Source organism: Perca flavescens, chromosome 20 (genome assembly GCF_004354835.1).
Source record: "Perca flavescens isolate YP-PL-M2 chromosome 20, PFLA_1.0, whole genome shotgun sequence".
In the NCBI taxonomy this organism is placed as follows: domain Eukaryota; kingdom Metazoa; phylum Chordata; class Actinopteri; order Perciformes; family Percidae; genus Perca; species Perca flavescens.
The window spans coordinates 21,559,342-21,664,750 of NC_041350.1; the positions used below are offsets into that span (position 1 = coordinate 21,559,342).

At 39.8% G+C, this 105,409-nt stretch overlaps 9 protein-coding genes and 1 pseudogene across 15 annotated transcripts; 4 read left to right on the plus strand and 6 right to left on the minus strand.

Annotated features, from left to right (window-relative positions):
* Positions 1 to 1,185: 1,185 nt before the first annotated feature.
* spmap2 (sperm microtubule associated protein 2) lies at positions 1,186 to 8,127 on the minus strand. Its single transcript, XM_028565375.1, has 7 exons — positions 7,284 to 8,127; positions 6,273 to 6,348; positions 6,134 to 6,195; positions 5,977 to 6,034; positions 4,865 to 4,991; positions 1,538 to 1,697; positions 1,186 to 1,442 (listed from the first exon to the last, which is right to left on the minus strand). Exons 2-7 carry the CDS (start codon positions 6,332 to 6,334, stop codon positions 1,201 to 1,203), a joined length of 711 nt encoding a protein of 236 aa, XP_028421176.1. The 5' UTR covers positions 6,335 to 6,348; positions 7,284 to 8,127; the 3' UTR covers positions 1,186 to 1,200.
* An 82-nt stretch (positions 8,128 to 8,209) lies between these two features.
* shda (Src homology 2 domain containing transforming protein D, a) lies at positions 8,210 to 14,459 on the minus strand. Of its 2 annotated transcripts, none has more exons than XM_028565371.1 (8): positions 14,239 to 14,459; positions 13,087 to 13,336; positions 12,809 to 12,910; positions 12,482 to 12,644; positions 12,107 to 12,364; positions 11,827 to 12,001; positions 11,026 to 11,145; positions 8,210 to 9,340 (listed from the first exon to the last, which is right to left on the minus strand). In XM_028565371.1, the coding sequence occupies exons 2-8, from the start codon at positions 13,330 to 13,332 to the stop codon at positions 9,154 to 9,156; spliced, it is 1,251 nt and encodes a 416-aa protein (XP_028421172.1). In that variant the 5' UTR covers positions 13,333 to 13,336; positions 14,239 to 14,459; the 3' UTR covers positions 8,210 to 9,153. The 2 variants fall into 2 exon arrangements, with proteins under 2 accessions (XP_028421172.1, XP_028421174.1); XM_028565373.1 differs by lacking the exon at positions 14,239 to 14,459 and adding an exon at positions 13,762 to 14,210.
* A 1,403-nt stretch (positions 14,460 to 15,862) lies between these two features.
* yju2 (YJU2 splicing factor homolog) lies at positions 15,863 to 20,818 on the minus strand. The gene is made up of 8 exons (XM_028565374.1): positions 20,669 to 20,818; positions 19,481 to 19,581; positions 18,649 to 18,793; positions 18,361 to 18,495; positions 18,096 to 18,277; positions 17,691 to 17,844; positions 16,594 to 16,765; positions 15,863 to 16,369 (listed from the first exon to the last, which is right to left on the minus strand). The coding sequence occupies exons 1-8, from the start codon at positions 20,690 to 20,692 to the stop codon at positions 16,248 to 16,250; spliced, it is 1,035 nt and encodes a 344-aa protein (XP_028421175.1). The 5' UTR covers positions 20,693 to 20,818; the 3' UTR covers positions 15,863 to 16,247.
* A 2,160-nt stretch (positions 20,819 to 22,978) lies between these two features.
* On the plus strand, positions 22,979 to 24,111 carry LOC114547256 (cocaine- and amphetamine-regulated transcript protein). Its single transcript, XM_028566513.1, has 3 exons — positions 22,979 to 23,327; positions 23,602 to 23,682; positions 24,004 to 24,111. The coding sequence occupies exons 1-3, from the start codon at positions 23,193 to 23,195 to the stop codon at positions 24,109 to 24,111; spliced, it is 324 nt and encodes a 107-aa protein (XP_028422314.1). The 5' UTR covers positions 22,979 to 23,192.
* Positions 24,112 to 24,902: 791 nt separating this feature from the next.
* Positions 24,903 to 35,993, plus strand: map1sb (microtubule-associated protein 1Sb). Its single transcript, XM_028566376.1, has 10 exons — positions 24,903 to 25,065; positions 26,550 to 26,645; positions 28,190 to 28,272; positions 28,963 to 29,100; positions 29,420 to 29,918; positions 30,135 to 30,221; positions 30,307 to 32,795; positions 33,179 to 33,320; positions 33,476 to 33,693; positions 34,708 to 35,993. The coding sequence occupies exons 1-10, from the start codon at positions 24,903 to 24,905 to the stop codon at positions 34,861 to 34,863; spliced, it is 4,071 nt and encodes a 1,356-aa protein (XP_028422177.1). The 3' UTR covers positions 34,864 to 35,993.
* A 2,685-nt stretch (positions 35,994 to 38,678) lies between these two features.
* On the plus strand, positions 38,679 to 43,683 carry LOC114546938 (interferon-induced protein 44). Of its 2 annotated transcripts, none has more exons than XM_028566118.1 (8): positions 38,679 to 38,928; positions 40,257 to 40,777; positions 40,909 to 40,960; positions 41,100 to 41,295; positions 41,905 to 42,057; positions 42,176 to 42,347; positions 42,662 to 42,762; positions 42,903 to 43,683. In XM_028566118.1, exons 2-8 carry the CDS (start codon positions 40,297 to 40,299, stop codon positions 43,158 to 43,160), a joined length of 1,413 nt encoding a protein of 470 aa, XP_028421919.1. In that variant the 5' UTR covers positions 38,679 to 38,928; positions 40,257 to 40,296; the 3' UTR covers positions 43,161 to 43,683. The 2 variants fall into 2 exon arrangements, with proteins under 2 accessions (XP_028421919.1, XP_028421917.1); XM_028566116.1 differs by having other exon boundaries at positions 38,681 to 38,928; positions 40,271 to 40,777.
* A 588-nt stretch (positions 43,684 to 44,271) lies between these two features.
* LOC114547142 (growth arrest and DNA damage-inducible protein GADD45 beta-like) lies at positions 44,272 to 46,727 on the plus strand (annotated as a pseudogene).
* Positions 46,728 to 52,787: 6,060 nt separating this feature from the next.
* Positions 52,788 to 59,177, minus strand: gng7 (guanine nucleotide binding protein (G protein), gamma 7). 3 transcript variants are annotated; one of them, XM_028566522.1, is made up of 4 exons: positions 59,092 to 59,177; positions 55,832 to 55,975; positions 54,550 to 54,665; positions 52,788 to 54,328 (listed from the first exon to the last, which is right to left on the minus strand). In XM_028566522.1, the coding sequence occupies exons 3-4, from the start codon at positions 54,628 to 54,630 to the stop codon at positions 54,203 to 54,205; spliced, it is 207 nt and encodes a 68-aa protein (XP_028422323.1). In that variant the 5' UTR covers positions 54,631 to 54,665; positions 55,832 to 55,975; positions 59,092 to 59,177; the 3' UTR covers positions 52,788 to 54,202. The 3 variants fall into 3 exon arrangements, with proteins under 3 accessions (XP_028422323.1, XP_028422324.1, XP_028422325.1); XM_028566523.1 differs by lacking the exon at positions 59,092 to 59,177 and adding an exon at positions 58,820 to 59,045; XM_028566524.1 differs by lacking the exons at positions 55,832 to 55,975; positions 59,092 to 59,177 and adding an exon at positions 55,527 to 55,603.
* A 13,753-nt stretch (positions 59,178 to 72,930) lies between these two features.
* Positions 72,931 to 87,075, minus strand: diras1b (DIRAS family, GTP-binding RAS-like 1b). Of its 2 annotated transcripts, XM_028566499.1 has the most exons (4): positions 86,813 to 87,075; positions 86,173 to 86,228; positions 73,730 to 74,071; positions 72,931 to 73,236 (listed from the first exon to the last, which is right to left on the minus strand). In XM_028566499.1, the coding sequence occupies exons 3-4, from the start codon at positions 74,036 to 74,038 to the stop codon at positions 72,949 to 72,951; spliced, it is 597 nt and encodes a 198-aa protein (XP_028422300.1). In that variant the 5' UTR covers positions 74,039 to 74,071; positions 86,173 to 86,228; positions 86,813 to 87,075; the 3' UTR covers positions 72,931 to 72,948. The 2 variants fall into 2 exon arrangements, with proteins under 2 accessions (XP_028422300.1, XP_028422299.1); XM_028566498.1 differs by lacking the exons at positions 86,173 to 86,228; positions 86,813 to 87,075 and adding an exon at positions 84,781 to 84,896.
* Positions 87,076 to 89,197: 2,122 nt separating this feature from the next.
* zgc:101744 (Receptor expression-enhancing protein 6-like) lies at positions 89,198 to 98,097 on the minus strand. 2 transcript variants are annotated; one of them, XM_028565783.1, is made up of 6 exons: positions 97,954 to 98,097; positions 97,722 to 97,855; positions 92,691 to 92,784; positions 92,017 to 92,155; positions 90,070 to 90,260; positions 89,198 to 89,875 (listed from the first exon to the last, which is right to left on the minus strand). In XM_028565783.1, the coding sequence occupies exons 2-6, from the start codon at positions 97,834 to 97,836 to the stop codon at positions 89,869 to 89,871; spliced, it is 546 nt and encodes a 181-aa protein (XP_028421584.1). In that variant the 5' UTR covers positions 97,837 to 97,855; positions 97,954 to 98,097; the 3' UTR covers positions 89,198 to 89,868. The 2 variants fall into 2 exon arrangements, with proteins under 2 accessions (XP_028421584.1, XP_028421583.1); XM_028565782.1 differs by having other exon boundaries at positions 90,092 to 90,260; positions 97,954 to 98,094.
* Positions 98,098 to 105,409: the final 7,312 nt, after the last annotated feature.

Genomic DNA, 105,409 nt, shown 5'->3' on the forward strand with positions numbered 1-105,409 from the left:
TTTATATATTTGATTACAATGTGACAAACACAGCTCTGTTACCATTAGGCTAGCAGATCGTTGATCATCTGTTTCTCCGTGAAGGGGAGACATTGAGAGAGAGTAAAAGAGGTGCTCAACAATCAGCTGTTTTTCCAAAGTCAGCTCTTTAGATCAAATTGTGGTCACCACTACGTTTTTTTCTTGCCTTTGTTTTTGGTGTGATTTACTAGTGTTGGGTTGGCTCTGTGGAAGAGACGAGTAGACTGGATGTTTTCTGTTGAGATTAGCATTGATGTTGTGCTATTGTGGGAAGCTAGACTGTACAGACATGACTGTAGTTATTCTTAGTTATGTTATTAGGCTGTATTTTCATTTTCATTGTTCTGTGATAGTTTCCATTTTGTCCTTTGTTTTATAGAGTCACAATTAACATCGTTAATCGAGTTCAACAGCTTACTTTCACTGTTTCTAAAAGTGTAGATGCTGTGTGAGTTTTGGCCACGAGTTCTGAGAGGGGGGGCCTCCAAGATTTTGTGCCCAGGGGCCTCTGCTTTCTAAATCCGTGCCTGTTTCAGTGCTGGGTTGCACTGCACACAATTTAAACAAAATCTCAAATGAGAGTCACTCATTGATTAATCTGGATTAATGATCATGTTACCAAAACCATTTTAAAGGGTATTAACCGTCCTTTTATGTTATGGTTCATCTAGCCTTTTAAAATGCAGCCTATTATTTCAGCATTTCTCTGCAGAGCTGACTCATTGACTCTCTGCCTGGTGTTTACAATAATAAGAACAATTAAAAAGTGAAGGATATGTGCTGCATGATGTGTGTTGAAGGATGTCTCAAAGCAATTTTAACTGCAGTGAACAATACTGTTTGTTTGATTTTTCATAATCTAACTATGACTTCCTACAGTTAGGCAGGTTGTCCTTTCATAATTTTGTAATAGCACTGCACACTGGAAATTAAAAATGTTGATTGATGCCCCAAACCAGTGCTACTTCAACCAACTTCAGCTTTATCCTTAAATGTTGCAGAACTAGAGATCATAGTTTTCAGTGAATCCATACAGGATGCTGCTGTACTGTTCTACCCATGTGTATATTTGTGTAACTGAGCAAATAAGAGGCCTTTGTCACAATTTTAGAACATATTTATCACAATAAGGAAAAGGAGAACAATCAACACTTCTCAGGGGACTTGACCTCATCCCTCCTAGTTTGAGCTACATTTGCGAGGCAGAGGCAGACAGAGCTGTTGTATCCGAGGCGACGGGCTAGCAGACCGGGCTGCCCGGCTAACTATGTAAGGGTCGTATCCCTCAAACAGAGCCTTCCTCTCTTTGGGACTGGACAGCTCATGAAGTCTCGGGCTGGCTACGTAGTTCCTCGCTGCTCTGGAGATGGGCCGGCACACCGAGCGCTCTCCTTCAAACTTGGGGTGGTCAAACTTAGGGGCTGAGGAGATAAAAGTAATCATGTCAAATGCAATTTTTAAAATGCCACAATAAAGCACAATTTTATCAGATTGGTTGATGCAAAAACATACGTACTAGCAAGTAGCTCTATGTGTGCAGAGGCTTTGCAGGGTATGTGGGTCATGGGTACAGGTTTAGATTTGGGGCCAGAACCCTCTAGTACCAGTCTTCTTTTTGGTTGGGCAAGCTGGCAAATTCGTGAAGTGGCGACTGCCGTCTGCGTCACTCTGTTCAACTGCAAATCACATTTCAGGCCATGGATTACATTATATTAAATGCACACGAAAAGCATCAGTATCAAACATGAGCTCTGCGACATCAAACTAAATCAAATGGGTAAATTAAAAAAATATCAGTGGAATTTCTTCCTCTGCTGACTAATGACGTTCAGCGATATAGATAACAGCAAATCATGAATTATAACTTATTAGACTTATACAGCACTAAGGGAACAAGGGATGTTCCCCTGTGTGGGATCAATAAAGTCTATCTTATCCTATCTTATCTACTTGGACTCATACTGTGTACACACCATGTGTTAATGCTCAAGAGATGCCCAAGGCCAAACTGAACGCTCCGAGAAAGGAGAAGAAAAGTGGCATTGTTGGAACCAGTGAGGGAGGAAACATAAGGGTTGTGAAGACTAAGTTGGTGAGTGTTTTTGCAACAAAATTCTCCCCAGATGTAAATTCGGAAACATTGGCTAGTTACTTGAAAGATAAACTACACCGTGATGTAACATGCCAGAAGATAAAAAGTGCCCAAAGACGGTATAACTCCTTTAAAGTAATTGCAGAATGCAATGAGGTGAGTGAAACGTATGAGCCACAGCTGTGGCCAGAAGGTATTTTTGCGCAGCGTTTTTATGAAGCACGCAAAACATTAGGTCAAAGAAATGTAATTGCGAATATAAATGATGATGTGTCTGAGGCTGGAGCAACTGTTGCGGTGAAGATTTGACTATGATCATGAGAGTTGTGTCATATAACTTGCGTGGTTTACGCCTTGGACAGGGGGCCGTGGACAAAGCGCAACGTTTTGTTATTGACAAGCTCTTAGACAGTGCGGATATTTTATGTATACAAGAGACTCTGTTACCCAAACAAGATCTAGATAAAGTCAACTCTGTGCATGAAAATTTTTATGGCGCAGGTGAGTCGACAACAAATCTAAGTATGGGAATCGTGCGTGGCAGAATACCTGGAGGGGTGGCCATCCTATGGCATAGGAAACTTGACCCACTGATCGATGTGATTAGGCTAGAGGTGGACTGGGCCATAGCAATTAAAGTTGTACATGATAAAAATGTTTTTATTATTTTAAATGTGTACACGCCATATGAATGCTATCAAAATGAAAATGAATATCTTAATAGGCTTGCCTTTATCAGCTCATTCATAAAAGAGAGTAAAAGTACTTGCATTTTTGTGATGGGTGATATGAATGCTGATATGTCAGATGATGACTCTTTATTTGCCAAACACCTTAATCAATTTTGTCTAGACAGTAAGTTAGTTCTCTCAAGCAAAATGCTGTTACCAGTAGACAGTTACACATATATCAGTGAAGCTTGGCATACAACATCTTGGCTAGACCACTGTATATGTACAGCTGATGCTCATGATTGCTTGGAGATTGAGATCATGTATGGTGTAGCCACAGCAGATCACATACCTGTCTCCATGATAATACGTCTTGACAGTTTACCTGAGCTGACTAACTATGATAATGATAATAATGAGCTAAATAGAAAAGTGGACTGGGCAAAGCTCACAGAGTATGATCTATGGAAGTACAACGAGTGATAGTAGTCTTAGTAATATTGATATACCACTTGAAGCTATTTTGTGTGACAACTTAAATTGTAAGAGTCATAAACATCATAGTCAAATAGTTATCATGTATGACAAAATTGTGAACTGTTTAATTAATGTCAGTAAATTATTCATCCAGGACAAAAGGAAGCTTAATATTAGACCTGGATGGAACGAATATGTGTCTGAACTTAATGTGGATGCTAAGGAAGCTTTTTGGAGCTGGGTGTCATCTGGAAAAGCTAGGTATGGCCCAGAGTTTGAACATAAGAAAAAGGCAAATGCCAGGTTTAAATATGCTGTACGGTTTATCAAAAGTAATGAGCAGATGATGAGGGCAAATTCTATGGCCAGAAAGTTTCAGAAGAATAATTTGTATGATTTCTGGAAGGAAGTAAAGGTTATCAATAATAGCAAGATGCCTTTGCCATCCAGTATTGATGGGATCTCTGGGGATGAAAATGTTGCGGAGCTGTGGGGGAAACATTTTAGAGAGATTTTTAACTGTGTTGAGAGTGCTGAATATCATGTTGATGATGTCATTAATAATGATGGTGTGGTTATTAGACCTGATGAAGTATGCCATGCTATTGAGAAATTGGCAGTGAACAAAGCGTGTGGTCTTGACCAAATAACAGCTGAACACCTGAAGTATGCAAGCCATAGAATCTCAGTGTTACTTGCTATATGTTTTTCTGGATAATTAGCGCATGGCATATTACCTGACTCTATGTTACCTGTACTGTTAGTGCCAGTTATTAAGGACAAAACCTGTAAGGTATCTAGCATAGAAAACTACAGGCCAATCGCTCTGGCGAGTATACTCTCTAAAGTATTACAACAAATTCTATTTGATAGACTACAAGAATATATAACAACCACTGACAATCAATTTGGTTTTAAAAAGAAACATGGCACAGATTTATGCATATATGCATTGAAAGAACTTGTTTCCAAGTACAAAAGCCATGGATCAACAATGTTTTTATGTTTCCTTGATGCATCCAAAGCTTTTGACCATGTTAATCACGGTAAACTGTTTATTAAATTACAAGAGCGAGGGGTCTCTCCCCGTACCTAATACGTATCTTGCATTATTGGTACTCCCATCAAACAATGCAAGCTAGATGGGGTAAGATTACATCAGATCCTTTCCCAGTTACCAATGGGGTTAGACAAGGTGGAATATTGTTGCCTGTTCTTTTTAATTTGTATATGGATGATCTTTCTAGGACATTAGAAGTGTGTAAAACTGGTTGTATGGTAGGAGATAGGCGTATTAATCATCTGATGTATGCAGATAGATATCTGAAAAGTTAAATGTAAAGCTTTTAAGATGTATTTATTGCCACTTTACCACAAAACAAGCTTATAGACAACAAAACAGCTGTTATATACAAAACCTAAGCCCCAATAAAAAAACACACTAAGACAGACTCAAAGACAACCTAACTGACTGGCATTACTAACACAGTTGACTGTGGAGTTTAATAGACATATTCATGGCATATGTTGAAAGCTGCAGCTACCTTGTGATATACCACATATACTCAGCAGTTTCTCAGGAAATGATCTGTGTGTTACTCACAGGAGAAAGCAGTAGGCGGCCTGGCTGCCAGCCAACTGCAGGGGCCCGCGGTTGAGCCAGACTACACAGCCGATTGGAGGGGACCGCCTTGAGAGCCCATTCACTCACCTCCCACACTGGAGAAATTCTGGGGAAGGACAAAAAGATGGGTAGAGGAAATAGAGGACAAGAAAGAAGAGGAAGAGGGTAAATGAGAGAATGAATGACAAACGAAACAGAAAGTGATAAAGAGTAACAGATGTGAGTAGGAGAGGGAAAAAGGAAATAAAAAGAGGAAGATGAGCAAAGAGAAAGAAAGGAAGGACGATAAAAGGAGATAAAAGCAAAAGATACAACAAGATGATAAAAAGTAGAGCCAGAAGGAGATGAGTTTTGGCAGATCTTAAAGGATCCCTGTCAAAAACTTAAGGCATAACAAACAAGCTGAGTGTACCTCTTGTCTCATAAAACCTCATAAAAAAGGTGATTTAAATACTTTTGCCAGCTGGCATGTTTTCCAGCTTCATTGTTGTGGTGGCACTTGTAGATCAGTGGAAACCACTGACAGGAATGTGTATTAGATTGCACATGTACGAGAACAAACAAGAAAGGACCTGCTCATAAATACACCACTCTATAGCACTATTAATGGTCGAAACTCCACAAGGTTCCTTTTAATGAGCTTTTCTTTGATATGGCTTGTTGACATCAACAACATAATCTACATTTCCATAGCACTAATTCCATCAGCACAACAGAGTCACCTTATACTCATTGCAGTATACATGTTATATACAGATGTGTGTGTGTGTGTGTGTGTGTGTGTGTGTGTGTGTGTGTGTGTGTGTGTATATATATATATAAACCATCAATACAGTATACATATATTGATGATGATGATATTGCTTTTTTCACATTAAAAGCCTATCTATAATGGGAAAGATGCCAGACTTTTAATGTAAAAAACACAGCGATGGCTGTAAAAATGGACGTAATACTGAATTTATCAAAACAAAAAGGTAAACATGGAGGACGTTTTAAGTTAAGGCAAAAGAAACAAAAAACTAAATTGTAGTTATTTAGTCATTAGTAGTATTATGCATTTGTGATAACAGAATACTTATTATATTTACGTGACTTGAGCGTAGAACTTTTTACTTCTACATAGCTCTGACCAGCGAGGGGTTAACTCTGCAGAGAAAAAAAATTATGCACAGCATCACAAAAAAGCAGCACAGGGCAGGTTTGTAAGTAGAAGAAAAGAGAGGAGAGAGAAAGTGAGAGATGTACCAGTTTTGGTGGTGGATCCAGTCTTCTCTGGTGGCAGCTGATCCAGCCAGTAAACAGAACGACTGGAAGATTAAAAAAAAGAGGCCTCATCAGAGAAAGATGGAGACATAGAGAGACAGAGGGCTTCAGTAAAGCCTACCGGTCTGGATATCTGAGTCGGTTGGGTTTGGGTTGTGCGAGCATCTGCGTCAGTGTTGCCATGGAAACAGTTGAAGCTGATGTGGGAAACAGAGCATATTGCTGCTAAAATTGATGAACTATCACATTATCACCTACTTTCACAAACCACAAACACAACAAGAAACATAGTATAGTTACATATAGTGTGTGCTGTGGATTAAAAAAATCAATACAGCTGGCTTAAGCTACTTCTACAATTGTAGAATTAAAAGTTTTAGAATATGATGGTAGTCTGTCATTTCAGTATATAAGTTGCCATTGAAGCTTTCAGAATGGACCTATAGTAGGCTGGGACATCTTGTCTAGAATTCATATTATATATTTACATAGTACATTAGACATTATCTTTAATTATTTAAATGTGCGAGGAGTACCGCAGATTTGATTTCTTAAGGTGGTTGCATCTTCTTTGTGAAAAAACCCATATCAGACACAAACTATCATTCTAAGCAGAATATTTGTTTTAGTGACATATCTTTTTAAGATTATTTTTTGGGCTTTTATTTGAAAAAATAGCTGGAGAGGAAAGGGGACGACATGCAGCAAAGGGCCTCGGGTCGGACTCAAACCTGGCCCACTGCGGTAAGGACTGAGACTTAGTATATACTTTAGTCCTTAGACAGTCTTTGACTTATCCATATCTTTAATCAAAATAAATAAAATTCTAAACATAAGCTAGTTTCAGCCAGGCTCTAAAAATGTGAGAATGTGCTAATTTTCTCTGGTTTATGGCAGTGTGAATTAAATGTTTGGGTTTTCTACTGTTGGACAGACAAAACAAGCTATTTAAACAAGAAACCAACTGTGATAGGAATTTGAACTACTTCCTGTCATTTCATAAACAATAAAAAAAAAAACAATGGATTAATTTACAGTTAAAATTATTATAACGCTGAACATACAAAACAGACAATTGTTTATATTAAACTTATAAATGTTACTCTGTTATCTTAGCTACAATAATGTTTACCTGTACAGTACTTCGCTCTCTCGTGGTGACACTGACAACTGCTGGTTGCTAGGGGATCAGATGACGCTGGTGGGGTACAGTCTACCAAAGATCGTCTATGGACAGGGCGAGTCAAGATGGCCAACTCTGCTTCCCCTCGGTGCAGTCAGCCAGACAAGAGAGAGATGGTAAGGTAGGGCATTAAATGAGCAATACATAATAAGCAATAAATAAAATTTGTAACAACAGATGGCCCCATTAACCTTCAAGATCTACACTTATTTTATCACCGTTTACCACTAGTTTAATATGGATTTTAATTACTGTTATACTTTGCTTTTACTGTAAAGCACTTTGTTTTGAAAGGTGCCATTTCATGTATAGTCAAATGTGGACGCAATTCAAAAAGGCACATAATTCAGGTGATTCAACTTTCCTACTTCCATCAAATTGCATTCTAAATTTAACTCCTACATTTGTTAAAATTGTAAATAAAGAAAATAAACCAAACGGTAGTTTCCATCAATCAGTTTTTTACAAAAAATGTACAAAAGCAAAGATTTTATCTATAACAGACAATATCCTTCTGTGGCTGTAAATATATAATAAACATTTTCAGCCAGGGTCTTGACTAATTGTTACATTCATTTTTCATTCTAGGCCATAAAAGAGAGCTGGATGATATGTACACATTCAAGCTGAGGAAATACACTTCAGCTGCCTTGCCTCATCAATCCCAAACTGCAGTTAAAAGAGAAGCACATTTAACTTTCCTCACCTTTACTTCAGTAAAGGAAAAATACAAATAAATAATCTAAAGTATTGAATTTGGGCAGAACAATCTAGTTATATGACATGCATTATGAAGTTTTAAAATGCCTGTTTCACAATCATTCATTTGAAATTCACAGACCGAGACAATGCAAAATCAAATGACGCACAGACTATTTAAAAACAGACAACACCTTTATTTTCAACAGACATTTCAAATCGTATAAAACAGCACAGTAAATAATCTACCAAAGCTCCTTTAATAGTCATAATTACAAAGCCACAAGCTTTCAATATAATACTGTTGTAATTATTCTCTAAACTAGTATTGCAGGATTCTGCTACTGTGTGGAGTTAGCAAGCCATGTCTGCCGGACATTATAGTGTTGCTTTGTACTGTTCAAACATAACATGAACTCAGGAGAACACTGCAGGGCACGCAGTTCTATAACATTCACAGGCCAGGGTTAAATATGTAGTGTTTGGTTGATATTGTAACTAAAACGTAAAGGATAGTAACTGTTTTTTAAACAGCATTTTCTACTGTCAACATCTAGTTTAAATCCCGACGCCCATATCCATAACTTTGTTTACCTTAAAATATTTGCTGCCTTGGCTGAAAGCAAAACCTAGGTGATTGGCATAGACCAAGAGCAAACTCCACTATTATCCTTTAAGTGACCTAGCAGCACGGTATATCTCTGCTCTACAGTAAAAGAGACAAATCTCCATGCAATATTCTGTAGATTCTACTGTCTCAAGACATGAGTTTGTCTTTTTTTTTTTATCTTTGATCTAAATGTACTCAGCTACCAATCTTTATATCAATGATTGCTGATTTTCAGGAGTCCATGGTATTAAAATAAAGGGGATTTCAGTGACAATACCAGTTCACAGGCAAATACTCATGAGGCACTGAGCTCTCTTATTAAGCTGCCAGTGTAGTTACTGGGGTTATGGTAAATGGAAAAGATAGCACCAAACAGTCCAATCTCTTGTGGGCAGTGCAGGTAGAATGGCGATGAAAAGGCATGTAGGAAAATAGGAAGGAAATAGGTAAATATTGAGTATATATTGTATTCAGTAGCACTAGGAGAAAGAGTATGCAAGGGTGTCAGTGTCAGAGGGTCTGCACTATGACAGGATACAGTAGGGACATATGTTCAGCTCCTCTGATAGGCAGCTTGTGTGTGGTGTAGTAGTGGATGACCTCGGGGATGGTGGAGAAGGGAGGGCTGTTCTCCCCAAGCACGTAACGCCCATCTGCAGACTGAGTGAACTTCATGTGCATGAAGCCCTTACAGCTCCTGACAGAGAGAGAAGGGAACATTCGCATCAAGACAAAAATGCCCTGGTATCCTGCCAAGAAATGTTCCAATGAGTGAGTAACCCCATCTGGAAGAATGTCAAGTTCTGTTTCTGAAAACAATTAGGGCAATGCACAATTACTGGGAATAGATGCGGAGAAATGATGAAGGTTGGTACAATACATTTGTATAAACTCTGTCTTTATCACTGAAACACACCTAGGGTCTGTACTCAGTACTACGAAGAAAGATTTGGAGTAAGTAAGGTAACTTCAGGGTTGACCCTGGGTTTTTACCGGGTTAAATCACCATGGTAATTTATGCTGAACAGCTAACCTGCTCTGGAGCAGGTAATGTTCAAGATAACAGATCAACCCGCCTACTACCAATCAATTCTCTTTGAAAAAAGCATCACCATTCATAGAAGATCCTGAGATTGTGAGAGGGGAGGGCAGAGATATATATATTAAACAGGTGGTCGTAGTACCACATGATTAGCTCTGTACTGGAGCAAGTGTCATTTGCTAAAGAAGATGTGGGATGCGGTTGAAAGCTCCAGAAAAAGCAAAGTAAGTGGACCTTGCATTTAGAATATTGTTTCCCCAAGGTTGACAATGCATCTCCACGCTAATGTTTTGAATTGACTGGACAATACTGCATTGGCTTTCATAAAGTTATCTGAGGCAATAGGATGTGCATTTTGTTTTTGCAATCCTCAAACAATTTGCAAACGGGTGATTTACAAACAATTTGATTTTGATTGTAGTCTATTTCAATGCATCTCCACTGTGTCTCCACTTGTCAGCGGCCTCTTATGTTACATGTTTTTATCTGATGTATCTGCTCTACCAGCAGCAGCACTTTCCTCCCTGCTCCAGATTGTTTTCATTTTAGCCAATTTTGTGTAATTTCATCAATATTTATATCATTGGTAGCCTGTTGTAAATAGCTACTGGAGACTTTAAAGATTTGATTAGCTATGTAGTTTATTACATGTATGCTCAGATTGATGGATTTGTCTTATTCCTCACTTTAAGCTAACATTATTGCTGCTACATTGGCTCTTCAGAGGATTCTTATTTAATTTTATTAAATGTGGACCCTGGACTAAAAATGAATCCACAAAGAGCTTGGAAACCTCTTGTGTTGATGATCTACAATTGTCATTTTTGTGATATTAAACATTAGCCAAATGCATTCATTGACACTTCATTGTCACACTTATTGCTGTATTGTTTGATTATTTACTTGACTTATAGTTGGCTACACACAAAAGATTTCTGTTGGGTTCAATCCAAACAAGTTACTGTTCTACCACTCATTGCTTCAAATGAGTACAGATGTGATGTTAGCAATTCCTGCATTCATGGTGATTACTTATATGTGATACAAACACACATGCAGAGAGGAGAGGGGGCAACACAGATAAACGCAACTGGGTGGGAAGAGAGGTAATTTGAAAATGGCGAACAATTAAAAGTTGCCTCAGGTCTCAAGTCTGAGAAGAAGCTCTTACCGCCCACAGATCATAACAAAAACTGGATCAGATCATTCTAGAAACAGCCCAGTACAGTGGGTGTAGAATTCCCCTTTAAGAGAGTTCAATGATGTTTCAAATTAAGACAGTATGAGGAGGATTTTATTTTGGATCCAGTACATCTTAGAGTGTGAGCAGGAGTGTCTACCTGAGCGAGAGCGAGTAGTTGTTCCGGCAGGTCTGGCTGTTCCTCACCAGGTAGGAGCTCTCCTTGCACAGAGTCAGTAGACTCTCTGCCTCCGAGCGGCTCAGGGCTCCATGGTACCACCTGCAGGGGACCAGGATGAAACATGACAACAGAAGAGTTTTACTTAAATCCATGTGGTAAATCATGGGACTATCATTTTCTTTACTCTGTCTCGAACCATAGTTGCTTCTTTACTCTACTAATACTGCTAAAATGGCAGACTGGCCTTTGGATGTTGCTGTTTGGGGGAGTGAATGTGGTGATTAGTGTATACATAGAAATGATGTACATTCCCTCTATAATGCAACTGTTTTGTCTGAAACAGATGTCCTTGCAAAAGTCAGCTTCCACAAACAGCTCAACAACTAACAATGTATGTTAACAATAAATGAATATGATATAGTAGCCTAAATGTTAGCTGCTTATACTTAACCCGTCAGATTTTTAAGCAAAAGCACAAAGGTTCAATTGTAAGCCGGGGGACATTTACTTAGAAATACAAGATTAAAGCTAGTGTGTAGTTTCTGTCGCCCCCATGAGGAATTCTAAGTAATGACAACTAAACTGTCAGCGTGTCCACATGATACAAAGGCTTGTATCATGTGGACACAGAATTTAGTCACAGAATCTGAATTCATCAAGTTAGTCAGCAATGTGAAATTGAAAGTTGTTGCAAGGATGACGATTACGGCTAACCGATGAAATAAGAAAAAACATTTGAAACAGTGGCACCATCTTTTAACATTGCAGATGTCCACTTACACTTGTCTCTCCAGTGGAATAAATGGATCCACTCTCTCTCCGAGGAGAGGAAGAGTGTCACCAGCCAGACGGAGTGTAGTTGAGTCAGCTATGGTAGATGTAGTGCCAGTCTTGGTGAGCCTGGTCTGCTCCGTCTGGGCACGCGAGCGCTCCCTTTCTGCCCCTTCAAACTGAACTATGGCCAGACAGAAAGATACAGGAGGTTAGTTTAAAAAAAAAAAAAACAAACAACACACATTTAAGACATATTTTAAATGTTCAGCTTAGATTGCCAGTTTACCTGCTAGAGCTTTAGAGATGTTGTCCTTCTTCCATTCCCAGGGCTGGTCATATTCATCAGCCGGCCTCTCATCATCCTGAGGCAGCCTGCTCTCCCTGCTGTCCATCTGGGAAATTCCACCCTCAACTCTCTGGATTAGTTGTTGTGCTGCTGGAGCAGCTCGGTGGTGGTGGCGAACCCTTTCCTCGTATGGGTTATCGTATAATTGGCCACCATCTCCACTCCCAGACCGGTTAGTCATCATGCTGTGCTGCAGCTCTGCACAGTAAACAGAGCAGGCAAACAGTGTGACTGTGTTGATCAACATTTGCCGAAAACTGAAAATATGAAGCCAGAAAACTTAAATATGGGAGAGAAAAAGATCTCATAACAAACCTGAGATAATCCGCTGGGCCTCAAATGGCTCCATGTAGCTGCAGCAGTCTGTAGGTGCAGATTTGGGCTCCCAGTTTGGTCTGCCTATTGGGTTTGGACGGACATCAAATGGATCAGAGTAGTCGGTGTCAGCGTCCAACGCTGCTGGGGCAGAGGGAACCACCTTGGTAGGGACAGAGAGAAACAAAGAGCATCTCACAGATGAGTAAGCTGGAAATACAGCTTTGTGTGTATCTATGCGTGTGCCAGAGAAAGCAAAGGATAGAGGGAATAGGGGAGAAAAGCCAAAGGAAAATAAAAGCAGAACACAAATAAAACAGTCCTTACAGGTTCCTCTTGGACAGTCACAGGACTCAGGGGAACCTTACAGCAGCCAAACTCCTGAGAGTCCACTTTAATAAGTCTGTGCTTTGGAGACAACACTTTTACCTGGAACACAACACATGTAAACACAACTTTAAATGTTCAAGAATTACCTTACTCAATGTCAAAGGGAGATCTAGGAGAAAAGATACATATGTTTATCTAACAAGACACTGCACATGCATACAATTAAAAAAAAACATCTAATCACATAGATGATTGTAAAAACATGCATGGCATACCTCCACACCATTAGGCAGCACTGAACCAAATTCAGGGAAAGAGGGAAGGCTCACTGTGGCACTACATGGGCTGAAACCACCATTATGATGCTCCTTATCAGAGTGTTGATACGGGTCCTCGAAATCTAGTTCCTTCTGAGCTCTGTAGGCCCTCAAAATCTCACTCTCACTGTAATCTGGCCTCGGGGGCTGTGGAGGGTCACGCCTGGTGCCAAGGTTTAGGTAGTCCTTTAGCCACTTTGCCATGGATCTGGGAATGAAGTGGCAACCGCTTACAATAATCTAACACATATTTCCCATTGGGGGATCAATACAATCATATACAAGCCAAACATCAGCTTAACAAATGTAATTCTTTTGGATATTATAAATTGGACACCTGAGTTTTTGTTGTTTTTTACATTAACTATAATGACAAATGACCACAATGTGTCAGGTCTTGCATCAGGGCCATACAAGACATACTTGTTGACCTAATTGCTAATTGAAGTGTATGGCCCAATAAAGTTGCTACCGTATGTACAACTGAGAAAAAATAACGCAATAGCCAAATGGCAACATGTAACCTTGAGTTGGGCCTATAATGGAGGAAACCATGAGGGTTTTGTTTACTTTAGCATAGCTACATGAACTTGGCTGCAGTTGTTAAGTTAGCTAAATCCCCGAAGAACTGACCATGCTCTGAGGAATAAAAGGTGTTGGCATCAATCAACAGGTTGGCAGGGTTAACATTGATGAAGTGAAGCACAGAGAGTGGGCTTTGATAACAAAGGTCAACGCTATCCAGCTTGCTAAATCAGCAAATCACAGCAACCATTGACAATAGCTAACGTTAGTTAGCTAGCATCGGGGGTAAATTAGGGGGTTTAAATCAATCAATTAATAACAGTAGATTATGGACAGAATTTCCGTAAAAAATACCAACACCAAGCTAAATAGTAGGTAGACAAATACTGCTGTTGTGTTTTGTATTATAAAGAAGTAACGTTAAAGGGTTAAAGTAATGTGAGTCTTAGAATTGTTGGTCACCGCTCTGTAAATATGCCAAAGCTAAGTTAGCTAGCTAAGTTAGCGGAATAGCAACTAACGTCGAAGCGTCTCAACCGTTAGCTAGCTAACTAACTGCAGACGTTACATTCTTTTTACGCTCACCCTCTTTCTTTGCATTGACGGCTTGCCGTTCCCGTTGTGTCTTTCTGTTTTACATCCGGCGTTTTGTTTTTAACGTTATCAGTACTAAAAATAAAACACTGTTATCCGTGAAATCCTTCCTGCTTCTGAGCCAAGCAGGTCATTCAGCTAATGCTAGCTGGACCAGACGAGACCTGTGCAGACACAACAGACTGGCACGGCGGACTGGTTAAAGGGGAATAGTATAGTGAGATATTTTTAGTTGGTCGACATTAAAGCAAATACAATCATTTGTCTCACATATGCAGTTCCAGTAATACTTGTGTAGTATCAAAATCAAGTATGAATATATTTTCTGTCTTTTTGTGGTCAAAGCTGGGATATATTTCCAATATCAAATTCCACGTTTTAACTCATCTTACAATATTTTAAGCAGCAATATTTAGGATATGAATATTGCATTTAAACTTAACCAGGAGTGTGTTAAGATAAAGAGAAAAAAGTGATGTGGATATGACAGCAAAGAGATCATCATTATTTTAATGTCAATGACAGAAAATCAAGAAGAGAGCCTCCGACAACAGGAAAAGACAAGATAGGGTTAATAAATGTTAATGTAAAATAATTAATAAAAAATTTGAACATCAGCTACTTGCCAACAAAGCGAACTCAATGTGCTGATGAGGACTGTGCAATATGATCGATGCTCAAAAGCAAGTTAGTGGACACTGAATTGAGATGGTGTTAGTCACCTGCTGTTTCCAACTTTAAAGATCAACAAAAAATCTATATTAAGTTAACCCAAATCTTAGATATCTTGATATCAATATTACTGTACATAAATACAAGTACATCTCCCAGCGCTAATACAAATCAGATATCACATGAAATGCATCTCTGCCCTATAAATTATGAAATCACATTAAACTGTACAAACAAATACATAACACTATGAACTTAGTGAAATATCATGGCAGGTTAGTAGTTAAGACTTGCTTATATTTTTGCTTTTCTGATCTACATAAAAGTCATGTCTTTATGGGCAGACATTGGGCAGCACAGAAATAGAAAAACTAAATGTTCTGATCCCACATTACCATTTTTAAAGGTCCCATGGCATGAAAATGTCACTGAGTTTTTTTTAACATTAATAGTTCCCCCAGCCTGCCTATGGTTCCACAGTGGCTAGAAATGGTGATAGGTGTAAACCGAGCCCTGGGTATCCTGCTCTGCCTTTGAGAAAATGAAAGCTCAGATGGGCCGATCTGGAATCTTCCCTTTATGACGTCATAAGGGGAAAGGTTACTTCCCCTTTCTCTGCTTTGCCGCAGAGAATTTGGCCCGCCCATGAGAAAGAGAGAGACATCATAGCTTGCAAACAAGCGAAACATGGCAGTTGGTCAAGCCTAGCCTAGCCTAGCCTAGCTACAGACACAGAAATTGCACATCCTAAGGAAAGCTCATTGTGGGACTGGCTCTAGTGGCTGTAATTCTGCACCAAGGCTGAATTTTGGGAAAGAGACTTCAGATACAGTATTAGGGGACCACTGAGGTCTATATAAAAGCATCAAAAAAGCAGCATGTCATAGGCCCTTTAAGATATGAAATATGTTTCAGGATGTCAAAGCATGTCAGGGACAAAGAATTCAATTTAAACAGATTTTAATAATCACTAAAATATACACCTGATATTTTCACAGGGCAAATGTGACTCACAAAAATTCAAACATTACCAGTTTTTTCTAGGTTAATTTCTCAGAAACAACAGGTCCATGAACTGGTGGATCAGCTAAGGAAGGTTATTTGTGTTTCACTGGGTTTGGACAGCAGACAATACAATTCCTGCTAATGACTGCCCACCAACACATTAGCTTATCACCAGTCTCTTTTTTATAGAAAGGCTTTCATAGGATACACCCACAAACTGGTTTACACATTACAAAAAAAGTCCATATCATCATATTCCTTTGTGCATCATTTATACAATTGGGTGTCAGTCACTCAAATCAAAAACCATCCCAAAGATCTTCTCATTCGCTGTCATTGCTGTCGCTATCTGAATATGCCCCCAGCAGGCTGAGAGACGATGACCCATTTTGTGTGGTAACAGGCCTTGAGGCATTCTTGGAGTCAGCCGTGGATGCCTCTAAATCTGTAAAACAAGATACACAATGATTGTGCCTCAAAATCATGTGAAAACTTTTGGATTAAGGATGTGAACAAGCAGCAAAATAAAATGCATGTGTGCTCATGGGAACAAGAGGGACAAAGAAAATACAGTTTGTGAGGAAATAAATCAAAGAAATGTCTTTATATTTCAGATGAGTCAGGGTACACACGGTTTCATAAAAGCTGTATGAGATTCTGATGTGTTACCCGTTTGTGAAGTGGGAGCAGCAGCTGCTGCCACTGGACTGGGTTTGATGAAAGCCGGCGCTGGTTTCTTTCGCACAACCAGGGACCCCAGGGCCCCTTTACTGCCCAGCGTCCCCACACTCCTCTCCCAGCTCTCCACCTTGGCCCTCTTCACTCCTCCAGCTGAGGTTCCCTGTGGAATCACAGCATGAGACAATTCCTGCTTTTTTTTTTTGAAGTTCTTCTGTTGAGTTTTTTTTTGCATTTGCATCTTTGTGACAGTGAACAATGCATGGGTGTAGGCCTGCATGATTAATTGTTATAAAATTGCGATCTCGATTCACCCCTGTTTACGATTTCTTTTCTTTTAAAAAAAAAATGTATTATTGATAGGACAACTGAAGACATGAAAGGCAAGCAGTTAAAGTCTGTGCTAAGAAATCATTCTGTTTTTGATATTGTACTTAAATTGGAAATTGACAAACTCAAGGAGTTCAGATAGAGCCTGTATCTGGGTCATATTTAGTTCAGTGTGTTATATGTCACTATTTTTGGTAGCATACTGTACTTAAATCGCCAGTATGTACTTTATTTTCTTTATTCATTGAAGCCTCTATGTTTACAGGCTTGTGGTGATGCGCAATGTGCTATAGGTGCTAAAAAATATATATCTATGTTTGGTACTGCCAATTTGTTTAGTTTTGTCATGGTTCATCTGTGCAATAAACATTACACTTTGTGAGAAAAAAATCGTGGCAGAGAATCGTGATATGAATTCTAAGCTAAAAAAAAAAATCGTGATTCATATTTTCCCCCCGAATCGTCACTCTCATAAAGCCATATCAGAGTGGTATTAAGCAACAGTTTCTACTGCTGCTCATTCATAATACAATGCTTTTTTGGGCATTGTTTGACTGTGGATTATTTTTAAATATTGCAGGAACAAGAAAGAGCAGCGAGAGAGCGAGCACAATGAGCTATTAGGTGATTAATTGCAGACACAGGACTGAAATCTTGAGGATTATAACTTTAAATAGGGTGAAACAAACCTTGAAAAATATTTGCAAAAATCTTTGCACTGCATAGGGGACACAGTTGAATGTGAGTGGCCTACTAACCTGTGCCTCTGGGGTTTTGACAGTGGTGAGGATGTCTGTTGGTTTGTCTGTGCTGAGTTTCCTTGATTGTGAGCTGCTGCTGCTCTCCTCTTCCTTCTCTGAATCAGAGTCAGAGTCTCGGAGTCTTTTCACAAGGGCACGATCCAACATCTCTCTGTGAAACAATTCACATATGCAGTTCTGTTTGATTATATTGCTCAGAGTTCCCACTGATAATAAGAGGAACACATAACAAAACTCATTCAAACACATAGGCAGAGATCAAAGCACCTATGCATCTGTGGCATTCGTTATGTAGTCTTTAGATGGCCGTCAAGTGTCAAATAAGTTATTTTTTACTCAAATGTACACTTAAAAAGACCATTCTTTAACAACACATTGTCTATTTAAACCTTCCCCACTCACTTTGTCTCACGCTCATCCTCTTCTTTCTCCCTTTCCTTCTCTCTCTGCTCCATCTCTCTGTACCGGCCGATCATTCCCTCAAAGTCCACCAGAGCCTGCCTCTGGTTCAGCTCCTTCAGCTCCTGAAGGTTCTCCAGAACCTCCATCTCCATCTTGGAATCCTTTGTGCGGTTCTCCAACACCTGGTGGAGGAGTGGGAAATCATCAACTCTTGACTCCTATTGGCAATTACAATAATAACAGTAAATTACATTTAAACACTGACCTTCATGGGGTTGTTAAGTTCCTCTTCTTCCCTCTCTAGTTGGACTCTCTTCTCCGCCTCCTCAACCAGTTTCTCTGCCTGGAAGTTGCGCGTTGCACCGTGCTCCATTGCGTAGTCTGTGTTCTCTGGGTCAGTCTATAGTCACAACAGGGGATAAGAAAGTGTATAAAAAATATTTATTTCAGGAAATAGCAGACATCTCTATATTTACCTTTATTTCAGTATTTGTTTTGTCTCATTTCCATAAATATCACAATGATAATCAGGGCATCCAATACTCTCACATACCTTAAACGTAATCTCAGCAAGACATCGAGTACATTTGATGTAGAAACGGAAGATCGGTAGTCCCATGTAAAGCTCATTCTGAACGGTCTCTTTGCGTGCATTGAACTTCTTCCCCTTGTAGATGTACTCGCCACATGTTTTACACCTGCAAACAACCAGAGAGGCAATGCTGATGGCACCACAGTCACAGGACCCATTTACAGACGCCAGCAATTCCTTGTTGCTAATAGTTTAGCCCTGCCCTGTTCCCTGTAAATGCAACCAAAATCTCAACAGGAACTAGTTTCGCTTTCCAAGGCCTTAATATAAAGCCTTGCGTTCATGTTAGTATGGGATGGAAGTACAGCCAATCCAAAAGATTGTCATCAGTAGCATAAAAAATAACCAGTTGCAACCCCCTTTCACTGTACTGTATTCTTAAAATTATATTCAGAATTAGAGTCAGACCAATATATGTCAGCATGGCCAATATTATTGACCAATGTTAGCTTATTACCAATATATAAGTACATGTTGTCTATGTTTGTGGTCATTTGGAAGAAGTGTTCCCATTATACAGTTTGTGCACTGGTATGTGAACAAGTTTATAATTGGTCACAATTCTTTTAGTACCACATTTAAGGAATCCTTAATAAAAAGGTGTGTTTATTTCAGAAAAAAATACATCTGCCAACATATTATAAACTTTTTATAAAACTCTCAAATACTTTAAGCTACTGGCACTTTGTCCTCATGTCCTGAGATCCTAAATGTAAAGGTGGGACAACTGCACTTTGCTGTTTATGTGAGCTGTGGGACAATAAAAGAAGGAACATTAATGAAACAGACATACCTCATATTGAATGGAGCCATCAATCTGACCACATACTGACGATCTTTTGGGAGTTTAAGTTTTGGGATTTTGGATGGATCAAAATCCGGGGGGTAGTATTTCTGTGGAAGACAAAACACACGTCAGTAACTGAAAATCCAGTGTTGTGCTAAGGTAGTGACCATCTGATAGGAAGGGATCCTTTTACCGCGGGAACGTGCATGCATTGAGTTCACTTGGACCTACATTGCTACTCTTCGATTTCACCATAAGTAATTGAAAAATAGCAACGTGGATTGTTTAATTTATATTTTTAGTATTGTTGTTTTATCAAATAGGTTTTGCAAAGTAACACATGGCTTATTTGTCAGAAATAAATGCTTTTATTCTTCGGTTACTTCATTGCACTAAAGTGAGAATGTAGAATTGTAATGGTTTAGATATTCGTACCAGATCATACCTAATACCCTTGGTGAATATGGAGTAGTTTTGTTCTTTCCTAGCAAAAGTTACAGTGGGATTCACATTCACACTATGTAATGTAACATTCATTCAGACTGTATTTTCGGTCTGCAAAAAAAATTTATGTCCCCTCTCTATAATCTATAATTCACAGTCTCTACCCTACCATCAAGTATTTCATAAGACTCGTTTAAACCAGTAGTGGATTACAACCAAGTAGACTACATTTACCGTGCCTACACATTTGTAGGATACTACAGTTTGGTATTAGTACTTTTACCTAAGTAAAGGACCTGAATACTTCCTCCACCACAGTGTGAAACAATGTTTTTGAGTGGAGTGTAATACATTTACTCAAGTACTGTACTTAACTACAATTTTGAGGTAATTGCACTTGATTATTTCCATATTATGTTACTTTATACGTTTACTCCACTAGGTTAGAGGTTCTCTCTCAGAGAGAAATATTGTACTTTTTACTACACTATATTTATTGAACTTTGCCCCCAATGTGCCAAAGTCCTAGAAACGCCCCTGATGTAACAGTTACTTTAGATGTCGCAAATGAATAGCTGAAAAAAAAAAAACAGAAACCCACCGTTCACTACGGAATTGTTATCATCGTTAATAACACCACAGTTAGCTTCAAAGCTAACGGTAGCCGGCTTGGTTTTCTTGCTCAGTCGATAAGGCTAACTATTTTGAACGTTGCTAAAATAAAAGGAGGCACGCTGTTCATATACTCACATTCAGGACTTTTCTTTCAGACATTGTTGCTTTTGCTGGAAACCCAACGTGGAGAATAAAACGTTGGAATAGTTAGCTTGAGAGCTATTTCCACAACACTACCAGCTGCTCGTTGGCTGCTGTATATTACCGTTTGTACATTTCCGGTTGTTCCATTATTAGTTTCATCAAAGTGTGCTGCTGCCCCCCTGCGGCAAGGGTGCCCATTTCTTTTTTTCTTCTTCCTGACAATACTACACAATACAGGAGGACAAGGATATAATCAGAAAGAGACAGGGACAGTCAGACAGACAGGGAAGTAAAAAAAAATTAAAAATAGAACCTTTTTTTAAACAAGTGTATTATTAAAAGTATTGGCCTGTACATGTGAATGACATTTTATCAGGTTTAAGTTAATATTGATTTACAATTTCCTCCTCTCTGATAGATTTTCTGGAGGAGGGTTGACCATAGCACCACACCCTAATATTGATCAATGGTACAAATTGCTCTAAAGGCTGCTGTGGACAGCAATGGAATAATAAAAATAAACTATTTTGTTTATATTCTAAGAAGAGAAAAGAATCACATTGGAACTTGTATGTTTTTCTGTTTATTGAATTGGATTCCAACTAGCACCAGCAAACAGCTACTCTTTCTGAAAGAAAGAAAATGAATAAGGCAATTTCAAAGTATTATATAAATTCAACAAAAGAGACAGTAATATGCATATATACATATACACATGTAAATACATATGTAAGCAAAACACTTTAGTCTTCTTTATTCATACACCATATGTCATTATTTCATTTATCAGTATGCTGTATTTTGATTGATCTTGATCAAGTGATTTTTGGTTTAATTACTGAAACAAAAAATCACTTGAAACCTATTACAAAAATCTTCAAATTTGGATGAAGGTTCCCACATTCAGTTACAACAGCACATACTGCATCTGCGTATTCTGACACTTCATTGAACCCACATCATATTTATCCATTTTTAGTAAAATATTAAAATGTAATATGTCATGTTTAATTGCTACACCTAAACATTAAGTGTAAACAATTATAGATGCCATGTGGATCATTTTAAACACCTTTATTTGTAATATAATGTGTTTGCAAGTCACACCCACACATTTGAGAGTATTCATATATCTGTAAGTGTATGAACATGTTGAAATAAGATGAGATGAGGTAAATATTGTGTCAAATACTCCAAAACCAGACCTTTAAAATATATTTTTCTATTGAATGTATTCAACCTGAATGAGTCATAGGATTTATATATTGACCACAGCCCTAATTTCTGCCTTAGCCTTGTCTTTTTCAGGATACAGAAGAGGAGATTGTGATCTACGTGGTGGAGGAATGGCCTCTCACGGGTAATATGTATTGTCAGTGACATGGGGTCTCTGACAGGATTGGTGTGCAAACATAAGCCAGCCAGCCACACACACAGACACACATTGCTTAGGGGTTGGTTAAGGTTATTACTACGAAAGGAAATTGGATCCTGATTACAGATTGGTGTCAATGGGGGTTAACCTGAGGTCTGATTTCAGCTTTATTGAACAGAGGGGACAAGAGAAGAGAAGAGTTTTTTTTTTTTAATCAAAGTGTCCCTCCACAAGAGGTGGTTAAGAGTACGCTATTAGTTTTAGATAAAAAACAAACTGTGCTGCATTCTTTTTCATTTGGATTTGACAGTTCCAGATTCAGATTCACAGTTTTGTGCAGTGATTGTTTTATGTTTTGTATGTGGTGAGTTCTCTGCCTAATGATGGCACATCAGAATTACTCATAAATGAGTTAGATGTATGTTTAGGGTCACTGGTTCAAGTCCCCATATGTACCAAAGTATGGTGGTGGACTGACAGCTGGAGAGGTGCCAGTTCACCACCAGGGCACTGCCAAGATGCTCTTGAGCAAGGCACCGAACCCCAAACTTCTTGGGGCGCCTGGACAGCTGCAGCCCCCTCACTATGACATCTCTCCATTAGTGCATGTGTAGATAATAAGTATGTGTGTGTATTTCAGGCCTCTGTGTAATGTGTATTCTAACAACAGAGTGAAAACATTGTAGTTTCCCTTGCGGGATTAATAAAGTATAAATTATAATTATTATTATTGTTATTATTAATAACTGAAAAGATTTACGTTGCTTACGATAGGCCAGCCAGATTAAGGTTTAAAACAAAAATTAGATTGCAAGCTTGTGATAAAGGATTGATTGCAACTCAGCAACGACATTACATGATCAAATATGTTTTATGAAATGTAAATCCACCTTTAACCATCCTTGATTTCATCCTGTCAGGTTGCTTCCTCCAAAGACACAAAGGTGCTGAGCAGTGTCACCCGTGTCAAAATGTTCCATGAATATTTCAGAGGGCTGATGCTTCTTCTGATGTCAACAGCAGCCGTAAAGCGCCTATAAAGAGCGGGTGCCTGAACAGGACACCTCCAAACCCTCTGCAGACTTCGCACTTTTCTTGCCAACTGAAGAGAAGGACTCCTCCTGTTTGTGTGTCAGCACCATGGTCAGCGCTCGGGCTCTTCTCCTCGCGGCCACCTGCTGCTGCGCCTACCTGTGGCTCGCTCGTGCAGAAGAGTCCTCACTGGAGACGCGCTCATTGGATTTCCCTTTGAAAACACAACAGGAGAAAGACCTGGTGAGAGCTTTATTCAGGGGGTTAGATGTGTCAGCTGGATGAATGAAGCTGTTGTGGTTTGAACGAATGACTGTCGATATAGTATTTGAATTGTTCTGGGAAGTGACTCTCATACAAGATGATTAATAGCACACGCATTAAAGATAAAGTTGAGCTTTTAAACTTCAAGTATGGGCTAACGAGTTTCCACCAAAATGGACACGCCATGTCAAGTTTTAATAGCACAATCTCTTTCATGGATATTTCTCTTTTTTTTGCATTGTATTCTTTGCAGATTGACGCGTTGCAAGAAGTTTTGGAGAAGCTGAGGAGCAAAGAGATGCCCTTAGAGAAAAAGCTTGGCTGGTTGCCTTCGGTATGTGTTATACATTATAAAAAGAAATATGTGAAAATTGAAGAATATATGGAGATGTGATTTCTGGAAGGGGTTTGTCTCGTTTATACATTTTTTATATTAAACTTCAACTAGGCTAATTTTCCCAAAATGGACACGTCATGTAAAGTTTTTATTATAAAATTAATTTGATAAGAGACATGGAAATCAAAGCATACGTGTACATGTATTACTTTTCCTGACTATTACTTTGAAAATGATGTTCTTTGATCAAGAAAATAAGTGTAGCCCACGACCTCTATCCGCATTTTAATGACTGTATGTTGTTTTCTATCGTTCCAGTGTGACGCTGGGGAGCCATGCGCTGTGCGTAAAGGGGCGCGTATCGGCACGCTGTGCAGCTGTCCCCGGGGGACTTCCTGTAACTTTTATGTTCTTAAATGTTTATAAAGGAGAAAAAAAATAACAATGATGCAAGAAAACACAGGAGAGAGTTCAGGAGTTTGGAGTGACAAAATCTGCTGTCATTCTCTTGGGACAAAAATAAATGTAATGTGTGATAAATAATAAAGGACGCTTTTCTTTTATAAACGTGGACTGGAAAATGTTAGAAAAATGTTAGAATATAGATTTTGAATATATTTGAAGGTCTGTATTTTTTTGTTTTATTTGTGAGGAAGTGTGGCATCTTGTGAAAGATCTTGAATGCAAGTGTTTGTCATAAATCCTTTTACCCTGTAATTTGTGTTTGTTTTTGTTCTGTTGTTGTTGCTGTTATGGGGGGAGAGATAGTAGCCTACAGCTATCCTAGTATCGGTTTCTAAACACATTTGTAAGATAAGGTCAATAAATCAACTAAATCATATAGTGTCTGTCTGTCTGTTGCACTATTATATAAAAAGGGTGAGGGGGGGTGCAGGGTGTGCAGTATTATACATAATTTATAAATGCACCACCTCCCTTTCTAGTCTATTAGCAGCTGAATATTTGACATTAGTCTCTTCCATAAACATCACTTGATGGAAAATTGCCTTTGATTGAAATGACTGCACTATAACACTTAGTGGACAGCAATAAAGAAAAATATACGGATTCCTTTTGCCTCTAGTCATCAATAATGCAGCCTCTTCCACATTCACTAATGCGCGTCTGCATTCCAGCACACCAGCTGTCATCTCTCTGTAATAAAAGGCGATGTCAGGCTTTTTCAATGACATCACACCCAAGTGCAAGTTTCCAACATGGCGTCCAGCCGGCTGCCGGAGAGGGAGGTCCAGGAGGAGCCGAGGCGCGCTGCGACCGCAAACCCTGACTTCTGCCTCCACAAATACTCCCTGCTCATCATTATAGGACGGACCGCTCACCTCAGACATACGGGACACATCAGCAGGGAGATTGAACGAGGTAGGGCCTATGTAAACGCCTCTTGAAGCTGCTGTATGTCGTTTTGCTTTTCTATACATTAGGATAAAAAAAATCCAGACGCCTGCATGTTCTGGTCGCAAGATTCATCGCGGAGGATGCAACACTGACCCCATTGTAATTTTATTCACCCTACTGACCGAGGATGCGTCATCTGGCGATACTCCACCATCAGCATCACCAGCGCTTAGCCTCTAGGCACATTCTAATTAAAAGCATTCTGAAGCTGGTGGTTTGTCTTTCGCCTCAGTAGGCTATATCGTCTTGTAAGGCGAAGCTTTAGGGGAAGTGTTGCAGGGCGGATATTCAGTCAACACATAGCCACTTGTAAACTATGCGCCAATAACCTTTGTTATTTTTTACAGTTTACAGCAGGAGACTGCAGGTAATAGACAGTAGAGTACATGGCATACAGTCTGTTTTACTGTGTGAGTACAAAAGGTACATTTGAGTGCAGATCATTTATGTAAAACACTGCATGGCTGTATAGATAAGGGGACAGAAACGGAAACACTAGAAGCATACAGCTAAGCCACAGAGTGACAGAACTAGACTAAGAGATATTTATAATTTTTTATTAGGACTATAAACATTTCATCAACGTCCGGTGAAAACCAAGGCCTACAGCTCTACAATCAGCTAAGACAAACAGCCTCGTTTTCAGCTCTGTGACATCATTCATTTTCATATTTTCCAATGCGTTTTTAAATGGTTTATTTATTTAAAGAGTAGTGTGTTCCTTCTTTCTTATCTGTTGCATACCCTTTATTACACATGAACAATCTAATGCATGCGTTTGTATATTTTCAAAGCTGATGATTCTTTTCTTTTTTTTTAGGTTTTGTTGATAATTCCAGTTTATGTTTCTTATTATTATTATTTATTTACATTATTACAAAAAATATTTTCACCCAACTTTCCCCTTTCCATTTTCTTTAGATACCGTTTTAAAAAAAAACTAATAGATTCAGAGTATGCCTATGTCACATCATCTGGTACTCTGGTCCAAATTTGAGCTCCCATACATTAAAAGGATTTAGTGCCAAAAGAAGCAAATTTATTACAAGTCTCGAGTACACTTAACATCAGTAAATACTCTGGTCCATTTAGACATTTCTACACATGATTTGCTGCTAAAAACATAACCCTATTAGCAAAGTTTAACCATTCTAATGATTTGCCTACTTCAATGTGTTATTTAGTGTGATAAAAAAATGGAGCTTGTCATTTTATTTTGTACAAATATCTATGAGTGTACACTATCCATTTTTGCAACAACAACTATACTTATACTTGCATGAATGCAGACTATTGCTTGATTGACTACTGGTGTTTACATGTACTATTTGTAAAAATGAGTAATACCTACAATAAAGAACATGACAACTTTAACACTTGTTTTGTGAATATTTGGACACTTATGTGATATATTTTGTTGATATAGCCTATGTCTTTTATGTCTTCAGGTATTCGGTCATGGGACGTCGACTTAAACTCCTGTAACCTAATCCTCTATCTCCAAGAATTTCTCTCCCATCACACGGCATCTTTCAAGGGTGCAGGTAAGTAACCGCGTGTTCATTTGACCCTGCATCACACAGAAAGTCCCCATGGTAACCCGGCAGTTTGGCTGGTCTGGGGTCAACGAGAAAGGAAGGAAGGAAAGTGGAGGAGCAGTCGGTGATTGTTTAACATGGGTGGGCCCTTTGGACATAAAACAATAGAGACCTGCAACCCAGTTGTGCCACCTCTCTTTCTGTATGCATTACAGTCTTTTTAGTATGCAGATCCAAGTACAACCAGTGAAAATTGTAAAAAGAAAAGGCAGACAAACATCGGTCAGATGACTAACACAACTATTACATCTGAGCTTTAAAGTGATGAACACCGACAGGAACAGATCTCTTACTAGGGAAGACAAATGGCAGCCAGGAAGGTTGCCTGTATGTGGTAAATAGTACTATGTGTGTGTGTGCATATATATATATATATATATATATATATATATATATATATATATATATATATATATTTATAGTCAAATATTTAGTAGTCAAATGTTATACCTTGTTCAGCACTCTTTTAGCCGTATGTCTATTTCTGTGTTTGTACTTACTTGGACATTAAAGCTGATTCTAATTCTGACTCTCTTTTACTAATGTTAGAGTTTACATGCTATTTTGGATGTCAGGGTTTAGTACAAGGAGGGATTTGGCATTTTGTCAGAGATGGAAGGTGAGAGAAAGAGAGGTGACTGGAAGTCTTAAAACGACTTTATTTCTTAACTGGGCCAGTGATTTCCTAAAGTTGCCGTTTACTCCACAAAACCACAACTTGTTTTTAAGTTAGTTTTTTGTATAATTCAAACAAATCAGATAAAACTTGTTAATTAATGAGCTTTAGAGGCTGATGGCCAGATTCTGTTACCTTTGGACAGAGCCAGGCTAACTGTCTCCCCCTTTTTCCAGTCTTTATGCTAAACTAAGCTAACCGGCAGCTGGCTGTAGCTTACACATTTAGTGTTCAGACATGAGAGGTATTGTATCTTAACACCCAAGCCTCGGCAAGAAAGCAAATAAACCCATTTCCCAAATTGAGTCACAAAGATGTTTCACAGTTGAGCTAGTGCATGCCACTGATTCACAAATTGAAAAGGATAAACATTTTAAAAATGTAATTCAGTGCAATAGCCAGTGAGGAATGACAAAGAAACTTTTGTACTTATTTGGGTCATTATGTTCCAGTCGGCTGTGTCCGCCTCTGTATCCTCAAAGGTTGATCCAGTTCCCCTCAGACTGGACATTCACTGCAGACTGAGTTAACTTGGCATCTCATCCTCACACAGTCCCTCTGACTCAGCTGTTCCACTCTTCTTCCTTCCTCTTTTTCGCTGAGGGAGTCAATCACCTGCCTGGCTGTCCCAGTTCACTTTTTCTCATTGACTTCTTTGAGTTTGCCTCCTGTTTGCGTCTGGCCTCTCGCTCCCTGCTCAGATCCCTTGGCTTGTTTCCAGACTCCCTCAGCTCTGACTTTCCCCAGCTCTTGTCTGATTCTCCTAGGTTGTCTTTCCTCTTTTTTTATTCTGTTTTTTTCTCTGCCTTTTTAGGGCAGAAGTGTCTGCGCCACAGTACCAGAGTGTTGGACACTCAGGTGCTGATCAGTCCATCTCAGGAACAGGTTCATTCAGAGGTGAGTGGATACATCCTAGTTCCTTCACAGATACAAGTTATTTGAAAACAGCTGACCAAGCAAGGTGTTATAATAATGCATGGATGAAAGTTTTCTTCTTATAATATTGTTCAAAATTAGATCTAAAAGCAGGGAATATAATTTGAGAATTATTACTTTGTTCTTTCTTTTGATTCAGTTCTTACAGGAATGTGATAGTCTATCATGATTTTCATATGATTGCAGATAGTACAACTATTCTGACTTATTCTCATATTCTCACATTGTATCGAGGGCCACAGATAATTTTTTTAAATTAATCGGATTAATAAATTATTTGTTTTGTCAAAGAACATTACAGAAAAATGAAAGAATGCCTGTCACAATTTCACAGAGCCCAAGTTCATGTCTTCAAATGAACTGTTTTGTCCGACTAACAGTTTACAATAACATAAAGCAGAGAAATAAAAAATAGTCATATTAAAGAAGCTAAATGGTTTGTATCTTTGCCTGGAAAGTGATTCAAACGTGATAAATTATATAAAAAACTAGTTGTAAATTACTTTAATGCTGATTGTGAAGTGAATGGAGTTGTAATTTGATTTCTCTCTCCTCCTTACTTTTTATATTTTCTCTGATGCCTTTTTAATTTTGATAATGGAGAAAATAAATATAAAAATACCTTACCGTGTCTCTCTCTGGCCTGGCCAGGTGTTTGCTTTGCTATCCAGGGAATCGGCCCATAAGCTGTTGATCTTGGCTGGCCAGAGCGTGGAGGAAAGTGGAGACCTGCTGTTTCACAGAGGACAGTTCTCACCACACCAGCTGAAACAAATACTAACAGAGCAGGTATGACAAAGACTTTCACTTCTGTGCCGATAAATGTCCAGAGGTTACTTCAGCTGCTTATTAGGTGCATGTAATCTTGAACGTCTATAAAAGTATAGCTTATTTTAAAACTGCAACCAACTATTATTTTCCAAATAGATACATCTGCTGATTATTTTCTTGATTGTTTGGTCTATAAAACTGTCACTGTTTGGTCAGAAAACAGTGACAAGTATTACAGCTGATATGCTATTTATTAGTTTTATAATTAAGATTAGCCCAGCTAATTTATTGTCTGGCCTGTATTCCAAAGTGTCTAAAGAAAATATTCTGTTTTTAGTTCACAGATCAGGAGAACTTAGCCTCCTCCGAACTCAGTCTGACCCTCCGCTGTCCCAACATCGGCCAGTGGAGGAAGACTCTCTTGGGAAACCAGCGTCTGCAGAGTCCTTTCACGCTGCACATCAATCCCCCAGAGGTGCTGCCTGCCATGGAGGCCCTGGGGGAATTCACCTCCCTCATCTCTGGTACCCTTTCCCCTTCATCTCCCTTCGACCTCCTGCCTCCTCCCACCACCGTGGGTTTTCTCAAGCTGTCCCGCCCCTGCTGCTACGTGTTCCCTGCCGGGCGCGGTGACTGTGCCTTTTTTGCCGTTAACGGATTTACAGTGCTGGTGGACGGCGGCTCCGACTCCCAGGCCTGTTTCTGGAAGCTGGTGCGCCACCTTGACCGAGTTGATGCAGTTTTGTTGACGCACATCGGGACAGAGAACCTCCCCGGGGTCAACGTCTTCCTGGAGAGGAAGGTAGCTGAGTTAGAGCTGAGCTCTGATAGCAAAGGTAAGAAGTCAAGTCAATTTTATTCATACACCCCAAATCACAAATTTGCCTAATAGGGCTTTACAATCTGTTCAGCATATGCCACCCTCTATCCTTAGACCCTTGGTTTGGAAAGAAAGAAGGAAAAATCTAAACAGGGGATGTAGTCCTCTTAACCCGTTTCATGTTAAAATTTCCTTTTTCTTTCTGTGTCTTCATATTCTTTTATCTGAACAGATGACTTGTCTAAGAGGCTCATCTCCCCAGAGCTTGGAGTTGTGTTCTTTAACGCCCCCAGCAGGTTGCAGGTGGAGGAACAGCCTTGTAAGTGATCCATTAAAACCTACTGAACTAATTTCCAATGCAAATTATTGAATATCAAGTTAAGTTATCATTCTTCTCATGTCAGGTGGGGACAATGTACTGATGAGCACACACCAGGCGGCCCTAACCCTACAGCTGTTAAAGAAGTTAGACATCAGACCACAGCCAATGTTTCGACCACAAGGAGTCCCCGTTGAGCCGCTAACCCTGTTCCAGAAGATGGGAGTGGGACAGTTGGAGTTATACATCCTCAACCCCGGCAAAAACAGCCAGGAGTACCAAACATTCATGCAAAACTGGCCTGATGCATTGCCATCAGAATCCAAATCCCAAACTCTCCCTCTTACCGCCCTGGCCTCAGTGTCTGCCCTGCTAGTGTGGCACCCAGCGTGTCCCCAGGAGAAGGTGGTCAGGGTGCTGTTCCCTGGTGTTACCCCACAAACGAAGCTGCTGCAGGGCCTGGAGAAGCTGAAGGGGCTGGCCTTCCTCCAGAAACCCGCAGTGACCACAGGGGACCTGGAGAGGCTGGGGGAGGACAGAAAGACCAAGAGGACAGAGAGCCAGGACAGTGGCAGGTCACAAGGGAAGGACTCAACTCCTAAACATGGAAAAGATCGTGGAGTTAAAGAAGACGGAAAGGAGGTACTGGTAAGGGAAAAAGGAAAAGTTTTGAATGGAGTCGCTACAAGGGATGCTGATAAAACCAGAATCAAAGAGACAGGTGTAAAGCAAAAAGGAGCATCGTCAGAGAAGAATACCTCAAAGAAGGGAGGAGGAAAGGATGGGAAAAAGGAGGAGAAGCCTGGAAATAAAGAGAACAGTGTTATGAGGAACGATCAGGGGAAAAAGGATGTTCTCCTTTCCAAACCAAAGAATGAAAATAAAACTAAGCTCAAAAAGGAAGCAAAAAATGACTCTAAAACAGGGGTGAAGAAAACAAGAAAACCCCTGGGAAAGGAGGCACACAATGGCAAGAAGGTAAACACTGAACTGTCAACAAAACCCAACATTGGGAGTGTGTTAGAAATCCCAGAGCCGGAGCAGCAGAGTCAAAAACCAGAGAAAGAGACTGAAGAGAACCCCTGTGGCTCCAAAATGTCCACCCCTGAGGATATGACAGACGATTTTCTCAGGCTCCAGGAGGAAACCGAAAGAGGAGAGGCGCAGGTGGTGAAAACAGCAGATAAAGGAAAGCAGGAAAGCAGTGAGTCAAGAAATGAAAAGAGCCATGGAGGCATTAGCAAAGAGAAGAGCAAAGAAGGTGATGATACACTAGGGGACGAAGCTGCAGGGATAATGGGAGGAAAGAGTGGTGATAATGGAGCGCAAAATAAGGCTTGGACTGGAGAGAAAGCTGATGTAGACCTGCAGAAAGCGCCTATAGACCAGCCTGGAAATGCTTCCAAACCAGCAAAGGTTGTAGGATTTCCATCTCCCTTGAACAATGCGCCAAAGAGCGAGCACAACGAGCTAGACTTAACCCCGACCGAATACACTCTCCTGGACGGAGCTTTGAGAAACAGCCCTCCCTCGCGATCCTCTCCAGAGAACCAGGCCCATGTCAGCCCCGACGAGCAGACGGTAGAGCCTGCCTCCCCTGATTCGCGGCCCAACAGTGCAGGCCACACTCCTTACTGTCTGTCCCCGGATGATGTGTGGTGCAACAGGGTCACTCTCAGCAGGTTACAGGCCCAGATGGGTAACTTTGAGTCAGCGGACATCAACCAGCCAAATGGATCATCCAAGCAAAGTGAGGGGCAGCCCAAAAGCACTACAGAGAGTCACACAAACCCCAGAGAGAGGCAACTAAGTTTCCTTTCTTTGGGTACACTTAAAGAGGGATCTTCAGACGCCTCTCCTTCTCTCGCTACCACCACCACCACCACTACAACACACTCCATGCCAGCAGAGGTGAGCTCACCTCAGTCCACAGAAGTAGATGAATCACTGTCCATGTCCTTGGAGCAGGGACCAACCACTGTGAGCCAGAGAGAGGGGGATGACAGTGTTCATAACTCCCACTCCAATGGAAGCCATTTTGCTGGGATGTCTTTACCAATGAAGAAGCCTCCCAGATCTTTAGGGCAGGGCTCAGAGATGGGGCGACCTCCAGCTCCAAACACACTTAATTTTGAGGCGTCAGCTCACGATGTGGATCTTTGTCTGGTATCCCCCTGCGAGTTCAAGCATCTCAAACAGCCTGACTCCAGCTCAGGTGCGAGTGAGCCCTCCAGAGGATCCTTCGCTCCACATCATCACGGCAACAACAACAACCCCAAGGACATGTCACCCAGCGAGTCAAACGCCCCCGTCTGCACAGAGGACTGCCCGTCCACCACAGCAGATGGAGGTCTGGACTCAGATGAGGATGAGTCGTGCAGTGAGCCGTCTAACTCTCCCCATGATCTCCGCTCTAGTCAGGCTCTGCCCCCGGACCCTCTCCCAGCCCCTTTCAGGGACAGCCCGCCCCTGCCCCCACATCCTGACACGTCCATGCCCGTTCCTCAGTCGGACTCTGACGCTCGCGGGAAAAAAGCAAAAGCCAATGGCATGCGAGGGAAAAAAACACCAGCAGTGAGTCTGTCTTATTAGCAAAGAAGAAAAGGATGTCGGTGTAATTTGGTGCATGAGTTCATGTGTGTATTTAGACCACATTTGTATTACATACTACTTCTTTATTGTGGCTGCAATCAAGCCTTAGTATCCCTATGCCATAAGGAATCATAAAGCTACATACAACATTGTGCCCTCTTTAAGAATTTAGTCTGGTGACATTTTATATAATGCATATTTCATAGTGAATGTGAAGTCACATTTATGCTAAGTTATAATGAATTTAAGGACACAATTATTGTTTATTATTATGGTTGGAGTGAAATCTAACTCTTGAATAGGTATTCACTTAGGTGGTTACAACTAACATTGAACACTATACAATTCTGCTTTTTTGTTCCCAGGTTACCAAGGGCTCCCAAAGATCAGGCTCAGGGAAAAGCAGGACAGGGAGCCAAAGTGGAGTCTCAAAGGGGAATGTCTCTTCTACTCATACGCCTTCCTCCAGCGCCCGCTCAGCACCAGCAAAATCCTCACCAAATCCAGGTATGAGGTGTAAAATGTAAATGATTTTAAAACTGTGGATTTCTCAGATAATTTACCCCTCTCTGTACTTGGTCGACTTCCGTGTTTCCACTGATTTCTATATAAAAAAAGAAGAAGCTATTTCTCAGCAGTTTCTCCTTTCTCTCCTGTCACAGGCTCTAAGTCTACCTCTGTTGGTGAAGTCAGTGTGTATGTGGACCTGGCCTATATTCCCTCTGGAGCCTCCTCTCCAACAGTCAGTGTGGACTTCTTCAAATGCGTTCGCTCCTCCTGTTACATCATCAGCGGCGACAGTCCAGAGAAAGAAGAGCTAATGAGGCATACACTGGACGCACTACTGGATGCCAAGTTATCCTGGCCTGACACTATGCAGGTAGAAACACACACACACAATTAGATTCATGCACATAGAAACATATTTCATTACATGCTGTTGGTGGTCTTACAAAAGCAATGAGCTCTCCTGAAGAAAAAGCATAGCAGTAAAATTTCAACTCTGCGTTTTATTAGCTAGGATAAAACAATTTTTTTTGTCAGCTTTGAATGATTACAGCTACCATAACCTTTTGTTTGCCCACAAATGGCTGATTGATGCCAGCTGACAACAATCTTTGTTTTATTTTGGTTTAACAATTACTTACGACAGCTCCCATTAGCTTATGGTAGCATACAGTAGCTATTGCTTAGAGTCACGGGAGCTGTAGTTGTTGAATGAAAGTCATTTTTTATTTATCTAATAGATTTTTAATCAGGCAGGTACTGGTCCAGGTTAAGGTTTCAGTTCAGGTAAGCAAAAACAGCAAAAACACAAGGCAAGAAAGAAAGCAGCCTTGCAACTTTGACAAACCGGCAAGCATTGAGTGGAAAATGGCTTGTTAAATAATAAACTGCAGGGAAAGTAATGAGCAGGTGAGCAGGTGGGCGGGTAAGATCATGTGACTGTGACTGGAGGAAAGGGCAGGAGGGAGTGGCTGGATGTGAGTAAATGAGTGAGGTGACTGGGATGGGAGAAAATGTCTGGTGGACAGGAAGAGAATGGCAATGAACAGGTTTGAGGAAGTGGGTATATGGCCAGATGGGGGGACAGAGAGGCCTAATGTGACAATAGATCCCCTCTGACAGTGTGGAGATGAACATATGTAGAAACTGATTTCAACTAATTAAACCGAATTCAGTGCCTGTTATAGCATTTATTAGGTTAATGATCAAAAACAGGTTCATACAATGGTGATCAACCTGTTTTTACAACTCAACGTTATAGTAAAATTATTCTTCCGATGTCTTTGGCACAACTAAATGACACTGCATATCACCACAGATACTGACGAACGACGGAAAGTTGAATGTCAAATGTATTTTCCTCCTTTTTTTATCTGCCTAACCCCAGGTGACAGTGATCCCTACCTTTGAGTCGGTGCCGATGCAGGAGTGGTACCAGCAGACCCTGGACAGACAGAAGGAGCTGGGCATCACCGTGCTCGGATCCAACAGCACTGTCGCCATGCAGGACGAGACCTTTCCGGCCTGCAAAATAGAGTTTTGAGGCGGACTTGGGGATGCAGCGATGGAAAATGGAGGGTGAATATGAGCTTAAAGATGGAGATGTGTGTGTGAGAGAAAAAAAGAGACAGAATTGAAGGTGTGAAAGAAATAGAAAGTTAAAAACAGAGATTATGGGGAAATAAAGAGAATATAAGGCATCTTTCTGCGCAGCTGATATGGGACTTTCACCTATTCCCCCTTCTGGTTAATAACTTCTTGGGGGCTACTTTTTTCAGACCCATGACCCTGTGCAAAACAGGAGAGGAGAGCATATCCAGCTGCAAACATGTGGATCCACATAAAAGCATTTTTTTGTAGATTAGTAAATAGCGTTAGCAAACATGGGGTTAAAGGCACTATGTGTAGGCTTGTTTTCTTAATGCATTCAGCTCTGAAGTGTGCAGTAGTGTGTGCTAAGACTAAGGGCCCATTTTGCTGCTTTTATTGCAACATTTAGGCTACCAGTTGGCGTAACTACTCCAGATACTCCCAAATGGCAAGAGTGTGTAAATTTGAAATGATGTCTTACATTGTACCTTTAATTAAAATCGCATTCACAGTGAGTGGTAAGGTGTGTGTTGTAAGCACTGTATGCAGACATGAGGTGAGCTGTGCTGTGTGTTGTACCTGCTTTTTAGTATTGAGCCACTGTGGCTTCACTGTTGACCTTGAGATCTCTGCTGAGCAAATGGAGCAGATGCGATGTATCTGATGTTGAGTGATAATCTGAGATTATTAATCTGAGTGTGCAAAAACAAATCTGTCAACAGAGATTACCAGATTAAATGTAATAGCATTACAGCAATCTCATTAAGGATGGTACTGTCATTGTAATCCATTACAAGTGCTTAAAATCATGCTAATGAGGAATCAGACAGCAACTCCTTTTGTAGTAATAGATGTTCACTTGTTATCTTACTAAAAAAAAAACATTAAACATTAAAAGTGATGACATGTATTTTGATTGTATGATATGATGGATATGAATGTACAGTTTATTTTAGACAATATTTTGCACAGCATAAAATCATGGTCTAGTCACAGTGAGTGTAATAACAGCTTTCCACATTAGGGCTGGGCGATATGAAGAAAATCAGATATCACGATATTCTTGACCAAATACATCAATATCGATATTGCGACGATATTCTTGGGTTGACAATTGGTGCTTTCACAAAATATTTTTCAAGATGAGATTTTAGATAAATAATCATCAATAATGTGGTTATAGTAACAGTTTCAAGTGAAATTATAGAAAAAAAAAAATCACAATGACAAAATTGAGTATGTGCTTGTTATCAATTTAGACAAGGTAATTGTATATCACGATATCTCGATATATGATTTCATAACGATATGATTCCATTGAAAGATGATAAATGATCATATTGAATTATTGCCCAGCCCTATTCCACATTGTCATTTGTACATACAAATTATTTAAAGTTTTATTTATATTTGGAACAAAGTAATCCTAAATGTCATCGGAAATCAAACTCCTGAATTGCTGTAATAAAATTGACTACATTACACAATAACACTTTTTTTTATGGGTCCATCATTTCTTAATTTGCTATACTACCCATTTTACTGCTACATTTTCCAATAATAAAAAAAAACAATGATCTGGTTTGAATGGAGCAATTTCCTTAAAGGAAATTCTTTAGGAAATATACTACTGCTTACAACTAACTATCTCAACTCGATCTTCCCTGTAATTAGCAACAAATTACACATCTTTTTCCAAGACTTTGAAGGAAATTATAGGATGTTACAGATGTGTAAAATAAAGCACAGACATGTAATGTAATGGATTACATTGTTATCTCTCCAAACCTGTCTGACCATTGTTTTCCTTTTTATTTCCCTTTGTCCCAGTCTGCATGTCCAAGAATAGATGTCATATTCTGGTTAGTCTCGCTTTGTCAGGAATCACGACTTTCTCCGTTCACATAAATGTGGCAAACAGAGATTCCTCAATACCAAAGCATGAGATATCAGACGCCACCAACCATTTCCCGCTCTGTCTGAATGTTGCCTCCAAATACAGAAAAAAAAAATTGATTCTGTATCTCTGAATTATCTGGTATAGTTTGTAATTATACGAATGCATGGTTGAAATTTTATCATGGGCTTGTACTGTCCTTGAAATTTGTTTTGATTTTGTGCAATCATGTTTCTTTTTATCGCACTTTTCTGCAAAAGGCTGACAGATGAAATTATGTATTGGCATCGGAGGGTTGAACTAAATCTGTAATCATGGGCGACAATTACTTGAACCCCACAGTAGCAAAGTGAATAGTGAATGTGTATGTGTCCCGCATGTATAAAATACTGTATATACTGTACGTTGTTTCATTCATGATATTCATGAGGACAGAGAGCACTGTGGAAGAGCGGCATGGTGGGATGAACATTGAGAACCTTTTGCTTTGTAATTGTCTGTAAGTACATACAGTAACAATGTCAAAATGTGTGGGATGTTGGGCTGGGACTAATGTATGAATAAAGAATGTGCATCACCACTCAGAAGTGTCTGTTGAGAGTCGTGGAAGTGCAAATGATTCAGCCATGCTGCCTTGTGGATGTTGAAGGAAATTATGAATGTGTTGCAGCTCAGAGTTGCTTATTTGCAGCCCAGATTCAACAAAAGATACTCTATTATATTGTAGATAAATTACTATTCAATTTGCCAAAAGTACCCAATGTAAAAAGTTAAGACAAACATACATCATCAGTTTACAAAATATGACAAAGTTATAAAACCAGTATTGGAAACTAAGCACTGCACTTATGTCCAATTTTGAGGTACTTTATACTTCTTCTCAAGTAGCCTACATTTCAGAGGGAAATATTGTACATTTGACTTCACTATATTTAGGCAGTGTTGTAATGTAACAAAGTACAAATACTTCGCTACTGTACTTAAGTAGAATTTTCACGTACAGTATCTGTACTTTACTTTGTTATTTATATTTCCGGAAACTTTTACTTTTACTCCACTACATTTCCTAAATAAAATGTATACTTTTACTCCACTACATTTCCACTAAGCATCTTAGTAACTCGTTACTACAAAATAAAATAAGAAGAAAATTGTTACACTGGAAAAAAAAGCAAGTTTGGTGAATCATTGCTCCTAAATTGCCAAGATAATGCACCCTCCATTCCAGTAGGTGACCTAATGCCTGTTTTTTTGCCAAGTGGCAAAAAAATAAAAATAAAATATAACTTAAGAAGAAAAGGAGGAAGCATAATGACTGATAGTGTCATGGAAGCACCTGGTGCAGGCTCTGCCGCCATGGTAACAGACGATGAGCACCCCGATGACAGTGGTGATGAAGATAACGTTACACACCTTTGGCCATAAAGTTCATAATCAAAGTTTTTTTTACTTCTACTTCTAATACTTAAGTACATTTAATATTAGACAATTACTTTTGATAATTAAGTACAGTGCATATCAGATACTTAAAGACTTTCACTCAAGTAATATTCTAAAAGGAGACTTTAACTTCTACCAAAGTTATTGGTAAGATACTTGTACTTTTACTTAAGTATTGCTTTCAATTACTTTATGAGACTGTATTTAGTCTATGTCAAAGATATAGGCTTAGTTACTATACTTTTCAGATCAATACTTTAAACACATGATCAGTTAATTAAAAAAGCACTGACTACCCAACAGCATTGGAATTGACTCTACCTTGACAACATGAATCAGTAACAATATTCCAATATAGCGTAATTGTGGTATTGTTAAGCTACTTTTACTTATACCTTACTATGAAAATGATCTCAGTACTTCGCCCACCACTGGATAAAACTGTGACCAAAACAGGTTACAGGTTATCATATACGGGTTAGGAGTCTCATCTCCAGTTAACTCAGCATTGTTTTGGGCCTTTTGATGCTTCATTACGGAATCCTTAATATTTAAGGGCGGTGCAGTTTCATTTCTGTTTTACCCTCGACGGAGAAACACACAGCTGCTGAACCACAGCGACCTGCTGCCTTTTACCCTGTACGTCTAGAGTTTTACCATACTAGCCTACTTCTACTGCAGGTAAGTTAATAGCCGTTAACTGCATCAGCTGTATTCAGATTAAACACGTTTCTGTCATTGGTCCGACATTAATTATCAGAGTTATGTCCCGGTCGATAATGGGTTACTTTCGCTTTCACTTCGATGCCTTTTCCATCTAAGAAGCCATTTCTTAGATTTTTTTGTAAACAATCAAACATATGGACTGTGGACAGTCTTTGCTGCGATGTTTACATGATGTTAAGCAATGCAGTATTATAAAAAGCACTTTGATCCGTATAAAGAACCGTTTCTAAACCTGTCCATCAAAGTGAAAGTGAAACTAACCCATTTGACTGGGGCTACCAGCTAAAGAGACAAACATGTTATGCTTCAGCAAGAATGTAGCCTACAGTTGTTTTTTTTATGAACCTGGCAACCCAACATCTGTCATTACTGATGGTTGATTACTGCTCCATGAAGCATCTCTAAAGTAAAAAAACATTATGTACTGTCAATTAATACACTCCGTAACCCAAAGCACATGTTTATCACCTGTAAAACATCATCTTAAATGTGAAAAATCATATACAAGAAATCTGATTTTCAGATATTTCACATGGGATAGTAAGCAGTGGTGAAAAGTAACTAAGTAGGCTACATTTACTCAAGTACTGTACATAAGTCCAATTTTTTATTGTACTTTATTTATGTAGCCCCTTTCTATTTTAAGATACTTTATACTTTTACTCCATGGAGGGAATTATTATATTTTGACTACACTATATTCATATGAAAGATGTTGATAATAGTTGAACACTTTTTATTCCCCGCCCCTGTAATCTCACGACCCCTCAAATTTATTTTGTGACTATTTGAAGGTTGTCCAACACCCCTACCTAAAGTCCTATATAAAAAGCTAAAACTAGCTACAACTCAACCAGCTACACCACTTAAATGCTTACACATTTCAGCATAATAGTATTACAATCTTATAATGTCATATCCAGTGTAGGCTAATATTAAATCAGTTGCATGGGCCATTTTTTTTTAAGATAGTTTGGGTACATTTCACTGATAATACATCTGCACAGAAGTAACATTTTTAATGTAGAACTTTTACTTGCATATAAGTACATTTATTTTCATTTTTAAATTGTTGTATTGGTACTTTGAGCCACTAAGGAAAGTAAGATATCACATTTGAAACACATTTCACATGTTGAACACATTTAATATGTATTAGCATGTGATTTTGGACATTTCACATTATACTTGGTTATCATATGTCACATGATGACACATTTAGCTTTTTTTAGTAGGGGAGAGTATGCCTTATTAGAGAACTCTACCATAACATCTAATCATAGTTCTGCGTCCTCAGGTGTATTTGGACAGTCTGCCACCGTCATGTCTGTAGTCACATCCAGCCTGTCTATAGATCAGCAGAAGAAGCTGCTCTCTGTCCTCGGTCATGTCAGACTCCACCTGCTCTACAAAGCCAGCGTCCATGGCTTCACTGCTGCTGCTTTCCACAACCGCTGTGACAAACAGGGACCCACTGTCATTGTCGCCTACAATGCTGCTGGGTTTGTCTTCGGGGCCTACACCTCAAAAGACTACACCCAGAGCGGAGAGGGCGTCCGGGACGAGGAGGCCTTCCTCTACAGCATCAGCGCAGGGGAAGATAAACCCCTGAGGGTGGCAGGTATCAGCGGACAGTCTGCTTTCACAGACGGAGCCACTGGTCCCAATTATGGTGCTTTGGTGTTCCTGCATGAGGACAAACCTGAGATCCAGTCCAACCCAGGGACAAGCTTCATCTTTCAGGCTGCAGCGATGCACGGAGAAGACTTGGCACTGACGGAGTTTGAAGTGTTTCGAGTTGAAGGTGTGTTCTATCCACATACTTTCAGACAATCTTTAAAGTACATCATTGGTGTGGACTGTAGTAAATTCATTTTAAATGTTAGAATAATATATAAGCCATCGTGTTACAATGTATTTATTTTCCATATTAAGGCTTGGGAGATGTTCTGGCCAAACCCTGGAGGAATGTACAGTGGACTGCTGAGTAAGTAGAAAACTTTGGCAACTTTTGCGACAATGAACTCATTTAAAAGAAAAGTAAATGGCGAAAGTGTTTTAGTATCCAGACTAGAAGAAAGAACTGTAACTGAAAATATCATCTGTATCATTTGTGTTCCCTCTAGGAGGAAGCAGCAGTTGATGAAGGTTATTCAGAGCTATAAGCCTGATATTAAAACAGTTCATGAAGCCCGGGTGTTGTTGGTGGGACCTGTCGGGGCCGGCAAGTCCAGCTTCTTCAACTCCATCAACTCAACGTTTCGAGGCAACATGACATGCCAGGCCATCGCTGGTACAGCAGGGAAGAGTGTGACCACTCAGGTATAGAGCTGGGCAATAAATTGATAGTATATCGATATCGTGATATGAGACTAGATATCGTCTTAGGTTTTGGATATCGTAATACGGCATTAGTGGTGTCTTTTACTGGACTTTTTCTGAACTTACCAGACTGTTGTAACTGTTCTATTATTTGCCTTTACCCACTTAGTCATTTTATCCACATTACTGATGGTTATTTATCAAAAATCTCATTGTGTAAATATTTTGTGAAAGCACCAATAGTCAACAATACAATATCGTTGCGGTATCGATATCGAGGTATTTGATCAAAAATATTGTGATATTTGATTTTCTCCATATCGCCCAGCCCTACTCAGGTATTGGCTCAATTTTTACTCTTTGTGATACACTGCAGATATGTTGAAGCTGAAATGTGTCCTTTGTGTTTGCCGCAGCCTAATCAGGACAGTCAGATTGTAAACTGCAACAAAAACAGCGGTGGAAAACATGAAAAAAGACTAAATTAGAATAGTTACATTATGTAGATCATTTGAAGGATTCCATTCCTTGACTGCTTGTAACATTAAGAATGTTAAACTGATTCTACACATGCTCTAATTATACAGTTTGTCCCATTCAATTCTGTAGTTCCGCACTTACACCATCAAGGCAGGGAAAGGTGGTGGAGCTGTTCCTCTGATCCTGTGTGACACGATGGGGCTGGAGGAAAACGCTGATGCTGGTTTGGACATTGAGGACTTAGTCAACATCTACAAGGGCCACATAAAAGATCGCTACCAGGTCTTCTTATGTCTCCTAATTCCTACATCGTCATGATACTGCTTTAGTGTAAGAATGTAGGATGCTTTATTGAGTTATTAATAACAAATGAATCTTCCTCTGCTTTTTTGTTCCTCAGTTTAGTCCCTCCACTCCTCTCCAGGAGGACGCTCCTGGCTTTAGGAAGCAAGCAACTCTGAATGACAGCATTCACTGTGTTGTTTATGTGATCGACACCTGCAAGGTCTCGCTCCTCACCCAAAAAATGCTGGACAAGTTTGCTGGCATCCGGAAAAAGACCAACCAGCTGGGTTAGCACCATAATAGCATTATATTCAGAATGGTTCCACCATTTCACAGTGTACTGTATATCAGTTCTTATATTTTATATATGTTTATATACTAGTCCTAGTATTACAGACACTTCTAGCGTATGATACCAACAGACACCAGGATACATTAGTTTTCTTTGTGTATGCCGATTACTTCTGCCTTTCCTCATGCTCAATTATATATCTCGACTCTTGCTACTGTAATGACTATTTCCTCCAAGGGGTCAGTAAGCTTTCACTTACAATTTTAATCTAGCCTCTTCTACTCTATTATTTCTTCTTGTCCGATATAGGAATTCCTCAGATTCTGCTGATGACTAAAGTGGACGAGGCCTGTCCGCTGGTGGCAGAAGACTTAAAGAACGTGTATCACAGTGTTTACGTCCAGAGGAAGGTAATGATGATCGTGTTATGATGCTCAAGAAATCAGATTGGGAACAGCGATGCTGTAATCAATGAGGTGGAAACTTGTTTTTTGTGGTGGTATAGATAACTTAATCCATGTACATTGCTTTTTCTTTTGCCGTCTTTCAGGCCCGGGAGTTGAGTGAGTCTCTGGGCATCCCCTTGTCCTGTGTGTTGCCGGTGAAGAGCTACAGCGAGGAGCTGGAGCTGGACCAGGACACTGACATACTGCTGTTGACTGCTGTGGAGCAGATGCTGAACTACGCAGACAGCTTCTTTGAGAACCAGGTTATTGAGGACCAAGAGGGGATTGAGCAGCTGGATCTCTACAGATCCAATGATCTTACCCGCCCAGTTCTATCAGAACAAGCTAAACACATTGTTTGACAGCCAGAATATCAGCATTTATCAAACTTCATTTCAAGCTGATGAGTTAGTTGATCAAATATAGGCTATTAAAGGAAATGCATGGTTGTTTACAAGTGTATCCGTTGATATGTAGGCCTAGTTTTTTTTTTTATCTGCCTGCAGCTGAAGAGGAGGAAGGAGTCATACAGTGATAAGCCACCTGATAATTCAGAACCTGAGTAGACACTTTTTACATTTCGTTTTCATCTTCAGCAGAGTAACCAGGGCTTCATGAGCTCCAGAACAGGATCCACATGATTCTTTTGTCAACTTTGAGTTTCAGATATCTTGAAACATTAGACAACTAAATGAATGTTCATACTTTTTGCAGTAATTTAGGTGACTTGACTCTTAAACCCCTTTCAGTATTACCTTTTTTTCACCACTGTTTTAATTTAAATGCACTTAGGTTTCTGATAAAATATGCATACGTATAATTATATCCAGTATCACACACTACCTTTTGCTCGCAAAATGGAAATAAATGGACGTCTTACTTAAACATGTATGGCTCTTTTGTATGTTTGACTTTCAGTTTTACTCAGTGGAAAAGTTTTTCAGACTTTTCTTTCCCTCAGTCAGCCACCAGATGTCAGTCATAATTTCATAATCACTTAGGTGCAGTTATGGAAACTTGGGACGTTATGAAAAGACGAGGAGCTGACTGTTGCACAGCACAACTGAATCTGCCCAGGTCAACATATAAAGAAGTTTAGTTGATTGTTATCGAATTTCCTTGGAATCACTAGGCTATGTGTTTTCGGCATATAAAGGCCCTACGCTTATGTTTTCATTATGCACGTTAATGTCACGCAAATCACCAAGTCAGAATGACAAAGCAAATGTACTTTCAAATTGTGTAAAATCATCACTTATCAAACAGTCCTCATGACAAAGAGAGAAGTTGGGTTTCTTTGGAGCCAATTGCAAAACTCGCGTAGTTTCGGTGCCACCCTCTTCTCAGCCCGGGTATAAAGAGTGTGACGCAACGTTACCAACAACAAACGCTGCTGACGCTCCTGACCTGCACACACAGAGGGAATATTCACACCAGTACTGTCAAGCGGAGATTCATTTTTGACTTGCAAACATGATTCCAGGGGAAAGCTTCGGGTCCATCGAGAACAGGTGAGATTTGTTGCTCGGTTTTTCTGCACTTTGTCAGATTTGGCTGCAGTTTTATGGCTGTGTGAGCCATAGGATGGAAATCATGTGCTGGACAGAAATGCTTCTCCTCCTTTGACCCTTGCATTGCCCGAGCTGCTGAGTTTGATTCAATAAAATCAAACTTTGTGAGCTTGGATTTTTGACTTTATCTGGAGTGCAGACATTTTCAACACCAACTACTTTATATACATTCAACTCCATTAAAGTCTGCCAACATATAAGCATACAACTTTAAAAGTTGATGCATAAACCATGACTTCAGAAAGTAATATAACTTCATTCATATTTTAAGACTTTTCTATTATAAGATGTTAAGCAGTGCATGCATGTTCTGTGTGGACCATGCATATAGAGTAACCTATATTTATATAAGGCTTATAATCAAAGACCCTCTTTTATCGCAGTCATTGACATACAACATGACTGCTGAAACTGATGGGACTGATAAGGGTATAATAATAACTTCTGATAGATTTTTATCTGGCTTCTCTTTGACTTTAGATAACAGAATTTAAGGAAATTGATTAATACAGTATTGGGCCCATTTAATAAAGAACTGCAGCAGGTCTATTTCCAGTTTGTTTGGTTTTTGCTGAATATAAAAATTGAATTGTTTTTTCTCCTCTCAGGATGCAGTCTGTAGGTCTGGCTCTGGAGGAGTTGCTGGTGACTGCTTAGAAACAAGACTGCCTGACCGTTGGCATTTATGAATCAGCTAAACTTCTTAATGCGTGAGTTGAAACTATAAAGTTTGCCAATGCCTGCAATGTTTAAAAACACACCGAGTATATGCTTCTCTTATTTCAGAAAATAACTTCCATCCCAGACATGTGACTGCAGGTGTCTTCCTTAAACTCATCCTTTTCTCCTTCCTCCCCAGAGACCCAGACAGTGTGGTCCTGTGCCTTCTGGCAGCTGACGATGGAGACGATGCAGACGATGTGGCGCTGCAGATCCACTTCACCCTGCTACAGTCCTTCTGCTGCGACAGCGGCATTACCATCCTGCGAGTCTCAGGCATTCAGTGTCTCAAGCAGCTGCTGGGTGCTGTGAACGCCAGCAGAAACCAGGAAGAGCTCAGAGACCTCCACTGCATGCTGGTTACGGTATGTTAACTCAGCACAACAGCCCTGTCTTATGTAACTGCAAGGCCAAAGTGGAAATGTATTATTGCAGGTTATGGTCATCCAGTGACGTAGCTGAAATGTTGCTTCATGTTCTTAGCATTACTATACTTTCTGAAACTTTCCCCTGTGATTTAAGTTTTAGCTTTCTGTAGACTGAATTCGCCTTGAAGTCTCAAAATGAATTTGATGTTGTCTTTGTTTCCAATGCAGAATCCCCAGGCGGAACACTGCAGGCTACAAGAGGTGGGGACCTACTGCCGGGAGAGTCAACGCCTTGACCAGTGGGTGCCTGAACTGGTCCTGCAGGAACGCTGAATGGTCTGACACCCTAATACAACAACAAACACAGGAGCTTTCGGGGTTCGGATAATGATGAACTGAGGGATCCGTTGTTGCTCATGCAGGGATGGCCTGAAGTGGACTGGGACGGGCTATCCTGCCTGATGACAAGCAGGGACCAAGGACTCCCATTCCATGACTAGTCGAAACAGTCAGAGTGGAGACCGTTTACTATCAAATCTGCTTTGTGCAAAAGACACAGACAGGAAAGCAGATTCACATCCAGACCACATTGTTTGTACATTGTCAGTAAAACTAAATCTGAGCTTCTATTTGGCTACTTACAATGTTTATGGGGTGTGACAATCAATAACAGGAGTAGTAGCATCGAAAGAAATATGTCCACACCCCAGCTTGTACCCAGAGTGTGTTTCTAATGAAACTATGTCCAACATTCCTGTGGATTCAGACATGGGAGAGTCCTTGGAGAGAAGGTGTGTGTGTCAATGTGTGGTATGCTCATACAATACCTGTGGTTTTCTTTAGAAAAGACTGGGTTGGCAGCGTGCGCAATCTTGAATGAGCAGCTGAACCTGTGGAGGAATCGTCACCATGGAAACTGAAATGGAAATTGTGTTCAAGTTGGAAGTCCTACAGAATTTATTTATTTCAGGACCAAAGAAAAAGGGGGGGGCAATGAACATGATGCTTTTCATCAGGAGTATATAGATTGAGCAGAATAATGAACTGTCTGATCTGATGGAAAAAGTTAGTTCTAAATTATCAATGTACTGCAGGAGAAACTACGGCCAACACGTGTGCCTATAGGAGTGCTGCTTTTTTCATTAAATGCTGTTAAATTCATAGAAACAGTGCTACACCACTAATTTATTGATTGTATCACTTGTTTTTTGTATCTATTCTAATTGTGTGCTCTGTTATCTAAGTCTTTTATTAAATTATTGTGTTCGTATCAGTTTTACTTCTTTATCAAGAACCACATGCTCACATTTCAAAACAAAAGCCATGTTTGCATTATGGAACTAGAACTATAGCTGAGTTACGCAAGTAGAGTTTACATTTGGGTTGAAGTAATGGGAAAGAAAACATGCACATTTGGGGCAAAGTTTTTGTCGGTGATGGGGCTTACAAATTTGGCTGGGAAGCTTCCTTGTAGTTAAGTCAGTCAGAGTGTAGTCTGGCTCAACAGATGTAACTTGCTGGGTTAAAGCCTGACATCTGGAGTGTGTCCCTTTCCTCTTTCTAACTCTCGCTAGTGTTTTCCCTATCCCAGAATAGATAGGCGATGTAGCCAGACCATACACCAGCACTGGCACAGCGCTGTGGAAATAGGTCTGGCAATGCGAGACTAATCAGAGTGTGAAACTGGGGTGGAGACAGAAACTCTTTTGTGTTGGAACAAACAGGCAAAACAAGCTGATGCAGACCCGCTGCCCCGTCAGAAGCAGGGGGCGGGAAAAATGCAAGTTGCCTGCTCAAACTAATGATTTAATTTCTTCCAAGCCATTTGCATTCTAGATGTGTACAATTTCCAAATTACATAATGAAGCTAAACCTGCACATGCATGTTTTAGTGTTTCAGAGTGCCGAGATCTGGGCATGTGCGAATACGTCTTGATTACATGATTAGGTAGCAAGATGTTCCTGCAACACAGTACAAGTGTTTCATGCTCCCCTCCGCCCTCCTTCCACTCTGTTTTTCTTCCCACTCTCACATGTCTGTTTACAGCTCTGAAGCCAGAAGAGAAGAGAGGGAACATTCAGGCACATGGACCACCCATTTGTTTACTACCAGCTGAACGTGGGTTTGGCCAGTGTGGGGACTGACTTCTGATTGGCTCTGGTTCATCCACCCTAAATGGGATTGGCTTTGACTTGCAGAGGAGTCGGGGGAGCAGCGGGGTGGGGGGTAGGCTATGGTTTAAAACTTGGAGGAAGCTTGTGACTGTTGAAGCAGTGCTTCAAAGGGCAGATATTTGTAACAATGACTTTCCTGTCAAATGACCCAAATGGGAGGCTTTACCTGTTTGTGCTCTTTGTTTTGTCTATTTGCTGCAACTAGCTTTCATCTTTGCTCTGCACACTTTGTACCCATCAGGCCCGGAAGCATGTGTGTCCATGTGTATCATATAGCCTATCTATATACAATCAGTGTGGGAAAAAGCCAGATGCTCCTACTCAGAAAGCACAAATGACAGAAACAATATTCAATAAACTGCAGACAAAAATGTATGTATATCATTTCATATCAGAGTTATTCCAGTTATGAGTTTCCGACTTGTAAATAGCTTTAATTAATTCAGATACATCCAACTAATACAGAAGTGCCAGAACACCAAACAAGTATGGATGCCTCACATCAGTCGTTCAATGTAATTAAACCCAAATGAAATGCATATGCTGTTATATTGTCAATGCATAGTATTACAATCCTCATATGGCTGTGTTAACATGCAGATGCAACAATTGCTAATTAGCAGTAAACCCAGCTGAGGCTGATGGGAATGTCAACCGTTTTGCAGGTATTTGGTTACTAACCAAATTATTGGACAAATAAAATGTTACAATACATCCTGAGGGGGACATGAATGTGTGTACAGAATTGTATGACCATCAACTTGCATTTATGGTATAATTACATTTTTTGAACAGCTATTGAATTAGTTGTTATTAGACTGCAAATATCAACCTCATGGTGGTGCTACATGAAAAATCAGGGGATCACCAAAGTTAGACTTAGTCTGACATCGCCAGACCTAATTGCAAATGTGAGTTGCCAGAGCAAATAAAACATGAGCTTGCAGATTCATCTTGTTTCCAAGCTAGCAGGAACCATGAATGTCTGTTTTAAATAGCATTGCATCCAATAGTTGTTTAGATATTTCAGTCTGGACCAAAGTGGGGAACCAATCAACAGACTGACATTGCCATTCATAGAGCCATGCCACTAGCATGGCTCAAATTAAAAATTAAAATGACTCAAGAGCATGTATTGTTATATCATCTTTTTATTAATGTTATCTACTTCTCAATATCATCTTTTTAACAGCAATATCCACAAAATATTAACAGTGTGCAAGAAAACATGAGTTATGGCACATCAGAGAACAGTTACAAAAAATAGATATATTTTCTTCATAATCAATCAAGGCAAAAAGATACATATACTGTATGCATACACAGGAGATGAGAACACAAAAGATGAGTCTCGGGAAGGGCTCAGAGCCGATTCAGTGAGGTTGAATTTCAAAGTCTACCAGTGAGGAGCCTCAACTTTCCCCACCTGACCTGAAATAAATTTCACCGGGCTCGCTTTGTGTCACAACACCAGTGGATTTCCATCTCGAGCCGCATGTTCTACTTTAACGCTGTTTATTCTGTTGATCGGATAACCTCAAAACCAGCATTAAATCAATATACGCCACTATAAGGCAAACTAACAACCAATCAGACAAACTGCCAAACCAGCAATTTAGGCAGGCCGTCTCTGATTTAAGCCTAACCACCTATGGAATGATTAAAAAAACAATAATGATTAAAAAAGCATCTGTCAGACATCTCCAGGACAACAGCAGTGTGTGCATGTGTGTGTGCGTGCTGATATGTATGCATGCTGGTTTTATGTTGTGTAAATCTTCTGCAGTTGTAATCCTTTGGCTGCACCTTGCAAATAAATTACAAGAAACTGCTTTTCCTTTCCCAAAATCAGTTATTTCCTCTATGGTGCATAGTTTCTGTTGCCCCCATGAGGAATTCTAAGTAATGACAACAACACTGTCGGAGCATCCACATGATACAGGCCTTCAGTGATCGCACCCCCACCCCTCCTCCACGCAGTTGCTAACACGGAGGATTAAAAAACATCTTCAGAAAAGGGAATTATCTTGAAATTTGTATGTCCTCATTGTCTCCAATGCTGAACGTTCCTGTTGTCCTTTCTCAGCTGTGACATAAAACGCATCACTGAAGCTTCTGCGTGCAAATTACACCGGACTACACCATTTTGTAAACATAGCCATGCTGAGAAATGTAGAGAGAGTTTTCTGGAGCTGATAGGCTTAATTAACTTTGTTTCAACTCATTTGACAATGGCTTGAATGTAACGGACGTTCATTAATATCAAATAGTTGTGCACTATAGCTTTAATTTTACATTAGTTAAAATTATGGGGAAAGTAAACGTATCCCAGATAGTTCTAAATTACTGCCTACCTGTCACTGCAGTTTGCACTCAGGATTCTGTTTGTAGCCATTTCTTTAGCTTGTTCCTCGTTTTTGTTTTTGTGATGAAAAGACCACAATTCATATCAACCTCAATCAGGTCAAACCATCTCTTCAAATATCTCTACAGATTTAGATAAAGGGATTTATTTAATTCAAAGCAATAGTTTGACATTTTGGGAAATACTCCTAATACAATAATTGCTGAGAGTTTGATGAGAAGATTGATACCACTTTCATGTCTGTTTGCTAAATATGACGCTCTAGTCAGTAGCTGGTGAGCTTATGATGATTCGAGATATTGCCTGTTAATTGGTGAGCTTTAGAGGTAACAACCTTTGGACAGAGCCAGGCTAGCTGTTTTCCCCTGCTTCAAGTCTTAAAGCTAAGCTAAGCTAACTAGCTGCCGCCTTTAGCTTCATATTGATCAGATAAATATGAGAGTGGTATCAATCCTTTCATCTAACTCTCTGCAAAAGGCGAATCAGCATATTTCCCAAAATGTCAAACTATTTGTTAAAGTCTCTGAGGCTTTATTGAGTGGTGAAAATAAACTGCAGTTAATATAATGTAGCGGAGTCAGTCACAGATAGAGCTAGAAATTCTTTGTCAGTTTTGTGGGTTGTTTGGGGTTATTATTGGTCATCACATAAAAATGGCTTCCCACGCTTCAACCAAACGATTTTAGCTTGTGACAGAATCCTTGTTTACTCTTCTCCAGAATGAGCACACTAGCATCTGACAGATGAAAAGAGTGAGTGGAGACCATACATGCTGCTCTGACTCATGACCTCTCCTCTGGTCAGACTCACCCTGACCTGGAATGGCAGGGCTGCAGTACTGTAACATAACTATGTGACACTCTGCACAGCACACAAATACACACTCACAAATGCACACGCACGTGCACTTCTATTTTCTATTCTCTGCCTACTGCTCTGCCAAATCATCCTTTTCAGCCACCAAACACTAGCACCCAGCACCCCCACACACATGCACGCACACAGGCACGCAGGCACACACACACACACACACACACACACACACACACACACACACACACACACACACACACACACACACACACACACACACACAGTCTCAGCTCTCTATGGCCTTCCTCCAGCTCCTGCTCTCTCTGTACTTTGGGAACTGCCTTCTCTCTGTGTTCGGAACAAAGGCAAATGAGAGATGAAGCAGGGCTCTGTACCAGGAACCATCGCCTACAGTAAACAAGCAGTGATGGCAATTAGCAATTCAACCTTGATTTAGAAATAGTTTTCACATTTTCAGGAAAATGCTTATTTGCTTTCTTGCTGAGTTAGATAAGAAGATCGGTATCACTTTCATTAAATATGAGATTGGTATCAATCTTCTCTCAGCCAAAATGTCAAACTATTCCTGTAAAGACAAGTTCACAAATTGCTCATGGGCACCTAATTTTAAGATATTTTCATTCTGTCACAAAAATGCAGAAAAATGAAGCTTTAAATTTTGTATAAAGAAAATAACACTTCTAGGACTAAATACACCACTATTTTTTTAATGTGGTTATTTTTACAAGGTGTCGGTTTTTCAGACTGTGTGCACACAAACAAGTGCTCACCTCTCAACCCCAAATGTCAGTGATGCAGGTGGCTTATATTGACCAAGTTATAAAAAACAGAAAAGCAGTGGGTTCAACTCCCCTGACAGTCCATCAACAGCCATAAGTCCTACCCAAATGACTCCACCCTGCTCTTTCACTGTACTTTACTCTTGACAAAAGCCTCGGCTAAATGCAGCAATTAACCATCAAAAGCAGCTCTCAATGCGCAGCCCCGCCGCTCCTTTAACCTTTGACCTGTGACAATCAAACAGCAAGAGAGTGTGTGCTATGTGCATGTGTGTAGTCCTAGTTGCCTGTCCCACCAAAACCAACACTTGAGAATAAAATGGCTGCTCTGGTGTTAAAGTATAGATCAGGAGGTTGGTTTTTGCCACAGGAATGAGGTCCGATGTTGATTCATCCTCTAACAGGATACGATGCTAAACCTAACAGGGCTTTTGTTTTTTATCAGGTGTTTGTATTTGTATCTGTGTTTAAAACCATCCTCCACTATCACAAGCCTCTAAAATCCGAATAACAAAAAAAAAAAGATGAAATGAAGACAGACATGACGGTCACTGACAGAACAGAATAAGTAGTACTAAAAAAAATCCAACAGAAACATCCACAGAAAGGGATTCTGTGTTTAGATTTTGCATTTTACAAACACTGTACAGGGTAATACTCAACTGACCAGGTTCCATGTACTCCATAGAAAGAAGAAACTCAAAAATAAACTCAAAACAGCTACTTTTCAACTTATCACTTCTGCACGTCTGAAAGAAAGTTTATACACTTAGTTTGTTTCTCTTGACTTCATTTTTTTTTCTCACTTTATCTTCAGCTTTTACAATCAAGTTTGGTTTGTCAGAGAGGAGGAGGATTGTGGTGGAGAGGAGGACAGAGGAAACTCGAGATGGGACCGATCCAGTCGCTGACCAGTTTGAGCTCCAAGTGGGAGACTGGAAACTTTAAAGACTGGTAAAGCCAGGTCATATTAATTATAATTGGATTTAAAGCCAGAATTAGTATGCATTGAAACAAGAGGTATCCCTATTTTCTACTGTAGAGGCAAACAAAACAAACACCTCCATATTTATTTATTTATGAACATTTATTAGAGGATCAACCCCATGGGATGCAGCATCTCGTTTTCATGGGGGTCGTTTGCATTATCCAATGTAATATATCTCTTCACTTAACCTTATGCAAACTGCCAATCGAAAAGAATCAAACATAAGAGGAGAAGGTAGAAAATGGAAAGCTTAATTTCTACTTTTCTACAGCTTCACTTTTACTTTTTAAGATTGGGTTTACTCCTCTAGCCTTGCAGTCCTTGCAGACTGATTCTAAGGTATGGTCAGTCTGTGACCTGGCCCTCTCTCAGGGTAAAGCACAGGAAGGCTTGATGTACAGTAGAAACCTTTGTTTAAGATTCTAGCAGGTATCTGGTTAGGTATTGCCCCTGGCTTACAACCAGATTCCTGTCGTTTCATTAATACTAGCATTTAACGTCAGACAGGAAGAAAAACCTGCTCAGCCAGGGGCAACACCTATGTCAAAGCAAAACAATAATAAAAATAAAAAAGTATTATCTAATCTGTTAAGTAATGCTTCAATAAAATATCAAAATGTACATTGAGTTCACGAACAAGTATTTCTTAAGAAAAATGCAGTAAACGTCCAGGGTTAATAGCTTGAGTTCTGTGTAGAGCAATTAACAATGTTCCCGTCATAGGTGCAGATCTGAGGTCAGCTTAGACATCGATTTCAACCAACAGCAGCCATAATAAACTGCAGTGGAATCGGTGACAGCAGATCAGCATCTATAGACGACTTTCTGTACAGGTTGGCACAGCTGGAAGTTTGGCCAAAAGGCTGCAGACAGCTGCAGGAGGCCACAGGCAGAGAAGGTCTGTTGATACAGGTTTGGGTGCGAACATGCTAGCCTGATAAAGGCAAAGGCTTTAGCCACTCGCTCCGAAATAAGCTGCTATAATTTAGCACATGGCGGGTTTGTGGAAAATCTCTCAAACCTTTTTAAAACGTTCACAAAAAAAGCTTTTATTGAGCTTTTAATGGGAAACCAGGTTGTGTTTGGCATGGTCGGCAAGAGCGCCTACCGCCCATTTCTGTTGCCTACATGCAACCTCCCACTCCTTGCCTATGGCACTGCTGTCCATCCTTTTCCAAACCCCTCATTTCATGACAAAACAAGGAACAAATATCCTGGTTTCCTATTGATTATTAATGTCCAAATCTCTTTTTCAAGTTAAGCTGACACTTGTAGTTAATTTACCAGCATATATGAATATTACCAAAAGCACCTCAGTGATATACTGATCTCAGCCACTGAGAGAACAAGATACCTGTCCTCTAGCTGCGGCTCCAGGGTATGGCGCTTTTCCAGAGTGGCTATTTTGGGAGTGTGTGTGTATGCTAGATGGGTTTGAAGTGTGTGTTTGCATGTGATGTGTGTGTCTGGGGATCAATTTAAATACTGAATGTGTGCATTGATGTTTGTCTGTATGTGCATGAGTATGTATGAATGTGTGTGTATGTGTGTGTGTGTGTGTGTGTGTGTGTTTTGTATGTGATGGCAGGAGGAGCGTAGCGTGGCTATAGGATGATGCAGGGCTTCTTGTCCTTGAAAGGGTTTTCGGAGGTGGGAACCCCAACCAGCAGAGGGTCGCTACGAGCGTGCTGCTCACAGTAACTCATCAGGTCTGCTGCTGCTTTGGACACCTGTCAGGAGAGCGGGAGAGGTGAGGAACGACGAGAGAGAAGAAGAAGGTAGAGGATTTAAATGAGTGGAGAGATATTTGACAAAGAAAAAGATGATGGTGGACAAGAAAGGGAGTTGTGAGGGACGTAGATGAGAGAGGAAGCAGGAGATGCAAGAGGAAGGTATCACACATGATCATGATCACACGTACAACAAACACGGTAGTAAACTATCGTCCTACCTTAATGCGTTCAATCCCTGCCTCAATCCTCAGCTGTTCCACCAGTTTCCTGGCCTGGGCGATATTATTAGTGGTAGACATACTGATCCATCAGAATACACCAACTCAGGAGAAAACTGAATGAGAGAGAGTAAAAAATGTTTGCTATGCAGATAATGATAGGTGATTTCATCAAATATGCTGGCCCGCCTCATGTCGATATGCAGGAAGGGCAAGGTGACTCCCGGCAACTAAAATCTAACTTTGGAACATAGTTTTGCATGAGCGGACTGACATGCTTTCAAAACTGTTTTGATTTGTGTCTCGTGTATAACCAGGACAAGACTATCATGGTGACATTAAGGTCAAATGAGGTCTGGCTTGGAAATTTACATTTAAACTTTAGCAAAGCAAATATATTATGTGTGTACCATATATACTGTATTTTATGACACATAAAAGGTTTGTTGTAGTCGGTCAAGTTGTCAATGGTTGATAGTGATGGTGTAACTACATACAACTACAACATTTACTGTGCTTACGGTAAATACAGTTTTGATGGTTTCATTTTATGCCACATTATACTTCTTCTGCACTACATTTCAGAGGGAAATAGTGTACTTTTTACTCAACTTCATTTATCTGACAGTTATGTTGCAGATTAAACTACAGAATAAAGTATTTTAATTTAGCTTGACCACCTACTGTACCACATTAAAATGCTGCTGAGATTAATGCATCAGTCTTAATCATCCAATAATATAATATATAATAATATACTTTAAGAAGGGCCATTTTCTGCATTATTAATATTTAAATATTTTGCTACTTTAATTTAGTTGTTAGTATTTTGTTGATGACACTGCTGCTGGACTTTTATTTGTCATGGAATATGTTTTACATTGTGGTACTGGTACTTTTACTTCTTCCACCACTGTGGAGTATATACCGGGGTATTCTGCAACATGTATGTAAACATATAAAAATATAATGCTTACATACTGCTCTGATTTATGAGCTGAATCCCCCTTAAAGTCCTCAATAGCTTCACTGCGTTGCAGAGTTACAGCACCACCGTGAGGTGACTACTTGGTGGTGCAACATTATTAATAAAAAAAACAATGGAAATATTAATATTTTTCTTGATCAAAATACAGTTTATGGAGGTGATATGCACAGTATAATAAGGCTAGAGCTTGATTTACTAACTTAAGAAATATTTGTTAGATTAATAAATCTATGTTTGTCATTCATGCTAAATATTCTTCAACCTTTTGGCATAGCAGAGGTAATAGAGGATCACCTGACTGATGGTAGGCAGACAGGACTCTCTCTGAACACAAATGGGACTGGATGGAGATCTGAGCGGTGCAGGTACGGCCGGAAAAACAGTTGCCAAGTCAAAACAACAGAGCTGGTCTGCAGCTGAGCTCACATTGGCTTGACTCTGTAAAAAAGGAGAGCAGGTGAGATGGCTGCTGCTTACACAGTTGGGTTACAGACAGGCAGATATGTTAAATATGTTATAGTTGTTTGTTTTTTTATCCATTTGCAGTTTTGTATACCTGGGCTTCTAAAAATGCTTCATGTCACAAATTCCAAACTGCATTTAAGATTTTGTTCCATGGATCCATATGGGGAGGTTTTTGTTCTTTTAGTAATTAGTGTGTCTGGCAATATAACAACTGTGAGAGGGAAATCTGCATTTAAAAAGCCACTCCTATACAATTGTGAATCTGTATAACTGCTGACTTCAATTACAAAAATCTCAAACCATCCCACATTCAAGTTTTCATATTTCAAATTATAGAATAGAATTTGCTTCAATGCCAAACTGTCATCATCAGCCTTATCATTTATATTACACATCTGTCATCACAACCAGTAATACAACTTCATTGATCAGATGGTAGGACATTCCTGCATTGCTGATCTAATAAAGGAAGTCCTTTCATACCTGTGCTGTCAAAGATTAATTTAAAAAAACCTCCACTTTCTTTCCTGTAAACATTTTTTAGCACAGAGTGTAGAAGTTTCCCCACCAGTGCATAGGATCAAAACGCACCTCGCTCCTCACATACACCACTGTGAGTGTGTTACGACTGTGTCTCTCTGTCTGGTGCCCTCTCTCCTGCTTTAATTACTCCTACTGTAGCTCAGAGATTCATGTCTGTAATTAGGGCTTTTGTCTCTCTCTGTGTGCGTGTGTGTGTGTGTGTGTGTGTGTGTGTTTGTGAGATAGAGAGAGAGAGAGAGAGAGAGAGAGAGAGAGAGGGAGAGAGGTGGGAGGGAGTGAATAGATTTATATTATAACACATAATGCACTTCTCTCTCTCTCTCTCTCTTTCTTTCTGTCTCTGCACACACATTTGTATTATTGTTATACTTCTGAGGACATTTATTAAGTGTCTCCCATCCAAACTCTAATCCTAATCTTAACCCTGAGCTCAAATCCTAATCCCAACTAGACCCTTAGTGGCAAAATACCCTCATTTCTGTCCCTTTTCTGCATATTTGCTCTCTCTTACACACATGCAAACTTGTTTTTGACAGCATTGAAATGACTTCCTTAATTCCCTGGAGATAAGGGGTGGGCGTATCCATACCATTATCTTGTTTTGAGTATCAATACTAGCGTCAATATAATCATTGCCAAAAAGACGACATTAGTGACACGTTAGATCACGTTCTGGAGACATGAACACTTGTTAGTGCATTTGAATTAACACAGAATTAACTTTTTTTTCTTTTTTTTAACAGTTAATAACAGAGTAGAGTAAAAGGAAATGTCTAATGTGTATTAAATTAGTGGTACCAAAAATGTATTTATAAGTAACCTATAAATGCATTTCCCTCATACATTTTGGCACATGGCACTCTCCCAAATAAGATGCTTGTAATAGTAAAAAGAAAGTATATGTATCTGCCTTTGTATTACTTAATATCATATTGGAATCAATTTTTGAGATTTTTTGAATATCACACACTCTGGAAATTTACCCTAACAATAGTCTACAGTCCACTACATGCTCAAACCCAACTCTGACTTAAATGTAACCCTCGACTGTAATAGTTCACCATATGAAGCCCTGATCTTTTCCCCTCAATAGGAGGTGATTGTGTGATTGTGTGTTTAATACAATTGTAAAAATACAGAGACGCACAACCCTTCCATCACAACATATCTTCTAATTCCCTGTCAGGGTTTGAGGAGTGTCCCTGTGACAGCCAACAGAAGAATATAGATATGCATATGAACAACAGCAACTTACACTAATAATACACCAAGTAAACACCACACTAGCCTGAGGTGACAGCACTTTTACCCACTTTGTTTAAAAGCTATTGTACCTTTCACAAACTATTGCTTTCTGGTTTTGGAAGTGAACTTCCAATTGCAAATGATGGGGCTGTTCAGAAATGTAGGCTGTTTTCATATTTTCTCAAATGCATAAGCATCAAACTGGCAACTCGCAGGGAACTAACCATTCGGAAATATACAGCCTAAATCACTTTTTGAACACTTCAGTGATATTTTAAACCGAGTGCTTTGATTCCTTCAGCCTGTTGATTTTATAAACTTTCTGCTATGGCGCATTCCGTGCTGAGAGAAGGAAGCTGTACACAACCAGCGTCGCTGCCCCCTCCGCATTCAAATATCTCCTCTCCTACGCCCCCAAATAGAATATATGTTCTTGTAAAGCCGATGCACAGATGCAAACATATAGGCACTGTAAGATGGTCATTTGACTTGGACAGGACCAAACACATCACCAGAGCTGGACAGGCCCCGGTCAGCCAGCCAGCCAGCGAGTACACAGCCGCTCTCAAGACGCGCAAAAATGCATCAATCCTTATTGATCCTAGCGGCTCCTGGGCGCTGATCGGGCCTGCAGTACGGAGCCATGTCCTCCACTATAGGCCCTGCTTGCTTCTCTACCGTGTGAAAACACAATGCGGGCATTTTGATGGATAGAACAGCATGTCCTCTCTCTCCAATGGCTATCCACACGCACGCACACACACGCATACGCACAGTGCGCGCAAGCACAGGCAGACCTTGTGCACATATCTGAGCCAGAGATATTTTCCCAAGTGAAGACCAGACTAGACCGCTTCAGGTCTGCAAATAGGCCCTAATCGTTAGCCGTGGGAGCAGGGTGGTGACACGTTTTGAGGGAGGCAGGCTCCTGCAGCCAATATAAACCCATCCAATAACAATGGGCACAAGACTGGAGCGCATGCCTTTATGTTCCGCTATTATGCAAATTGATCGGCACACACGGCCTACTTCAGCATATAAAATCCAGAGGTTTTTGGAAACAGTGTCTTGTGCGTCCTCAGAGTCCAGGCGAGCTGTAGGAAATCTTCCACTGACCCTGTCCCCGGTCCTCCCCACCCTCTCTGCCGGCAAAGGGCTGGGAAAAACCGGATTCGTGACACTGATGAAGCCCCTCTCCGCTGCAGCCGCCCTCGGTGAAGAGAAGCCGGGGTTGCAGAGGCGCAAAGACGTTACAATTATTATACACAGGGAGAAAAATACCCAAATATCTCCAAACTCACCTCCGAATGCGCTGTATTGGTAATTTAAAGGGCCAGATCCGCTGGTTTCTCACCCTCTCTGCTCGTTCACTCCCCGTCTTCGCCGAGCCAAACGCCTCCCCCTTCGCTACCAGTGTCTGTCCACTCCTCTATACCCCCTCCCTTCTCTTCCTCCCTCCCTCTCTCCGTCTCTCTCCCTTCATCCGATCCTGTGACAGTACCTTTAACCCAGGGGCTCCCACACAAACATTCACAAATATAGTGTAGTGTCTTCTAAACAAGAGGAGTTTGAATGCAGTAGGCTTTATTTTCAATGGATGTAGGCTATTTGCAGTCATTTAGTTGGGAAAGCCTGGTGCCCCATCAGTATGGAGGAAATATTTATTCATAGTTCAAATTGAAAGTCCAAAGACAAATTGAAAATCCAAAGGGAAAACAAAGCGAGATCAAATTAAAAATATTATTATTATTTTTTCCATTGGGCTTTGGCTTTTGAATTTAATATTTGGCTTTTGAATTTCAATTTAACATTGGATTTTAATTTTCATTTAATATTTGGCTTTTGAATTTCAATTTAACATTGGATTTTAATTTTCATTTAATATTTGGCTTTTGAATTTCCATTTAACATTGCCTTTTCATTTGGACTTGACACATGTCAATGTAAATGAGGAGGCGTGGCCCAAAGCCTGGTGGGAGGGTCTGAAACGAAAGGGGTGCAGAGGCACCTTATGAGCAGCAGGGGGAGCTTACTGCTGAGGAGCACACTGTTAAGCATCTGTCTGCAGATTCACCACTAGGCTGGGTCTTGTTTCACATGATAGAAAATGATGATGTAAGCTAAACACAAACGACATTTCATGCAACAACCGTGAAGTTTTCATGTAGTTACTATAATTGGGCCTGTGTTAGTGAGGACTAGATTAGGACTGGATTTAAAGCTGATTCTGGTTCCCAACTTCGCCCCAGGTGTGTCTGTTTAAAACACGACTCAGACAACTTCTCTCTTTTGATGTTATATTTAATTAAGCAACAGTAGAAACATGGGTGTGGGTAGCTCTGCTTACGTGTGTTTGTGTGTGGTCAGATCTCGAGGACGCGCACACACACAATCTCAACCGGATAGTCATCGTCCGAACTGCGACCTCTCCTTTTTCTTTCTCTCACTTTTTTCTCCGGGTGGTGCGCGCGGTGTGAGGTGCGTGTCAGTGCTATTCTCCAACATGTAGCCTACTCACAACTATCACTCCTGATCGATACTTTTTCAGACTTCCAGCTAACAGCGGTGTCTGTGAACATCACTGGCCGGCCAGCAGGGAGGCGATCCCGGCCGCCACCAGCTGGCTGTCCCGTCAGACTGAAGCTTCTGACAACATCGGAGAAAATGTGCAGTTGGCCATCAACGTTTGTAAAACTGCCCATATTCAAACTCTACACAGTTAATTTATCGCATAAAAAAGTCTCAATAGTGAATTTAGTGGTGGAATAGCAGATGAAAATTGTAAAAAGTTTCCAGTTGTTTGCTGCTGCTAATACGGCAAACTCCCGATCTAGATAGTCCATATAATCGATTGCTTTTTTATAATAGCGCGGACACGCACCTCACACCGCGCGCACCACCCGGAGAAAAAAGTGAGAGATAGAAAAAGGAGAGTTTGCAGTTCGGAGATGACTATCCAGTTGAGATTGTGTGTGTGTGCGTCCTCGAAATCTGACCACACACAAACACACGTAAGCAGAGCTACCCACACCCATGTTTCTACTGTTGCTTAATTAAATATAACATCAAAAGAGAGAAGTTGTCTGAGTCGTGTTTTAAACAGACACACCTGGGGCGAAGTTGGGAACCAGAATCAGCTTTAAATCCAGTCCTAATCTAGTCCTCACTAACACAGGCCCAATTATAGTAACTACATGAAAACTTCACTGTTGTTGCATGAAATGTCGTTTGTGTTTAGCTTACATCATCATTTTCTATCATGTGAAACAAGACCCAGCCTAGTGGTGAATCTGCAGACAGATGCTTAACAGTGTGCTCCTCAGCAGTAAGCTCCCCCTGCTGCTCATAAGGTGCCTCTGCACTCCTTTCGTTTCAGACCCTCCCACCAGCCTTTGGGCCACGCCTCCTCATTTACATTGACATGTGTCAAGTCCAAATGAAAAGGCAATGTTAAATGGAAATTCAAAAGCCAAATATTAAATGAAAATTGAAATCCAATGTTAAATTGAAATTCAAAAGCCAAATATTAAATGAAAATTAAAAGCCAATGATAAATTGAAATTCAAAAGCCAAATATTAAATTCAAAAGCCAAAGCCAAATGGAAAATTTTAAAAATAATAATAATATTTTTAATTTGATCTCGCTTTGTTTTCCCTTTGGACTTTCAATTTCTCTTTGGACTTTCAATTTGAATTATGAATAAATATTTCCTCCATACATCAGGACCCGCAAAGACTTTTGCAGCCCCGATACGTTTGTATGGATGTTTTGACGTGTAGATTGACACTTGCATGAATTAAAGCCCCATTCAAAATTATTTTAGAATTTCTCTGCTTTCAGTGTATACCTTTATTTGACAATGAAGTCAAAAAAGATCTTGCTGGAACCCCTCGAAACCTTTTTTTTGGAACCCTGATCTGTAGTGACACTTTGAATGGCTTCTTCCCACCAGCATATTTAATTAATCTCTGGTCGTTTTTATGTACTGTAGGCTAAATGACAACCGTTGGCTCAGATTGCTAGGCAAATAATCAAATAGGTTACAACAAATTGCCTGAAATTAACTAAAAATACCTTTGATGCTGTCATCTTTTGAGTGGCCCATGATTTTATATACATTTTCAGATTTGGGTTATGTCGTCTTTCATATGTCTCAAAGATATTGCCTGTCATGTTCTTCTGAAAATAATATGTGATAACACCATAAATGCACCAACATTTTTTTTTCTAAAATCAGAGTTTCTCTTGATAACCCTCTTCTTCTTGCAGGATTTGGGGAAACTAAACAGATTTATTTTACTTTGTTTTCCCTTATCACTGCAGTTAATGAAGATAAAGACTGTAGTGCATGACCCTTATAGGCAATTTTCCACATTCATTGTAGGTTTATATATTATTTCATATTTCACAACTCTGCATGACCCTAACCCAGCTCCCTACTTACCCAACCTGCAATCCACCCTTGTCTTGTAGCCTGTGTCCCATGTCGATGTGTGTACCACACAGTCAAAATGACTCTTCTCTCCATGACGCCACTGCGCTGTGCTGCCACACGGCGGCGCCATTGACCCAGCCGTAGTTCCGTATACTTCGGGGAGGTGTGGTGTGGGTCGCTCCTGCTATTCCTGGCAGGCCCACGCATCCTCCGTTTCCACCGAGCTGTAGTCCACTCCTCCACACGGAGCTAAAAGGGCTGCATCTGCAGTATGACTATTGGCTGAATGTGGACGGTTGGCTCTGCGGTGAAGGAGGGCAAAAGGTCTGATGAGTAGGATGGGGCTGTAAAACCCTGGTGATACTGACAGAGACGGAGATGTAGGTAGCCTGCATGAAATGATGCTGCTTTGATAAACACACTTCAACAGCCATATCTTCCTCATGGCTGTATGGAAAGCCCTTGTTGAGCTACTTCTAACCTCAGGAGAGCTATTTATAACACAGATAACCGCATTGGCCTCGTTTTCACTGAAGTGTGAAATTCTGCATATACATTTCTCTTCCATTTCCTCACCTTTTAGCCATCTCTTCCTCCTTCTCCCTCCTTTATTTGTGTCATTTCTTTCTACAGCTTCACTCTCTGTATTCCCTTATAGCATACCCCCCTCCCTGTCGTGTGGCTTGTTGAGGAGGCAGTGTGGTTACAGTGGATTACAGCAGCTCTTCATTTTCGGAGACATGAGCGGTGGAAGCCCATGAGTCACGATTAAAAGATGCTCTCAGGCTGACAGAGGTAGCACCCACACACGCACACGCGCGCGCGCGAACACACACACACACACACACACACACACACACACACACACACACACACACACACACTTTTATCCCTTTTTCTGAGCTGTCATGTGTGCACACAGACTTTCCCAGATGTAGAAGCACACGTGTAGGCTATGTGTGTTTGCTTGTGCGTTTGTGGACAAGAAGATTATCTCATTAAGACCCAGGAGAGGGGTTGCCACACTGGCCTGGAGGGGTAAGAGTTTTCGTCTTTCTGCGTTGTTATACACTCCAGTAGCAGCCTGGGAGACCTCTGCCTGTCATAACGCATCGGTCTCCACCAGGGTGAGGGTCACACCACACTCTCATGCGACAACCATCGTCAACGTCACGCTGTCTCCATAGCAACCGCACTGGGCACAGCATCCCCAAGCAGATGTTACAGGGACAAGAGAGAAGTGAGAGTGAAAGGAGGAGTGAGAGACTGTGAATCCAGCATCTCTTTCTCTCTCTCTCTCTCTCTCTCGCTCTGTGTGTGTGTATGTGTGTTGAGGCTTTGGGCTAAATGCAAACATGCTCATAATGAAAATGCTGATGCTAAAAAGGTAGGCCTATTTACTACAGCTTACAGCCATTTTACTTTAGCGTGTTAGCATGCAGTGGTGGAATGTAACTAAGTTTACTCAAGAACTGTACTCAAGTAGCCTACAAATAGGAGGTAGGCCTACTTGAAGTGTATCCATTTCATGCTACATACTACTCCACAATTCAAAGGGGAATATTTAACTTGTTATATTGTACAGCTTTAGTTAGCCTACAACTTACTTTGCAGGTGAAGATTTGACACATAAAAAGGCTACTAATTGACTACTCAACAGTATAGTTAAAATTAGCTCCATCATGACCAACTACAACAGTAGATTTTTACTTATGCATCAGTAAGTAGGCTATAACAATAATATAGGCCTAATATAGGCAAGGTCTATGATAGTATAATTATGCATAATGAGTACTTTAACTTTTGATACTTTGAGTACAGTTTGCTAATAATACTTTTACTTGAATGACACTTGAATGACACTCACGTATTGTTACTTTTATTAGTAAATCTGCTAAATAAATCTGAATACTACCTTCGCCACTTAGCATGCTAACATTTGTTAATTAGCAGTAAACATAAAGAGCAACTGAAGCTAATAAGAATGGCAATAGTTTTGCAGGTATTTGGTCATAAAAAAGTATCAGACGGTTTAAAATGTTAAATAAATCTAAAGTTATGTTAAGTTAAATGCCCTAAAGATAGCAGTTCATGCTAAGCAGCACATGCATGTCTGTACAAAGTTTCCTGGCAATCCATCAAATAGTTGTTGAGATATTTCAGTCTGGATCAAAGTGGTGGACCAACAATGGCTAAAGTCATCAAACCTCTGTTAGCAACGTTAGCACAAGTGAGGTTGAGTCATCACACACCAGGTAAGCAAGAGGAGAAAAAATCAAAAAGATGAGAAACACTCCTCAGTTCACATTTTTATTAGGAAAATCATTTTGCAGATTTGATTATTATTATCATCTATATATATATATATATATATATGTTATTTTCCGTTATTCAGAGGATGCATCAGCACAGTATATCTTAATAGGAAGACTATTGCTAGAATAAATATCTATACATCATAATTAGTTAAATAAAAGTCCCAACAGAAGAAAAGATAAAGCAATAGAATCATTTACAAAAACAATAAGTGCTTAAAAGAAATTAAACCGAATTTGCAAAACCGAAGCCGTAAATGCTGCTGAGGAATTTATTTAAAAAATACAAAGATGATTCACAGTTTGTGTCCTTGTTCTCATGCTGGCTGTAACACCAATAGGGACCATGCAGGAATGAAGGGCCAGAGCGACAGAATAGTACCAAACTACATTACCCACAAAGTCTATATGCCCCACTTTACGCCCCCTGTCTGCAGATCTTCTGCCTTTTAGCTCAACTCGACAGGACTGTAACCTGTCATTGTCTGTAGGAATGAGTTTATGGAACATACCTTAGTTAGACTAGAAAACAACAACCCTTTCTGTGTATTTAGATTTTACCGACTGCCCTTCGTTTCAGCGTCACAGGGTCATGTTTCTCATCCTGCTATGGAAGAACACGTGAACCACACTTCCTCTGCTGTACAACATGCTCTTAAGCAACTTGACCAGTGCTAAAACACGGTGAGGTGAACTTCGCTTGGTCCTAACTGAAATTTGGTTGTTGCTTATGTAGATTGCTATGGAGACCCAAAGTGTTTAATATTAAATAAATGAATATGACATTATGAAATAAATAATCATATGAATTACATAAAGAAAAAATGCATTACAGCTGTGAAATACAGTTTTTTACAATCACTTTGCTACTAATTTCAGAACCTTGATGTCATTTTTCAAAACTCTAGACACAAAACTCAAAACAGTTATCACTTGTAACACAGGCTGTCCAATGTTCAAAACATTGCATTGGGCATTCATATCTTTAAAGAAATCTTGCACTTGCTCAATCACTGTTTCAAAAAACAAATATATTGTGAAATACCATTGAAACGTTACTTTAGATCACCCACACATAAGCTACCCATAGTTTCACTGGGTCATTGTTTGTACAATCATTAAATATTGTAGTACAAAATAGGTGATACATGTTTCATTATGGTACTACAAGTAAATACATCCCTGTTAAAGTACTGCAGTAGTAGAGCTAATACTGCATACCAATGTGGTAGAAGTATATATATATATATATATATATATATATATATATATATATATATATATATATATATATATATATATATATATATATATATTTATTTATCCAGGTAAGTCGATTGAGAACAAATTCTCATTTGCAACGACAACAGACATACAGTACTCTATAAATAAAGTATATATACAGTCATGAGAAAAAATTAGGACACCCATGCTAAAGTTGACTAAAAAGAGGAATAAAAAAATCATCTTTGGAAATTGATCTTAATGCCTTAAATAAAAAAAATAGAAAAAATCCAACCTTTATGGACACCAATTTTGTTTGTGAATGAATAATGTATCGTAAATAAATAAATGTTCTTCTTTAAAATACAGGGGGCATAAGTAAGTACACCCCTATGTTAAATTCCCATAGAGGCAGGCAGATTTTTATTTTTAAAGGCCAGTTATTTCATGGATCCAGGATACTATGCATCTTGATAAAGTTCCCTTGGCCTTTGGAATTAAAATAGCCCAACATCATCACATACCCTTCACCATACCTAGAGATTGGCATGGTTTTATTTCAGTTAATTTGAGTTGATAGCTGGTTTGATTTGCATTGAGAGATGATTTTATGGAAACTACCCCATGCCAATCTGTAGGTATGGTGAAGGGTATGTGATGATGGGGTGGCTATTTTAATTACAAACGCCAAGGGAACTTTATCAGGATGCATAGTATCCTGATCCATGAAATAACTGGCCTTTACAGTAAAAATCAAAATCTGCCTGCCTCTAAGGGGAATTTAACATAGGGGTGTACTTACTTATGCCCCCTGTATTTTAAGGAAGAACATTTATTTATTTACAATACATTATTCATTCACAAAGAAAATTGGTGTCCTTAAAGATTGGATTTTCCCTCATTTTTTTAATTAAGGCATTAAGATCAATTTGCAATAGATGTTTTTTTTATTCCTCTTTTCAGTCAACTTTAGCATGGGTGTCCTAATTTTTTCACATGACACATTATATATCTCAATCATCAGTAACAAGTTGGCAGAATTGGACAAGCAATTCCAAGGGCCTGAATCCATATAGTGCAGTACTGTAAATACTGTAAAGAGTCTGAAAAGTTGGTACATGGTACTATAGAAACAGTGTCTGATAAACAGTAGTACATTACAGTAAAGAATGATGATGAAATATTACATCCATAGATGATGAAGTCTAATTGGTTCATGATCCACGCTAATTGGTGACATGTGAATCTCGTTATCTTGAAACTTTCATGATCTAAACATGGAATATTGTTTGTCTGTTTCCATACAATTATGCATTAAGAGTAATGCAACAGTTACTTATCATTTTGAGTAGTTGTATTGATTGGTAGTTAGATGATTGTAATGGAATGAATAGACAATTATCTAAAATGTAATGTGTGAATTGCTTTTTGAAATAGTAGTACTTTGATGTTAAGTTGTGTCATATTGAACAGGTGATCTTTGTTAAATGAACAAATGATATTTGGTTTATGTGCATTGTATCCATGCAATTGAAAAAAAGTGTTAGAGTTTTGAAAAATGTGCATTTTGATCATTGGTTGTGAGTTTTGTGTCTAGAGTTTTGAAAAATGACGTCAAGGTTCTGAAATTAGTAGCAAAGTGATTGTAAAAAACTGTAATCAACAAATATTTTAAAAACTCAGTTTAGTATAATTCAATATTATTTTATCCTGCTTCTTTTCACAATAGCATAATTTAATGACATTTTTATTCAATTCCAGCTATTTTTATTTTCAAATGCTTCTGAAGTTTGTTTTTATTTCACAACGCCAGTTTCTTTTATGAAGTCACTTTTCATCTAAACAGACAAGGAAGATCCTATTATGTGATTGGCTCCTGCTTTGGTCTGATTATAGTCAATCACACAACTGGTTGTGCCCTGTTTGTCTTGATTGACAGACAAAGACTTTATGATGAAAAGTGCATTATAAAATAAATGTTCATTAGGAAAAACAAAAAACTGTGAAATTGACATTAGGAAATAAAAAACGCTAAATAAAATAAAAATGACCTGCAGTTAACTCTTATTTTGAAAAGAAACCGGATGACATTTTGTAATAATGAGCTGACTTTAAAACTTTCATTGCATTATTTTAGAATTTCATATATATTCTATAGATTGTATTTAGTCATATAATTATTTATTTTACATCTTATTTAATTCATCTAAAATTGGTCACTGTGGGCTTCCGTAGATTTTCCTCTTTCAAAGTCTATTAGTTTTAGTTCTTGCTGAGAAAATTATAGCACAATTTGGAAAAAGCCAAAAGTGTGAACAACTTCATGACAGCTGATAAAGTTTACATAAAGTCACCAAGTAGCACTGAAGGAAACTTTTAGTTTTGCTGTGTTACTTCAAATTGGACACTGACTATAACAAGGAAATGCAGGTGAAGGCACCTTCCCACCACAGCATCCTTTCCTCTGCACACTCATCTCTCACCTCTGAAATAGTAAGTCCTTTGAACACTATTTACAACTATCTACAATCAGATGTGAGCAGGCTCGGCCTTTCGTCGGTTTAAGTGCAACCGACTCACAAACACACACACAAAAATCGGAGGAATGAATGTGAAAGAAACTCAAGATTTCAGGGGACGGACAGATGATTTACAGAGAAGTAGTGCTGACAGTGGTGCCTGAACAACAGAGCAGAGCAGAAGAAGATAAAACAGCCAATGAGAGAATGAGGCCTGTATGAATGTAATATGCCTGTAAAAGTGTGTGCGTACAGCTAAGGACATGCAGTCTGTCTATTTTGCCTCCATGCCTGCGGGATGACTCATGAAGAAATGTGTAGGCATTCTCCACAGGAAAGCTTCAAATATCTGACAGACATTTCATAAGATGGTAACAATAGCACACAAACATGCACACATACACACTCATGCAGGCCAGAGTGAAGGGATGCAAATAGGTGGCTGATTGCGCACATACATGGATGCACTCACGGTCTCACACACACACACACACACACACACACACACACACACACACACACACACACAGAGAGAGAGAGAGAGAGAGAGCAGCAGTAGTAGTGAATATGCTTCATTGATAAATGAGATGAGACAAGGGATGGGAGGACGGGGGCAGAGGTGTCTGTCCTGATTCATGCCAGCATTTAACTCACACAGCCCAAGAAACTTAACGGACGCTTACACACTTCCCATGCACGCCCCCTCACATGCAAGCACATTTTAATCTTATAGTTAGCTAGTTAGTCAGTGCAGTAAGCACCCCATATTTTTACACTATTTCTATTATTAGCACAGCCTCTCGCTCCAGCATGATGTCAATAATGCTTTTGCACACCGTCTCATTGTTTTTCCCTCCCTGCTGTATCATATTCCACACAGGAACATGAACGACGACAGTCTCCTGTAGACGTCAGCAGAACAACAGATTGCACAAACATGCGCTCGCAAGCTGGCGTTTGCGTGAAGCAACCAGACGTGTCAAGCTCATATTTATGCAGCCTGTGCACCACCACTGCCAGTAGCCACACATCAGATAAGACCAGAACTGTTTGACAGTTATACAGATAATTTCCAGTTTTAGTTTTTCTAGCTTTTTAACCTTTAGAAGGACACATCAGGTAGGTACATGACAGGACAGAAATCACTCCATCCTTCTGGCATCTAAAACAAACCAACATAAACTGATGATGAAAAATGAAGAAGAGTACGTGTGAGAATCCCTGGCATCTAAGAGGTAAAGGGTAGGTTTTACAATGCACATTTTTGAGTATAACAGGACCTCACATTAGTGCAAAGTACAACACGATCGATAACAACGGATTCATTCAGCTTTCCAAATAAAATAAAAAAGAACATCCATGGAGTGGAACCTTTAGTTACATAGTCACATTTTGCTAGTATTATCTGATTGATAGATCTGAAGAGTGGACGTGTCAAATACAATATATCATGAACATCATTATTAAGCTTTATATTACAGTACATAGCAACATCGAGCCTTCTACTGTATTACTGTATAACATTTCCTGGTTACAAAGAACTTATTCCCAGAAAGACAGTTTTTCTTTACATGGGTAACATCTTACTTGAAGCTCTGATGAACATTTCATTCAACTACCATTTTATTTACAATAACTACACGTTTGAAGAATTTTTTTTGTGGGTCTGTGGGTGTGAATAATGCAGGACAGACATTTTACATGATGCTTATAAATGAGGCATTGCTGATTAATAAACAAGTCTTCAAGTAAAATGTCACCCTAAAGTGCCCTGTTGTTGATTCTGCTGCACATATAAAGACAGACGGAAACAGTTACTGTGCTTTTTTTTCCAGAGAGATGGACACACAGTTAAAAGGGGCATCATCTATGTCTTTGGGTTAAACAGTACAGAAACAGATTATCCTCCATCCAAATTGTTAAAACCGCCTGAGAGATGAAGAAAAGGGGTTATGTCGCATTTATGCGCTTCAATCACAACCACAGCTAACCGGTTACATCACGATACCCTGTTGCTCAACAGAACCACAACCTCACTGTGCCGTGTACCGGACAAATAAAACACTTTACATCTATATCGAGATGGAGAAGCTACCGGTGATCACGATGCAATTTGTTTCTCCATGTTTAAGATTGGTGAATAAATGTTAAAGATGAAAAATTGCACAAAGAAGACAAAAAATGATAAAACATTTAAAAAAAGAAACAAAAAATTTACAAATAGATATGTTGGTAAAAAAGTATTGTGCTTTTGGCTGTCCTGTGTACACTGTGTACAATATTCAGAGCTCCTGCATGTAAAAAAAAAAAGGTTTTATACATGCACTTTGGACATACAGTAGAGCTATTCAATGGCTCCAGGAGGATATTCTGTTAGGCAGAGATCATTAACACTTAACATAAGCAAAAACATGAGAAATTACAGTTCTGTGTGTGCACGTGGGTGTGTGTTTATAATATAAAGTGCAATGTGAGGGCATTGAGGCTGAGTGAGCCCTGTTTGTCTTCATGTAATCAGTCAACGGTGTTACTCATATTGACATTTTTTTTGACACTTGCATGAATGCATTTGTGCGCATGCTGTGTGTGTGTGTATACAGTATATGTGTGTGTGTGTGTGTGTGTGCGTGGCCCATTCTGTTTCCTGTTTACCGATGCCTACATGAGCGTATGAGAGGTAATGTGACCAAACCAACCAAAGAGGAAACAGAATTTAGCGATTCCTGTCGCACTGATTAATCTGCATGGAGCAATTTTACATCCATCCCTTATTTATTTATTTTTCTCAGTGTGCTTTTTGTTTAAGGAAGGCTTTTTTTACATTAATTTAAAGAACATCATAGAGCAAACAAACAAGAAAAAAGGCAAAAGAAGAGAAACCTTCACATGAAAAGTGCCAAAGCAAACTGACATTCTTGACTTCACAACCAAAAATCATCTCTTTCCTCTTACCAGCTTGGCAATGATTATCCAAGTGTATCGTCCTCGTAGACAAGTTAGACTTGTATTTCTGTTTCCTATGTTTAATGAGAGTCCAGCTTCTTTTCGTCCAGAGTTATTCTACACTAGATGAGAGTCTTAAAAGGATTGTTGCGTCGTATCAGTAGCGTGTGTGCATACCCTGCCGCTGGATGCTTCTCCACTTCAGATGAGGCAATTTAGAGAGTTCACAGATGAGTTTTTATCATAATGACAGCTTGATTAATGTCAAAAAGGGCCTTTTTATCTTTCAGGAGGGATTATTAGGATGAGGAGATGTGAAGATTAAGCTTTAATGCTTCAAACTTCACCACGTTCCTCTGACTGATGTGTAGACTTAGAGATGGAATAGATTTAAACACCCCATGTTTATATACCTCAGGGTCCTCATGAGCAGCTCTGGGATGTAGCTGGGTCGCATGTTTTTGCTGTAAATGTCACGCTAGCAGTCTCAAACCTTTATGGGTCCTGTGCTTTCTAGCGTGGGGGACACCTCAGTCTCTTAAAATAGTGTTTCTACCAGATGACTGAGCTTAACTAACTTTGTCGACTCATATACATACAGTACAGGCCAAAAGTTTGGACACACTTTCTCATTCAATGCGTTTCCTTTTTATTTTCATGACATTGTAGATTCTCACTGAAGGCATCAAAACTATGAATGAACACATATGGAATTATGTACTTAACAAAAAAGTGTGAAATAACCGAAAACATGTCTTATATTTTAGATTCTTCAAAGTAGCCACCCTTTGCTTTTTTATTAATAAGGGAAAACATTCCACTAATTAACCGTGACAAAGCACACCTGTGAAGTGAAAACCATTTCAGGTGACTACCTCATGAAGCTCATTGAGAGAACACCAAGGGTTTGCAGAGTTATCAAAAAAAGCAAAGGGTGGCTACTTTGAAGAATCTAAAATATAAGACATGTTTTCAGTTATTCCACACTTTTTTGTTAAGTACATAATTCCGTATGTGTTCATTCATAGTTTTAATACCTTCAGTGAGAATCCACAATGTAAACAGTCATGAAAATAAAGAAACACATTGAATGAGAAGGTGTGTCCAAACTTTTGGCCTGTACTGTATACATTACGTTTCTCTATATGTGTTAAAGTATGGGGGGTAGGCGAAGGATGAGGGTGCTGGGATGACGAGGGGTGTGAGCTGAGCATTGGAAGGAGGGTTCGGATGGAGAAGTAAAAGCGGACTGTATGTTTTGATCAGAAACCTTCAGTAGTTTTTGAGGGGTGCTCCAGTCTGTGGTATTTATTGCAGTCCAAGGTCTTGATCACGGAAAAGTCCACACCCACGCTGTTTCCGACTATAGCTGACGGCCACAGGTTATTCATCTGTGACACACACTTCTTGTTTTTGTTGCCTCTCGAATATTCTGTCAGTCCCCCTCATCTCTCCTTTTAGCAGAATGCACATGGATGTAAAGCTCCAAACTGAAATTCTGTAGTGTTTACAAAATAACTGCTGAGTGGTGTTTGAGAACGCCCCAGTCAAACGGAGGAGGATTTGGATGATGAGATTCCCGTTACCTTCCAGACGTTGCTCGCAGTGATGCGTTTAGTGAGTCCCTTCCCCTCTCTCTCTCGTCTTCCTTCTTTTCCTCCCTTTCTCCTTATTTCTCCCTCCCCCCCTCTCTCAACCTCCACTCTCCTCCTCACCTGGAGTTACATGACGCTGCATTTGCCCTTCAGTCTCTCGGCGCGGGACTGCTTCCCTGAGCGCTTGCCGTCGATGTTGAGGCTCATGTTCCTCTTCTTGTCCAGGTTGAGGAGCTCCTGAAAAAGCTCGGTTACGTTGTGGTTGGTCTTGGCCGACGTCTCCATGAAGGCGCACTTCCACTGGTTGGCCTGGGCTTCCCCGTCCTTGGTGTCCACCTCTCGCTGGGTCTCGTCGCTCTTGTTGCCCACAAGCATGATGGGGATGGCCTCAACGTTGCCCTTGATGGCCAAGACCTGCAAAGGAGGAGGGAAATAAGAGTAGTGTGTGTTATGTTCTGGCTGGTCAGTGCACAATATACTGTAAATACAAAATTGTTTTGATTTGGTGGTAATCGTTACCCCCAATAATTGCATCCAAAGAGTCTATATGCCTAAACAATCAAATACAGGACTCAACAAACAATATTGTATCTTTTACATTATTATTATAATTGTATGTGTTTATCCTTGTTTTATTATAAATTTCATGATTATTTGATTTTTTTTTTGTAAAGCACTTTGTGTTGCATGAATTGTGCAACAAAAATAAAGTGTATTATTATTCTTTATCAAATGAAACAAACAGCTGTGATAATAGATTGATCCTGAAATTCCATCCTGTATATAAGGTTTACAGTGCACACACACACACACACACACACACACACACACACACACACACACACACACACACACACACACACACACACACACACACACACACACACACACACACACACACACACACCTGTTGGTAAATGGGTTTGAGCTCCTCCAGGGACTGTTTGCTTGTGATGGAGTAGACCAGGATGAAGGCATGGCCTTTAGAGATGGACAGGCGCTGCATGGCCGGGAACTGGTGGCTCCCTGTGGTGTCGGTGATCTGGAGGGTGCACACACTCTTATCGCAGCTGATCACCTGGCGGTAGGTGTCCTCCACTGTGGGGATGTAGGTGTCCCTAAAGGTGCCCTTCACGAAGCGCAGGACCAGGGAGCTCTTCCCCACTCCCCCTGCCCCGAACACCACCACACGATAGTCGTTGCTCTGCTCCGGCATTCTGCCCCCCTCAGGCTTAAGACAGTGTTACACCTATGATGTTTAGGGTGGAAGCATGGGGAGGGAGCAGGTGGAGGAGTGGGGAGAAGAGGATTATTTTAGCAAAGAGGAATTTTAGCAGAGGAGCTGTCAGCAGATCACAAAGCAGATGGAGGAACAGGAAGGGAAGCGCTGGCGGGACTCAAACTCAGGCCAGCGGGTGTGAAAGCACTCTAACTGTCCTCGTGGTCTGACTATGAGCCAGAGTACAAATTAGAGAGGATGAGGTTGGTGAGGTTCCAAGTGTTTCACCTGACGCAGACATTTCCCTGATCAATACTGTTCGCAGAGTCACAGTTTCTCAGTTTCATCCCCAAAAACATTCCAGCGTTTCCTCATTCATCAACTTTAGCAACTGCAGCAAACCCTGGAAGAGACAGAGAGCCCTTGCAGCATAGGAGAAATACAATAACAATAACATGAACTCATGTATAATACAAGCAGTCCCATCCAATTCATCAAAAACCCAAACAACAGCTTTAAAAACAAGTTGACTCACCTCTCTAACACAAAAACAGAACATTGTTAGCATCACAAAAGAAGTAGATACTGCAGTTCTGCTGCACTGGATTTCATTAGGTTGCATGTGTACATGATAATGTGTACATATCTTGAATGTATGTTTGACCAGACTGACTAAACAACTTTTCTCTTCAGTGACTCTCTGTAGTGCTTTAGGCTCTTATTCTAAATGTAAACTAAAATGTATTAAAGCTGGGCGCCCGGATAGCTCAGTTGGTAGAGCAGGCGCCCATATATAGAGGTTTACTTTAAATGTCTTTCAGCTTATTGTTTTGGTGTTACAGCCCGCAACTTCACTGTTTTGGTTGAGTCTCACGGCTCTCATAACCTTGTTTCCTGCAGCAGCAGACGTCTGTTTTCAGGGAAAAAGCTCTGATAAAAACAACTTTATGCTACCTGCCCAACACCAAATGACGATGGTGAACACAATGGAGCATTTAGCTGTTAAAGCTAAGAGTTAATGGAGACCAAAACAGAGCTAAAATGAGGGTGAATGTTGGACTTAGATCCACCTTTTGGCCAAAAACACAACTCCAAACGAATGGCAATGTTCTGCTGGATGTGTAAATAAGCAACTATTCACTTGCTAACAGGTTCGCCATATCAACTTAAAAAGCTTGTGTGTGGTTATGTGTCAGTGTTGTGTTTCCTGCTTGTTGCACTGCCCCCAAGTGGCCAAACAATTTAGTCATACCTTAAACATGCATTCATTCATATTTCTTTTTAATTTTAGTTATGATTTGTTTGTTTTATAAAATACCTGCTGTGCACATCTAGTGTTACACCTGTAAAAAAAAAAAATCACTTCCAGAAATATGGGAATTAAAACAAAGCCAGGATTTAAACATAGTGCACAAAAAACTAAAACCACACATATTTACACTATTTAGTAGAAAAGAAAAGAATATGCAGATAAAAATGAAGAATTCCAAAGCTATAATAAATTGGATTCGCAGTCAGCAGCAACACTGCACTTTGCACTACAAATCTTCACTCTCAATATTACCTGCTGCAACTCATACATATGCATCAGAACAATGTACTCACACCTAATCTATTGCTATCTTTGTAAGTGCTTGTGTGTGCTGAGCGTCTGTGCATGATTAGACATTGTATCTGTTGCATTATTCATCTGCTGTGGTTCTAAACTTGGTTTAAGGTCCCATAATAAGATACTGATTCAGTTGTGATCATGTGCTGCTCTCTAAGCTTCAGCTGTAATGAAACAGTAAATTGAAGTCAATACTAGATGGAATAAGTGGATTTCTGTCATGCTAGTACTGCTGGAATCCACTATTGATGGCAGGGCCTCTGTAATTGCATTGCCAGGTTCTAAATAATATCAGTCAAGGAGTTCAAAATAAATGGGGATTCAGGGAGAGCCTCTTGAGTTTTATAGTCAATCTATAGTTGAAAGGCTGGGTGACATATAAAGAGTGTTTTATGCTGAACACACAACCACAGTTTAATTTGCAGATGAGCCTGTGTCCTCTGCTTTAATGCCTGCAGACTGTTAATGGTTTCATTCTCGTCTGGCAAAGCAGAACATCTTGTTTAATGGCTCTCCGGCACCCAAGGGTGATGATACACTTTTTGAGATGGTGAGGGATACCGTCAGAAATCTGTCTGTTTGTTGCCTGTCAACAGGATTTTCCAGTGTGATTGAAGCTTACATTCTGAGGTGAGTGCTTGAAGCGGCAATAGCTGATTGGATATGGTGAACTTGCTTGACAGTTTCATTTCACTTTTTTTGCTTGTTAAACAGCTATTTTGTATATATTTGTTTCTGTATTTATTGTGTATTTCATATTAATGTTCAATATGTTTATGTATGCACCAACCACCAATGCAAATTCCTTGTAAGTGTTACTTACTTGGCAATAAACCTTTTTCTGATTCTGATAACAATGTATCAAATGACAATGTGAAAACAATGTGACAAGTCAGATGTGTCCTTATGATGTGCAGCTGTCCTTGGCTTTACAGAGCTTTATAGCGAGTTTCATTGTTTTAAATTTCCAGCCCACTAAGCTAGTTAGTTTTGGTTTACTCTCACTGATTTTGGCAGGAGAAGGCAGCTGTTTACAGCACAAAAGCTCTGATAAACACACTGTACACTACCTGCCAGCACCAAACGACAAAAAGACAACCATAGTGACTAGCTGGTGAACACTGTGGAGCATTTAGCAGACAAATATTTCCGTCAGGAGTCAGTGGAGACCAAAAACAGAGCTCAAAGGAGAGTGAATATTGGACATGTCATGTGAACACAAACACAAATCCAAATGAATGCCAATGATACTTAGTAAAGATATCCTGAATTTGTAAGGCTTGAGGTAAAGCTAAATGTGAAACATCCAAAATGTCCATATCAATCCCTCCTTGTACAGTGTTAAACCTTTAGGACAAACTTGAACCAGCAAGTTGATCTGTAAACTGTAATGGTGTATTACACGTTGCCCTTATTTTCTCCTTGAAATACATTTGGCCAAACAAGATTTGTTTAGTCCTGTTTGGGTTATTTTTAGCAGTGTAGCTGTGTTCCCAGATCTCAGCACTGTGAATACAGTGTTTTTATTTAGAAACAGAAATGATGGCCAATAGGACGAAAACAAGACCCAAGTTTTAATGAACCAGAATTGTCCTTTTAACAAAAACTGCAGTGCGTCTATTGCACTGATTGTTTGACAGTTGTGATTAAATACTGCAAAGAAAGTATCGCAAAATACAAATTCCATAACTAGCCAAATATCACAAATAAAATTATATGGATTGGTATGGTTTCTGTGTTTTAAAGCTAATGCGCCGAAGCATCTGTGATGGAGCCACACACTCCTACATGCTCTTAATATTGATATGCTTGCACACATTCCTTTTATTATAATAGTATAATAATATAAAATATTTTCCTTTGACCTGCTCCCTAAGCTTCTTCTTTCTGTCTCTCCTCTGTCTCCTGCTCTCTCACTCCCCGGGCCTCCATGCTGTTTGATCAATAAACTAAGGCCTCTGTGGTTTTTGATCAATGGGGCTCATCTGTCTGGGCCATGTCAGTCTGTCATCCTGCCTAGCTTGGTGCCTGTTGGGTTTTTTGGACGGGGATTTTAGCTCCGCAACAACGATCCTGCTCATCAAAACCTTCCTCCCCTCCCTCGAGCCTTTCACCTGAACTAAAATTAACTGCGTCTCTCCCTCTGTCAGCAGCTATAACTGCACACACAGGTGCAACCTCACAGTGACACGCATACACATGAAAGCATGCACACACACACACACACACACACACACACACACACACACATACACACAGTACTTCCGCTGCTTTAACATTTGTCCTTGACACCAGGCCTCTGAGATTAATGACACTCCGCCCAAACGCAAGCTGTCTCTCTCCCTTTCCCCCTCCTCTTCTCTTGTTTTATTTGAAATGAGAGTACTGCAGTTCCGTAATGAATTAATAGTATACTATAAATGCATCTGTGGCAGTGCAGCCAAGTTCCATTAGCAGATAGCTTTGGCACAGACCAAACATAGGCCTCCTCTCCTCTCAGTCAGAAACGCAGCCTTCTCCACTCGTTTATTTCACAGAGCGAGCAAGGAAATGTCACCTTTAGTGAAAATATGCACATAATTTCCCTCAAGAGAGCCACTTACGCAGCGGCACAAAGGAAGCGCATTAACCAACATCAAACACAATGCCATTCAACAGATCAAGAGCGTGATTAAATAGACACCCACAAAGCGGTCCCATGGTGTCTTATGGAGAAAGGGTTTTAATCAAGCCGCGGATACTGGAATGCTGTGGATACGGGACTATGTGACAATATGTGTTTTTTTACAGGATCAACAGATTTTCGGCTAGGGGTTCTCTGAAATAGTCTGGCCGCAGCTGTACGCACGCACACACATGCAGTATTGTGTGACCCTAATTTATTACATATATATATATATATATATATATATATATATATATATATATATATATATATATATTAGGGCTGTCAATCGATTAAAAAAAATTAACTAATTAATTGCACAATTTGCTGTAAGTGATCGCGATTAATCGCTTTTTTTAAATTGAGACTGAAGCTTATAATAATGGATATTTAAATGCTAAATCATTTAACTTTGCAAATATGAAGAAAAAACCAAACAAGGAAAGGTTCTGCTAAGGTCAGAATGTTTAATATCTTCCAGAACAACAGCAGCAACAATTTGGCTTAGTCCTGCTGAAGGCTGCTGAAACGGCTAGAAACTGTCTGACTTGAGAGCAGATTTTTGTTACCGTCCCCGGCTGCTGTCGCCTGCTCTCGTCTACTTTACAGGCGAGGCGCAGTTCATCTCCAACGAGCCTATGTTCAGTCGGCGGCAGGGCAGTCGGGACTCACCCGGAAATGGCGAGCGGAATGAGGTGACTAGTCTCTCAAAATCTGACGAAAATCTTCTAAACTGACCTTTGTGAAGCTGAAATGAAGACAGATTCAGCAACTGCACGGCCTATTTCTCGCTTAAAATGTTTTCAGAAACATGTTTCAGTGAACTATCTTAGTACAATATGAGATCGTATTCTGAACGCCCGCCATGACAGTCTGGCTCTCAATATCCGGAGAAAACAAATATATATATATATATATATATATATATATATATATATATATATTTATATGGGAATATTCATTATTTTTTCATTTGACTGGCTAAAAAATTGTATCTTTGCAAGTTTTAGATCCCACCAATAAATCTAAACTCTGGTTCTTTTATTGTCCTTAGATGGAAACCAACAATGTGTCTGCTCTTCAGAAACTTATAGAAGCAGCATCATTTTTACTCAGATGTCAGTGCATCTTTGAAGTTGAAGAAATAGTTTAACATTTTGGTAAATACACTATTAGGTACCTTTCTGAGATCCTGCTGGTTAGCTTAGCTTAGCACAAAGACTGCACCTGGCCAAAACAATAGAAATAGTCCTCCCATAACCCCCTTTGAAATCACAAACTTAACATTTAAACGGAATGGAATGTAACGTGGTAATTAGTGAGCTTTAAAGATGTTGGTAGGCGGACTTTTTAGCATTGGCCAGAGCCAGGCTAGCTGTTTCGCCCCGTTTCCAGTCTTTGTGCTAAGTAATAGCGCAAAGCATCAAATTGAACAGTCATACATGACTGTAGTATCAATCTTCTTGTCTAATTCTCATCAAGAAGTCCGATAAGAGTATTTCCCAAGATGTCTAACTATTTGTTTAACAAAACTTGGTTTTAAAGAACAAGAGATTGAAAAATATTCTTGTTCCACAGGGGAGTGTCATCTGTACACCTATATGTACAAGTGGCCAGCTTGTTCAGTTAATCAACCAATGCGAGTATAGAAACAATCATTTCACTACCTCTGAGCGATTCTGACTGATTAAAGAAAATAAGACGATATTTCAAAAATATACAATTGAAACATCTAATCATACTCTTCTCATTTGCATCAAACACCTGTATTACATTATTATTATTATTAAATAGCAAATGATGAAGTTGAAGTGTGATATATGTGTGTATACACATGCAAGGACATACACGTAACAATATGCTTGAGGTGTTCGAAGGCTGTGTGAGACTATTGGCGTGTCTGCTTCTCATCAGTGTCAATCTATACTATGATTCAGCATACAGCACCGTACATGCACGGTGCATGTGCCATAGACTGTGCAAGAGATTGCAGCACTGTGGTCTTGGCTTAGTAGCTAATCATTGAGCTTAACCTCCCCCTGGCCTTCTCTGCATTGACCCAATTCCCAGGACTTAAGATACCAGCGGTCTCCCTATAAGACTACATGCAGCTCCGGATGAAGCCCTCTGATACTCCAATGCACACCCCATTGACTCAGCATGCGCTGACATCAGCAGAGCCAGACACACAAACAATACGGGTGACATTTATTGGTCTATTGATACTCACAACATCATATTTAAGTTGGAGCAGAAGGTTTTGCAGCAGAACATCCATCTATCATCCACAGAATATGCACTAGGAATTTCCCCCTCAGCACTATTTTTCAAGTTTGCCGTTGAGCTGTGAAAAGTTTAGGCTTTCCCTGGATGATTCAGAAATTAAAACAACCCCACATGTTTTATTTTTATTTTTTTACCAGAATGACAGTGGGTTCTGACCAAATGTTCTACTTTCTCCAATCCAAGCCCAGTGGAGATGTTTAGGCCTGCCAATGTAAGACTACAACATCAATAAATCAGTAGGATAAAGAATTGCTACAATGCTAGCTTTATAAAATACTTTTTTTAAATACATCCTTGTTTTTGCCTGGATGATGAGAATTGCTTTGTTCAAGTTTTAATCCTTATCCCTTATTTGGCAACACCAAGTGTGGTTTAATACTACAGCAATCACTCCTTGGGCAGCTTCTTTTTTAAGAAATACAACAGAAGACAAAGTCAAGCTGTCGGTGTGCATAGGAAGGCAATTTGAATCCAGTGAATGGAGGAATCTGACACTAATAAGGCTGTTGCAGAAAAGACATGTATCAAGAATGGGGTTTGATTGTATGAAAATCTTAAGGATTATAAATTGAAATCAATTGTTTTTGACAGTATTAATAAACCCATAGATTGTTGCAATTCCTGATGTTACTGCTGTATAGTCTTACGTTGCCAGATCTACAGTTTAAGGAGAAAGTTTGTCTTAAACCCATTATCATTTCTTTCTACTTGGAATTATCCAGGGCAAGCCACAATGTGTTTGGATCACTGGTGGACTTCCAAAAGGTTCTGGAGTGTAAGGTAACTGTTAAACAAAATAAAAACCTTAACATAAACACTTTGTGCTTGTTGTTGCCCAAAGAGAGGGGCAACAAGGGAAAAGACTGATGCATGTTTTTCACAAGCAAGATGTAGACATCCCTCCGCCTTATTTAAACTCCACAGCCAGCAGTACACAGCAGCAAACACAGCAAACATTTCAATTCCTGAGCTGCAACCAAACCCTGCAACCATAATCACGCTGATTCTATGTCGCAGCTTTAACACAGGACTGGATGCAACATGGCCATGTAATTAGTCTTCAAATGTGTATTAGTACGGAGTATTAGCTTGACCTGTGGAACCCTGGGTTGCTCCGTCTGGCCCCTCCATAAGACTCTGCTAATACCTCAGCCTGGCAATCTGAGCACTTAACACCAGATTTGGGCCAAGAAATAGTAAAGTAAAGTAAAGAAATTTGGTTTCGGGCACTGGTAATAGAGCAATCATGCCTGTATTCAAATCTGCATAATGTATTACTTTTTTTTATAGAAAGCCTATTCTGAGAAGCTGTGAAGGCACCAACCTGACTGAAGCGCTAATTACAGACTGCAGGAGTGTGTTGCAGAAGCCTGCCTGCAGTGACAGATGGTGACAGGGTTGGTCGTTTTGGATAGACTCCACCTGTTTCTACAGGCGAGATCAATCAGGCACAGCTTTTTTATAATACCACTTGATCCACGTCTGACAACAACGCAAATGGAGACAACAAGGGAATCCCGCTCCAGATTGCTTGTGACGTTCCCATGATGCAACTGGGATTATAAGAAACCGACTGTTAACGTTTCTTTATCTCAAATCACAAAATACTTTGGGATTTTTTCCCCCCAGTTCTCATAATTTCTCAAAACAAATTCAAAGATAAATGGTGCTGATAGTGTTTTACATAAAATGAGTGCTGATATTTGAACAAAATGTCAAATAAAACATGTGAACTCAGAGGTCACACTGTGCATAATGGGGCAGAACACCATCCTGGCCTTCTATTAGTTATGCACAAGACCAAGATAATCCTGCCTAATGCCATGTATAATGAAGACTGTATAGACCTTTCACATGAGCTGAGGCCGTCAGAACAACTAAAACACTTTAGCATTGATCTGTTCTAGTATTAAAGCAGACATTATGCAGTATATAATTATATATAGTTCAGGAGTGCTCAACAGAGATGGTGCACTAGACTAGACTTGTGCTGTCAAAGCAACAGACAGACTTAAACATCATGAGACAGCAGTTAACTATAATTTTAAAAAAGCATTATGGAGGCAAGCTCAGTTCGAGAAGATAATCCATTTTTCTTTCATGCTTTTGGGATACTATTATAATAATATATTTTCTACATTTAAAAAGTCACAGAGGGGCTGCTACTCATTAAGATTTAGTTTGGACACATTCTTCGAATGAAATGTTCAGTTTATATATCAACAAGTCAGATTTATTATACATTTCAATATATTTTACCAATTGCCTTCGCAGCATTATCAATCGTTCCCATCTTTAAATAAACTAAAATGTTGCATGTGCAGGAACATAAGCTGGAGCAAAGAACTGTATGCTTCTCTTACACGAAGCAGAAACCTGAACCTGATTAAATGGAATTTCTTAAGAACTTCTCTTTACCAATAACTTCAAAATAAAGATGCATCATATCATGTGCAACAACCCAGGTCAAATCCATACATTTTCCCTCATTGACAAACGGCAGTCATCCAACAAAACAACTACTTTTTTAAGAAAAGGGGAGCTCTTTCAAATGTTATCCCTGCAACATTTTATCAGCCAGAAACCTTCAAGTCATGTTTATTCACCTTCTTGCCTACTAATGCCTCACTGTAAGCCAGTGTATATATTTGTGTATATTCACATGTGTATTTTACTTTCCTTGCTCCTTTTTAATTAATGTGTTTCTCGTTTTCTGAAGCCATAGAAACTTCTCCGAAAGACAAATTTCTACTTGGGGTCCCATCTCTGGATGGACCTGAGCATGATAATTACAGACAATTGGGGGCTACTTGTGTGTGTGGAGCTGCCCAGCCTGTCCCCAGACATGAGGAAACATACGTGACATCCCCAACAGAATTCACAACATCCGGCCATCTGGACCTCGGTTATCTCACACGGCTTTGTGCAGTAATGTTCAATGAGCCTTAGTTTAAAAAAGAAAAAAAGCACTCCAATCATCATCATCATCAATTATCAGCATCCGTACTCATCTCCAACATCATCAGAAACATCAGCATACAAGCAGTATCTCCTCTCTATGTGTTCCTTCTTACCATGTATTGAGTCATTTCTTTGTCCTGCCTGAGCAGATGAAGTGTTCTTATGCAACCGTACGGTGGCCATTCAAGACAGACAAACAAACGGACAGGCACTGACACTCCCCCACACTTCCACTTATCCCCCATCCTTGACAAACACATGCATGCTTTAACACAGTCTGCATCTCTATGCTACTCCTAAAACACTTTAAAGCTTAATCACAGGATTTACTGTCATACTCCTCTCTTTTCTTTCAAACCCTGCAACCCACACACACACACACACACCCATGACTGGCAGTGTTTAATGCATACAGGAAGTTGAGTCACATACATATTCACACACACACACACACACACACACACACACACACACACACACACACACACACACACACACACACACACACACACACACACACACACACACACACACACACACGCTCTCCTCACAACAAACAGCAGATCAGGCATGAGGGAGGAGACATGGAGAAACTCAGATCCAGATGGAGGATTAACCGTGACATTTGCCACAGAAATTGGGCTTTATGCGTCACGCTGGCGTCATTATTAGTAGGCCTATATAGTCTAGGCTGACGTGCATCTCCGTCTCGGCTGTAGTCAGGAAGGGGTGGCAGGAGAGGGCTTGGCGTCGGTCCGCAGATTGGTGCGCAACGCCATTACAGACCACCTTACTCTGCTTGGTTCATTCATAAATACCAGAGGATCGCCATCTCGCAACGGTCCCATCATTTCGCAGTCGCAGCGACTACCCCCCCCCCCCCACCCCCTCTTCCCTCCACCTTCTTTTACTCCTCAAAGCAATATCATAATCCAACACCCTCATATATCCGTCCTCTCTCCCTCTCCTGCTGACTGCCAATATGGCTGTGCGGGCATAGGCTATACATTTCACACGACCGAGGTTATCAAACACAAATGTGAGTCGCATTTAAATCAACAACAACGGGATAAATAAAGATTTTTTCTTTTTCTTTTTTTTATCAGCAAGAATCGTGTGCGCTCAGCAGACAGCCAGGCAGAAGGACCGCGGATACGCCACTGAATACCAACATCTAACCTTATTGTAAAGATGTGGGGATAAGCAGCATCTCCATACCTGCTCGTGAAGTATAGCTCCGCTTCAGGCTCGTCCTTGGTTTAGACAGATGCAAGACAAACGCTGAAAGCGTCTTAAAGCATTTTACACGGTTCATGTAGAGCTCATGTCGTCCGATTTCCAACACCAACACAGCAGACTCTCTCTCTCTCTTCCTCTCTCTTCCTCTCTCTCTCTCTCTCTCTCTCTCTCGCAGTTAGGACGTGGGAGGTGCTATGCCCTCTCCCTTTTCTTTCCCCACTGGATTTTTTTTCAGTTCATACTCTTCCTAGTGGTTGGATGCCAGCAAAATAAGCCATTTCAAATGGATGCAACTGTGGGAATTTGACCACAAGATCATATACCAAAAGTAAGAAAATGAAAAAAAACGACAGATAATGGCAATAATAATTACAACCTGCACATGCTACATTAATCCTGTGTGGAGTCACAATCATATGCTATATTAAATATCAAAGTACATATAATGATGGTCCCAGAGAAACAGATCAAATTAAAGTAGCTCAATGGATGAAATTATATTCACGGTCAAAAATGTAACCTAAGCAGAGCCCCATTTTATTTCCAAATTATGCCCTCGATGTTTCAGCCACAGCCAAGTAGCTACCAGATGTCTCCAGGGCCAATGCAGATTTATGTCAGATTCACTTTGGCCTATAGCTGCAACTGTGAAATATAACGTGAAATCTTGAGTGAAGTTCCGTGAGAGTTAAAGGTCAGAATTGTTGGATTAATTGGATCAGGTTAAATTCATTCGACTATTCGTCTTTTATTTTTGCTAACATGCACCTCAAGTACATTTTTTATTATTTTCAGCATAAATAAAACATGAATCATAAATCAAACCCGGCCTATAACTGTATCGATCGATCAAGGGTATCTAGAGATAGTGGATAGTGATTAAATCATTTGTATTTAGTTATATGAGTAAGTTTATCAGCTTGGAGAGCATTTAAACCAAAAAAAAGAAGAAAGAAATCACATCTCTCAGTCTGATCCTGGATCAGCACCACGGACAACGACCTCATTGTGTTTCAGCACCATGGAGAGAGATAGGTAATACATTAGGGTATACAGTCTTGTATACAGTCGGCTATGCTATATACTATAAATACACACATAACAGAGCAAAACAACATGTAATGGGTGGAAAGAAGGTAAGAGATCACAGAGTCGATAAAGCAGGAAGTATACCAGCCCAGTATAAAGAACGCCCTAATGATATATCAGTCCATGTCGGCAGGAATGAGACCATTTCATACATTTCGTTTAACATCACAAATAAGTGTAATGAGGCCTAGCCCCGGTGTTAATAACGGCCTATGACCGAATCAGACCGGGCCTTGTTTTGAGCGGTTTGTCTGTACGTGACGTTCTCACTGTATGACTCACCAACTCTCCATCCAGACAGCCTTGTGTTTGTCTCCCTCTGTCGGTGAGCCTGGGAACTGCAGAAGACAAGCAGACACGGTGATAAAAAGTAGCACTGATTGTTTCAGTTGGGGGGTAGTGAGCAGAAGATGAAGAGCAGGATAATGCTGGATTAGGCAGTGGAACATATTATGCAAGAATATGTAGATAGAAAGTCAAGAAAGTAAACCAGAGTCTCAAAACAAGACATTACATTATTTTTTTGTATCTGCAGTAGAAGACATTATTAATGTTAGGCCCCATCAAACTGTAGTTTCCTATCATTATTTAGGTATTGAAGGATCTTTACAATCTAAACTTCTAAGCCAACATGTAGAAGTCCTGAAAGTGCCCAGAAAACGTAACTAAGAGTCTACAGTGGTGATTTGACATCAACGTGTTCACAATGACAACCCTAACATGCAGGTATAGTGTTTACCAAAGTCACAATCTTAAATTAGCTTGCTAACATTTGCTAATTAGCACTAAACACAAAGTATGCAGGAATGTCATTAGTTTTGCAGGAGTTTGATGATATGTTGCTGTAGAGTAAAAAGCAGCTTGTAATAAAGAAAAAGTCAGCTGAAAAATGTTTGTGTACGTATAAAACATGCTTTCTTACATTGACTCATTTTCTTCTTTGTCCTCTTCTCTTCAGCTCTTCTTCCACTGTCCTAAGCCATTACAAGGTGTTGGATCAAACCACACAGGAACACAACGCAATAATTGATTTCGGTGTCCAATTTCTGTTTAATCAATAACTTGTCGGCCACCGGTGGCTGAGGGGATCCATAACAAACACCCAGCAGTCGCATCTTCACAGCAGCCATTTCCAGATGGGTGCCTTTCCTCTCCCCATGGCGGTGTGTGGCCAACGCACCGGCTCCATCTACCATTTCCCATGCATTACATCCACTGCACCAACACAAAGGCTGCCCATTCAGAGCCCCTCAAGCGTGAATACAGAGCCAAAGACAAATTAAAGTGTGGGTGGTTAGGCTGTCTGAATGCCGGTAAATGACAGGTCAAAAGATTAAGTGGACACAAAGGATGGGAGAGAAATTGTCCATGGCAATATCTTCCTTGCAAAAAATTCACGACAAAAAAAAACCAAACAAAAAAACATGCCATACCAAATAAATAAAATAATATTGAGTTTAATTTAAAGTGATCTACAGCTACATCTGCAACTTTGATAGCAATAAATGTAATTTATTGTAAAACAAATATGTAGTTAAGAAATGTTGAAATGTTTAATAAAGAATGTGCTGTATATTTGAACTGGATACAGTGAGGAAAATAAGTATTTGAACACCCTGCTGTTTTGCAAGTTCTCCCACTTAGAAATCATGGAGGGGTCTGAAATTGTCATCGTAGGTGCATGTCCACTGTGAGAGACAATCGAAAAAAATAAATAAAAAAAATCCAGAAATCACAATGTATGATTTTTTTAAACTATTTATTTGTATGATACAGCTGCAAATAAGTATTTTAACACCTGAGAAAATCAATGTTAATATTTGGTACAGTAGCCTTTGTTTTGCAAGTACAGAGGTCAAACGTTTCCTGTAGTTTTTCACCAGGTTTGCACACACTGCAGGAGGGATTTTGGCCCACTCCTCCACACAGATCTTCTCTAGATCAGTCAGGTTTCTGGGCTGTCGCTGAGAAACAGAGTTTGAGCTCCCTCCAAAGATTCTCTATTGGGTTTAGGTCTGGAGACTGGCTAGGCCACGCCAGAACCTTGATATGCTTCTTACAGAGCCACTCCTTGGTTATCCTGGCTGTGTGCTTCGGGTCATTGTCATGTTGGAAGACCCAGCCTCGACCCATCTTCAATGCACTAACTGAGGGAAGGAGGTTGTTCCCCAAAATCTCGCAATACATGGCCCTGGTCATCCTCTCCTTAATACAGTGCAGTCGCCCTGTCCCATGTGCAGAAAAACACCCCCAAAGCATGATGCCACCACCCCCATGCTTCACAGTAGGGATGGTGTTCTTGGGATGGTACTCATCATTCTTCCTCCAAACATGGTTAGTGGAATTATGACCAAAAAGTTCTATTTTGGTCTCATCTGACCACATGACTTTCTCCCATGACTCCTCTGGATCATCCAAATGGTCATTGGCAAACTTAAGACGGGCCTTGACATGTGCTGGTTTAAGCAGGGGAACGTTCCGTGCCATGCATGATTTCAAACCATGACGTCTTAGTGTATTACCAACAGTAACCTTTTTTGTCTCTAGTGTCTTTGGACAGCTCTTTGGTCTTGGCCATGTTAGTAGTTGGATTCTTACTGATTGTATGGGGTGGACAGGTGTCTTTATGCAGCTAACGACCTCAAACAGGTGCATCTAATTTAGGATAATAAATGGAGTGGAGGTGGACATTTTAAAGGCAGACTAACAGGTCTTTGAGGGTCAGAATTCTAGCTGATAGACAGGTGTTCAAATACTTATTTGCAGCTGTATCATACAAATAAATAGTTAAAAAATCATATATTGTGATTTCTGGATTATTTTTTTTAGATTATGTCTCTCACAGTGGACATGCACCTACGATGACAATTTCAGACCCCTCCATGATTTCCAAGTGGGAGAACTTGGAAAACAGCAGGGTGTTCAAATACTTATTTTCCTCACTGTATATTCTAATTTGGAAAAGGGTAATGTTTTTCCCAAGACACAATGTGAAATATTTGTGCACCAATTACAAATATTCCAGATAAAGAAAAAGATAATACAAAAAGTTTGTTGCTGCAAAGTGAACTAGAGCCAAATGTGCAGAGGTCATGGATCCAGACAATTTCCCTGACTTGCCACTGCTATAAAAAAGAAAAAAGAAAAAAACAATTACAGAAATCACCGGTGCATGAACATTGTAATTTGGACAAAATGAAATCCAATTTCCTACTTTGTGAGGAATGACACTGCATGGCGAGAGGGCACCAGAAGAAACAGAAATGAATCTGAAAGTTTAAAGCCAGACAGGCAGACACTTCTTCAGTTGATTAAGGTTCCAGTTTTATTAGGTCATCATTGTGAGAAGATACATTAAGACATATCAAAAAGGCAGAAGACGTACAGAGAAAGACAGATAACCTTCCAATAGCTCAAACAGACTTTAAATGCTGCTTGGCACATAAATAGTGAGGCATTTAACAGCAAGAACACATTAATGACATGTACAAATTCCAGTTAAGATTAACAATGTTAGAAAATGCCATTTGTGAAAACATTTGAAGACAACCTGTTTTTATAACCGTAATGTTGTCAACTTCCGTTCTCTGGCACAAATGGCTCAATTGGACAATAATAACCTTTGCTATGAATTAATATCTTTCACAATACAACAAAGAAGATCACATAAAAAGGTCACAGTTTCTCCGATTGTCTTTGCAGTACCGATGGCAGTAAACTGATGATGACGCACAAACATGCCATTACTTATTTTAACAAGTGTAAAGCTTCAGTTCACCATATGACATGGGGGTTGATCAATATAATTGTCATGGAAGGGGGGGTGGAACAAACCAAAAGCAAAACAACACACACATAAACTCATTCTGTCACTCTTTCAACCAGCCAAACAAACATACATGCACACACCCACGCAGACACACACACACAAAGCCTTCCCATGTTTCTCACTGGTCCTTGTCATGGTTGAGGGCCCGGTTAACAGCTGATGGAACAAACAGAGAAGAAAAAAAAAATTATTTTGCAGGAAGGCAAAACACACTCAAAAGATACAACAGATCACTGTATTTGATGATATACTTTCACAGTGTGAATCTGAGAGGCAATGGAGAAATGGGTCTGCTGTGAGAATATGTTGCTGCAGTACATATAGTATGTATAGTATGTGGCTGTACTTGCATGTACACTGTGGGTATCTCACCCTCCTTTGTCACGGTCTCAGTTATGTTCTTAGCCCTGGCGCTCAGATCGCTGACCACACTGTCCATGGTAGCCTGGTGCTTCAAGAAAAATGGCCGGATCACACGGCTGTACAAGACCGCAGAGCCGTTCCACGTCACCGGAGCCATGCACCATACCAGGAACAAACACTGAGGAGGAGAGCAGACGGCAGATCTTACATTTTATACTGCTGTGTCCGGTTTGGGAAATTATGATCATCATTATTTATCATTTGACATTTTATAGGCAAAGAAATTAAGCAATTATTAAACAAATACTTGGCAGATTTATTGATAAATCAATAAGTCAGTTGCAGACCTAAACGAGGTCATTTAAAAATCAAGCTAAAGCTTTTGCATGAAATGAGAAGTGTTAACATTTCTCAAACATGCTGGCCATTTTATTGTGTTTCATAACAGGCCTATGTTAATTTGCCAACACACATTGTTTTATTTATTAATCCTATTTTTAGGGATTACGTTTATTCATTGAAACCAAACCATTTCAATGGAGAAAAGCAATAACAATCATGGTAATTAGGCCCAAACAACAGACAGTGATGTGACTTTTTGATGGTCGATGCAGGGCTTTCTGAGATGTGGGGTCACTTTGTCTCGGAACATAACTTACAACTTCACTCAACCTATTCAACTTCAGACTCCTCTCCTAGGTCAGAAGGGAAATGAAATGACTTCCACTGTAACTGATGGGAATCGTCATGTCCCATTTACATCCTACATATGAGCTGTGTCCAGTATGTAGTATCTACTAAATATTTATAGTATATAGTTTTTGCAGTTAGTATACAGGAACATATTTCACAATAAATATACTTTAGTTTTACGCCATACTTAATAAATAATACATACATGTGGAGACGCCAATTATACTGTGACTTGGATACTCCACTGCTAATTACACTTCCCAAAGAGAGGTCAAAATGCTTATCTTTTAGTTCTCCAATGAGTTTCTGGAACTCTCCCACCACCATTAGCAGCTTATTCCTATGCTTTTTGCAGCGGTGAGTAGCTCGTCCATTTCCTTTGTACAATGCATTGAGGGAAAATAGAGTCCACCAAAAAGCTCACTTAAAAATCAAGCCTTTTTAGTCATCTGCATGCTGACTTTTTTAGTTTTTTGTTTATATTGTTTCAACAATATAAATCCATTTGCAGACAGCATATTTAAAACCTGGTAAGAGTTGTGTAGTATTGGCCTGCTACAAAAGACTGTATATTAATGGACAGAGTGTGTGTGATGTCACCCATTGGTTTGAGGAGGAGATCTGCTATGAGTCGTCGAGTTTGCCGTTACGGGTGCAGCCATCCTGGTTGCGGATGTGACGATTTTAGACGAGAGGGAGGAGTGAGGCAAGAGCCCTTACACTCTATGTTATGTAAGATTACGTTATACACTTTCACTGGCAATCACATCATAGCCATGGCCTAAAACACCCCCTGCTTTATCGCAGATTTTAAAATCAATGAGACCATATTTCAAAAAATTAACATAATTCTGTGTTGCAGAAGACTTAAAACTAACGATTGAGACCATAAACTCATTATGAAAGTGTTTACTGAGGTAATAAATCAAGTGAGAAATGGGTCATTTTCTCATAGACTTCTACAGCAACCGACCTCCTTTTGCAACCGTACATGTCGCCCCCTGCTGGAATTCAGATAGAATGCAGGTTTAAGGCCGAACCGGATGCTTTGTCCATTAATATTATACAGTCTATGCCTGCAACACAGCAGGTGTCTGAAGGTCTTCCTCATTTTGACACAAACTGTTCACAAGAGTGCGCTGTTGGCAAGCTACGATGTACAGGCGCCCAGACATGAGTACTCATGTGATTCAACACGTTGTCACAGTGAAAGCAGACTACAAATTAAAAGGTCAGCCTACCTTGCCAATATAGTAAAAGGGGAACCAGAAGAGGAAGATGTCAGAAAAGGCCTCGGCAATGCTGAAGAGTCCATAAACAACCCAGTAGGTCAGCCACTGTGTATCATCCTCCTTCGCACTGCTCTCAATGGCCTTGATACTGAATGGACAGGACAGGTTTCAGTCACAAGACTGATGAGGACAGGACATCAACAATACATACTGCAAAGATTAAAAGTGTGTCTCGTGCTCTACCAGCATTCATTCAAGGATGCTCATGCATGCCAAAAGTATGGGGATGACACCACACACACTTCTGCTGAATGCAGAGGGCTAGGGGTGTTAATGATTAATCACTGCAAATGATTTAACTGATTAAAAATATATCAACCCATCAGGTCTGCAGACAGGAGCTTTGCAATTTTAAATGAAGTTATTATTACTTGTTCTTTTAACTCCTAACGTAGCCTACTCTGATTTTGCATCGAACATAGGTCATATCAGGTCATATCAGTGATTTACTTTTTTAGCAGTAGGCTAAAAAAGTAAATCAATCATATATATTTATGAATATCACTGTTTTTAATGCATAAACTGAAGGTAATGACAGATTATTTTTCAATGGATATATATATATATATATATATATATATATATATATATATATATATATATATATATATATACACACATACGAGAAATATGCTGGATAGGCAAAGCCAATCAGGTTGCAGAGCAGTGAGGCTCCATATCCAAACAGAAGATACAGCCCGACCAAACTCAGAACACCTGCAGAGGGAGAAAGAAGACAAAAGGGACAGGAAGGGGAGGGAGACGTTATCAAGTTACTTGACAAACATGTCTAATGTCAAGCCACAAATAATTTGTTGTCAAGAGTGTGTGTCTGTTAGCAGGATGTCAGGACAGCACAACACCAGGATTAGGAGGAGCACTAAACACAAGTCAAACACTGATATTCAAATCCACAGCACACCAGTGGAAGAGTTGACTTTTAAAAACACACTGCAAAGCTCACACAGCCATTTGAAACAGCCTGGCCTATACACCCCAGATATGTGAAATATACCACAAATAGGCTTTCCACATATAATGTATATACTTTTGCAGTGCATAAAACACAATATAGCCTACACTGTGTGTTGACATAGAGGTGTTAACTAAATTATATGCTTAGCACTGAGGATATAGTGATGGTGTACTGGACAGCATTATACTCAGATGTGTTTTTTATATTCTTATAATGCAAATTGTGAGGACCAAACACTAGAAACCCCTCTCTTAATATAATGCAGTACAATGAATTTACACTTTTCTGATGTCAGATTTTCAAAATGTTCTTAAAGGTAGCATTTTATGGCGGAGCTGTTGCATTTTGCCAATGAAATGTGAAATGTTAAATAATGATGATCATAATTTCCTTAAACCCAAGGTGTCGTCATCAAATTGCTTGTTTTTCCAACTAAGACTCAGGGATGGGCAATGTACTGTATTGTAATTGTACATATGTACCTAATAAAATGGCCAGTGTATATAGGATGTTTTGCTTTACAGGGATATAATTTGAAATAGACACAAACTCACAAAAAAGATCAATCAGCTCTGTATGAACTGAACTGTATGCTGATCACTCTTAACAATAGCAAGTTGGCTGCATTGCTTAATCCCTCACAAGAATTAAACAGCTCACTAGTTAGCAGGTTGCATGATGCTGACTTCAAAAGCAAATACACTGCAGTGTCACAAGCCATTTTAGCCAATTCATTTCTTCCATTAGTAATTGATTTCTCTAAGTCAGTCTTGTTTTTGGTTCGATTTTCAAAAAGGATATTATTATTATTCAAAATGCATGTTGGTTTTAGTGTTCAATGATAGTTTTCCATCTTCTTCAAACAACTCCCAGGCCTATAAAACAAATTGAAGTCGCAGATCTTTATGAAAGCTTTTTTTTGTCTGTGTTCACGCAAAGGGTAAAACAGGACAAGAGGAATGACGTCTAACCCTCAAGCAGCTGTGGATGTGAGTAATGCCTTTTATCAAATGTATGCAAAACTCAACTGATATAAAATTCAACAACCAGAGGCAATGAAGTCACACAGTATCCAGAGCACTAAAAGCCTTTGATACTGTTCTAATCGTTGCCTGCTCTTTATACCTCATTTGTTGTCCCAGTAATATACAAATGTCCATGCAATTTCTAGCCTGCCACTTTAATGAAGGTCAAACTGGAACAACTGGTTGAAATGAAATACCCCAAGGAATGGCTGACAGAAGCAGACACTCCAGTCTGCACATTAACGCTTTGAATAGGGAAATCATAAACTGACGTTTGTAATAGTAATAGTAGTTAATGATGAATATTAAAAAGCTGACAGCAGGATCCATCTGGCTCTGTAAGTAAGCTACTCCTGAACTGCTGAAGGAAAATGAACAATACACCCATGTGACCAAGTATAGATTTTACAGCCTTGAATGAAAACACATGAAACTAAGGGCACAAAAGCCATTACACAGTTGTGTAATTCTGTGATGACTCAAAGCACTCATTAGAGCGGCAGGATTTGTAATTCAGCTGTAAATACATTTCATCTTAGCATCAAAACATCACAAAAAACTATTGTTAAGAGTACCGTGGGTCAGGGGTTTGAAGTTGACTTTAAAGACATGAAGCTAACAAACAAAGGCAGCATACTCAGTGAGTTTGGCTGCATACGTAGTACAGATGAGACCTCTACTCCAGTCGACACAGTAGTATTCCCACTTCAGAGTTTCACAAGAGTCAGCATGAATTTGAGACGTTTCTCAGCTAATCAGAAGACAGTTTAAGGGACACAGCTTTGTAACTGTTTGACTTACATGCCTGGATCAGGGTAAAGCATAACATAACATTATTGTGAGCCAACAGGAAATAATTTGTTGTATGCAACCCATTATCAGTGTACACATACCCTAACAAGCTGATAAGACACCAACAAGACAGTAATGTAAATAGGACAGGTCAAGGTATAATTTGGCTGCTCTGTCTTGTTCTACCTTCTGCTAAAAGCAGGGTAGAGGTGAGTCAGGTGATATTACAATCCTCAGTATTTGTTCCACATACACAAATTAGTGAGCTTGTGTGTGTGTGTGTGTGTGTGTGTGTGTGTGTGTGTGTGTGTGTGTGTGTGTGTGTGTGTGTGTGTGTGTGTGTGTGTGTGTGTGTGTAAAAAAACAAAACATGGAAGTATTTAACTGCAGAGCTAAATGAGCTATAACTGACACCAACTGAATCTGATAAACTGACATTTTCTGTTCATGTGATCATTGTATTAATCCTGAAAGGGTAGCAGTGCCACTTAAATGGCCTCTTTTACTCACCCATACTTCAGAGGGGTTAATGTTGGGTAGAGCCAGACTGATACAGTTTCTTATATATAGACCCATTTTATCTCATTACAGATAAATCAGTATCAGATTAACACAAATTAATTGTAGTCCAGAAAGGGCAAAGATATGTTTAGGGTAGTTTAGAATAGGGCTGCCACAAAAAACATATTTTCATTTTCAACTGGGCTGCCAAGTGTTTTTCTTAATTGTTTTAATAAAATGTCAGAAAATTGTGAAAAAAATGTCCACCACGGTTTCCCAGAGTCCAAGTTAAGATCTTTGAATGTCTTTATTTAAGATAGGATAAGATATACTTTATTGTCCCCGAAAGGAAATTTGTTTTGGACTCTGTACGTTCCGCAGCTTTACAAAGACAACACAAAATACAGAAAATAACCATCTCTCAACATACTCTCATGCAACACTAAAATGGTTTCATATACATTAGACAGGTACCTATACTGTAGTAAGCACATTAACTACTCCTTTCATTGGCACAAATGAGTGTTTATATCGGTTTAGCCTGCATTTAGGGACCCCTAATCTTCTACCAGAGGGTAAAAGCTGAAATTCTGGGTGAAGTGGTCGGATCGGAAACTATTTTTTGTGCCTGTCTGATAACCAACTGCTCATAAATTGTCTGGGAGGACAGATGGTTTTTGACCCCCATAATCTTCATATCTGTCTGTACCTGACGGGTGATCTGTGATTTGGACTGTATTGTCAAGTTACCATACCAGGCTGTGATACCGTGGTCCTTCCTAGGGTTGGGCGATGTCCCCTATATGGATAAACCAATATGGATTTTTTTAGTGCTGATGCCGATACCGATTTTTTTTCATCAGCCTTAGCCAATGACTGATATGGGCTGCCGATTTTCTTGTGCCGATACTGCTTTTGCTCCCTCAATTTGTATAAAATGTAAACCCTGCCACACTGGATTTGTTATAATAATCTGCTTTGCCATTTCTTTAAAAAGAAACATATTATAAGACAGATATAATCAGGTCATCACAAAATGAAAACAATAAACTTGAAACGTAGCCCTTGAAATGAAGTAATTGATTTGTAATTTAACACTGCCATGGTGCTCTGCTAGTGGGGGAGGGGCAGTGCATGGTCTGCACGTGAACTAAAGGGTCTCCAGCGACACAGAGCTGCCTGTGGACACCTGTCTGTAAATAATGCCAGGAATAAACTATCGGCGAACACAGCAGCCGCGTATCGGCCAATGCCGATGCATGTAAAAACGCAAATATCGGCCCGATATATCGGCCGGCTGATAAAATCGGTCTATCACTAGTCCCCTAAATTGGCAGTTGACGATGTTTACAGTAATACATGGCGATGGACGGTGATATTGTCCCATTTTGGGGTTTATTATGTTAAGAAATAAATATATGCTGATATATTATGCTTTTTCAGCTTTCAAATATCAATATGCTGTAAACCCCAACTGAAAATAGCAAAACTCCTCAGAGCTATTTTGCAAAATGCCTGTGATCATACGGTGCAGTTAAATACCAACACATTCAGCATTCAACCTCCAAATCCTCTGTGACTTTAAAATCGGTTGTTTAAATGCATATGATGGTGAGAACATCAACCATCAGCATACATTTTGGGTAAGGACAGTGGGTTTGAATGTAGGTCACATGTTTCCTGCAATTCTGTGGCATCACAGACACAATGTAGATACATAGCCTGAGATGTGTGGCCTTTGTTGATTTCTACTGTGAAAACTGACAACAAAGCTGTGTCAAAACACAACTCTTAAAAGCTAACTGAGAGCAGCATGCAGTTGAATAACCAGTCACCCTAGAATCTCCCTCCATCTATGCATTGCACTGGATATTTCAGGACGTGATAAAAATACCCCTGGTACCAGCTGCTAGAGGGATATTACAAGTAGTTAATTTCAACAGAAATATATTGAAATAGGTGTGTCTAAGGAGGATTATAGCTATATGCAAACTCTAATCTTGTTATGTATGGTAGCAATATAGGTGTGAGCTGGATGAACTTTGGTATTCAAGCACGAGAAGGGAGATAAAATGAGCCAGATTACAGTGTCACAGGAAATGAAAACCACACTAAAGTCAAGTACTCACGCATCAGTGTGACCACAACCGGCTGCTGCCAGTTGTAGTTTGAGTGGCAACTTATTAGCTAAACTAGCTAGCTAACTTTGGCTTGTTTGCTAAACATGAAGACTGTAACGTTAGCTAACCTTAGTTTTTGGAGGAGACGTTAAGTTAAGCAAATTCATTTTAAAAGTATACACAAAGATGGAAGAAAGTTTTAATGTATCATCTTTCTTGTTCACCGAGCCGTTAACATACCCAAGGCGATATACTCTCTCTTTACTCCCGATTTTTGTTCCAGCGTCGCCAACTGATCTGTCATAAAGTTTTTCTCATGGAGCAGAGTCACGAAGCGTTCCTTCCACTGACTCATTTTCGGGCTTTTCCTGAGCCTGTGGTCGACACCAACCGCACAAAAAAACAAAACAAAATGTTATACGTGCCGATGCTTGTGGGATTTGTGATTCAACATAGGGTTATTTTTACTAACCTTAGTTTAATAGCTTGCCCAAAAACTTGCCGCTGGATGGCTGGCTGCTGACTCCGCTGAGATGCGGTGGCAGTGGCAACTAGGGGGAGGAGTTTGACAGTTGCCAGCTGACCAATCACAGAGCTCCGGTGAGTGACGTTCAATGCAGCAGGTGATTTAACAACGGTTTGTGCTGTGTGGACTGAAGTCAACTGGTGTGTAGGGACTGGAGCCCTTTTTTAACAGCTAAAAAAGCACAACAAGGACCGTTATATCTGCTTCGTGTTTCATGAATTGTACAAGTGTTGCTAATAAACATGATTTTGAATTGATGAGTTGGTCCAGAAGTCCGCTAGAGACAACTCAAAACCTTTGTTTGGGTTACAGAGACCCATGGGTCTAGGTTAGTTTCTATACATGTATACCAGTAGACTGATAGGAGGAAATTGATAGGGGCCAGGTCTAAATGTTACTGCTGTAGGCTACTCTGCTGCAAATAATACATTAATGCTAATGGTAACCTTGGAGGTCAAGGAGACTTAAAAGTTAGGTTACATTCAATGTCTCTGTTTGAATGTAGTTTATTTTCCCCAATATTACAGCTTAGTGGTGGACTCTGTCTGAGGGGCATGGGCATAAAGAAAAAAAAGGGCACAGCAGCTGTATGTGGTGGGGCACCAGCAGTTGAAGGTTTTCTAGCATGTAGCCTAGATCATGCTTATATGGCACAGCATTGTTTTTTAACTTAATCACATTGTCTTGCCCACAGAGGGGACTTTATCATATTTTATCTACCATAGGGGCTACCAAGAGGGAACTTTAGTGGCCTCTTTTTCCAAACATAATAATCTTTAATACATTTTATGGCATTGATTCTCTTAAAAATCTCTTTGTGGATTTTTTTTAAAAATCCTTAAACTGCATAAACAATTAAACTGTTACACACTGTTACACAAACAAAATGCATTAATTTATTCATTGATTAATCTCAAATGTGCATCTTAATTTAAAAAAAAAAATCAGGTCCTTCAAGGTGCAAATTAAGGTGTAGATACCTGCAATGTTATTTTGTACAAAAATATTAATTAAAATGATCATCCATTTTAATTAAGGTAATGTCCAATGTTGAATGAAAAGTAGATCACGATTCATGCCTTAATACTGTAATTTTTATTTATTTATTTTCTTTAGGTTTACTGTAATATGTAAGATGCAGTTGAAGGTGACACGATCAGCTTCTCTTGCATTTCTCTATTTATTCTGATGACATTTTGGCCTTTTTCAAATCAACAAATGAAGACAGGCAAAAGAAGGCCTAAGGGCTGAGTTTGCAACACGTTTTTCTTACTTTCAAGTCTACTTCCAGTGATAAGCAACTCAAAACAGCCTTTGGTGTGCGTTACTTCTCTATATTATATGATCAGCTCCTCTACCACATGCAGAGTCACAGCCTGCAGACTATGAAATTGCAGATAATGTAAAGGGATAACAAAAGCAACTTCCTTTGTCTCCACGTCCCCAGTCGTGTCATTCAATACTGGACCATCTACCGCGCTGATCAACAAAGAACCAGAGAGAGAAAGAAGATCAGACTGAAGCAACAGAAACGGCATCTTTATCATTCTGCAGAAAAACAAAGGTTACAGACTGAAACAGATTTACATTTAACATGTTGACAATGTCTGATTCCTGTCTGTGTAAGAATCAGTCTACCTCACAGTCTCCTGACAGTTGAACTGGTAAAGAAAGACCTCTACAGTCTGAAGGTTTTTGTTTCAAAACCCACCTGGACTGTTTGTGTACTGTATTCCTTCTGTCAACCCCCAGAGGACTGTTTAATAAAAGTTTCGCCTACAGTGTTGTGTCTTGAATAAGCCAAACTGAACCAGGACCAGTCGGTTTCATAAAGACCCTCAGAGCTGATCAGAGCCTGAATTCATCAAAACGTCTCAGAGGAGGAAATCAGTCTGAACTGGACAAGAGTTCTCGAGTTCTCAGAGTAATACATGTTTGGTTCTTCTTTTAGGAGAACAAGTAAAAGCACTTTACCAACTTTCAGGACAGGAAGCGACTTATATTTCAGCTGAAATGTATCAGAGCTTCAGAGGAGTTTTAACCTGTTAGCAGCTGCTGATGGAGGTCATACTAATGTTTTGGGTGCGGTTGATGGCAATAATGAAGAATATAAATTTTATGTGTAGGGCAGCCCCTCCTGAGTCCAGCAGTGTCACAGCTGACGTAGTCTCACATTGCCAGACCTATCTCCAAGCAGTGGATCTGAATTAACAGATTGAAGTCTTGATCATGAAAAGAGTTGAAGGCCGAAAACAAAAACATATATGTCCATAAAATTGTTGAACATGTACAGCCAGCAGAGGGCAGTCTGTATCTATTTATGAGCACAAAGGCCTTTGGGAAATTTTGCAGAGAGAAGAGGAACAGAAAGTCCAAAGTTTCTACATGTTCTTAATCCGTCCACAGGGAGATGTAGCCTCTACTGACTCCACCTCATCTCTCCCTTTCTGTTTCACAAGGACAGGTGTACCCAGATGTGTTTTGCACACTGGAAACTGCATAAGGATGATGTTGCTAATAACTCTGTTTGTCATGTTGGGTTTTCTGAGTCAGGGTGAGAGATTTTGGAAAATGAATCTCATATTGTGGTTTGATTAATGTCTAATGTATTATAATCTAGCATGCTGATTCTCAAGGTCACATTTCTTTTATCATTTCAGAGTCGTCTGCCAACAAATTTTCTGACTCAGGCTGACAAATCCAAGTCTGTTAGTCTTGGAGGGACTGTGACCATCAGCGCCTCAGGGAGTTCAGATATTGGTGCTGATCTCAGTTGGTACTTTCAGAAACCTGGACAGGCTCCCTAAACAAAGCATCAACTCTCTTCACTGGAACTCCGCCTCGATTCAGTGGCAGTAGATCTGGTTCTCACTACACTTTGACCATCAGTGATGTTAAGGCTGAAGATGCTGGAGATTACTACTCTCTACTTCATACTGGTGGAGCGTTTACACAGTGATTTGTCGCCGTACAAAAACCTCCTTCAGTTTGACTGAAGTGAAAGCGGCCTGCTGCAGGTGCAGAGGGTTGGTGAAGAGACTGTGATGAGGAGAACTGGTCCAGTGAACACAACACAAGAGTCATCAAGCAGAACCACAAGGAATCTAAATCAAACTGACACAAACTCACTGACGCTCTTACACATATAGTTTTAAACTTATATTCTTATAAATTAATTCAACTCTTTAAGAGAAAACTGGGAAAGTTACATTCTTGTTGGACTATAGCCACTGCTATTATTGTTATTATTATTATTATTATTATTAGTAGTAGTAGTAGTAGTAGTAGTATTAGTATTAGTATTATTTTATGATTATCATTAGTAAACATTTAAAAAATACAAATTATTTCAAACTCCAAACATAGTGTTTTCCATTCAAACGTCACAAAGTAATATAAATACAACATCTCCTGTACTGTCAGGTACGGTATAATATCAGGTTTGATACTGCGAAGATCAAGAAGATATTTTTTATAATGAATATATTTTGAAAGAAACACAAAAACACTGACTCATTATAATCCACAGTTTTGTTTATTGATAATTGATGTTATTATTAATGCTCATGCCACATTTTTTATTGAATGAATAGTTTCTCTTAGAGTGAAAGTAATACAAGTCAGTGTAACTTGGACCCGAAGTTGGGGGTTCGGTGCCTTCTCAAAGGCACCATGGCAGCGCCCAGGAGGTGAACTGTCACCTCTCCAGCTACCAGTCCACACTCCATACTTGGTTCATACGGGGGACTTAAACCAGCTACCTTCTGGTTCCCAAGACAAGTCCCTACAGACTGAGCTACTGCCACCCGCAAATGTTTCTGCCTGGAAGAAACTCATATTACCAGAAGAAGCGATTACTGTCTCCTTTTAACAAAGTCCTGTTTTTACAGTTTTATATAAGTTGATACAAAGTTAAATAAACATGATGATTTAAAATGAAAATAATTACCAAACTCATATTAAGCAGAAGGGCAATATGTTATTTATCTTCAGTAAACCCTGTATGTAATTTAAAGGCAGACAAACAGACATCTCATACCAACCACAGTGGACACAAACTCATCCTTAAATCCTCAACTGCACTTCTAATATCAATATATTCTTCTATTCCATTAAGATCAGAGATATTGTTAATCCGAGCAGTATTCCTCCTGATGTTGGGTCCCACATTGCCTTCAGTCTGTAGAGAGCAGAGAAATCATTTCCATAGAGAGGAGGCTTTGCATGGTCAGCTGATCCTCCAGTGAACTGAGAAGGTTTATAGTCCTGGGAGTTCAACACTGCAGGACTCAGATCTGTCAGTCAACACAGCAGAAAGCACAACCACCATGACTCTCATCACCATCCTCATCTGGACGCTGGCCTGCTGCTGCTTTACAGGTCAGGATTATTTTGAAATGATTTCAAATACCAGTCACATACATAGAGTAATTGCTGGATAAAACCATTCTACATCTTAATATGACTTAAGGTACAGTTTGTTTTACTGGTACCAGCAGAAATCTGGAGAAGCTCCAAAGTTGGTCATCAGCTTGGGTACAAATCCCACAAGTGAGTTTTCCTCTAGATCAATCACCAACCTTTTTGATACCGGAGAGCTCCAATTGAGTTGGTCCAGTTTGATACACTCTTCTGAAATAACAAATTTGCTCAGTTTGCCTTTTAGTTATAATTATTATTAATGATTAATGATACCATCTATGTGAAGACACTGATCGTTTTGATTTCTCTAATTATCAACAATGACTTAACAAGGTGGGAAACAGATAATATCAATATCTAATTTTCATTTTTAGAACAGGCCTGAGGGCTACTCATGTGGTCCTTGGGGGCTCCCTGGTGCCCGCGGGCACCGTGTTGGTGACCCCTGCTCTAGATTCTCTGGCCGAGGAGACGGAGTGAACGCTACAATGACCATCAGTGGAGTTCTGACTGAAGATGCAGCAGTTTATTACTGTCAGAGTTACCATGAGATAAACAGTGCTGCAGTGTTCACACAGTGATTTCAATCAGGAGAGACTTTGTTTGCAGATAAGCAAAGATATTTATTGTACAACTATGATATTGAATGTACCAAGTCTTTTGGAGATTGGACTCCATCAAATTAATAATCTTCTTAAAGAGGTAGGGAATAGGAACATAACTCCCCGATGGAGTCCAGACACTGGTGGCGAGAGCTTACAGCACAAGGAGAGAAAAGATTTAAAGCAGAGTTGTAAGGCTGTGATTGGCCCTTGAATCTCGTGGCCAAGTCTGATTGGTTTAACTGACAGCGTCACTTCTTGAACAGCTGATTTGATTTAAGAATGAGTAGTGCTTGGGTTAATAACGTCTTCCTGAAAGAATTTGCGCTGAGCTTCATTTGTCGTCGTACAAAAACCTCCCTCAGTCAGACTGCGGAGACTCTGAGCTGTTACAGCAGGAACCGACTGCAGCTGCAGAAGAGGAAGAGACTCTGACAGACCACTGAACACAGAGCTGACAGGAACCCCACCAAGCACAAACTACATATTTACATTAATACTTAATTAAACACACTTAAAAATCTAATGACCCCCACATCACCTTTTGTTCAGATTTAAGTAGACAAATGTTGCTTGATCACAAATTTGACTCATGATTTCTGCCTCGCTAAAAAATCAAGTGACAATCCAAGTTTTTAGCATAATAAAAACATGTATTATTAACTTTTCTTTACTACTATGCAATGCCACTCTCATTACCGATTTAAAAAAGAGAAACATTAATATTTACATGTTTAATCCAAAGCTTTTTATTTCCCACAGAGAGGAGTACACTGGCTCCTGTGGAGGGACAGGGTCTGGCTGTGGCCATGATGGAGGACCCTGCAGGAGTACAGCTCTCCTTTAATCCAGCGCTCCTGGCTCAGGCTCAGGGTGCTGCTGCTGCTGTAGCGTCCACTCTTCTCCTCCTCGGAGCTGCTCAGGACCCCCTCTGTCACCTCTGTACCGTCCAGCTCCCAGCTCACCACGGCTCCCTGAGGAGAGTAGCCAGTCAGGAGGCAGGCCAGCGTGGCCGAGCCCCCAGAGAGCTGCTCAGAGGAAGGGGGAAGCAGAGAGACTGAGGGCCTGTCCATGGGGCCCAGCTGGAGGGGAGAGCAGAGACACACCAGGAGCACATTAACTTCTACTGCAGGACAGACAGCTGGACATGAGACACTTGTGATAAATGACAGAGGTTAACACTACTGGGGAGTAGCTGTGATGCTGTGATAAGACAGAGGAGAGAAGCTGAGACATGGGAGGAAAGGAGGTCTAATGAAACAAAAGTATAAAAGTTAATGTCATTTTGTCACCAACTTTTATAGACGGCAGCAGACCTAGGTAAACTAATCAACAAGTCATGCAAACAACATGCTGGAATAGACATAGACACAACTTAGGCAGCTAATAACAATGGCATGCTATGCTTTCTGCTACAGCTCCATTGATCACTTGATACCTTGTTATTATAAAAATATTGACTATAAGATGTGGGTGGGGGTGCTCTAAAGTTCCGTCATTTTTGTGTCATTTGAGGGATTGATGTGCACAAAGAAACAGACAAATGTTTTTAACTGCGTGTGTCCCTTTTGTACCATTCGTTGATCTTGCTGCGTCAAGACAAGGATTAAATGTTATTGGATTAGTACAGGTGACGTAGGCAGACACTGTTGGACAGGAGAGAGTCAACTTTGGATCTGTTCCCAGGTCAGCACGGATGCTTTGACTGCAGCAGACGTAGGTCGACTAATTAACAAGTCATGCAAACAACATGCTAGTATAGACATAGACACAACTTGGGCAGCTAATAACAATGGCATGTAATGCTTCCTGTTAACAGCTAACTGATACCCCACCCATTAGTTTCCTATTGTTTAGAGCTAGTGATCATTTGTCTTATCAGAGTCCTAACACATTCTCCTCATCAGCCTGCAGTTTAAGTTCCTTTGAGGCTGCTTTTATGTCCAACAAGGCTTTATTTGCCAATTAAAATGCCAAGTCTTGACTCAGTGCACGCCCTGATCCCTGAACAGACGACAGCCACAGCTAATGTCATGGTAAGATCAGAGGACAGCAAGTGTCAGGACGTCTTGAACACTGAGGACTGATGCTGGTGTCTCACCTTTGACCTCTGCCTTCTAGTAATCCTGTCCATACATGCAACTCCATCCCCTAACCATTATTGTGTCCTAGAAAGCAACAAGCAGTGATCACACAATCAAAGGTTTTATGTAGTTCAGATTTATATCTTATTTATAATACCTTTCATAATATTTTATCTTGTGATTGTCATCTAATTAGTTAATCAACCCAAAACATGACTGATTGGAGGATGTACAACATACATGTTAGCAATAGTATGTGTTGCAAGTCACAGAGGTCAAAGAGCAAGCAATTGT

What these genes read in the sequence shown, in the direction of transcription:
- yju2 (XM_028565374.1), bottom strand. Translation starts at nt 20,692, where the DNA reads ATGTCTGAAAGAAAAGTCCTGAAT. An exon ending in AACTTAACAACCCCATGAAG is followed by an intron (nt 18,278 to 18,360) that starts GTCAGTGTTTAA and finishes CTCCTCCACCAG; the next exon opens with GTGTTGGAGAACCGCACAAA. An exon ending in GAGGATGAGCGTGAGACAAA is followed by an intron (nt 17,845 to 18,095) that starts GTGAGTGGGGAA and finishes ATTGTTTCACAG; the next exon opens with AGAGATGTTGGATCGTGCCC.
- shda (XM_028565371.1), bottom strand. Translation starts at nt 13,332, where the DNA reads ATGGCAAAGTGGCTAAAGGACTACCTAAACCTTGGCACCAGGCGTGAC. An exon ending in TGCTGCCTAATGGTGTGGAG is followed by an intron (nt 12,911 to 13,086) that starts GTATGCCATGCA and finishes GTTGTGTTCCAG; the next exon opens with GTAAAAGTGTTGTCTCCAAA. An exon ending in CATCTCTAAAGCTCTAGCAG is followed by an intron (nt 12,002 to 12,106) that starts GTAAACTGGCAA and finishes GTCTGGCCATAG; the next exon opens with TTCAGTTTGAAGGGGCAGAA.
- LOC114546938 (XM_028566118.1), top strand. Translation starts at nt 40,297, where the DNA reads ATGTCTGTAGTCACATCCAGCCTGTCTATAGATCAGCAGAAGAAGCTG. An exon ending in AATGTACAGTGGACTGCTGA is followed by an intron (nt 40,961 to 41,099) that starts GTAAGTAGAAAA and finishes TGTTCCCTCTAG; the next exon opens with GAGGAAGCAGCAGTTGATGA. An exon ending in GAAAAAGACCAACCAGCTGG is followed by an intron (nt 42,348 to 42,661) that starts GTTAGCACCATA and finishes TGTCCGATATAG; the next exon opens with GAATTCCTCAGATTCTGCTG.
- diras1b (XM_028566499.1), bottom strand. Translation starts at nt 74,038, where the DNA reads ATGCCGGAGCAGAGCAACGACTATCGTGTGGTGGTGTTCGGGGCAGGG. An exon ending in TCAAACCCATTTACCAACAG is followed by an intron (nt 73,237 to 73,729) that starts GTGTGTGTGTGT and finishes CCTCCTTTGCAG; the next exon opens with GTCTTGGCCATCAAGGGCAA.
- map1sb (XM_028566376.1), top strand. Translation starts at nt 24,903, where the DNA reads ATGGCGTCCAGCCGGCTGCCGGAGAGGGAGGTCCAGGAGGAGCCGAGG. An exon ending in GGCATCTTTCAAGGGTGCAG is followed by an intron (nt 26,646 to 28,189) that starts GTAAGTAACCGC and finishes CTGCCTTTTTAG; the next exon opens with GGCAGAAGTGTCTGCGCCAC. An exon ending in CCTGGCCTGACACTATGCAG is followed by an intron (nt 33,694 to 34,707) that starts GTAGAAACACAC and finishes GCCTAACCCCAG; the next exon opens with GTGACAGTGATCCCTACCTT.
- spmap2 (XM_028565375.1), bottom strand. Translation starts at nt 6,334, where the DNA reads ATGGCAACACTGACGCAGATGCTCGCACAACCCAAACCCAACCGACTC. An exon ending in TGGATCCACCACCAAAACTG is followed by an intron (nt 6,035 to 6,133) that starts GTACATCTCTCA and finishes TTTTCTCTGCAG; the next exon opens with AGTTAACCCCTCGCTGGTCA. An exon ending in GCCGCCTACTGCTTTCTCCT is followed by an intron (nt 1,698 to 4,864) that starts GTGAGTAACACA and finishes TGTGATTTGCAG; the next exon opens with TTGAACAGAGTGACGCAGAC.
- gng7 (XM_028566522.1), bottom strand. Translation starts at nt 54,630, where the DNA reads ATGTCTACCACTAATAATATCGCCCAGGCCAGGAAACTGGTGGAACAG. An exon ending in CAGGGATTGAACGCATTAAG is followed by an intron (nt 54,329 to 54,549) that starts GTAGGACGATAG and finishes CTCTCCTGACAG; the next exon opens with GTGTCCAAAGCAGCAGCAGA.
- zgc:101744 (XM_028565782.1), bottom strand. Translation starts at nt 97,836, where the DNA reads ATGAGTCAGTGGAAGGAACGCTTCGTGACTCTGCTCCATGAGAAAAAC. An exon ending in GAGAGAGTATATCGCCTTGG is followed by an intron (nt 92,785 to 97,721) that starts GTATGTTAACGG and finishes CTCCCTCTGCAG; the next exon opens with GTGTTCTGAGTTTGGTCGGG. An exon ending in TGAGACCGTGACAAAGGAGG is followed by an intron (nt 89,876 to 90,091) that starts GTGAGATACCCA and finishes TTGTTCCATCAG; the next exon opens with CTGTTAACCGGGCCCTCAAC.
- LOC114547256 (XM_028566513.1), top strand. Translation starts at nt 23,193, where the DNA reads ATGGTCAGCGCTCGGGCTCTTCTCCTCGCGGCCACCTGCTGCTGCGCC. An exon ending in CACAACAGGAGAAAGACCTG is followed by an intron (nt 23,328 to 23,601) that starts GTGAGAGCTTTA and finishes TATTCTTTGCAG; the next exon opens with ATTGACGCGTTGCAAGAAGT. An exon ending in AGCTTGGCTGGTTGCCTTCG is followed by an intron (nt 23,683 to 24,003) that starts GTATGTGTTATA and finishes CTATCGTTCCAG; the next exon opens with TGTGACGCTGGGGAGCCATG.